General features: G+C 40.4%; 1 protein-coding gene across 6 annotated transcripts; it reads right to left on the reverse strand.

Annotated features, from left to right (window-relative positions):
* Nucleotides 1-5740: 5740 nt before the first annotated feature.
* On the reverse strand, nt 5741-121505 carry NKD1 (NKD inhibitor of WNT signaling pathway 1). Of its 6 annotated transcripts, XR_012044169.1 has the most exons (12): nt 121143-121388; nt 120970-121002; nt 120552-120709; nt 49592-49649; nt 31093-31199; nt 28395-28490; nt 19648-19795; nt 18496-18580; nt 13408-13538; nt 10247-12625; nt 8932-9020; nt 5744-5814 (listed from the first exon to the last, which is right to left on the reverse strand). XR_012044169.1 is itself a non-coding variant. In XM_072873158.1 (11 exons), the coding sequence occupies exons 2-11, from the start codon at nt 121165-121167 to the stop codon at nt 12051-12053; spliced, it is 1416 nt and encodes a 471-aa protein (XP_072729259.1). In that variant the 5' UTR covers nt 121168-121296; nt 121434-121505; the 3' UTR covers nt 8775-12050. The 6 variants fall into 6 exon arrangements, 2 of the variants coding, with proteins under 2 accessions (XP_072729260.1, XP_072729259.1); XR_012044166.1 differs by having other exon boundaries at nt 5741-5814; nt 8932-12625; XR_012044167.1 differs by lacking the exon at nt 5744-5814 and having other exon boundaries at nt 8775-10951; nt 11566-12625.
* Between the last annotated feature and the right edge of the window lie 22674 nt (nt 121506-144179).

Here is a 144179-nt window from a genome sequence, read left to right on the forward strand (position 1 = left end):
TAGTCTCCTTACCTGAGGAGCTCAGAAGTAGGAACTAGACATGTAAACTCCTTCAGCAGTAAGTGAAAAAGGAAAAAGTGAGGGGAAAAAAAAATCAATCTACTGCAAGTGGCCAATAGAGCAAATTAGAGCTGATACTCTTATTGCTAATTGAAGTACTACTATATCAAACAAAATGATTAAGTTTGTCTAACCATCTATCAGTAGAGATATGAAACTCAATCATGATAAAATACATGAGCAATTTGGGCTTTTACTGTAAAGAATAGCAGTCATTTATTTGATCCATCAACAGCACAGCAGCCTCGACAATAAGTTCTGTATGTTACAGTGAGGCCTGACAGCTTACAGGACGTCAGGTCTCCTGTGCACGAAGATGGAGCTTTGTTGATTCATAATTCCCCCAAGGAGTCCATTATTGTGGACTGCAGTCTTAAACAAGTGTGGGCTGAGCACTTAGATCTCAAAGAATGAGAAATGGGACTGTTAAAAGACTAAACCAGGAACACTTTAGAAAGAAAGGTCACAATAAAAAAAAAATCTGTGTGTGTCTGTATATATCTCATCATAACTTTATTACTGGTGATCAGGAATGAAATAGCCATCAATGATAGTACCTTCTGAAAATGCAAGGTTTCAGCTGAGAGATTAAGTCTGGAATTAAAATAGAGTTAAATTTAAATTCCAGAGTTCACTAGGAGCTGTACTGGAAGAAAAGAAAATTTGAAGTCAGTCCTATGCTTCTAATTGAAGCAGCTCAGCAATGCAAACTTAGAGCTATTACACTTTGAAGAAAGAAAGAGCATCTCTTCACACTAAGCATTTTCATCTTTCAGTCTCTACCTGAGCATCATTACAAGCAAAGAATTCAAACCTGTCACAGCCATTCAGCTTTAGAACTTATAACCTGCTGCAGAGCTACAGCTGAGCCAAGCCTTCCCCTCCTGAACCTGCTAGAGCAGTTCAGGGGATTACTGCCCCAAAGTGCCCCTTCTGCCTCCTATTGGAGCATAAGAGACTTGGAAACATCACAAATTCATTTTCCATGTGGAAAATTATTTTCAGATTAATTTTTTTCTTCATGTTTATCCTTAAGGTAATTTTCTACTCATAACTCTGAAAAAAAAGGGGGTTCTGGCTCATATGCAGTCTACATCAAAATTTACCAGAGCTACAAACCAGTTAGGAAGCAAGCTGACTGACCTAACCAAGGCAGCTGGGGCTGCCTGAAAGAAAAAAGAAATGACTGAAAGACATGAGAGAAGGAAAAATAAAAAAAATAAAGTCCATACTGTTGTGCTGAGCTGGTCAGAGCATGCCCGCTTCACCCTATTTAGGGTGAAAGTGTCTAATATTATAGCTGGCTGGAAAAAAAAATGCAGGAAAGTAAATTCAAAAGTTCTGAACATTTTTCACGCTTTTCCTTGTTGACACTCAGTGCTGCTGACTGGTCCCACTTGCAGACAACAGAAGCCATAGTCACTCCCTGGTTATGAAATGGCTCCGTGTCCGCGCTGCGCCGCTCACCATGAGGGCGGCATCAACAGAGCTAGACCGTCTGAGAGCGCGGGTGTGAGGGATCCCCTGGCAGCCACAGTGAGCAACAAATCAAGCAGTTATTTTCATCAAAGTGATAGGAACAGAGTTGATCAAAACAAGCAGAAGGCACTGTTCTGTTTGGTCTGTACACTTTGTACGCTGCCACTTGGGAACTTAATTAGTCTGCGTGCTTCATGTTTCTATCTTTAGTCTGATGGCATACAGCTGTTCTTTTCAACATCGCTGCCTACTGCCCTTTCCCTGCTGTTGGGGTACGACTGTAAAGAGATGAGGCGAGATTGCCTCAAGTTTAACCCTCTGCTGGTGCGGCCTTGGCTTACCAATGAACTGCAAGCCCAGAGAGATGGAGCAGCGCTGGGAGAGGGCCTCCACCGGCCCTGGGGAGGATGGCAGGGGGGTGCCATTGCTGCCGGAGGCCAGCCTCTTGCCTGATTAATTAACCCAAGCAGCACCTGGTAAAGGTGCCTAAAGGCAGGGCCCTTGCCGGTTGCGTAAACCAGTAAGTTTTGGCTCAAATCATGAGGTAAATTGTTTCATTACCTCATGGGAGTTTTGTTTAACTGTGGTTAGGGAAACACCGCCGCACAGGGAGGGATCTTGCAGGCTCACAGCACTCATCCCATCACAGAGCTGCCCTCCAAAGCCAAAATACCAAAAAAAAATCTACCGTTTTGAGAACAATCATACCTGCCAGGGTGAGGGGAGGCATTTTGAGTCACCGCCAGCATGAAGTGAGGGGGCAGAGCTGGTGCTGCCCAGGGAATGTGGTGGCAGCAACTGCTGCTTCCCACCTCAGCTGAGGCAGGTTTGGGGCAGAGGAATGAGCCCTGGACAGGAAAACACATTGCAAAATAAGAAAGGATATAGCTTATTTCAGGGTATCAAGGCCTGGCATTTTCCCCAGAAGATCTGCTGCCATGGCAGACAGTGACCAAGATTGTGCAAGGATTTAGGAATAAAAAAAATCCAGGACTGAGGTCATGATGGTCTGTTCAGACTGAAGTGCTGGAAAGAAACATCTACTGAAGATGCCAAGCTGGCAGTTGAAGCCGATCGAGCAGACTCAGCAATGAGACGTGAGCTCCCACTTCTGGTTGCCTATGTGTTTAGCATCAAGATGAGCCTTGGCACCCCTATGCCCAGCAGCTACAGTGCAGGGAGAAATATAAAGCTGGCTTTATAGTCTGAGACCGCCAAGAGAGGAAGGGAATGCACCTGTGCAGGACATGCAATAAATGAGAGTCTTCAAAATCCCTTCACTTATGTCATTTCTTGCATATGATAACCATAGCCTTGCACTTTCAGCTGGGACATTCATATCTCCCAGCTGGAATGCAGCCGGCACCCCCAAGCCCAGCTGTAACCCCCCATTTCAGAGAGCAACTAATTTTTCTGAGCAGTTAAGAATTTACACATTCATCAACTCCCAGGATTTACCATATCAGTGTCCTCCACTCCCTGCCTCCCCCCCATTAGTTTTTGTCGCTTGTAATAATTTTTTATCATATCCAAGAAATTCCTGCTTCACTACCTTGACAGTGATGTTAACATCAGGTGCTGCATATCATGCCACACTCACGAGTTTTACATTCCTATGACATGGCAGACTTTGATACAATTACAGCTTGGCTACATATCTTAATTTATGTTACAATATTGCTGTAGTGATATCGGAGACAAATGTTTAATTCACAGAACCTCAGTTTCAAACTACAGTCCCTGAATGCAAACAGCAGACTTCAATATTTTTTCATCAATTTCTTAGTTCATAAAAATCAATTTTTGTAGAGTTTTTACACTGTACATAAAAGACTGTGGCATCAATTAGCCTTAATTCTTTTTTTTTTTCTTTTTTGGAAACCTCTTTGTAGGAAAATCTCATATTTCAGCAATTTGCATTATCCACACAATCTGCTTTGAAGTTCTAAGTTATGGTAAGAAAAGGATCCACTTATCTGCACATAAAAAATGTTCAAAGCTTATAAATTCCCTGAAACAGATGTACATTATCATTGGATTTGCCTTTCTCTCTTTGCTGTTGCATGGCTAATAGAGTTTCATGTGCCCCCTCACATCCTCCTCATTTAGCATCTTTTCTCTACAGAAGCATGCACCCTACTGTGCCAATCCACACTTCAAAGATTTCTGTCTATCTATTAGAAACAAAGCACAAAGTGAGAACATATGGCCCCTTTTAAATTTCCCACATTTAAGTCAATATCGTTTCTTTTCTCCTTCGGCAAAGAAGGTTTATCTTCTCCCTTCCTAAATCTGCTGGCTCTCTCAAACTGCTTGTGCCAATTCAGCAGTTACTTTGCAGTATCAGACTTGGCAGCACATATGAAAACAAAATCTCTAATTTTTTAAATTGCTTTTATTTCTTCAGATCAAGAAGATGCATTTAAATGATGAAAAAGGACAAAATGTAACTGCACACTTTCAGATAAGTGGATTTTAAACCCATGAAAGGGCACAGCAGAGAGTCAACAGCAAAAAAATTATCTTGTTCAAGTTCTTTTCACAGTGACATCTTCCCAAACGTTTCCTATCACTGACTTAAGGGATGGAAGAGCATTTTGGAATCTAAGGCCTTACTGAGTACGAGCATCCGCTTGTCCCATGTCCCAGAGCATCTGCAGAAACCCAGCGTACTGGCATTGAGGGGAGTGATTAAGCAGTACAAGACGTTGCTGCCCCTCTTGAGGAAACGGAAAAGTTACTTGCCTCAGAATCACTTTGGCTCCTCAGTTTTCTCTGTCAGGGTTACAGACATAGTGAACGTACCTCTTGTGTGCCTGGAAGCAGAAATTTCTGACCATTTCTTTGGAGTGACTCCATCCTGCACATCCTTGGGGAGGTGGGTAACAGGGCACACAGGATGCTCATGGTGAGGTCTGCTGTTCAGAGGATTTCCTTTACATTTGTGGGCAATAAAAGCAGTATCTATATGAACAAAGGCTCTAAGTAAAATAAACTTCATTAACTATTGTTAGAAACATCAGCAGACACATAGTATCCTGTGAATGCTGAATTTAGGATTCAATTATAAGGAAAGGGGTTGCAGTGATGATGTTTTTAGCAGAGTAAGGTATGAAAGTCTTGCCCTGCTCCTGAAAACACTATGACTTACTCCTTTAATTCATAGTCACTAGCTAGAATGACTCCATATTTCAGACTCCTAAGCTGTCAAGATTGTAATCTTTAAATTAATTGATTTTAGCATCCATTTATTAGACCAGGAAAATTCTTATAAAAACCTGTCCCTGATCAGTACAAGCTATGAGTGCCCCAGGGCCCTGATTCCAAGGAAGTGTAAATTGGAGTACCTCTGTTTACATCTGCCGATCTAGTAAAGCTGCACAAAGTTTCCATTGAAACCCATGGAAGTCACATGTGCAGAGCCATTGAGGGCTATGGCCTTAACAGATGGCATACTCAAACGGCAAGAAGTTGTGATTATAGACATCAAAAGTAAAAAATATTCCCTGAGAAGGCTGTAAAGGGACAGGAGGAATGTGAGGCCCACAGTGCTGCTTTTTGCTTCCCTTCATACTTTTGCACTTACTGGAAACTCCGAGTCTCTTTAATTGAGCTTTTCCTCCCCTCCACTCCTTGCAGGGTGAGAGGGTTAATTGCTTTAGACTGAAACACTACAATTTTCGTACTCCTGCTTCCTAATGGCATGTTGAATATGCAAGGGTGCCCTGGGCACGCACCACACAGGAGTCCATACAGCACTCAGAGCAAGGATGGAATAAATAGCTCCAGACCCCATGGCCATGGGTATCTTTAAAGCACCATATCTATGACTTTAAAAATCAGCACTGGCCAAGTGAGACCTTAATGCTAATTGCCATAGCATTTCACTGTTTATCTTAGTTGAACTAGAGTTACCAGTCCTGGTTGTTAACAACCTCAAGTGGCACTTTATTCATCTATCAACAGTCTTATCCTGTGAACAAGCAAGTGAAGAACTATAAACACCCACTCCAAAGTCACTTTGTAGGTTTAAGCTAAAGCCCACAGAAAAAGACCATTTACAGAACTCCAGTGAGAAAAGACAAAATACAACCTCCAAACCAATGTTTTAAACTACAAAGTTTTATTTGTCTTTTTAAACTTGTAAACCATAAAAAGAGCTTATCAAATATCTGAAATTAGTACAAGAAAAAATGATGACTCATATAGCAAACTGCATTTGAAGATCCAAATTCCAAGACATGCATGGGGCTCTTCTGGCTTCCGTGCGTGAAGCTGAAGAAAATTTGGCCCAGTTTGTTAGGTGTTTTATTAGAAAATTCACAAAGCCTCAACACGCTCTACTTCGTGAATAGAACAGAATGGGAAGGATTAAGTGCAAGAATAAGCACTCAGCACCAGAAGGATCTGAACCCCGTATCTTCATCCACAAAGTACAGGCTCACCAAAACAGTACATCTCTTAGCTGGTAGCAATTACAGACTGCTTTGTCTATATGGACTAGGCACTCAAAGGAAGACACAAACCTCACTTCATATGCATGTTGTAAAAAACCAGAAAGCACAGTGCACATAATTACCAGTATGCATGATATTGCTAATGTTTGCCCCTTGCCAAATTTATGAAGCCCCTTAACATTATGCTTTCAACATTCTTCTGGAGCAAAACTTCTGGAACTTCCTACTCTCAGACCCCAAAATACTAGGCTGACAAGACAACCGATAGGTCCAGTCTGCCATTTCTTGTGATATAAAGATTATACTTTGTGTCAGTAGAGTTACAAGGCATAGTTAGTGCTTAGTGTTTAGAAAAATCAGGACAGATATCGAAGCTTTGGGCAACATTTGACCAACTTATGTGTGTTTGTAATCAAACAGAAAAAGAACTGATGCTACTATTCAAAGCATGTTCTAAAGAATATTGAAAATATCTGTAGAAATACCTCCACTTCTGAAAGTTTCCCTCAGCTTGGACAGGGACTCGGGAAACAGGGGCATTATTTCTTATTCTGCCACAGCCCTAGTGGTGATTATCTACAGCTTTCCTTCCTTGTGCCTCCCACTGCACACTGGAGGTTGACCTCTTCTAGAAAGTCTTTCAAGCTTTCCCAGTGAAAACCATTCTATGAACTACTGTTGCTGTTTTATGAGCAATAAATGTACCATAAGATATTAAGAAAAGTAAAATGAATATAGCATCTCCATACAGTATTTTCCTGCCTCTTGTGTGTCTCCCCTCGCCCCTCTGTCAGACAGTTCTGTGCTATCCCTACACTTCTCAAATCTTTCCATCCTTCCCTTGCTAGTCTTTCTTCACAGCTTTAACACTCACAGTAATCCATCTGAATAGTCCTTAAGTCCTGCTATTTTAAAACAAAGAAATTAGAAGACCTCATACATATGATTTCTATAATTTTAGCTCAGTAGGATCGAATTATCTAGAATTATATAGAAATATAAAAGTAAATTAAAACATCATTGAAAACCTCATTATTTAATAACTATAATCCAAACTTCAAATAAGATGCAGTTCAATGTCTACTGAGTAATTTCAAGATAAAGTTATTTGGTTTTTTACGTCTGTTCCTTTTAGCCCAATTTGAGCACATTTTAAATGTACACAAGCCAAAAAAATCCCAAAACAGCCCCTTCCAAGTCAAATCAACTGAACAGCTGTCAAATATGCAAAGAAAATAAATCATTATGTGATAAATTGAGGCTGGTTTTGCTGCTAAGTGCAATAGAAAAGAAGAGAAATCTTCTTCCAGAAGCTATTTAGAAAAAACATTAAGTTCAATTTTTATTTCATGGATTTTCAAACATGTTTCTGCTTGGTACATTTTAAAAAAAAAGAAGTCTGACAACTAACAGGATGCTGAATATTACCTGGTTCCCAGCAAAACCATGAATAAGTCATGTATGAAAACATATTTTCAGAGCTTGATGAATTGCATCAAGGTAATTAAAGGTGAGACTTGATTAACTGACATGTTTCCAAACATGAACATTCTTGCCTGTACTCCAGGCAAAAATTATGGTGAATGTTTTTGCAAATTTTCTAGCATGATGAATTTTTGTCAAGTATAATCTAGGCCCCAAGGGGCCTAACTTTCCTGTTAATAGGAATACAAATGAAATCTGTCATTCAATAATTGAGGTACACAATGACATATGGAGAACAGTAAGCATTCATCATATCTGTATACTTATGTGGCAACTTGTAGACTGTTGAGCATAGAGAGTACTTATCCCTTTATAAAAGATCACCTCTGTCAGAAACCATCTTGTGCCATTCACTAACTTCTGCCAGAGGACACACACACACACACACACACACACACACACACACCTTTAAGGTACTTCTCCAGCCATACTTCGCTGTTCTGTGCTCACGATGACTAAAATAGGAAGGCAGTTATAGGGGTCATATATGTGGCTTTTTAATTTGGTATGGCCTTAAGGGGCTGGTCTGCCAATATGCCAGGAGAACCTGTACTTCATCATCCAAGGGCAGAACTGGGTCTTAATTTCTAAATAGTGACTAAATGACATGTGGATGTTTCAAAGACATTTGGAAGTGCCTTGAGGTCCTCCAATGACATGAGTATAAAGCACAGTATTTGCTGCTAATCTTAATTAACTTACCAGCTTGATCTCTGACAGTAAAACTTCCATTTAATATTAGCTACTACAAAACCATCAGCAATAAGATGCATAAAAAATAAATACTGAAATCGCTGTCTGCACATTACGTAGACTTCAAACCCACATTCCTGGAATGAAATTATAGGCACCCTGAAGCCAGTGGACATCTGGCAATCTTGCCAGAGTTTTCACTGGGACAGAGATTTTACTTCACTATCCTTAGCTTAGTTTACTTTGTATTAGGTGGCCATGAAGTTGTGAGAAGAGCTTAGCAATCCTTCTTTTCAAAAACCTAGCTTCCCAATAATTGCGGCTGGTAGAGGTGAGCAAAATTTTTCAGCTGAAATTTTTTCAGCAAATGGTGCAAATTTTGGGATCAGCTTAGCTTTGCTGAATTGCTTTGTGTAAAAATAGAAAAAGTAAGTGAAAAGGCTGGAGTTTTCATTTGAAATGACTTCATGCCACTCCATTTTACTTTTAAATAGTAATAATATACTCAACTCTGATTTTTTTTTTTTTTTGTGGAAATGAAATGTTTTGTTTAACCAGAAACAAATCTATTTTAAATTTTCATTCAGCCACAAGTTTTGAGCAACTTAAAATAATATATATATATTTTAAAAGGTTTTCAGAATTGTAACAAGATGAAAAATCAGTTAATCAACACAGGTCTAACAGTAGGGGACAAGAAATTTAACTTTGAAACTTGATAGTTTAAATATAAAACAAAAGCATACCCAGTCCATACCTTATGGCCTGATCCTGTTCCCAAAAATGTTAATGCAAGCTCTTTCATCAGTGGGATCTGCAAGCACTGACAGCAATTGCAATAAGCCCCTGAAATCCACAACAAGAAGAAGGAAATATACTTTCTGAACTAGTAAAACTTTAATTAACAGGGGGTTCTCTTGGCACAGTTTTTGCTGTTAAATAAATAAAGCATTTAGTCAAAACCATCTATATTTTCTATACAAAATACTGAAAAGCAAACATTTTTAAAAGATATGGAAATTTAAGGTTCTGTGAAAAGAAACTGTGCTACATGTTATTCACACTTAATGCACGTAACACAACTGCAACACAGTATTTAGATACTGTATGTTCATACAAGGCTGGTGTAAAGTTTTAGTATGGGGATGCCACGTTATTAAAACATATTCATATTTCACAGAATCTGAGCAAGGCAGAATTTGTCTTTTGAATCTCCAAATATAATAAACCAAAACAAATCAATGCAAGATTGTAACCAATGGTCAGTTGTGTTACATTTCAGAGTTCACTTGGCACAGCTAGTACTGCAAACTTTTCAATCAGATGGGATTTTGTTATTGGTGCTGTTATCTTTTCCAGCAAAATATCTTTGGGTGAAAGAGCATTTATGCCCCTTTGCTTCCCTTTCTTAGAAAAACCCACAGCTGTGAAAGCATTCTATTTTCCAGAACATTTTCTGATTTTCAGCAACAATCTGCATTAAAAAAATTGACTAAGAAAAAATTCCCACCTCCCAGTCTTTCTGGCATATGCTCTACTGAAAAGAGAACAGCTTTAATTACATCTTCAAAACAAATAGCATGGCATCCCTTCTTAGATGGAATGTACACTTGTGTGTTTGCATGCGGTATAACGTAAGTCACTTGAATACATCAGACTTTGTTAACACTATAATATAAATAAGCTTATTCCTTCTACTAGACATATAAATGCCTTTTTTTTTTTTTTTGCAGTCCATAATTATATATACATTGAAAAAGAATGGTACACAAGCAGCAAAAAAGACTTACACTAGAACAACTCAGTGGTAACTAACCAAATTTGTGGCCTTTTCATATTTTCAATACAGAAAAATTCTGCGTATAAATATTTTGGGACTTTAGGAATTTTAAAAATAAACAGAACAGTATAGTTGTCACACAGATCAAACACATTTTAAAAACATTTTGTTAGATTTAACAGAACACACTGTTGACATCTAAAAAAAAAAAAAAAATAAACCAGATTTTTTAAAGAGGACAATAAGTCTAAACAACTGCTGATCCAGGGAGACAAGAGGTGGACCTAATTACCATGAAGCAGTGATTCTATTCCAATTCCACAAGAAGGCAAGGCTTTCCACTTTTCTTTGAAAGTTGATGTCTCCTTGTTCTTAGAAAGGACAATATCCTCTACAACTGATCAGCAGTAAGGTAATACCCCATTTTGGACCGATCAAAACTCTAGTCATAAAAAAAATACCCTAATCATAAAGGGCTTATAACAATGTGGGATAGTTACATTTTACAATATATACTATAGACAAAATACCACAAAATTTAAAATATTTAAAATCAAAAGCAAATACATTAATAGAACGATTATGGTTTTATGTGAGGAGTTCTCTAATGTTCCAAAAGCAACATAGGTGTTTTTCAGTTACTTTCTACCTGCAAAATGGTGATCTGTACAAAACCCAACTGAATGTATTATAAATCTGGGCCCCACAGAAAGTAAAACTTGAAGGTACTGACCCTTTTTTTCACTTTTCCAATTTGCTTTTGACCTTCAAATTTCTCAGCAGCCAGTAAGGTCTTGTGAGTATGGTCTCATTCTCATTCATGGAATGGAAGCCCTTTGATATGGAAAAAGTAGAAGAGGCCAGAATGATTGTGAATGATATTTTTTTGCATGTTGAATTGTCTCTAAAATGGGAGAAGCACAAATTGGTAGGTGCTGGGGAAACTGAAATCGGAGGCACCTAAGAAAATGCCATGGCATATGTTTCTAAAAAGTCACTGTTGTGGAAAAAAAAATTATAATGTTAATATTCAAACCACAGATTTCTAAAACACAACAAAATGTACCTGAGAGTGTGCATATTTATATATATATATTTATATTTATATTTTATATATATTTGCCAACATTTAAAGTGAGAAAGTATATTCTCCTCAATTCTTTCTCAAAACAAAGAACTGTGGATTTAAACAAAACAAAACCCCCAAACAATCCCTCTCCTTCTCAAACCCCTATGAATGATACTTATGGCCCAAGCACTAAAGTCTACTGATGCTTTTGAAAACCCTGTTTCACATCCTCCTCTTTTCAAATGGTTACCCCAAACAGAAAGGAGAGTAAGCAAGAAAAAAAAAACAAAAATAAAAGAAGTATATTTAAATATTACCCAGTATATAACAGACTGTACTTGTGTCAGTGAAGAATCTCCAAGAAAATAGTGTAAAAGTCATACAAATGTAGCTCTGTTGACAAGTATAGCTAATATTTCCTTGTAATTATTAAGATAATTTGAAAGGATGTGAACACAAACAGGCTACATGGATGCAGTATATTAAAATCTCCCCTGTAGCACATTACAATCAATAAAAAGAAAATAAAATCTGAATAATACTAGAGGTAGCAGCTGTTTGTATTTTCCATTATTCTGAGTATCTCTGGAGTCCAACCCTTCGAACATTGCTCCCCTGATAAAAGGCTTGTGTGCGATCAGCCGACATACAGCAGAGTGGTAAGATAGATGTCTGCAATAGTGTTTGAAGTATCTTTCCTACTACAATGGAAGTAGTACTTGTAAAGAAGTGCGTTGACGACCTGTATTAAATCACAGCTCAAAAAGCTATGGCTGTTTGCTGTTTTACAAGCCACTTCTGAAAAAAAAAAATAAAATAAAATCCACAAGGTGTTTAAGTAAGCTATGCAGTTCCACAACATATAAATAGGGTAAATTTCAAGAGTTCCATATAACCTCTAAAACATATGCTAGCTGAATATTAATGGAGTAACAATATTAATCATAGTAATGCCTTAGTTCTGGTATCACAAGAACACATTTCCTTCATATGGGATGATTCTTGGAGGATGTTGGTGGGATCTCTTCTATGTCTGGTAGAAATGATGGTAGTGGTGGTGGTGCTCATGGTGGTGGTGGTGTTCATGTCTTTGTATCATTTGTCCAACTTGGCCTTCATATAAAATGACTGTGGGCAGGTCTCTCACATGTTCCTTTTCCACAACTGTCCCTGGAGACTGGAAGGTTTTGCACATTTGGTGATTCTCCTTTGCCCTCTGCTTATGCTTCTTGTGAACCTGTTGAGATTGCAAGGGGAGGTAAGGAAGATTCTGGCCCACCCGTGCACTTGGGGAAGCCATTGGCATGGGCGCCCCTTGAAAAGGTTTATTTCTTACTGCCCTTCCAGGATGCACAGGGGCAACGTTTTTGCCCTGGGCCTTGGGAGACCTCACAAAGTGCTTGTTTGAGTCCTGGTTCCGGAGCCTCTGTTGGATTTCTGCAATCCTGGCATATGAACTCTCAGCTAGATTGATGTGGCTCGGATCCACCACTTGGGATTTCCTATGGTGAGCATGGAAGGTTTCAGGTTCATGAGAACGGGATCTGGTCTGATTCACAACTCTGCTTGGTGGGTCATGTTTTTGAGCTGCTGGAGGAGATCCTAGGAAATAACAAGCTGAGTTAGTCATCTAGTATTTCAAAGTTTTAATTAGTAGCATGCAGTTGGCAGGGATAGCATTAACTGGCAGAGTGAATTTTTCCTAAGGAAGTGAATGCAATTATAGCTGTCTAGTTTAATTAAATTTAATAATTCTGACTAGTAAATAATACACACACAAATATACATACATATCTATATAACAGTGTGTGTGTGTGTGTGCGTGTGGGTGCATGCACATGTATAAAAGTCTTTACATTACCTTCTCTTGGTCATCATCTATCTGAAATTCACCAAAATAACTGTGAATGGAATAGTAAAATCTTGGCAGAGGACAGGGAAAGGGAGGAAATCCAAATCCCTTTAATCTGGGGACAGAAGCCAAAATTCCAGGTGTGAACCCACATTCTCCTATTCTTGGGTCAGTAATGAGCACAAAATATGTGCTGGTATCATCTTAGGAACAATCTCCAACATCCAAAAATCAGTCCTCACCTCACCCATAGACTAAACTTAATAATTTAGATGTAAAGATTGTTCTCCTAGGCTCACCTCCAAGTTTAGCTACACAAACAAGTACTTCAAAGCAGGCTTGCAGCACATTAGCCACTACGTTGTGATACCACCTTCACCAGTAATTATCTTGCAGTATTCACATAGTCATATTCCTTCCAGTAAGTCACTACAGACAAATCACACGGGTTCTCAATTCACTGCCCCTGATGTGGAACATGCAACTGAAGAAAGAGAAGACAAAAAGGTTGCAACATAAATTACAAAATTACCTGGCCCAAACTTTGATGTGTAGTTTTCTATTCCTGCAAGATCCAAATAGTGGTTTCTCCTTTCAATGTTCTCATCAACACAATGACGATAACACCCACTTTGCTCTGGATTGTTCTCACTCTGGTGATATCTGTCAGCAGGAAGCAAAATTACAATTCAGCAGAACTCCTTTAAAGTTGTTATCACCATCTGCAAACCAACAACTAATGGCCCCTTTGAAGTGACAGGAGTTGCTCCCAAAGAAACAACAAACACTTGAAATTCTGGATGACTGGATTTGCTAAGTCGATAGGCCTGAACTGACTGTTCTTTCCCCTCATATAAATCGACCCTGATGTTGCAAAGCAAAGGAGGCTTTCAAATTGCATCACACATGCAAAAACAAATAAAAATGTTCCTAGGGTTTATTGCATTCTGTCTTAGGGCCAAACCATTCAACTGATTCTCTAATTTGGACATGCCAAAGAAAACCTGCTGTTTGATTCACGACTGTTCCCACCGCTGTCAGGAAGCGCTGGGGTAAGCCTCGTGTCAGATAAACGTTCATGTGTATCTGCTTCAGAAAGACAGGCAACAGCACAGGTGTAGTAACTAAAGAGAGCCCGAGAAGAGAAGGTGTTGGTAGGACACCCAGAGATAACCACTGCTTTCCAAAATACAATCAAGAAGGTCAGATCAGCTGCTGGCTTCAGAACCTTGACTCCTTTTCCTGCTCAGCTTTGCAATTTTATTTATAGCAGAACTATTTCCTGCGAATGAATATCTGAAATACCATTCATTTATGAGGCAGAAAAAAATCAGGCAGAGGTTTACAGTATTGTAGCCCATAATGCCGAACAATTTAATTCAGCAATTTAAATGGATGTCTGCAGATACAAGCAATATTTTCAATATAACAAACAGGATAAGCAGAAAACTCTTGATTAAGTCACTGCCTGTCATTCAGATAGTTCAGTCTGCAAGACCACAAGATAGGCTTCGCTCTTTCTCTGTGCGATTGCACTGATGTCAACCTAAGACCAGAATTTGGCCTTGTATCCTGCACCAGTTGCTACATATGGGCCCTGTACTGTATGGTGCCCAGTACTCCACTTTCAGTCTATTAACAGATTTCCAGGTTTCCAGAGGCTGCTGATCCCATTGAGCTTTGGCACAAACTGCTTTCCTGGTCTAGGGTAGTACTGTTCAGGGACATTACAGAACTGAGTCCCCCGTGTCTCTGTCAGACACAGGTCTACAGTTTCTTTGATAAAAGTCGCAAGACTTGACCTACCTGGAAGATCATTTTTGCTCTACTTTGATAGAGGTAGAGTCTCCTGAATGGAGAAGAGTCTGCCTGGAAACCAGGTAAGCTTTAAAAGACTCTGAGTCAGCTTTGAACTCCAGAAGTGACATGGGGTACTGTCGAAAAAGATGGAATGTCCAGATATTCTTTTTTTTTTTTTGGATACATAGCCAACTCGGTACATTTCCTGCCTCAGATGCACCTTTATAGGTTGTTATGCTTTAGCAGGTCAATGTAAAACATTTCTGGGGCTAGAACCTGGCTAACTGAAGATGCCAGGCATGAATTGCCTACAGAAACCATTGGGACTTGCACACATGTGCTGAAGACAATGCACTGTTAACCCAGAAAAAACATCACTGGGTTTGATCCAACACAATTAAGCAACACTGTATACAGCTCTGTCTGTTGAAAACTAAGTTAACAGGGAACCTGTTTTTTTGTTACTCTAATAAATTCAATCTCTCATCAAGACAGTGAAGAAAAACTACGCCAGCCCTGCATTCTAATAGCTTTCTTACATGCAAAATGACGCTCAACAATATTCATGCAAATATACACAGTGAGGCAATTATATACTGATGAGAGATGTGCTCCACTGTCAAAGAGAACTTTAAGTACTTCTGAGAACTGAAGCGTCTGGCATCCAGGCCCACAGTGTTCTCCTGCATACACATGGGAAGACACAGGCATGCATCAACCATACGTCAAGCACAGTGTGTAAAAATATACAGTGTTGTTACTGTTTTTTGGTTTGGTTTGGTTTTGTTTTTAATAAAAAACCCCATCTGCTTAAGTGTTTGTGAAGTGTATGAAAGCCCTTTCTAAAATTCCCACGCTGGAGTGTCATCCTAATGGTAATTATCACACAGCAATATAGTAGGTAAGGGGAATAGAGCAGTGACAGAGCGCTGGGTAGAAAAATGCAAGGACGTTTCCTGAAAGCTATGCTCACTGATAACATAGAGTTTAAGCCAGTCAGGGAGGAATCACTTAAGCAGGAAAGAGAGAGTGAGAATGCATATCTGTGGGTAAAAGGAAGATGTTTTAGAGGCTGGTGTGCATCATATTTTCCTTGTTGCACTAAGTGAAATATAAACTAGAATGGCATGAAGACACCCAATCCACAAAGTTGCCTGCCAGTGCTCTTCCACCATCCATTTTGTACCACACATGCCAGGCAAGCTAGCTATGAATCTAGCTACTTGATCTTGATACTTGTATTAGCCTTACAGGAGGTGAAAACTCCTGCCTGTAGCTTCCAGCAGATGAAAAAATCTAACCCATCTATCTCCCACCTTCAGGTTAAAAACATTATCTTGAATATTAATCACATCTTGCCTAGAATTCCTAAGTGACTGAGTTTGTGAAACGTGTGCACTTCTCACAAGTCCTCATTGCTGCTTTCAAAGGGGAAACCTCTGCATTAATATCATGAGATTCTGATATGAGCCTCAGGAAGCTTTCCTGAGGGTTACCAATTTGGCCAGAGTGCACAAACATCCCTGCAACATGCACAGTGTGAACAGGACATTCTTTGTCCTGTCCACGTCTAATGAGATGCAACAAAAACTGTCAGATGCTGACAGTTGCCTGATGCTGATCTGCTCAGCTCAAGATACAGTTTAGGAAGCCTCTAACTAAAGGGATGAGTTGGGATTCTACCCCAACATTTATGCCTCTATGACTGTGGATTTAAGTGGAAATGGCTGCTGTTCATAAAACCACTACATTTGCAAAACCAGGACTTTAAGGTGGATGGGAGGGGGACTTCAAACTGAAAGGGAATTTTTGCAATAGATTATCAAACAAAAACAGTCCATTAAATTCACACAGAGCAAACCTTTGCTAATGGGCAGAGGGAATCTGAACACCACATCTAGGCCAGCAAGCAAAACCATGGAGTATTCCTTAGTTCACAGAAGATTTTGTACAGAGTTGCTAACAGAAGATTAGAAGTCATTTTAGTCTTCTTTTAATCTGAAATTTGATTGTACTGGGATTTATTCACTGGGATAACTCACTAGCATTTTTACTCTATCCAAAAAAGGGAGGCATTGTTTTGCTGTCATTTTTAAGAAGACAGAATACTCCTTCTCCTGATAAGTTTATTAAGTATTTGGACAAATATCCCTAAATCCAAGGAAAGCCAAAAGTGGATTTTTATTTTTTTAAATTTGCAGCTGAAGAAACAAATGCAACTAATCATTCAATGTCATTACTGTAGCATTTCAGAAAACACTTCCCTCTGCCTTAGTGTGAAACAAAATCCTAAACCAGATCACACCTATACACCAAGATGACCTGTTTGGAGCAACTGATCTACATTAAAATGCATCAAAATTATCTGGTTTTGGTTTGGTTTTCTATCCATTAAAATACCAAATTCAGAAAAGGAATAGCATGCCTACATGTGACTGAGAGATTAAAAATTTTTCTTAGCTGTAAAAAAATCTAATACTGGAAAAATACATTGCAAATGATTATCACATACTCTGAAGTTCAGGTAATATCCATCAGGTAGGTAGAACTCATGATAACAGGACAGATACACATGATTACACATTTTCAGAGGAAAAAGGCCTGTTCTGGACTGGCATTCAAAATAATATTGTACATTCTGTTAGGGAAGAACTAAGAACCTTTTTTTATCTAATCCATAGATGGCTGCAAGTGTACCTGCAGCTCGTCATAAAAGAAACCACTATGCTTGTGCTTTATTGGAAATGGATGCACTCTGAGACACCCAGGCTGCATTCCACTGAAAGACAACAGGCAGGTATTTTTTCAACTGGTGAAATGTATTCTGAAACTTACGGAAAAAAAAAGACAAATTAAATTATCCCAGTTTCCTGCAAGATTACATTAAACATATTTCTTCTAAGCAAGCAGGCTAATTCCTACATGGGTACTACCTAATAACTAATTCTGTAAGGAAGAAGTTGACCTAAAGCTGATGTGGTGGTGGGGAAGCATGGTTTCTGGCAGGTGGGAGTCAGCAGAGATGGCCACTCTGCTAAGTCACTGTGGGGTAAGAAAGAGATGAACTTACTTCTCCTACCAAATGTACAAACACACTTTGTAAGTGGAGTTGAGCCACCCCACAGCTGCTATAAGCCAGAACCACCTCAGCAGAACGGAGCATGGAGCTGGCAGCGTGCTGGAAGCTCTTGCTTGTCACTTACTCTGCAGGACATAGCCTATGTAGACCACTTGCTGTAAAGCTGATTGTCTGCTGCTCTGCTGTGAGCTCCATTTTTTCCTCCTTCCGCTAGGTACTGTACACACAGTGCCAGCTCAAAGCTGCTTCCTTTAGGAGGAAAGGCGGTAAGGAGAAGCAGGTCTGGTTATGACTTGGTAAACAAGATTGACTTAATAAAGCTTGGAGCTAACTGAGTTGACCAGTGAAAAAGATGGGCTGGAAGGAGGACAGAAAGGCAGGAGCTGGCCTCTATGAAGATGAAAAGGTTTTAGGACACTTTTAGCCAAAAGGCTGTGCTATAAACTCCGCTAGTAGGCACAATATTTGCAGATGGCATCTAAAAAGACACTGCATGTCCTCCAAAGAGCCAACGGAAGAAGAAAATTTGAGTAGTGGGTGCTACAGATTTGCTTTTTTGTTTTAATATACAAAATATCCACCCATGGAATCTGCTGAAGGTTCCACGGTGAAAAAGCCTGTAATTCCTCTATTTTAATGTAAGTATTAAAAATCAAGCAAGCAAGCAAGCAAGCAAGCAGTGGTTGAGGTTTCCTCAGAGGTACCCAGTGCCTGTCAGGGGACAGGGTTTTTTCCCCTTACCTGAGAGAAGCCCGCTGCTTCTTCTCCAAGCTTCTTACTTCTTCATTAGCTTTGCTTTCAGCTCTATGCCTGGCACTCGGCAAATCTGCCAACAAGAGAAAGTATATTATTCTCACATTACTGTCCTGCTGATCAGCATAACTAATATGCTACATTGCAAATACATTTTTTCTTGTCGGTAGATCAAGATGTAACGTATCATTTTGTGTAACCTTCTCAAAAGTGCTTTTGTCCACACAATAGATTTTAGGCAGACATAACCTTGACTGTAGGACATTAGTCAGGGTTAGGCTGCAAGCCATGTGGCAGGTTAAATGGAGCCACGTTCACACTGATACACTTGTCCCTGAGGAGGGCTCGGTAGTTTGGAACTTGATGCTGTACTAATGCATCACATAGCTCCCCAGCAGTGCAAGTTTGCTTGTCTGCACTTAATTGAATGGATGTATATATTAAAACTGAGGTAATGAGACTCTCCTTTTGGATAAGGTGCCCACATTTTCTACTGAAGTATTACTTAAAATAATTTAAGTATTTTAATTTAGTACTACTTAATCTACTCAAGTAATTATACAGATACAACTATTATTAGAGTGAATATAAGGTGAATAAGTCATCAGAGTATAATCTATTTTATAATGGCAGACTCTGTCACTACAGAAAAATGTGCAAATTTTATACATAGATTCATAAAGGTTACTTATGCTTAATTGTTTATTCTTATCCAGCAGCAGAGATAGCTATGCACTTGCAAAAAACATTTTATCCCACTACACCTGTTTCCACACAAACTGAGTGCTGTAATATCAGCAGAGTTAAAGTGGTACAAGTTGAAAAGGCCTTTAATCTGCCTTGTAGGACACAAAGACAATTACACAACATATGGGTTATTGCTGCTGCCAGGAGGAAACAACCAGTCAGGAGAGGGACCCTAATTTGCTTAAGAGATACTGAAAAGAGAGTACACAATTTTGCATCTGAGATGTGAAAACAGGTTCATGGCATTTAAAATACCCACATAATTATTTGCCTTTAAGTAATTATTTGCCTTTAAGTATATATTTATTTGTATTAACAAAATACAAAGATGGATTTTTAAGGGATTCTTCAAGTTTTTTGTATTTTTTCCAACAGCTGATTGCACATCCTTACCAGTATGATTTAACAAGATGCTCTTTTTCTTCTGGCTGCCATCTGGTGCCACAGTAAGCTTCACTCGCAGAGTTTTGCTGGAACTAGGAGAATGGTTTACTGATGCATCAACTACCTCATAGATGGTATGAAGCAAGCTGGTAATATCCTATAGTTGGGTTGAAACACAAAAAGACACACTATTGTGAAAATGGTATGAAACCTACAGCTTTGATACTTATAACTGTTTTGGACTTGGGACTGTTAAATGCTGAAATATCCTCAGAAGTCACTGAATTTAAAAGAGCTGAACTTGCACAGGACCTTACAAGAAAGGATCCACTTTTCTCTTCTGTTAACCCCAATTTTTTCTAATATAGACTGTAATATAGCTCACAGACAGAGAAGAGAATGATTCAAGTAGATCCATATTCTTCTTGATCAAATGGTGTAAGATTTATGAAATGGGGCAAACCAGATCAAAACAATATTAACAGCACAAGGCATTCAGGTTTCCCAAACTGTGAATAAGCAAAATTGTGTTCTGCCTTTTCTTTTCTTTGGTTTCAACAGAACCCAGGGATAACCATTCATACTGCACTAAAAAATTGAGTTCAAATGACCAAAACAAATACAGGAATTGAAGAAAATCTTGGACATTACAGTCTTATTACTTCTTGGGATTTTTTCTTGGGATAGTTAAATGGTTGATTATATAGAGGAAAACCAGTAAGAGAAGTGGCAGAACTGTAAACCTCAGGTTTGGAAATAAATTATGTCTGAATGTCAGTCTACCATATGTGTATTGGGGTCTAGCTTATTTTGCAAAATTCAAACCAGTTCTAAACTTACATTTTTGAACAGCAGAGATTATCCAGTCAGGCCTATTACAGAACATTCTTCACACATCTCTTTGAAGGCAATGGGATGTGAACAAATGCTTACATGTCTGGCTATATCAGAAAGAATGCTAGCCAATTTTAATAAGCCAATTGTTTCAAACAGGAGAAATGCTGTTTAGTAGCTGGTGATGCTCAAAGGTCTCTCAGGTTGACCTAATCCAGCCAGGCTCAAATAGGGTACTACCTTAAACTGCCAGGATGACAAAGAGATCTCTTGGCTCACTGCTTTTCCCCAAAGGAATTTCACCAAAATTGATCTTGGGCACCAACCTAAGGCCAAAGCATACTGATCATTGCAGGCTATAAAGATCCCATTCAATGTATATCTGAGAATTTATCCATGCTGGTCTTCCTATTCCTTGATCTATCCTAGTACCTAAGCTCTTTCCAGATGCCTGTGAGCACAAAGGAAATACCTAAATCATCCTTTGTTAAGTATAACTGGTTCTGAGGATTAAGAGTCAGGTCTATAAAAATTCAAAACCCCTACAACTTTTCCTTTGCCGAGGGGTCATGCCCGTAACAACAGCAGGTCAAAGTTTAGTATGCCCTAATGGGTCCCAGCACTTTAGTAGTCAATATACCACACAGTCCTCGTTATCTAACCAGCTTTAAAGGTGACAGAAATACTAATTTCTACTCACACAGAATTTAGGGAAATACTGACCTTATGGCCAGGACAAATGATTTTACAGTAGGCGATTTTCCAGCTCAATAGGCAGAATCAATAACTAATCCTAGAGGGTCCAGACTTTGTCGTAACATGTACCCTCTCTAACTTTTCTGCACTCAGTAGAATTTCTCCAGACTTGTGTATTCAAGACAACTTATTCACAAAAAGAGAGCAGATTTTGCAGTTTCTCTTTTATTTCCCCACTGACATTTTTTCTACCATTGCCACAAGAGTCTCTACATATGGGCTGTTACTACCATGTCAGCAGCCACTTTCCATCCTCTTGACTAGAACCACCGTCTAAAGCTTGAATGAGGGAAAGACTGCTCTGTGACAATCTGGTGGACACCTCACAGCTCTTTAACACATTTCACTTCTCACACTTCCACCCTAATTCGAAACCTAGCCAGACCTCTAAATAGACACAGCCGTATCTGACAGCCAGCTTGAAGGGCTGGAATTTTATTTCATCTATGAGAAAAACCCAACCAAGCAAGAACACAGACAGACAAACAAACCATATCTGTTGTTTTATACACCCTCCATAAATTATGTTCTAGGACCCTTGTGCTATAATCCTACACCTCGATAAGCCAAAACTTCCCCTTCAGCAGAATACTTAAGCACCATATTTATTCTTAACAGGGCTTCATACACCCAGCACTTTGGTGAATGGAGCCTATCCCATACATTCCTTAACAAGTGTGGGTTAGCCAACATGGCATCTTTCCACACAAGGCTATTATCAAGAGGTTATTGTCAACTCTTTCATTCACAATAATCTACCCTCCTTCCTTTTTTCAGCTACACTGGATGTTTGTACAAGCTGATCATCTAGTCTATTTTAACTTCAATAGGCAAAGACAAAAAGTCTTTACTCCCACTGTCCTTTTACATTATTTTTTTCCAGTGATGAGGTCTAACTTGCTAACTGGCATACAATCTGCCCTTGTGTTCTGTGAAGGTCTTTCTCAACAAGCTGCTGGACTCAGCAGTTTAAAAAGTACTCCCAAATGCTGTCAAGGAAGGCCAGATGCAGCATTTGTGTGACACATACTTGGCAAGTCAGAAATATGTACATGCACATATCACATCAGGACAATTTACATCTCTCGGCCAAACAGGCCTGAATTAACCCAAATTAACATCCAGGCTCCAAGCAGTTTAAGAGGCTGCACAGAGGTATCAGGACACCTTGTGGCCTTATGCTCTGCTGTCTGTGCATTTCATTACATGTTTAATACCCAGCTTCCTCCACGACAATCTGAACTGCTTTGCATTCTGGCACTGAATGAACGTGGTTGTCAGACTGGATATATACCAAGATCGAGGTTAGGGATATCCATAAGTAACCCCTTAATGCTTATGCTGATCTTTTAAATACCGACAACAACATTTTTATTATAGGATTCATTTACTTGTGGTCCTAATTTGGGGTTGGAAATTCTAGCAAACTGACAGTTCTGATTTGGTCAAACAAGTCTGCTTGGGTCATTCGCTACTCTGTCATCTACCAAGGTCCTGGCTGAGTAGGTACCAGCTACAAGGCAGCTTGAACCTCCCGTTGCTTTCCAGTTATTGCTTCACAATTATAACATACAAATGCCTGAGGCACTGATCTGGTAGGAATGGTCTTCGTCAACAAGTTTTGAGCAGTGACTAAAACTACCTTCTCAGAGCCCTTTTTTGGCAGCTAATATGGTAATGGCTTCCTGTCAAATTAGTAGCATTAGATCATTAAAATAATGTTACAAAATTTGTATTTTATAGTTATGTCTATATTTACCCCAAAAGAATTTTCGTGTTCCAGTAGCCCTCCAGGAGACTGAGGCAATTTATGTTCCCCTTGAAAGCTGTCCCACTGAACATTATCTGCATTTAAATTCCTTAAAGAACTGCCTAAAACCATTGAGACAGCTTTACCTTCTACACACCAGCTTGTGCATTTCACTGTCCTCAAGAAATTTAGCATCAAAGATCAAGAATAAAAGCTAGTTGAATTTTGCTCTCTTCTGGTACACCAACCAGCATGTCTCAGAGACCATCTACCAAAGAATCTAACTTTTCTGCACAACGGATTACGATTTTTATGATTTTGCAACTGCTTTGCTTAAGACTGCTCAGCACTTCCCGTACAAGAAGTTTCATCCCACATTTCTCGAACGTCCTCCCTTTTTACATGAAAAATAAACAAGAACAGATTTTTCAGTGTTTCCGATTTTTCCAAAAATATAATTTGCTTTGGTTTTTTACTGAAATGTACTTTTAAACCATTTCTAGTTAAAAATAATTGTGGATTTTTAAATTAGTATATTAAATGGGTAAAGAGAAATAAGAATTTAAAAAAAAAGAAGATTTATCTCCTTTACAGCAAACAGACTATATTTAGAGGAGAAGTAGGCTGCATGAATCTAACTAACTTCTGAAGGGCTTCTAGTGTGCAGAATTTCTGCTGGGATAGCTAGTTTTATCAAGTAAGAAAACTGAAACTATGATATTTTTCCCTCAAAGAGGAGAACAAATGCTTGCTGGGTAGTATCCAAACAGCCAGCACATATCATACCCAGATTTATTTGTGTCTTGCTTATTGAACACTACAGTTGTTTTTTCCAGGGCTGAAGGATCTAACAGTGTTATTCTGTATGTTTTTCACATCCTATTTTATCAAGCAGCTAATACAGCAAAGTATGTTAAAAAGAGCAACTTTAATAGATTGCCAGAAATACTTGCATTAAAAATACTAAAAAGCAAACAGTTAAGGCCACACATGTATGCTCCACTCACACATGTATCCACAGAATACTTTACAGATCTCCAGTAGGAGATTAGCAGGAATTTAGAACATTCAGCGAAACTAATGGGTCTGCAAAAAAGAACAAGAGCAAATTACATTGAAGTATTCTTCATTCCTTACAGAACTCATGTGACTGAGAAAGTCCCTATTCCAGGTATTAATTTTTTACTTCTAAGGAACATTAGTGGTACAGGGACAACCCTATTTTTCCAGTATTAGTGTAGCTTATAGTCATAAGACTAGTGAGCAAACTAGAGATTCTGTAAAGGAAACTAAGAGGCTTTTCCAGTGGGATTAATTTAACAGAATGAGACATTTGCACACACACACCCCCAAACCAGAAAAACAACAATAAACCCCACCCCCACCCCAAACCCCACTGAGTTTAATAACACTGAAAGGAAACATTCCGTTTGATTCTTTGTAACTCGCCTGGGAGAGATGTCTTTGGCTCCCCTCAAAACCAAAAGAGAAAGTCACATTTTCTCTTAATATTTCTCTCTGGCACAAATCCACCAAATCTAATGGCTGAAGTGATGGCCCCTCTGATACAGACAGGCACTACTCCTCTATCTGTTGGTTCCATTGATGTTTCTATATCATGAGTCAATACAATCTTGACAAACACAGTGAAAACCAGCAAATTTCAAGATAAGGGTCAGGCTGATAAATGGTAGCCCCAGAAAAGCCAGTACCCTTCCCCAAGTCAAAGATTTGGCGCTGACTTCTGAATGCAGAAATAACCTCAAACCTTTTCACTCATTACAGAGGATCTAAGCAAAAATAACTAAAAAGGGAAAGAAAAAAAAGATAAAGGAAACATAAAAGGAAAAATTGGGTAGTTAATGTAAGATACAAAGAACATTTTTAACATTAAAAATGCATGAACAGAAACATCAATATCAGTTCATTACCACTCCCTCAGAAAAAGAAAAGTACAAATGTCTCATTTGTACTTTGTAGTCTGATTTTTACATACAGCAGGATGTTTTTGTTGCAACATCAGCTTTGTTTGATCACATATATTTTTGAATCATTCTTATTTGGAACCTGAAAGGAGCTTCACTTGCTATCTACTCAACAACTAGTCTAGAAGAAATTCCCTTTTTTTTACTCCTGACAAGCAACTTTCTTGTGTGCTTATTCCTGTGCAGTCTCTCACCAAAGAAACTCAATTTTCCAAGAAAGAACTGATTGGGAAAAAAAAAAAAAGGCTAGTGTTTATGAAGTATAATTACATTCAGAGAGCTCAATATAAAACCTCATGGATCAAAACACATTAGTTCAATTATCCAAGTTTCAAGTCCGATTACAAATATCTATGTGAAGATAATTACAGTGCAGCTGTCAGTTCTAAAAAGGCCTGTAGTACATCATGAATTGTCCTCTTATGGCTTACGGAATGAAGAGAAACATTATTAGCCAAGTTTTGTAATATACATATTAGAGCAGGAAAAGTTATCTCCCACTACACCAAAAGGACTGAAAAATGGTTCTCTTCTATGACAGAAAAAGCAGTAGTTTAATAACATACAGTAATGCTAATTTTATAATTTGCCATCCCAATAATTATGCTTTCATAATGGGTGTATCTCTTCAAGAAGCATGACTAGATCTGAATTTCTAATTATAAGGACTACGGAATAAGTCATACAGACTCTAGGAGGAAATCAAAGCAGTATGAAGTTCTGAAGATGTTGTTAAGATCCAGAAGAAATTTCACTAAGATGGAATTTGAATGATCTTGCAGTGATCTGTCATTGTGTAAAACCCAAGGGAAGTTTTATCCAGTAACTAAATCCATATATTATTTACAATTTTCAAACATTTTAATGAAAAAAACATTTAGTCCACTTGTAAAATTGCACCCCACCTACATGTCTTTTACAAACTTAATCTAACACTGTGTATTTCTTTGGAAACTCTCTGGACATGAAGTCCAATGTTTTAAACGCAATGACTTTGAATCAAATGTGGGTGGGCAAGTCACTTTCCCTTCCAGTGTCTCACTTTTCCAACACGAAAAACAAGAATGATAAGGCTGACTTCTTTTTGTAAAGCACCTCAAGGTCTACAGATAGAAATCTGATTTAAGAAATTTCATCTTTCTGTTAAATCTGGCTATAAATCCAGGAGACATTAAAGTGAAATTTGCAAAGGAGAAAAGGTCCACACTAAGCTTTTCTCACCAGAACACTGGACCTTTGTTTAGAAAAGCTGAAAGAATTTTCATCAGCTCACTAAACGGCACTGGTACAGATCAGCCCTCTTCCTCAGACTGTCCATTCTGTCCCTGATCCAGCAATGTGCTTCACATACTTTTAACTCAAAGCATGTGTTCCATTCATTTTAATTGAAACTATTCACATGTTTAACATTCGCCATCGTTAAGTCCTTTGCTGGATCAGGAGCAGAGCTGCTTAACAAATGAGAGTATCAAGCCCAGTATGTTGACTGCCAGTCTCTCAGGGGCTAATAGAACAAGAAATTCTATGTCATATGAAGGGACTGAAATTCCTCTTTTGTGACTAAGATTATCTATGAGCTGCTATAGTTAGTCTTTCTTGCACAAACAACTCTTAAATTGCATCTGGACTCAACAGAAGACAACCAACAAGATGGATTATGCAAATGGCACTGGAACAGCTTGTAAAAGAAGTGTGTAACATAACTGGGAAACTGGTGCATACTATTTGTTTCTATCTTTGGTCACATGTAAAGAGCTGAAAATTATCAACCTATTTGGTCCCTTGGTTAAAAGAATTTTTTTTGGCACAGGTTCAAGCCTGAATATAGAAACCTCCAGACCTCAGAGTAGTATAATTTTCAATCCCTGCACAGATTTGGTTTCAGTTAAGCTGCAGTCTGTTCTTGTAGCAGGGAGAGGTAGAATTTGGCTGTAACCTATTCTCTAAGTACAGTCAAATTAAGCTCTTTGGTGTACCACATAATCACAAATAATTATTGTATACATACTTAAAAGCATATTCTCGTTACATTCAGCACATGGAACTCCCACTGACATTAATGGGAATTCCATGCCTGAATGTAAAGGACACCCATGTGTGTGGGTTTGGGTTTTGTGTGTTTTTCCCCTATTCTTTGAGAGTCACGATAATCTTGTAATGAAGACTTAGCCTTGAGTCTCAAAAGATCTGGGTTCAATCTGCCACAAGGTTCTTGTGAGACTTCAGGCAAGTTATTTCATTCTTTCTGGTCTCTGTTCCCCATACATTAACAAATACAACACTACTTCCCTGCCCCCTTCTCCTTGCCCTCTCTCTATATCTTGTCTTCCCATTTGAAACTCTGGACTTGGCCTGTAATGTTTCATCTGCTTATTCTCTTGCATGAGGGGCACAGATTTCATTTGACTATTCAAAGCACTATCAGAGTAGAGACAATAAAAAAAGCCTAGTAATGATGTTCATATACATGTTAAAAACCCTGAACAACCACCACATTTGGCAATTTGTTCATAAATGTTAAAAGAGATTTGCTTCAGTCTTCTAGGAAAAATTTCTGCCCGCATTTGGTGTCTAAGGCCACTACACTTTCAGTATTTACCCTATTCCTTTCAATCAGTTCTTAGTAATTTTCACAGACACCAGCATAGGAGCCAAGAGAGACAAACACTGTCAATTTTCAGCTGATTATCTGAAGGCATGGGAGCCAGTAAACACACCTCACAAAAAAATCAATGACAGCACATCACAGTAAATCTCAATGAAATACATTCTTCTAGAAGAAGTATCATTCAATTTGGATAGAAATAGTTCTGAAAAAGGACTGTATCCTAATCTATACATCCTCTTATTTGGCTTCTTATTTGCACAGGAAATACGACCTGAAGACATCCTGATAATAAAAAATGTACACAGGTATGCTTTGAAAGCCATTCACTATGGTCCTCCAGCAAGTATCATCAATGTTATTTATACTTGGAGGGAGAAGGCAGAGATCAGCCTAATATTCATGAAAACAACAGAACAGTATAGTTAGTCCTACTGGAAAGAATGTCAGAAAGCAACCTTGCTATTTGGTTAGCTTAACTCTGAAAAGCAGGATAGAAGCCAGAACAATATACATTTGCAGGGGTTTATTTTGACAATGTGTTTTGTTGTTCAGTTATTTCAGATATTTTTCCTCCTCAAATGCCAGTACTACTTTTTGAAGGCTAATCCCAGATATTAAACAACAACCAGCTTAAAAAGTGGTACAGTACATCTGAAAACAGTAAGCTACTGGTGGGATTGTTTCTAGGAGGGAAGGGTCCGTGGAAACTGCTGTTTAAATTGGCAGGACACCTCTATTTCATAGAAGAAAAAATGTTCCTATTATAAAACACTTCTCTTGTTAGCAAACGCTGCACACAAAGGGGCAGCTGTACTTTGCTTACCTCGCGTGTGACTCTTCCGTTGTTATCAAAGTCATACAGTGTGAAGGTCCATTCTTGCCTGTTATCTTCCTCTACAGACACATCACATTGCAATTCCTAAGAAACATGCAAAGAGCAGCTGATTACCTAAAGCAAAAGGCCTGTTTGCAGAGGAGACTCTCCATAGAAGGAAGCTGCTTGCTTTCTTCCTTCCTCCCTCCCTCATGGGAGGAAGCTTTCAGGATATGTCCCGGGGAGGCCTCTGTCCACCACAATGAAGGAGCCTCATCACAATCACATGATAATCCTAACTCCCTTGGGCTAGACTTTGGGGAATCTGCAAGATGCTTTCTACTTCATTGTAGAAAACACAAAAATGTACAAGAAAACTACTCCCTGAAGCTCTTGAAATATAATAAGATTTCCCACTAAAAAGTGAGAAGGAAAACTCTGCTTAACTCAGGAAGAGAAAGATAACAGAAATAGACTCACAGAATGAGGCAGTACACCACAGTGGCTGGAGTAGCCATTAATACAAAGTGGACATATGGCACAAATCCCCACCAGTGAGACCTGTCCTTGACACAGATATTTGATACCCAAAGGTTGTGAGAGTTAGTGCCGTAGCATCATGCCACTGAAGCTCCTGAAACGGAGCCTGCCTAGGAACTGGCAGGTAAGAACGACCTGGGATACGTGCCTGGTCCTTATTTTAACTGTGCTTCTGTTAGTGAGAGAGTGATCTGTGGAAAGCCTGAAAGAGTCAATTTGTTAAAGGGAAAAAAAATCCTCAAACCAAAACCAAGACTTCAGTCAAGAACAAAGGATGTACTTTGACTGACTCCAGTCACCTGGGTGCAAATCGTTTGCTTTCTCTCACGACCTGTGCAATCAGAATTATCCAGAGCCACAACAAGGCAAAACAGAAAAGTTACAGTGCAATTAAAATGAAAGCCACTGTATGCAAGTAAAATAAACAGCTCCAAATAGCTTCAGCATGATAGAGCTCAAAATACCTGGTTGATCTTCTGACTCGAAACCAATTCCCTACAGCAGTTACCGGTACCCCCCCCCCCGTCCCCTGCTGAGTTCAAAGGCAGGCTTCTCCCAGTTGTAACAAGCCTGGCTGAAAGCTGCCAAGTGCCCCACGCTCTACTGTGGAAACACAGTTTCGTATTACATAAACATTCCCAGCACCTTTAAAAGCCGAATCGCATCCACCTCAGATTTAGACCTCTTGCCTCAACACTTGCGTTTCTGATTCTTTCGTACCTTTGAAACATTTACCAGTCTCTTAGCTTCTAGCGTACATAGCTGGAAAACTTTGATTTGTAGAACAAGGGAAAAAATATCAATACTTGGTTTCTTGCCACATATTAATACTTCCCTGTCCCACATTGCCTAACATAACATCTTTATGTGAGGATGTGCTCTGCTTAGTTAAGAGCCGTGGCAACCTTCCCTGCATTAGTCATGGTGCCTCGTACCAAGCGCTAACCTTTATGGCATGCCAAGAACTACTTAGGAACAAACACAGACCTTGCCGGCACAGTGGAGTTCCAGCTACTCTGGCACCAACCATGTTTGACAGGTGTCCTCCAACGTTCAAATATCAAGGCACTGTTAATTGCAATTTATCATGCCTTTCCTGTCTGCAAATGTCTGCTACTCAAGTTAGAATATAAAATGTGCCCAGAAAAAGAGTTTTCGCTGTGCAAAAAAAGAAGCAGGAAAACTCACCTCCCCCCAGAAGGCACACAAGCACCTAGCAACACCTGAACTGCCTATGGGAAAGCCACCTCCTTTTAATCAACCTTAAAACAGTAAAAAATAAATCGTACCAGACTACTAAATCTGCTCTAGAGAAGGAAACGAACACTCGAGCCATGCTGCAAGGTGGCTGCATGGTCTTTTAAATAACAATTGAGGAACGTAAAGCTCATTACTGTGACAGGCTGACAGCACTGAGAGGTAGAAGTTTGCCAAGTCTGCTGGCGTGCAGAGAGATAAAAACTCGTGCTGTTTCTTGCCGGTACCAGAGTGTCTTCCTCCTCACCAAGACAGACAACCCTCTAGCTGGATGACAGCATGTTTCAACACGCATATTTATTAAATCACTCCCTATATAAACAAAACCTGCCAACTACACACAATGTCTGGCAGTTTTATGATGTTTGTAAGTCTACAAGGAAACAGACCATCAGACTCATTGCCCTCCAGGATCCTTTTCCTCCTGCCATGTGATCAGATGGATTTCCCATGTAGCAGGTCAGGGTTATTTCACTTTGGAGGCCCAGGCACAGAAGACCGATGGTTAAGGAAGCTTTCACAAACATCTTTTACACTAGGCACATTTAATCAAGTGCAATAGTCCATGAAAGTCAATCTAAAGATTTGATAACATGGTAGCTGGTATAATAAATTACTAATGAAAGGATCATAGATAAAGCAGTAAACCGAATGCCTCTTCTTACTATACATTTCAGATCCTACAGAGGAATGATCATCATTTGATCCTCTCCAAACCCGGAAATAAATCTCAATAATCACTTCATAAGGAGCACCAATAGTAAGACTTGTGCCAATTCTGCTTCCTCCTGTACCCATTACAATCATTGGGAGCTATAGACATGCGTTAGAGGACACTATTTGATCCACAGGTTGTTTTTCTACCGTAATTATGTCAGTACAGTGAAATTTTAAAATACAGAGGACTTACTTCAAATTTCAGTTGCTTCTTGGAACCTGTGCGTGTGTCGCTTTCTTTTTCTGCTTTCTTTTCATCTCCACTGCAAACTCCATCTGTCTTCTCTGGAGGCAAAGCCACTGTGAAAAATACATTTAAGAAAAAATGCTTATAAGGAAATGTCAAAGCAGTCTTATATTTGCAAATCTGTCTTTATATTTAGGGTGAAATTGATTTCAGCAAACTTGTATGAGAGGATCATTATACTTGACTTGCTTTTGTGTTCACTATACATCTGAGATAATTTCAGCAGACAATCTACCAACAGCTTTTGGTACACAGCCTCTGCTACAAACATCACTAGAGTCACAGGAAGTTCAAACACAGTATTATGAGAATATAAATCAGCAGAACTGTTACTGTAAATAAGTTGAATAATTTGCAAAATATTGAAAGTTTGTGACATATTGCAAAAACACATTGCATTCATCAGCAGTGAATGAAGTAATGAAGCTGAAATTAAGTCCTCATTCTGTTCCAATTTCCCTCTTCAAATACACACAAAACTTACTACCTTCCAAAAAGGTAACACTACCTGCCAAAAAAGTTAAGCTGCATGAAAAAGTATATTTCACCTAAGTTTTGATTTAAAACATTATGCACTTGCATAATTCAATAGCACTCATAAAGAGCATCAATATTAATATCTATCAGACATATATCACAACATATCATAAAATATATCAAATATATAACAGAAAGATATGTATACTTCTCATGTGGTTTAAAAGACAAATGCTAAGGAACTTAATAGCTGTGCCTTTGGCTCCTGCAGAGGCACTGAACCTTGCACATGATGAAACCCTATAGCTGAAGAAAATTAATTCTATATTTATTAGCGTTATGAAAATATACACAGATTTTTTAACCCTACCCTCAAACTTTTTAGATATGATTTTTTTATACATCCACATACCTCTGCCAACAATGTTATGCCCATACTTCATTAGGCATAGCAGTAATCCTGCCTAGTCCCCAAAAACTAGAAGATATTGTGAGAACGTGGGTCTTAAAGTCAGCATTTTTTCTCTTGCACTGCAGCATCTGCATTTACCCAAAGCCTTTATCCTAATGCTATGTAGGAACCGTTTCTTGGGGTTGCCTTTGTAAGTAAGATCTCATGTAAGTGCCAGTTCAGTAAAGTCAGATTCCTTACAAAAAAGAAGACATGATCCCCTCCAGTTCAGGATGACCCATTTCAAACTGGGTCTACTCTGTGGCTCTCCTGGTGTTTGGCACTACTGAGGTACCTCCCAAGCATTCTCCCAGGAAAGCAAGTCACTAACATGCTAAAAATTAAGATATTAGCCATTTTTCAGCATTTTCTTTCACATTTAAAATAGAACAATTAGATTAAAAAAAACCAAAACTACTCTTACCATAGCTTTATACTCTCAGAAATTCCAAAAGCTAAGATTTCTGCCACAACATTCACATTACCACTGCAATATATATCACATTTTCTAGTCTTATTTCTTTGTTTAAATTTAACACTGTTGTATTACTTTTTTGTTTGTTTTCAAAACTGTGGTATGCTATAAAAGATTCTGGATATGCAGTAAAGAAAGGGGGAATGAGGTAGAAACCCAAACCTTTGGAATTTCCTGACTTTGATACTTACTTGATGTAATACTAACGCCAGCTTCCCAACATGCACATGTAATTTGCATTGTACAAACGCAAGTAGACATGGAGTTTATTATACACATACTCACATACTGATAGACTTTGATTTCTACTCCAAGCCATGTTAGGATTCCCTACACCAAACATAAGCTAAGCAGGAAGGTCAGCTGAAGGAAAAGAAAGCTCACTTCACAGCAGTTTCTTCCCTTGTCCTTTTAACCCAGTGTTATTGGATGAACAGGGACAGTTTATTAGGAGGTTTTTGTATAGTGTTTATCATAATGAAGGCACATACTAAGATAAATATTACTTACAATACAGAACTTTGAAGTATATCTGAAGAAGGGTCATTTGCTTTATACACACTTTGTCCATAAATATAACTCCATATTCCTGGAAGTTCAAAGCTAAGGCCTCAAAAAGACCCCCATAAAACAAAAGACAACATTTGGTTGTCTACCTTAGTCCAGCCTTGTTGTTTCCTTCTAAAATCAACAAGAAATGAAAAGGTAACATGGGCCTTCCTAACAAGGACAGTTATATTGACAGTGGTTCTTCATAACTATTAAATATGCCCCTAGATTTTCAGTGGCTCATGTGCATCAGTGATCAGTTTCTCACATGAACAGTTCTAACTAAGCTGATAGAAACATTTGTATGAGGAGCTTTTACAATCCCTCACAATCTCGCTCTAGGGAATGTGAAATAAATGAAAGCTGGGCTGGTATGACCCCTAGCTTTGTTGGAACAGTGGACAACCAATTGAAAAAAAAAATTCACCGCTGTTATTACACATACTTTTAAATGTATAAAGGTACATAAAGGCCAAAAGACTTCTACAGTGGTCTTTTATCTGTTAAGGGCCAGCATCCCAAATGACATTGGCATGGCAACATTAGACTGAGAGCATTGAGGAGCATATCCTGCACAAGGTGACTATTCCCTGCCCCAATGCTCTTTGTTGGGTTTTTCTGTCAAAAGGAAGTGTCTTACGGAGCATTCTCTCCCTTCCACCACCACGCTCTTGCACTGTGCTGAAAGCTGCTGGCATGTGCAAAGAGCACCAGAGTTCCCCAGTCCGCAGGGTGCTGCAGAGAGGAATGGCACAGAGTTACCTCCTGGTTTCAGGAATAGCCCTTCCACTGGCATGTTTAATAACCTTTCTGGAGGTACAGTTTGCGTGTTCAGGCAGGAAGTTTTCACGTCAATCTATAATTTATGTAACAGAGGGAAAAATGTCCTCTGACAAATTAGTCTTCTCAAAAAACAAGAGTTCAACTATTGGGGAAGGAGGGGATACATCTTGCAGTACACTCCTTGAGAGAGTTTAAACACTGTATGCCAGAAATTATCCTCTTTGAGCTTTGCTGACCTTTGATCTGAAGAACTCATTGGCCTTGCTGCTCCAGGGAATTATCCTTTGAAATCAGTTACTCGTTTTGGAGCTCAGATGAAATGGGGAAATCTGGTGATCTCATCCTGATGTCAAGTTTCATTCAGCAAAGAAAAATGAAATCTAAATGAGGAAGCTTTAAAGGAGAGTATGGAGGTATTAAAATAATATTTACGAGTGATCAAATAATGTGTCTGTGCATATATCCTTGTGTGCCTTATCCAAACCCAATGAACATTTAAAAATACATACTGGAGTACGACTGTTTTGTCTGAGAAGAGAAGGATAAGTGTTTGGTATCTTGTTTCTATACTTAGTTTTGACTATTGACATGCGCTCAATTTCATGAAGGATACAAACACATGCTGAACCTACTTATAAATAAAATGAGAATGTCTGCTTGGGACAGTTAAAACTGGCAGCCTGTAAACAGAGATCCACCAGTGAGCCGCGTGCCAAGGTTCAGATATATTCACAATGTGAACTTCCTTTCAGCTTTGCCAATGATATTAAACTAGACCAGACAAGATTGCTATCTCAAAGGAGTGTGGAGAATTAATAGACTTGTGTTTCCAAAGTCTAGGCCATCAGAAATAGGTCCATGTACAATATATCATCTGTGCAAAAATACTTACCTACCTCCCCACTCAGACAACAAGCCCTGACAAAGAGAATGCTCTATATAGATGAATATACAGAGAAACCTACCCTTGTTGTGGGAATCCACAACTGGAGAAAAAAATGTGTATTTATTGCTTCTCATGGGAATAACCATATGCTCTCTAAAACAATGTTCCCTAACAGAATGTTTCATGAATTGGAATACTGCATATGTTTTCTTTATGATGTTCTCTTTTCTTGTTCATTATTAATGGTCTTGTATTCACTTCTATAACCTTAAGACACTATAAAAATGCGTCTGGACAATATTTGAAATTGGAAAGACAATAAAGGAAAAATATTAACTTGGAAAAATTGTGAAATACCATTCTTTCATGAAAAACAAACTGACTGGCTTAAGTGTACTAGCAGATGTTTCTCTCTAAGATTGTTAATTACTACCACCCAATTCCTCCTAATTGAGGTGGGGGAGGAAGAGAGGGAGAGAATGAACACCAGTTTAAAGGTATTAAGATTCATCTCTGAAGAATTAAGTCTTTTTTTCAGGGGTTTATTCATTCCCAAGGAAAGAAGGGGGTAATAATTCCAACTGCTCCTTAGGAATCACCAAAAATATCCCAGAAATGAGGTAAAACTGATTGCTGAGCTGCGTGTATTGAATGAGCATAGAACACTAAGCTTCAGACAGCCAAACCATTCTTCACTCATCTCTATCCTGCATCTGAGAATAAGGGGGGAAAAAAACAGAGAGCCGAAATACAGCTGCAGTCAGGTTGAAAAGTGACTGTTTAAACTTTCACCCTCACTCAGGTGGCTTGTCATTTCAGATTTCTCAAAGCCTCATTCAAGCAAAGCACCACGCACTTTAACAAATGATCTTCCTTCTCAAAGTAAGGACAGTTTCACTCTGCTTTTGAACTGTACTGAGCATTTTAATCAGATGGATTAAGAGGATCTTGTGGCCAGAAACAAGAAAGGATGCAACTCTGATGAATGTTCAGGTCTAAGTTACAGCTACCAAGTCCAAATTTGCACAGCAGTTAGGAGAACTCAGGCTAAAGATGAACTACTTCAGAGCCTCTTTGGGATGGCAGCCATTCCAAAAGGTACGTGATGGATCACAGGGCCTTAACTCAGAAAGCAGAACTATGGGAGAAGCTATGCAATTCCATAGTGATACATTATGACTGGACATTACCAGTGACTATTATCTTAACGTCAGGGTCATTACTGTGTAATTTTTGAGAGAAAGCAGAGTAAAGGTAAAATTGGAGAATTGACAAAAATGCCACCTATGAAAGTCAGCATCTGGCATACATGAAACCAAACCCTTTGAAGTGAAATATTATTAGCCTTCCCCTCAAGTTGGATAGACTGGATTCCATGGCAATTCTTTAAAACTCCTACCAGAAACAAAGGGACAGAATTATCTGTATGTGGGGAAAAACAACAAACCACACACTAGAACCTGAGACTTGTGGGGGAGTAGGATAAAAGGAAAATTAAAAAATGCATAGACATATCAAGACAAGGAGATGAAGTCATAAGTACTTCTGTAACAGCTCAAATTGAACTTCAGTAGCAATATTTGACTGGTGGAATTGAGTGTCAAAGAGCTGGTCCAACCAAGCTCAGTAGTAAAATTCCTATTGATGTCAATAGGGTACGGGTTTCACTTCCAATTCACAGATCTAGCAGATGCAGCACAACTTAAAGTCAGACACTATGAGGACCAGAGGGATAGAAAGAGAATTATTGTGTTGTTTTTCCTTAAGTCTCTGATGTCTAAATTATCTGGTTCTGTCAACATTTTTTTTCATTGCAAATCAGGTCTGACAAACATAACTGACATTCTTCGCTGACTGCACGACAACAACCAGAGCAGTAACAACTATGTTTGAAAGTCCAAATTGGGAAGAAGTCCTTTAATTAACAATTACATTCACATTGAGATTTCACTTTTAAGTTCTCCTGGAGGCCATGAATTAAGAAATATCACCCCCATTAAGCTCCCATTTTGGTTTTATTCCACAGAGTTGATTGAAATACATACCCGACAGACATAACTTTGCTTGAGCAAAGGTCCTCTTCTCCAGCGGCAAATGAACGTAGGCAGAGTAGGACCAGGAAGGGAGTAACATTCCTGTTCCACAGCCACCAGAATAGGCGCATAGAAAAACAGGCTCGTCCTGGGTCAGTGCCAAAAGCATGTATTCAACTTTCTCTGGCTGAAAGCTGAAGCTGATGAATTAGACACACCCTTCAAAACAACAAAGATCAAGCTGCCTTCTCTGAAACTTACTGTAGGGAAATTAATTGTCCATTTTAAGTCCACTGGGCCAAGTCAAAACCAATTTAGCAAGAGCTGTACCAGTAGTACTTTGTATTAATCTGGGATGGGTATTTCAACCTGAAAATATGGAAAGCAGTCATTTTCTTCTATTTCACTGTTTCCTGTTGATGGTCACAACACAAATCAAAGGTTCAACTGCACACCACGGAGTGGAAAAAAAAAAGATTCAAGATGTCACAAGACCTACTGCCAGCACTGGACCAGGGGGAGACAGTTAGGCACAGAACACAGGGGTAGTGACTCAGACCATGTGATGGCTTGCAAAAAAACCCCAACAAAAATCGACAACCAAAATATGTTTTAAACATTCAGGCATCAGATAATGATTCTAACTGACAAGTCACCACTAGGACATTTGGGAATTGCTAAACTGAAATTCACTCAAATGTTCAGACAACATTTTCTCTCCTGAATAAAAAGTAGTCAAACTCACAGGTCTGCGCAACACCACCTCCCTTAAAGCTTCAATTCCTTTTGCCAACCCCAATAACTTGACACATATAAGTAGAAGTATTTCCAAGCCTTGATACAGAATCACAGGTTTCTGTCTAGGTCTGGCATCTTTTTTTTGGCTGTTGGGTTGGGGGGAAAAATTTTTTACTATCTCCTTACCAAAAAAGAGTTGTACTAAAGATGCAGATACAAAGGGCAATACAGTCTCTCTCTCCTAGCTAGGGTGTAACTCGTACATGCTTAAACACTAAACCTAGATTTCTCACACTCTCTCTGGAGTGAGTTTGCTGAAGGGAGGGAGTTTGTTGAATTTTGCCAGATTATGATTCCCTTTTCCAATTAGTTCCCCAGCTGGCTGTATTTCATCAACAGCAACTGCCAGATTAAATGCCTTACTTGACCATCTTCACCCAATACACTTTGATGTTCAGTTCTCAAGCTTCAAAATACCTTTTGGATGAAGATCAGACAGCACTAAACAGAATTACTAATTAATTAAGCAAACTTAAATTTTAAACACTGTTTGTTGTGTTAGCCAAAAGCCTGAACAGAACAGTCTTTTTTTTTCCCTTCCTCATCAGAGATCAAAGAACATCATTTCTCCCTCCCCTATCTTAAAAAAAAAAAAAAGGGGGGGGGGGGGGGGCAGGGGACAGGGGCAGAGAATCTCCATAAGCTTTGGTCAGAATAGTTCAGGATGATCCCTGTATCAGCAAGATTTGTGTTTGATCAGTGAGCATATCAAAAGCCACATTAACAGAATGCAATCTGCTATAACTATCTGTATCATTTAACATGGGTAAGTACTTCTTAAGTGAAAACTGTCACTGTCATATGGACCACTTACCACTTTCTAACAGCATTATGTGTCCCTGGAGCTCTGAATGGGCCTGCAAAGTGTTGAATTCTGTTGCTGAACAGTGACAGATGGGGACACCAACTGATCATTTGTAACTTAAAGCAAAAGAAGAAAGACCTCTCTTCTCTAAAGATGGCCATATGCTGATTTTGGTTAGTAACTGGTAACAATTTTGCTTTTTAAAAATCCCTTCTCAGTGTAAGTTGCAGATATGCATGTTCACATAGGATTTTCTGTCTTAAACTTTCTTTGTCTCTTTGGATTTTTTTCCCCTGAGATTCACAAGGGAAGAAAAAGAAGCAAAAAACCCAGCCACTCCATAACCCTTAATTCAAATGAAGGCTGAGTAGGTAATGTTATTAATAATGTAGGCTTTGATATCAACTCGCTTCCATCTAACTTGGATGTTCAATGGGAAAATCGTGTTTCCACCACCTTTGCTATGATAACAGGGCCTCTGAAGAGATCTGAACTGTAAGATTCATTTCATCAGAATTGCTCCCCATGAGGAAGAATGTCACTCTGACCCTCACGAAGCTAGCCTTTTATAGAGAGCAATGTTGTGGACCTGTACTGTAACGTTATTTTGGCTGTGATGAATCAGTTGCATATCTGACAACTCTCTCATAGTTAATATACAGTGGCAGGTTCAGTGTTCCCATCCTCAGAGCCCTACATCTTACTCTGAGAGGTGGGGGAGAATGCAAATTGATCCACAACTGGAAAGTAATATAGTGACTAATAGTCCAGCATACGTGTGTGCATGCACAATCATACGTCTCTTTCCCTTTTCATATTTATACGTGGGTGAGGAATTGTACTAAGGTGATACATCACATACTGCAAAACATGCAGAGAACTAAAATTCATCAAGGCTTGACCCCACCACCTTATTTAAAGTCTAGAGAGCACACAGGATCTCATCACAAGAACTGATTCCCACAGAGCAAATGCAGGTAACTGATGGCCATTATTAATAACTATAGTACAGCCTAAAGACCACAATCAGAGATGGAAGCCCGCTGTGCTATGTACCACTCAAAATGCAGAAAAGGAGACGGTTTGAAGCAGGCTTACAGGAGGAGCCAGTCCTTCCCTACTGCTCTCCAGAGCCCATGTGTTTCCCAACTCAAGAGTCAGCTTCCCCCTTGGAGCTACCCCTTTGGTGGAAAACCCTGCAGTATCCTCCTAGACAGTGTCACTGTGAATTCTCCTTCAAACGTAGCGTCTTGAAATCTGGGCGGCAATCACTACTTGCTAGTGGGGCCTGGGCAGCCGCCCCTGCAGGGGCACGGGGGGCCTGGGACGGGGCAGGCGGGTGGGTGCCCAGTGCTGCTCCCGCAGGGCCCTGCAGCAGGCACAGAGAGCAGCCTTCATCTGAAGACCTATTCATTTGCCAAGAATATCCTTCCACACCTGGATGGCTCCACTCTCTGTGAAGGCTCATTAAAATAACAAAACAAAAAAAAAGGTCTGCCGCACCACACTTCAGCTTCATGCCTCCAAATCCTTAAGAGGGGCTGTAACTCCCTCCTAAATAAATCTTTCGCACACAGAGGTCAGGGCTGCCTTGGCTCCCTTCGGCCACTCCCCGGCCGGTGCTGAGCCCTGGCTGCAAGGCACAGCAAAGCTCTCCGCTCCTCCAGAGCCCTGTGAAAATTCCTTGGGTAGCAGCTCTTTTACCTCTGGGTATTTTGTTTTACAATTACTATTCCTTTCCTCTCCTTCTGTTACCTTTAAAGTTTTAAATCCTTTTCGATATAAAGTTGGGCACTTTGTATGACATATTTTACTGGTGAAAGGACCTGGATTGCTGGATCAGATTTATAAAGCAAGAAAAACCTGATTACTGGTATTTTTATTTTTTTGGTAGGCTGGGGGTTAGGACTTTCCATCTAACAAGAGCAGCTGGACTCTGAACTCTTTCAAGAGCAGAAATGTTGCTTCAGGTTCATTTCCACAACCCCATAGTGCTGCATTTATTATTTGCTTTTACTTACAAACTAGTTGTGGTTACAAAAAAACCCCCTCTTCCAAACAAATGACATTTTATCTTCTTCTCCACAGGAGAATAAGGTTGACTGCTACTTGTGCTTTGAGGTTCAGATATGATTGAGATGAAACATCTGTTAAGAAAAAGGGGTGGGGGGAGGGACGGGACTTTTTTCTGCTAAAAATATCATGCCTTTTTTTTTTCCACCAAACTTGAAACATGTGATGAAATTCAACTTTTAAAATATAACCCTGGAGCTACTTGAAACTATAAAAGTCTCCTCAGTATCTGAGGCAAGTCAGAATTTCCACTGTTCAAGCTGGGCTTTTATGAAGAGCAGACTTTAGAAAAAGCTGTAATCTGTCTAGGTAACAAAGGGCACTTGTTCTGCCTGGTGAGGTAAAACTTTGGGTTTCTGTAGCTACTGCAGCAGAAGTGGAGTTGAAGCACACAAAGGCACCCTGACTGATACACACTTTGAATTTGGAACAGCAACTGGCAAAAGCAATATGCTTTTCACTGAAATTGCCTCTATAAATCTGCATGTACACACTTGTGTATTTGTAACGTTCAGCAGGATGACAGGTTGTTGTGTCTAAGCTATCCAGCCCGAAGGTTCAGGCATCTATCTAGCTTTACATCTATCTAGCCGTCTATATAAAACGATGGCTCCTAAATCCAGTCTCCCAGAAATGCAAGATTTAATCCTGTCATAAACTGTATCCTCACATGAGACACTCTAAGATATGAAATTCCTACAGCCAGGAGAGAAGGGCCTTACAGGAGCGTGCACATGGGATCTAAGCAAAAGCCTATCGCAGAAAGGTACCAAAAACCCAGCAAAGGGAGCACTCTGAAACTCGGATGCCTGGCTGTGTCAAGGTCAAGTCAAACACAAGAGAACTGGCAACTGTAGGAATATTTGGGAATTGCAGCAGGACATACTGCCTATTAAATGCAGTATTCAAGGTTTCTAAAAATGAATGTAACGTTTCATGTAAAGGCAAGGGATTTGAAACAAATATATTGTCTTCTGAAATAGCAAGGGCCAAAACTTCTTTCAATTACAAGAGCACAAAACTGGAATAATTCCATGAACACCAGCATGAGAGTATTATCTGGCCCCAAATCTTTGCCTGGAAATATGCTCTAGTTTCACATGGGTAAAAAAAAAGAGAGAGTCACAAGAGAGTCAGAGAAGAATGGCATTTTGACTTACTTTTCCAAAACATGTTTAATAAAACCTCCATGAACTGTGGTCAAAGCTACAAGAAAAATAACTGGTAATAATTGTTGCTGGGAAATTAAAAGTAGAAAAGGACCTTTGTTCTTCAAGTAGAATAAATGAAACCACTGGTATTCATCATGTTTCCAGAGAGATTGTTTTCAAACTCCTGACTTGTTCCCATATTTCATTCTTTGTTCTTGGTGGTGGATGTCCTGGGGCAAAGTTCAAGTACATTTTTATACTGCTGCACACATACACTAATGCAGCTTTATCTCTGTATCATACACGCTAGATCACCTGTCTCTCACAGATACGCCCGAGTCCATCAGTTTGTCAAGGTATATCTGATGGTAGACCCTGCCTCCCAGATTAGTCCCCACTGCAGAGGCAGGAGAGCAGGACATGCAGACAGATGTGGCTAGCTGTAAGCCAGCCCTCCCTGGGTGGTGTGAAGGGTTTGACAGGTGTACCCACGCGGTGGGCAGCTGGTGCAGAGCCGTACACCAGCCTGCATTCCTGTGCGCTCTGTGACTGTTACCCACCCTAAGCTAGATGAACAGCTCACCCAGGTATGTCTACACATGCTATGGTTCCTTCCTCCTCCAAATCACAACGCTGACAGCCCAAGGGAAACGCCAATGACCAAGACTGATTTGGTGAGTCCTGATTACTGAGGCCCAGCCCTCTCAAACCTCATGCACAGAGCATGAGGCTCATCACTGGCACCCGTTTCTCGCCCCTATCTCAGTCCTGCTGCACAGTAGCTTCCCTCAGGCTTCACTCACTGGTGTGAGCAACCAGCTGGGTGCCACGGTCTGCTGCCTAAGCGCCGCTGTGATGCTTCGCTCACCTTCAGGGTGTGGAAAGCAAATGCAAGAGCTCTCCTCCCTTTGATGAGATCTCCCTAAGCTATGTACTTTTGCCCTTTGATTGCCCTGCTTCCCCCATGAACCCTGATCATCTGCCTCTTACGTGCTACAAGAGAAGCAGCTTGAGAGATTTGTAGACACAGGTTTTCAACAGCTATATCCACAGGTGACTTTTTGCCTCCTAGCAAACTAGTTCATGACTACCCCAGAGCTGACAGTAAATGAATATTCTTATCGTTAATTTATTCTTTTTGTAATGACCACTCAGAAAGAGTATTAGCTTCTCTGTGAAAGAAGGAAAAGTTGCCAGTCTTAGGTAGAAGGAAAGAGTATGGAAAACCAATATTGTTATAAATACCAAGTATGCATATAATATTAAAGCTTTCCATGTTTTAGGTATTCATAAGGATCAAGTCTTTGCTTTTTTAAGGTGCTTGTTCACTTCCCTTTTCATTACCTCCGTTTTCTCCTACATTTTTTATACATTACACACAATTAAATTAACATTTGGCTTTCTTCAGCCACCATAAAGAATAGAGACCGCTTGTAAGTTGGGAAGGTTTTCTTGTGTACTATACTTTGAAACCCTCTCTCTGTCATAGTGTAAGGGACAGACATGGATACAGGAAATCCCAGGCTCTGTTTCAGCTCTGCTATTGTGTCCCTGAACCAAACATGCAACTTGCTTGTGTAGAATGATCTGAATACAGAGATCAATGTGAAGCTATTACTTACAGCAGCTATGATCTTCCCAGTCTAATGCAGAGGATTAATAACCCATAACAAAACTCTCAAACCATAGACAAAACACGTCATCTATCAAAAACTTAGGCAGCACCAGTAGGAGCTGGTGGGTTGTCAGCTAAAGAGAGTGATACCTACATGCAGGGAACAAGCACAGCGTGGGTAGCAGAGTACATACCCTCCACACAGCAGCAGCTCAGCGTGAGGAGGAAAGCTCACCCTCCAAGGTGACATAACAGCCCACTTTTCACTGCCTTTCTGTGCTCCTCTTGCCAACATGGGTGGGAGCAGTTAGACACTGTAAAGGTCCATTTGGAAACACCTGGAGACCACTAACTCATTACACACAGGCCATGGACAACCATTGCATGGCAACAGTCTTTCATCACTACTGACCTGGCTGCACTTGAAACAGCAGCTCTAGAAGTAAAAGCTTCTGATCCAAATACCAACCCCCCTCAACTGGAACAGCTAATGTTAAGAAACACTTGTACAATTTTATATTTTTCTTTTTTTAAAAAAAAACTGCCTTATGCCATAAGATTTTCCTCCCACTCATGGCAAACAGCCTACCTGCTTCTTATAATTTCCTGGATCTGTGTATGACCACAGGAAAACTTCTGCTAATCCTACCAGTCTCATGTTCTTTGGCGACTTTTATTCTAACTGCCAAACTAAGCAGTTTTCTCTTGGCACTCTCCACTGCTCCTTTTTCCTGATCCCCCCCCCATGTTCTTTGGTACTCCATCCAATTTACAGCAACCAGCTTATCAGCTTCCAGCCTAGGCAGGGACTAGCTGTTTGTCAGATAATGGTGGCTGGTGCTGGCGGGTCACCCTGAAGCTGAAGATATTTTTCGGAGTTGTTTCATGTCATATTGAGTAGTAGGAAAGGGTACAGCAGAAACCTCTTGACAGCTGAAAAAAATACAGCCAGTGAGCAAGTGATCACCAGTCTGAGGTGATCACATAGCATATACTCATGCATAGCAAATCTATGGTAAGTGCGTAGGATTAGCGACAAGTCATTAAAACACAGAGTTCCCATATAACATCCCAGAAGGCTGACCACAAGAGCACTTTTAATGTAGAATTATTAGCACTCTGTTTGCAGTGTCAGTGATGAATAGGTATTTGGTTTAAGAACATGACAGGGAAGGGACCTTCATTTTCTGCCAAGCACAAGGCCTGCATCAATAGTGCTAGGTAGGTAATAATAACGGTGCTGAGATAAAGCAACTTTGCCTGTATGCAAGATGCAATCTATGTCTTTATAAAGACACTGGAATTTCATGTACATAATACAGAGAAAATTATTTAAGCTTTAGAAAATAAATGAAATAACCATCATTACTGAAGCCATTAACTAGAATGGAGCATGCAGTTTGAAATAACTGCCTTTTATTACCCATTCATAGCTCAGCCTAGCACAATACATGAATTTATTACAGCTAAGAGATTATCAAAGTATGGTAAAAAGCATCCCACAAGCAAATAGAAGGTTAGCTAAAACTAGTTAAAATGCTTGTTCAAGTTTGCCTTTGCTGACAAGTTTATAAACAATTTGGGCCCAAGGGTGGCCCCTTGTCACCCTTCCTCTGAGTTGACAACCCAACAGATATTCTTCCAATTACCAATTTTAGAAACGACTCCAGGAACTAAAGTCTTCACTGATTTTTTCCTGAACGGAAAGACAGAGGAGAGGGAATTATCTTGCAATGCATGAAAGCAGCCTTGCTGCAGGGTGCTGTAGGAGAGGCATGCTCAACCCCATGCCCTCCCCTGCCGCTGCAGCCCCAGCAAGGGGGAAGCACAGGCACCTCGACAGCACTCACGTGGAAGCCAACATGCTCTCTTCATTGGGCTGTCTGGGATGCATATGGGGGGGGGAAGCATGTGCAGCAGTGTGGGTGTCCAGGATGGTTGGCTGCATTGGGCATAAGACCAGTAGCCTTAAACCACTAGTTCATTCTTTACTATTGGTTCCTTGTTTGCTTATCAGTTCTTATTAAAGCCAAAAATAACAACACAGCTCTTCATGGTGGAACTCTGTTAACCATGCCTCAGCTCCCACTTGACCACACATTCCCTGGACACTGGATGGAGGAAGAAGAGATTGACGACTGACTGGACATACTAGTAACATCTTGAAAAACATATAATAATATTAAGAACATAATGAATTCTTTTTCTACTTTCCTGAATACAGCATGTCTTACTTGAAGGTTTAGAAATGCCATAATGTATTGTAAATGTGTGAAAAGTGCTCCAAGTAGCTCTTTTACAGATATGATAGGGGTTTTTTTCAGCAGCAACATGTGCTTTGAACTCTGCTGGAGGGCTCTCTAATATTTATGGGCAAGAAGATGACCTGAATAATTTTGTCCTTTCTGGTACCAGACGAGGGAACATCTTACATCTAGGGATTTGGATACATCTGATTTGGGAAACATCAAAAAATGGGTTTGTTGATTCAGGTCAAGCTCTATCACTACTTTCAGCAGGACTTTGGATATCACATTCAGATAAGGCACCAGGAAGGCTTGGATCTTCTCCAGTCTACTGTTGAGAGAATAATAATAAAGACATCACCCTTGGCTGACAAATGAAACAGGGAGTAGATTGCTATCAGCATAAGAGGCAGCTCCTCTGACAGGTACAGGACTAGACTGATCTCATAGAGATGCAAGTTTTCTCGTTAGTCATTATTGAACACACTAACAGCAGATACCTTTCTGAGCCACTTGCATGGCTCCATGCAAGTCTCCATGATGGAAGAGTGACTTGCTGTTTGATGCTACATTCAATTCCTGCCTGCCATTTTAGCTTCCCCACTGAAATGAAATGAAAAATACCTCCCAATGTCTGTGCTAGTTCTTGTGACTTCTTCCAGAGCCACCTCCAGTCATTCAGTTCTGGCGACCTACTGTTCTATCTAGGGACAAGGAAAAGAAAATGCAAGCTCTTTTATCCTAGACATGAAGAGTGATAAAGCACATGCTGCCTGTGCAGAAACTGCTGGACAAGAAAGTTCAAGCACGAGAAGTTCGTACACAGCCACGGCAGATTGCACAAGTACTCTAAGTCTGGCAAGTGGAAGTCTCTGAAGTGCAGTGGGAAAGCACTGCTAAATTTGGAATAAAAGTTGCAAATGAATCCACTATAGTACTTATATCCAGCATGCCCAATTGTTGAGTTATTAATGAAAGAGGAAGAAGGGAAACAGAGTAAGAGTACTATAAGAAGAGAATGAGGATTCCATTAGTGTCTCTTATCTTAGGAAATCACTGACCACGTAAGAAAAAATCCAAAAATTTCAATTTAGTGACTTGCCCAGCAGCAAAATCAAAGGCAGGTGCTGGATATAACAGACAATACCGGTCAAACTGTTTCTTTCTGCACAGCACTCAGTAAACAGTCACCAGTATTGAGTTCTAACCTCTTGTCATGCAGCAACATTGAGTCAACAATCCGCTCTCATGGCTTAATGCTTTTGATGTTTACTTTGTTCTTTCTATAGTTCAAAAGAAAGCACTAATGCACCAGTCCTCTTACCAAATACAATCTTAATCCCAGAATCCCAAGCCTTTTGCTGTTGGCCAGTTAAGTCTGTTAAGACGAAAGGATTTGATCAAGCTTTACATAACAACACAGAAGTTAAATCCAGCAAAGACAGTTCTTTTTATCTGTACTGCTCAGACGGCTAAGAGGGGGAAAAAATGAGAGGGAGGAAAAAAAAAAGGTAATGAACTTGGCTATGTAAAACAAAAATAGGAATTCAATTATTTCTCTCATTGCCACTTTGTCTTTTCAGTGAGAGTCTTCTAAAGAACTCGGATTAATTCTCCAATAAAGTCTCTGAATGCGAAGGCTGTAACTTTCCCCTAACCCAGAAGAACTGTGGCACCTGCTGTGCTTTTCTGCAAATCTGAGAAATGTTTCTTTTTCATTTTTTTCCATCCCTACCATGTGTTTATGGAGACAGAATATAGTTCATTGATTAGACACTTGCCTGGTTCTTGGTAGAGACAGGTTCAAGTCTTTGTTTTGCTATTCATGTCCTTTATGAGCTTAGCCCAACCAACCATGTTTCAGTGTGTTACAACTCCCTGTCTCTGAAACTAGTTTTGAGTGATGTTGATGCTATGACACATGAATGTAAAATCATGCAACATATATGTGTTACACCAGTTCATATGTAAAGATTGTGAGGTAGCAAAATAAAGGCAGAACAACTATTTTAGATGAAAAGATTAATATAATTTCTAGAATATTAATTACATTTTCACATAAGACATTTCTATCCAGAAAAGAGCTGCGACACTGATCATCTTGTACCTAAGCCACACAGAATTCAAGCTGTGCTCTAACAAAGGTCTCACATCATGTATCAGCTTCACTTTATGCTAATATCACAATTTTATGCTAGTACTATCACAATCATCCAAAAATATTATGCCAGTAAAAGGTATGAAGTTATACAAAAAGAGTGGAAGCATCCTGCTTTAACACAATGTTTCTAGTATAATCTGTTAATTATAAGAAGATTTTCAATACGCCATTCAAGAGGGAAGTAGCTAACACTGTCCCCAGCATGGAAAGCATAGCCTGGAGATCTGAGACGGATGAGGGCCCAAAGGGATGAGGATCAAGCCTTGGCAATCTGCACGCATTTGCCTGAGCACTGGGTGCGAACAGTTACTTGCCTCCCAACTGGAAAGATACCATAGAATGGCTCTTCCCCAGTGGCAGCACACAAAGAAAGGACCACCTGCTGGTACCTAAATCTTGCCTTCACTACTCAGCTACTTCATAAGAAATGAGATGCATCAGAAGTAATAATGTAAAACTGCTGAAAGACTGAAATTACAGTAGCCTAAAATGTTTTACACTCTAATAAAAACAATCCTGCTGCTGACTAGTTTGGAAATATTATATATTGGATATTATGCTTGCTATGCAAGACAATTCTACACAACAAAGTAAGAAATAATTAGAGGCAAGGAAAGGTAGAATGAGATACAGAAAAATGAAATTATTCACCTTGCTGACATTTAATATCCTGTGTTAAGTAGATTCTCCTATAATTTTGAAAATTAAAAAGCCACCCTTTATTAGAGTTATGTCCTACTATGAGCAGAAAGGAAAACTGTGGAGAAGTTAAATACTGAAACACTTTTAACAAACACTGACTCCTTCATGGCAAGTATATCTTGCTTTTGTGTTTAACAGTAGCCTACAAGCACCAGCTGAAATTGAGTGCCTATGTTACAGGCATATACAAGGGAACATTCTTGGTAAAACTACAGACATGATAGAAACATGGGATCAAAGAAACACAGTATATTAACACATTTCACAGGTATGGAACTGGAAGGCAGACGTTCTTAACACAGAGAATCTTTCAAGTCCTGTTTAGACAGAACTCTCTACCACCAGAAACAAATGACTGGATTATAAAAGGACTGAAATTTCCAAGTTAAGCTTGACACGGTTCATTGCTCTAAATAAATTGGGTATATTGTTTCCACTAGCCTACAATATAAATCTAGCACACAGCCCATGCAACCACTTGTAATACTAGAGAGTTTCCCAGAGAGTTTCTGAAGTCTCATTTCCTTGTTTTTTTAAAAGAATGAGTAACAACGTCCTCAAGTCAATCTCTTCTGTTCAGCAACCCCCACTTGCCCAACTGAAGTTCAAGGTACCTCAGATGTGTTCTCTGGCACACAGAATACAGTGTCCATACTCAAGGTCCCCAAAGGCCCTTCCCACACAACGATTCCATCTCCACTGCAAGGAGAGGCCTGATCACAGAGGAAGAGATGAGATGAGCCTTGGAAAGAAGAGGTTATCTGAGGCAATAACGATTCCATTCATCTTCAAGAGAAATGTATTGAGTAAGACTCTGGTCTTTATTAGAAATTAATGCAGGAGTTTCTAAGTCTGGTTTGCATAACACAGAAGGGTGTGCAGCGTATCGCAAAACCCAATGCTAACATTTTCAGTGATCGCATTTACCACCTCTGCTGGGCACAGTGATATTCACTACTGCTACCAATGCTAAGAGGAGTACCTGGAAAAAAAATGTGAGACCTAGAATTAAAACACTTGGTCCCTATGATACAACTGTGTGACTTTTTTGGATACTAGGAGGACAGAGGTAGGAGATACAGAAATAATACCCTATTCCCATCTTAACAGTTTTGCCAGGCAAATGACACATCAGTATATCAAGAACTGCACTCTCATACATGCATTGTCACACTGACTTGTTCACTAATTTACTCCAATATCCCTTAATATTAACCAAGAAATTTTGTTCTTTAAATACCTTCTAGATGAAAGTGTTCATCACCAATAGTGTCTCTGTAGCCTTCCCCAGATAAATCCTGTTTAAAAAAAAAAAAAAAGTTAATGACAAATATGCTCTATACAAAGCATTGAGGTGTTAAGAATATGTATTTATTACTGCCAGGATTAATTTAAAACACTAACAAGAGCACAGAAGTTGTTTTCCAGGAAAGAAGTCAATCACTTTATTAGTGGTAGTCAATGTATTTGGTGCTATTTTACAATGCTCTGGACATACTTTAGGACAAAAATTTAATGGAGATGAATAGGTTGTACAGCAGAAAGAAAAAAGAAGTGTTCATATTCAAATCCTTTTACAAAGTAGATTAATATTTAACATTTCAACCCTCTGTCAATCAAGCAAGATAAAAAAACTCCAAATGGAAACGCTAAAGGAGAAATAAGCCCTTCACTACCCACAGAGGAATGTTATCACTTGGTTCCACCAACAAACAGAAAACTTTCATATGCCAGAGGTCACCCAAGAAAAGCAGTTACCAGACTCCGAAGAGCTGCCTGATCCTTCAGTCCCAAAATTAATGAAATTTTGTCAGCCCCAGTACGTCTACAGCAATACAGAAGCAGATGCCATAGATATGCAGATGATCTTATCTCAGACCCAAAAAAACATTTCTCTAATGGTGCTGAAGTAGTAATAAAGGGCATCAGTGGGATTTGGGGCTAATCCCACTTACAAAGACCCTGAAGAGCGTTCTTACTCTCTTATTAGCAGACCTTTCCAGCTGCATCCCCCCACCCCAGCTAAACCATAAGCAATGACAGCTATCTTCATGTTTTGCCTTCTCCCATTCATTACAAAGGCTCTAGCATCACCATAATGTCACTGACCTTACATTATAGTCTGGCTTCCTAGATTCTCCACAAACACTCTCTGCCACTGATAAATAGTTATGGTGATAAAGAAGGATATGGTCCTAAAAAGCTGGCATGCTGCACTCACGCCATTTTAACTTCACCTGCAAAAACACACCAGGAGCACAGAGCCAGCATTCTCAGCATCAACCAGTGGACTGGAAGTCTGTGAACTGGAAGTTGACAGCACAGAGCTTTTTGCACAAGATAAGAATAAGGGAATAACCTGTGAAAATTAATGCCTGGTTGTATTCATTAGCTTTATTGTTAAGCAATTTAATCATGATAAAAGCAGTTCACCTCTTTTTCTTGAAAAAGTTGACAGAGGCTCTTTTCTGCCTTCCACATGCCCAAATCTTATTCTTTGATATTAGCTATCAGAAAGTAACTAAGCCACAAAAGCACATCTTATGAATTCTTCAGTATCAATTTCTGCAACAGCATTTTAAAAATTGGATTTCACAAACACTACTGGATAGCTAGCCCAGAGACCCTGAAGATATTGTTCTGTTCATGAGCAGATACCCTGAAATAAAGTTAGAACTCACGGGCCAAATGGCTCTGAGAAATGCTGGCAACCTGGCCAGGAATGATAGGATTCTGCACAGAACAATGTTGCTATAGAAGCTGTCATTCTGGATTTAGCTTTCCAAGAAGCAAATCACAAAACCTATCTTGTTTCCTTGAGTTTTTAATCCAGTAAAAAAGGTCTCTTTTTCTGAGCATGTGCTGATTAATATCAATCGTTACCTTAAAAATTATGGAAGAAATGGACAGTGAACAAAAAGAAGCCATTAAATCTTGGCATAACTTACTATATTTCTTTGCAAGAAGATGGTCTTTCCAGGGCCTTGTAAAAGTTAGTATACTTCTGTTTGATCAGATTCCCCCATGTCATCATTTTCCATGAAGCTCTGAGAGCACAACTCTGACTGCTCTCGTAGATAATAAGATACATAGAAGTGACTACATAGGCATATATGGCACCTCTGCTCTCTCCCACAATGCTAAATATTTAATAACTGGTTTGTTTGGTTTGGTTTGGTTTTTTTTTAACTAAACTCAGAATTCTTGCTCCCTCCTGCTCTCTTGGAAAAAAAAGTATTTTCTGTTAACCTGATCATCAAATATGCAATGGGTAGGTACGATCTTACTTGTGATGTACCTCTGAGGAGAATACTATCTAGCTGGTAGCCTTCATCTCTTAAAATTTTAGCAAAGCAAGCAGTGCATCTGGGTATCAAATGTTGTCTGTTAAAATGACGTCATTATTCTCATCCTCTACAAAACCCACAAGTCATTAATTTTTATGATTTTTCAAAAGATGTCACTTAAAAATGAGCATACATTTGTTGATGTAAAATGCCCCCTCAAAGTAACTCAATGGAAAAGAGTGGAAGCCAGAAGTGTAAAACAGCAGAGTGAAGCATTAATATTCATCAAGCTAGCTTCCTTATTTTCTCCCTTTTAATCATTACATGGGCCTTAAGTAAATATGTTTTATATTCTAGTCTAGTTTCACTCCTTCACTAGCTCCTAGTTATTTAAGTTAAAGTAGTAACTTAATGCAAGCAAATTTCCAGTAAGTGCTTCCGCCTTAAACCAAATTACTATAAATTATCAAATTCTAGGAAAGTGTTTTTATGTTGAACCATAATATAACTGTTAAATAGCACATAAATTGACAACCCATCCTCAAACTGATGAGAGTATCGTTTGAACATTTTAGTGACACATTTAAGCGGAATTCCTCAGCTCCCATTCAAATGTGTTCCTCTGTGTGTGCAAGATTATGACATGTATTATCTTTGATAGACAAATGTGTATCTGCGTAAGGTGTGGGCAACTCTAAGATTTTACAGGAAAAAAATGAAGGGGAAAAAAACCCTATATCATTCATCTTATTATCATTAACTCTTCTGTCAAAAAATCTGCAGGAGAGTTACCTGAATATTTTTAGCACTACTGAGACAGATGTCACAACCTGGATAAACAGCAAAATGCACCTGCTTGAGAAAAGGATTCTGGACAGTGTATGTAAACTCACACTCAACAGAAAAGTACAAAAGCTGAGCAAGCATCAGAGAAAACAATTCTGACCGCAGCTTGTACCGCATAATGGGGTATTCTCCCAGTAACCTGTACCAATTGCCCTAATGTGAATAAAATAGTGCATCTACCCCCAGCAACCCAACTTCAGAAAACGGACTAGAGCGAAAGAAAAGGGTAAATGTGTAAAACATAACTTGCAGCTCAATAAATTCTACTGGGAAGCAAATGCTATAGCCAGGTAGGAATATCTGACACTGAGGAGAAGCGTGTTCGAGCACAAAGGAAACACAGGCTCAGGGGGTGAAAAGACCAGCAGCGGCTCTGCCGTCTGGCCGGGCTCTGCGGCCTGGGCCTCCCTGTGCCCCATGCCGCTGCAGGAGCCCGGCCTGCAGCAGGAGCAGTGCCTGAGAGAGCAAAAGCAACAACATTTAGGTCATAGGTAGTTGTATATCACTGTCCTGACACAATGTTTTAAATCACAACACTGCATTTTCAAACTGGAACACTGAGTCATGCAACAACCAAAACCAGATGTACCCTGTGAAATACTATATAAATGAGGTCAGCGAGCACTTGAAAGAATAGAGAAAAGAAACATTTACATAGAAGGATTATTCCAGCATGCCATTTCTATAGGTTGCTAAACAGGAACCCATCTAGAGTAAGTGCATCTACCTCACTGGGAGTTTCCCAGATAAATAAGTTGGCCTCCATTAGCTACGAGCACACATCACACAGAATGACTAACATTCAGGCTCAAACATCTGCTTCAAAACTCTAAACAGCTGGCCGCCTGGCCTGGGTAGAAAGGACCTTGTGTCCCATATATCCCATTCTGATAGATGCTGCTGTACTCAGCTCAGATTTAAGAGGGTGGGGGTGGAGAGAAGAGTTAATTAGTGCAACTCCCTCAGAAATGCTGCTGAGTATATACACACACGAGGAAGAAAAACAATCTTTAAAAGCTCCCACACCCCAGGGCTTCTATTCAGCTGGTTACAAGTCAGGCAATCGTCACTCGCTTCCCACCTTTGCTGTGCAATCAGACTCCGATGAATTCTAACTCGCAGGGAATTTTATTTTTTTAACCCCAACCTCAGCCCTAACCACCTTGTGCAGTTTTCTTACTGATACAAGTCTCTGGAGACTAAAGGCCAGGCACTTACTCGGGCTTCCAGCTATTGACATCCTTTTCACCAGCTATCTGAAAATGCTGCCATCCAAATCCTCACCCATCGTTCTGCCTACATTGCTTTATTCCTCCAATGCCTTTGCTGGCTCCCTTTCTGCTTCTACATTGAGGTTAAGTTCCTTGTCTTCACCTTCCAGGCTCTACACAGTTGTATTTGCGGTCACATCTCCTAGCCCTACCTCCTAGCCCTTAGGCCCACTCATGCTTTTAATCTTGGTCATCAGTACGAGTCTTTCTACCTGTCCTGGCTCTGCCTTTTCATGCCACTCTCCACGACACCCAGCAGCCAGCACATAACGAGCCAAAGCTATAGAAGGCAAACAGAGTGTGTATTTTAGCAACCCATATTTGGACTAACATGGTGTTAAACACAGTTTTGCTTTTGGTGTAAGTAGAGACAGCTACAACCATAGATGTTTTAGATCCATCAAAGGATAACCTTTGGTTTAGGTAGGTTATCATGATAACAAGCACATTTTTAAAGTTTGGACCCCCCTACTCCCTGTATTATATCACAGTCAATATTGTGTTAATTAACATTTTTCTAAAAGGTGTTGCTCTTCTCAAGTAGAAACAAGTTGCTTTACCTCTCTTCCTTCAAACATCTCATTAAAATCCTTTGATTTAGCCTTAAGATACTCCATTTTCCACATTTTTGGCAGAAAATACGCACACATTTCCTGTTTTAGTGAAGTTCTTATCAAGACATCATATCCACCACTTTCCCCAAGTAAAACACATGCAAAATGACAAATTGTCAACTAAGAAAACTTTCTTGCCTATTTTTAACCATCTGACTGAAACATGGTTTTTTTTCTCTCTTTATTCTCATATCAATGCAATAAAATTCCAGTACTTTTGGAAAGAGCAAAGTTGAAGAAACATGTTTCACAACGGGACTGCAAGGGACAAGATATGTGGTAATTCTAACATCTTGTGGAGTAGATTTTATAATGGTTTTAAAGTAGCTGCCACAAGAATGCCGTGTCACCAATGCACAAACTTCCATTCTTGATTTAGACAAAAAACAATCCCAAGAACTAGAGGTTCAAGAGAATGACGATGCCCTTTGGCCTTTCACCCAAACGACTGAGGGCTCCGTCAACTGCTGAGTGGCTATTCTGAATGTTTCAGTCTCACTTGCAGGAAACAAGTTTCCAAAATAAGTCTGATTTTCATACAGCGAGTCCTTAGCAGATTTTGAAAACCTAGTCTCTTGAAGGTGCTTCAGGAAACCCATCCAAACCCCAAAGCAGTCATTATTATCGTTTTACTTTATTTTTAATCTTGTCCAGACTTGAAGAGAAAGAGGTAAAAGACTTTTTTGAAAAACAATTGATGGGAGGAACCTAGTTCCCCTTTGGGTATCTGAAATTTCCCATGGACTAGAAACATATCCATGTGTAACTATGGTCAACTCAAGCCTGGTCTTTGCTACTAGGAAACCTATTCACACCTCAAAAAATGGTATCATTTATTTTAGGATAATGCAGGTGAAAGTAGATATTCAGTTATCTGAGGTGATGGTTCTTTACAAATACAGCTTTACAGCCAGGCTTAAAACTCGAAAATAAAACAAATAATAATAAAAAACCCATTAAACTGCTTGTAGTCAGACATACTTGGAGATGACATTTTGCTAGGTTAGCAGCTTCCATGCATACAAACCCATGCAGTCAAATATACATAACAGTGGACTTTTGTGCACACAATTTTGTGTGATGACTACTTACAGGCAAAAGATAAGAATGCGTTATGGGCATGCATTTGGCTCTCTTTGCATTTGGAAGTGAAACCTTCATATTAATATTCTCTTTCAAGAATGCTTGAAGATCCCCCTCGTAAGCCTTGTCAAATAAACCATATGCTTCTGCAATACAGTGTCCTATTTAGGACAAGAGCTTACTTTCCTTCCCTGTTCATGACTAATCTATATACCTAGGGCCTTACACAGATAAAGTATATATTCCAAGTCTCACTATAATGAAAATTGAAACTAGGCAAATACAATTAAGAATTAAAGCATATACCATATAGAAAAACACTATAGAGCAATACACATTCATGCCTTGGTTTAAGCCTAATATTGTTTCTCCTACAGCATATTTTACTTTTCCTTCTGCAATCATGAGGTTTTCCTTTTTCCTTTTCTTTTTCTTTTTGAGTTTGCCATTCTGGGTAATTTAATAATAAAGATAACTCACCAGGATTCAACTTTATGTAAAAAATGTGTAAAGCAGCTCACACTTGGAGAAGAAGTCAAGGTGACTTTAACTTTTAGACGAACATTAAAATATACATTGCAACTGCAATAATGCAGTTTGTTAAGCAGAAGCAGCAAGCTCAACTTCTATAATGTTTTCTTTCTCTGAAATAAGAACCTGGTGCTCTGTGATCCATTACAGATGGGTTTTTCTTCCTCCACCATGCATGGAAGCTTCTCTCATATAGAATTTCTTCATAATATAATCACAGCAGGTACAGTTATTAAGAAAACAGATTTCTCCTCTAAGATCTCTGATAGATGATCTTGGATGCTGCTGCGGTTTAGGATTTTACTGCCTTTATCTGCCATAATGGCAGATATGTCCAAAGTTATGGTCTTCCTAACAGAGACAGCAGAACACAATGGGTGTAGCACAACAGATACTGAAATTCATCCTTTGGTACCTTAGCACAAAGTTCACACTAATATACCAGCTCAAAAACTATGATGGTGAGGCGCACAAATGCATTGAGTTCGGCTGCCTCTGCTCTAGGAGTGGTAACTCCCAGCCATAATAGTATGGTAATAGTGTTTGAAATCACTGCATCCACAAATTTGACAGATTTGGAGCCCCTGCAGTCTCATCTCACAGAAGGTGACTGTAGAGCAATTCCAGCTGCTGGTAAAATACCGTGAAGATAAAGACAGGATAACCAAAAAAAACCCACCCCCTTAATCTCCAGTCACAAAGGATTGTGGACTATTAGAGGCTTATGAGGCAAAAAATATCCCCAATATCTTTATATCCCTGTTACAGACCCTCAAATGGGTACAAGGAGCAGTTGTATGATACACTTTTAAGGATATCCATCCATAGGAACATGAACATGAGGCTGTTGAGGAAGTGAAAGTGCAAAGCAGATGGACATTTACACAAAGCCTTCATGACGGACATCTGAATGAGAAAGAAAGGAAACATGGTACTTTTTACTCCAGGTTGCTTGCAATGCAGCTGAATCTCTTTTGTCCCAATCCAACACCTGGACCAGGCTTTCCAACAGGATAAAACACAAATCCTTTCTTCATTGTTCTGATATATTTCTTTTCTCCAGCCTATGAAAATTAGGTAGTAGAAATACTGAAACATGCTCTTTGCAGGTAGCGTCTTAATCTCTGCTGCGGTGGGTAAATGAGCATCCTCTTTTGGTGGTCAGTCACTGCAACATGCATTCAACAAAAGCTACCAACCTGCTCATTTAATTTGAATCATAATATTCCTATGTGCTGTGGAAGATAAGCTCGTAAATATATATATATTTATATCCTGTATTTTAAAAACCCAAAAAAACTCTATAGAAGAAAAAAACCAGCAATTATAGCTTAAAATATTATGGACTTGCCTAATACTACTTGTAGCTAGCAAAAAAATGTTAACAGAGAAAATGATTCAACGTACGTTAAGACCTGTAGATAGTCAGAAGATCCATTTAGGGAACAGTTTTATTTACATCATTCCAGTTTCAAGACAGAACATTACTGTTTCTATGATGTTTTCACCCTGGATTTCATGGATCTTTAGAAACTCTTGCTAGGTGTTGCAAAGTGACATCTTCCATTAACACTATTATTGTAATTCTGGAACTATAATGGCTTCTACTTTTTAAGGTGACAGGGTGAGACACAGTTTTTCAAGGACTTCTGCCAGATAAGAGATTATATAATTGAAAGCAACTGTATGAATAAGACATATGGATTCAGCAGTTACTTTCCAACTGAAGGGTCCAACCATCTCCAACTAAAAAATCATCAGTCTTTGAGATTAAATAGGACTGAAACAAGACATGACTGCTTTTTGCTATATTTAAATTCACTTTGAAGCTAGTTCAGAAGGATAAATGAACTCACTCTACAGATTCAGCTATTTACCTTACTTTGTTCTTCTAGCCATCCTCTAATCTCTTTGCTGATTGCAAAATCAATTGACCCATGTCCCCCAAGATCTTATCTTCAACATAGATTATACTGATGAACAAGTCTAAGGACATGGATGAAAGAGGACAAATCTTCATCTACCTTCCAGGCTGGAGAAGCTCAATAACTCCTCCAAATTGCTTATTTTGGGCTTCTTCACCACAGCAGACAGATGGGCGTAGCTACGTAGTAAATCTGATTTTCTGTACCACTTCCTTTCATTATAGATTTGGTTACCAAGAAACTCTTTAACAAACAGACTTAAGTGCACTGAGGTGATTTTAGCCAGGCATACACTGGGAAACAAGCATGCCGAAAATGGCTACAGAGCTTGACCTACAGAATAACTTGCTCATTTAAGATGTGATCACTGAAATCAAGGGCACTCTTTCCACTGACTTCAGTGATCATTACAGCTTTAACATACTGCATTCGGAGCCTTTCTTGTGATTCTTCTTCCTCTTCTCGGAAGCCTGTGTCTTCCTACATGGCTCAGGTTTTCATACAGCACAAGGGCTTAAAGCTCCCCTAGAATGACAATCAATGCTCCTCTATTAGGTTTATAGCTCTAAGTCTTTTCCTGCTAATGGATGACGTATATTTATGCAGCTGGAGGAAACCTGGATTCAATAACTGCTCCACCACAGACTCACTGTGTGGTGTAGGGTAAGTCACTTAAATCTCTCTGTGCCTTCACTCTTCAACTGTAAAACGGAATTCTTGATGCCCACCTTTGCAAAGAGCTCTGAATCCTCACGACGAAAACATACCCTGCTAAATAATATTACCTTGTTAGGAAGCACAGGTGTGTGACCCTGGACACATATGCTAATGTTGATCCATAAATCTGTCAACAGGAGGTGCTGGCAAAACAGATGGTTCACATTCCTTTTCAAACCACCTCTTTGTCCCCAAAGCCCAGGTATGTCAACTAATCATTTTATAACTGGTCAGGGTTTTAATGGGCCAGGAAGTCACAGTGAAGCACAATGCCACCAGCATTAAGGCTAAAAACGGAGCCAACAAGAGGAAAAGACAGACATAGAGGTTCCTTTTACTCTTCTCCTCTGCTCCCTGGCACGTAGGACAAACACTGTGAGGCTCTGCAGAAAAAGATAAAAGAAAAAGCAGAACCCATCCCCACACATTCCTGTAAGTAGTACAGCATCAGTGATCATGCCTGAATGCTGATTGATGCTGCACACATAGAAACAGACACATGTTTTTTAATTACAGGCAATAAAAAACCACAGACACACACCATTTAAAAACCTGATTTAGATGAACAGTTGCATGTTGACCCACAGGGTCAGGAGGATTACAAGCAAATAAAAAGTTCACTTCTAAACATTTTTTATTTTTATTTTTTTACTTGTTACCTCTATTATTAAGAATTTCGATTCCCCATCTCAATGCCTGAAAACTGAGCACACGGCATTTTCCTTGAAAATGTTACTGTAGCGACAAGGGCTGTGGCAGGATTTATGCTGCAGGCTGGGCAGGCTGCTGGGAGGGAGTTCTTGGGCGGGCAGGCAGGGCGCGCAGGCCGGGCAGGCAGGGCGGCAGGCAGGGCAGGCACGCAGGGCGCGCAGGCAGGGCAGGCAGGGCGGGCACGCAAGGCGCGCAGGCAGGGCAGGCGCGCAGGGCGGGCAGACAGGGCGCGGAGGCAGGGCGGGCACGCAGGGCGGCAGGCAGGGCGCGCAGGCAGGGCAGGCGCGCAGGGCGGCAGGCAGGGCGGGCACGCAGGGCGGCAGGCAGGGCGCGGAGGCAGGGCGGGCACGCAGGGCGCGCAGGCAGGGCGGCAGGCAGGGCGGGCACGCAGGGCGGCAGGCAGGGCGCGCAGGCAGGGCAGGCGCGCAGGGCGGCAGGCAGGGCGCGCAGGCAGGGCAGGCGCGCAGGGCGGGCAGACAGGGCGCGCAGGCAGGGCGGGCACGCAGGGCGGCCGTGCGGGGCCGTCTGCCACGCACATTCCCACAAAAGGAATCACAGGGCCAGAGGACCACATCAAAGCCGCCGAGTTTAGCAGATTTCCCCTTCCCCTCCCCCTGAGTCTTTGAGACGGAGACTTCATACTCCAGAATTTAATATCTTTTTCCTCCCTCCCCCCATCAGCGCCTTTGTCTGCGTCTCTGTTCTCTAAGAGCTAACAGATGTTGATGCCATATAGTTTCAAAGAAAACTTTTGATGCCCACATAACTCATTACAACTAATATATTCCAAGAATGCTTGTAGCTCAGGAACCACTGGGGTGAAAAAACAGAGGAGAGGGGGCAAATGGCTACACTGAATAACCCTTGAGAGAAAATAAATAGTTCACTTCAAAGTCATCAGGGAATTCTTTAACAAGCTCTTTCTTCCACGAAACACAGAACAAATTCAGCTGAGCCTAGAATTCCCAAAGGAAAAAAATAAAACCAAACGCCATATAAATGGCAAAGCAGAGGGAAGCATCAGAGAGGTCGCCCGGCTCGCCCAGCAACAAAGCGCAGCATTCTCGAGGTTGGGTATTCCCAAGCAACCTGCACTGTGCCAGGGCACAAAAGCACCAGTGAAAAGCAGAGACTGTCAACAATAACAATACAGAGAGCCCTAAAAAAAGCTAACCCTGTCCCTCTGCATGGAATCAATGCAGGCAGCGATAAGACTGCTCAATTCACGGAGCACTTGAATTCAGCCTTACAACATACGCAGGAGGACATGTTATGAATGTCACAATTACAGAGAAGAAACATTTGCTCGTTTAGCAAAAGCAGGTGATTGCATTTTTCAGGACAGGCAGGTCCGTGTTCTTAGCCGTTTTCTAGGGTTACATCTAGGATGCAACCCTTCATAAATTTTTCTAGCAGGTCTCGTCCCCTCCCCTGCTGCTTCAGCACACAGCTGCATCATCCTCCTTTCCGTTTTGTGAGAAGCCCCCCAGGAGTCACCAGGGGTTGGTAGGGAGAAGGGTTGAGAAAAGGGGGGAGGGCGAGAATGCGATTACATCAATTTCCACAGCAGGAGGATCAGATTGCATCATTGTACACAACTTGGGGCCCGCTCTTTTATCCCTGATGCAGGCAAATTTCCCATTGAAATCAGTGGGAGACTTGTCTGTGCAAGGACTGCAGAATCGGGTATTCTGTGATCACAGAATTAGAAAGCAGTAGGAAGCCACACCTGGCAGCACCTCTCTCGGTGGTGCTCTGCCCTCCGTTGGGATGGATATCAAATCAAAACAAATGAAAATATAACAATGATGTTAAATTCCTTCTCCCCCTCATACACAAACTCCTAAAAGTCCACTGCTGCAGTTATTGTATAAAAGTCTGTATAAAGTTCCTACCAGTGAACTGCAGATTTCACACAAAACAAGTAAGAATGAGAAAGAAAATATGAGGGGGGGCAGGAAGGGGAATGTATCCCACTACACAATCGTAGGCACCTCTCATCTCACAATCAAAATATAAAGAGTTTTAAGGGTTTTAGTCAACCAGGTGTGTTCTCCTGCTTGTTTTTTTTCCAGGGGTTTAGATGGAAGCGGGGGGGAAAGTCAGCCCTACTTCTGCAGCAGCAACAACGCATGGTCTCTTTTTCAGAACAGTTCAAATACAAACCATAGTACCTTGGCACAATATGCAGAATTATTAGTTTTTCACTGCTGCTCATTTCCAAGCACCACACTTTGCATCCACTTTCATCTGCATAAAAATTTTCCTTGTAGCAGCTCAGCAGTCTCCCTACTTCAGCTGCTGCTACTCCCATGCACACCTTCTTTCCAGAATAATTATCCCCCAAACACACTGGTAAACAGCTTAGGAAAACCAGAACTAAAATCTTCTATCAGATTTGTTCAGGATAAAATGTGGTTCCTTGTAAAATGATTCCTTATTATCTCTCCTGCCTCACTGTTTGGGGATGGATCATTTCCTCTAGGGAATAACAAGGAAGGCGTCCTCAAGGCTTGTGGCTTTGCAAGTAAAATACCATATTACTGAGGTCATCCACCACATTTCAGGGTGGCAGGAAACTTCAGCAGGAGCGCAGACAACAGAGCTGCCCAGGTAACTCAAATCTAGTCTGTGGACTTGGAGATTTTCACAGTGGCAGAGCGGGGCCGAGATAGAAAAAGTCAGGAGAAGAGACAGGTGACAACACGGAAGTAGAAAACATTACCGAGTCCTTATTGCTAAAAGCATGGCATCAGAAGATTTAAAATTCTATTCCATAAATTCAAAAGCTTAACAAACTCTCCAAATAGTGCACCTATAAGATCTGGGCTCTAAGTTTCCTCAAAACACCCCAATACATCCAGACTAAGAGGACTATTCAGTGTGCAGAGAGGCTGTGAAGCCCTACCAGAACCACGTGTGCCATGCGTCTGTGGTGGCTGCACCGTGGCACACTCCAGTCTCCATCAAAAGGCAGGTTCTGAGCTACCAGGATGCAGCACTCGGGCCAGGAACCACCTTTGGAGTACGCTGTGTGTTTTGCTCATGTTTTTTACAACTGTCAGATAATATATTCCAGTGTGGGCTAATTATATGCTCCTTCTGTCTCACATATACCAGAACAGAGTGAGGAAAAAAAAAAGAATCCCGAAATACATGATATAAAATAATGGCAATGGCCTGATTTTAGTTTCAGCTGAGCCCTATTGGGACTATTTTGTGACAGCAAAATAATTTGTCCTTTAGGATGAAAAAAATAGCAAATGATAATTAGAAGAAAAAAAGAAAAAAATCCAACAAAAACTTAGTAACTATTACTTAAAGTGGCAATTGGCAGCAAGAGCTGAAGTTTCCTCAGCATAAGATGAAGAACAGCAGCAGCAGCAGCACAACGGAGGCTTTACATTAAAAAATAATAGGACTACAATCTGAGATTCATCCTAAAGCTGGTGATGCTTTGCCTGAATAAAGGCTTAGAAATCTGCACCTATAGCAATACTCTTGACTTTATACTGTGTTTCTGCTTTCTATACTCAAAACACTAACTACAGAGGAACTGACACATCCAGCTTTTTAGTAACCTTGCTGGACTCTCTCAGCTGTTTCTATAAATTGAAAATTTACACTCAATAGGCTAAGTTACTTTTGATGGAATTTGTCAAAGAAAAAACCCAACCTATAGACAAGCCAGAGCACAAAACCTTTCAAGTGCATCTCCTTCAAATGGTCTCAGCAGTAGAGGCCCAGAGTATTGATTGCTCTTGGAAACTCATAATTCCTTTCCAGTCTCAAGCAGACAAATTAAAAGCAATTGAAATTCTTTAAATTTTTCCCAGACTCTTTTTTTTTTTAATTGTCAAAGATACCATCAATGTATTTTCAACTGTGTCCCCCTGAACACTAAAGGTCTAGACAGAAATCCTTCAGATGTGCGTATCTTCCTCAAACAGGATTTCTGCTGATACACACAAGGAACTGTGCTACAGCTAGGAGAAAAACAAAAAACAAAAAACAAAAAACAACCAACTACTTCAGCCTACCGTAATGGAGCAGATCCTCATTTTGATGCAACTCTGACATTCTGGACCTGCAAAACTCTGAACATTGGGCCATTGGTATGGTTTTGTCTCCTGAACTGGGCAGAACGATGCCCAGAGACATCCAAAGACCTTAGAAGGGCTTTTATGGCTGGTTTTCACCATTTCAGGGAAAATGTTTGGTTTTCTGATTGTGTGTGTGTGTGTGTGTTTGTTTGTTACATTGCAAGGACAACAGAAACTTTAAGAAAAAAAGATTAATTTTGTCAAACATTAAGTTTCTTCTCAATAAACACTGATAGAAAACCATAATCCAGTCTCACAGAATATATATGCAGTTCCTTAGTCTGAAACAAAGGAATTTATCTTGCAGTGACAAAGCCACGCCTGGGTTTCTGAAGCACTATGGGAGCTAATATTTGAAGGACCTCTTTCAATGCCTTTTTTCCCTTGTTCCACTATCTCCATTAACAAGTATTACTGTAATCTATTACTCTTCTGCAGTATAGTCTGGCAGAGACCACTGCCTGTGCCTCCCACTGCAATGAAGACCCACAGACCCTCCCCTGTAGCCCAGCAGGATACACTCCAAAAGGTATGAGGGGATTTATTTCTTGCCACCTAAGGGTGCTTGCAGTAGAGAAGACCCCACCAAGCATTGCCATCTGGAGCAGGTCTCTTGTTCGCTTCTTGCGGTGACCAGGCCCACAGAAAGATGAGTGCACAGGTCTTGGGCAACCAAACTGGATCTTTCGGTCCAGGTTTCACAAGTGCACAGGTACTCCAAGATCAACCCCAAATGCCAGGCATCCATCTCCAGGCACGATGTTATGTATGATTTCAGATACAGTGCATGTATCTGACAAAAGCTGGCCTTGTCGTCAGGCTTCACACAAAATGGGAGAGGCCAAAACCAGCACTGTGAGAAGCCAACCAAACCAAGGTTATTGGATGTTGTCAAAAGCTGTAAGAGCACCATTTCCATGTTCTGAGCGCATCACTGAGCACAAGTCCTCAGTGTGCTCCCCTTGGAAGGGCACAGCCCCCCTTTAAACGGGTGGCATAGAAAACACAACTCCATGACTAGCACAAAACTCTTTGACAAAAGTGGCATCACTTGGGATCAACAGCCACTTTCTCTTCCCATAGAGGGTGGGAGAAAGCTGGAAGAGAAACTTAGGGTACTTCAGTTTCATCACAGGCCCACAAAGTCTTCCTCATGTGGTTGTGACTAGCAAGTGACACAAACTGGAGCTTTACGAGTTTTATCAGGTTACCATCCTGCCTTACTTTCTTTTTTAAACCAACTTAACTCCATCTTTGTGGCAAGGTTTTGTACTCATTTGCTATGATATATAACATCTTAGTTAAACAGAAAGGCCAGTGGAAATCCTTTACAATATTTATACAATCTTTAATATTTTCCGTGAGGGCCAGACACATTTGGGAGGGGAGGGAGGAGGGATGACAGCCAAATGCAGATTATATGCAGAGCAGCAGGCTTGACTGACCCCATGAAGCTATTAAAGGGACAGCACCATTTTAAAATTCACATTTGCCTAGAAAAGTTTTACCTAGTCTTATGCAAACATCTGAAAGGCATTAAAGGAGGACGGAAACCTCAGCATTTCCAGTCAGTTTACTTTGCTCACTTGACTTTATTAAGATTGTTTCCTTAATTTTTCTATTCAAGCCTATTGGTCCCTTTAATATGCTCCAGTATGAAAGGCGCACAAAGAGGAGTGGTGCAAATAATTATTAAAAGAAAGGAAAATGAGAAGGAGACTTTATTACCTCAAGCTACCTTCATTTAAATTTTTAAATACAAACTAGGAGAAATATTTCACCACAGTCATTACTAGCATCTCATTTAACATTGTTATTTTAATGTCAAATGTTTTTTAATGCTGCTAATTTTTAATTGCTTGTATTTAAAGAATGAAATAAAATTAACACAAACAGAAAAGATCTCTCTCACTAGGCACAACTCTTAACTTCAGTCAGAAGAGTCTGTCGGGCAGCCCAGATTGCATCAACAGCTTCATAAGCTCATGACACACCAGCAACATAGCACGAACTGTTGCCCAAGTCGTCCTGGCAAGACATGCAAGCCTTGATTTTGATCCCAGTTTTACCCTAGTTTCACATTTCTGTAACTGCAGTGGAACAAAATCAGAGTGGCTGGAAACAGAATTGTGCCTTCACCTCTTGCCGGAGCATTCAGGACCAACTCGTTTTATAGTCAGCTATAGCATCAATATTGATATCAAAGTAGATATTTTAACTTAAGTTGGAAACTCTTTATATTTCTTCCACAAGCAAAATATTAAGAACCTTGCCCTAGAGAAAGATGAAAGGAGCCAATCTCCCCTTTAAATTACCAAGCAAGCCTGGGCCTTGACTCCTTTTTCAATGGGAAGTCAAAACGTCTGACTTCAATCAGTTTGTATAAACCAGCTTTTGTTTTTCCTTTTACCCAAATGACTCCACTCTTAAGGATTTATTGTAACTGGATTGCTTTTCTACCCAGCAGGGAGCCGTAGCACTAGCAAAGCTGTTCCACACAGTAGGTTTTCCGCTGATTGAATTTCTAGACTTTCAGCTCTTCGGAAATGTTTGCTCTTGTACAAGCTGTCAGAGGGAAATTGTGTGCAGTCGATTTTGTCTCAGCTAAAGCCAAGCGGGGTTCCATATGCAGCCAGCCAATGTGGAATTGAAAGAAGGAGGATCAATCAAATTGTGAAGGAAAAAAAGGTCTCAGCACAAACAAACAAACAAAAAAGCCAAAGAAACAAACCACACAACGAAAAAGGGCAGGGGGAAGCAGATGAGAATGAAAACCATTTCTGCAAATAGGTGCATTCAAAAGAACCAGTAACATCCTTTCTTAAAAGGAAAACTTATTTAAAAATCACTAAAATAAGGGCTAGGAGCCGTTTGAAGAAGCTGTTCCATTAAACATGCACAAAGCCAACACCATTATGTTGCTCCAAAACCAAGCTGCTGTATAAACTCTCATCCTTTGGAGCAGCCCACCCTACCGGTACTGCCACCACTGTCAGTACCATGGTCACATCACGTCACAGCACAGCATACTTGCCACAGCGAGCACTGGAGTAGCCAGGCCTTTTACACTGCCTACATGTGCTTCTGCCTGGCTCGGTGTAATCAGGAACACATGCTGGGAAGATGTAGGAAGCCATTGCAAAGCACCTCAGCTGCCATGCTTGTCACAGATGGTGGAGGGTGATTTAACAAGAAGGATTTTTCAGCCATCATGTTCTGGGTATCTGACAAAGACTATAGAGTCACCTCCACGTCACGTGCGCCACAGCCATTATCTTGCCACGCACATGGCCTAATGGTTCAAACTGCTGTCTGCACTTGAGGTTTTGTTATTTAGAAATCTAATAAATGACAAGGCCAAAAGTGCACATAGGGGCCAACACAACCAAAGAAATCAGAAGCAGCAAGCAGGGATTAAGACATCTGTATTAAAGCTCCCATAAAAGGATCTTAGCATAAGCAACACTTGACCATGGTCTGGTCTGCAATAGCTCATATTTCTAACTCAACTGCAAGGACAAATTTTGGTTCTAACTGCATTACAGGGAACAGACATGCTTTTAGGCATAAGCCAAGACTTCCGAATGACATAGTAACCCATGAATGTGACAGCACAGGTGAGTATTAGACTGGGAGTCTCTGCCCTGCCAGCCATGGGTAGATAAGCCTTACAGTCTTTAAGTATACTGTAATATGTCCGGGAGCAATTGCACCAACACCAGGCACACCAGCGTGACTCAGTACTGAGGTGTGCATTTGAATGACCCTGTGTTAGAAAAATTATGCCACTTGTTTTTTCTTTTAAGAAATAATTACAGCTAGTGGGTCATTCTTTTTTGACACGCAGTGAAAATCACAAAGCCATACAACAGGGTTTTTGTTTTTAAATTACCAGACTTGACCTTAAAAGACTCTTAAGTCCTACTACCTTCTATTGTTCAGGCCTCATCCTCATGTGTAAGTTTAGTAAGTAGCCAGACAGCGCAGCAGTATCCATAGTACTCCCTAACTGTTTGCAAGGACAGTCCCTTTACCTGCTAAATGTACAATGGAGAAATGCACCTTGCAAAAAGGCTTTCTTAGAGCAGCCCAAGTGTCTGCAAGACTGCTGCAGAGTCTCTGTGAAGGTGCAAAAAGTGAACTTTCCGTTTACTGTGCACCGCTTTCCTCAGAAGACACTTACTATGCAGTGAGAAAAGATGACATCTATCATGAAACAAATAATAATAATGAGGATTTTTGCCACTATTCTTCCCCAGTCAGCTGCCTTCTATTAACAGTGGTCTTCTCTCTCAGTTCCCACCTTATTTCACCTGTTAAGTGTAGCTCAGTGATTTTCCTGCTGGGAGTCTGTTCAGACACGCTTTCCCAACTCAGCACACTGACAGCCTGACATTCGTGTTCCTAATCAACAGTGCACCTCAACAAAGCCCCAATGATGAAAGGAATATCCTGGCTCCAAAGTCTTCTAAAGGGCCACTTGACTGACGAAGGCATTTGCACCACTATTTGCACCATATTTAATGAACCTCATTATCGAAACAGTCGTCTGCTCATGCTAGTCACTAAAGAGTTTCCTCATTTTTTCTTTACCTCTTGGGAGTCTACAGTTCCTCTTTGACCATAAAGAAAAACATTGCAAACAAAAAAGAGAGAAGGCAGAGAGTAAGAAATTCCTCATACACAGGAAGGAAGCACAAGGCTGCAAATGACCCTAAACTTTGATCAGTCTTTCGTACTGATGCTATTAAGATTTACTCCAGCTGTTCCAGCCACTAGTGTTAGCAGTGGACCTGGCCCAGGGCTGTAACCATGTACAATAGCTAAATAAAGTATTGCCTTACGATAGAAATTCATTCATAAATCCCAACAAAGATTATTGAAAGGTTTTTGCTCTCCAATTAAAGATACACTGACATTTTGAACTAAATACAGATTTGATTTAGAGGGACAGAGAATATAAGATTCAATATTGCAAATGCATAACCTTTGGTGTTCTATGGGAAAAGCAGAACAAAGATTGGTCAATTCTCCCCACATGGGCTGATGAAGCTTAGATTGCCTGAAAGATTTCTTATCTCATTATTGATTTCAATCAAGTCTTCTATTGTGCAATTCGGTTTGTGGGCACAGGGTTATACAAAGTGCAAAGAATTATTCTGGAGCTGACAGATGTAACTGAAGCAAGGTAGGCACAGCTCCAACACAGCTTCTCACCAACACTTATCCCTAACCAATTGCTTCATTTCTTACATATATTCCACTTTCCTAAAATCCCAGGTCCTAAAAACCAGAGGACTACAATACCTGAACCGTCTGTCAAAGTTAGTGTTCTTCACCATGACCAGCCTTAGAGTTTTGCAGACTTTGCTCTATTTACCTGCTTTGGATAAAAAGCCTGCCTTCCTCTTCCTCTTGCAAAAGAGAAACTTATGCGAGGGAGAAAGAGGAAAAGAGGAATGACTGAGTGGAGCAAGAAGACATTTGGGGACATTGGAAAAGGAGGAGCACAGCTTGAAACCTCACTGCTCGCCTCCACATTCTCCCAGCTGAGCCACCAATAATCTTATCATACTAATTCACCTATACACTGTACTGGAAAATACATGCCTTCCTCAAAAGGTTAAAACAGAAGTTTGAATAGCTGAGTCACTGTACTCTGATGTGTGTAATTATAGAAAATACACATTGTGGATTTGCTGCTTCTCCCATTTAAGTAAACAGAAGTTTTGCTATTGATTTTAATGGAAGGAGACCTTATTTCCATTGCATAGCATAGGCCATCTGCAGATTAATGTGCTAGACCATATGTCTTGCCTTGCAGGTCTCAGTTTAGACTACAATTGTCTTTCATCCCAAACAAACTGCTATCAATCTGCTTTGATTCGCTTTAACAATTACCTTACAGCTATTACCAGAAACTACCAACAGACTTCTTTTGAAGGAGCAAAGCAATTTCACACAGAACCAGGATTGTGACAATGACAGAAGAAGATGAAGTAAGAAATCTAGGGGAAGTGTTATATATATATATACACACTATTTAAAAAACGAACAAACAAACAAAAAAACAACCCACAAAAGACATTGAGGTTGGGAGAAGTTAGAGACAAGGCTTAGTGACACAAGAAGACTGGAAAACAGATGCACAGAAGAAATTAAAGTCATGGAAACCTTTGCACAAACACTAAAGCTTACTCAAACGAACAGTTCTTTTGAAACCAATGCGACTACTGAAATGAGTAAATTTTACAGTTTGCAGGATCAAGCATCTGAAATGAATACTTAAAAACAATGAAAAAAGATACAAGGTATCTGTAACAGAATAGCAGCACATGAAATATTGTATCACACTAATACTAATGTTAATTATCCCTCATTAAAAATGAACTTCAAAGTGGGACAAGAAACCTGAACTATATATTATATAAGCGAGATTGAAAAGTGATGATAGAAACTAGGCTAAGGTATATGCTAGAATATGCAGTGAAAAGGGAGTAATCAGAAAGACTGAAACAAAAACAAGGCAAAGAAGCAAGGGCTACAGCACGAAAGAAAATGGGATGGGTGTAGAGAAAGAACATGACCACGTCTTTATCCCGTATCTATTCAGAGCCACAGCCCGCAAACATTTAACACCTGACGAAAAGACTAAAGCCATGCCGTTCCTGTGAATTCCAATGACCTGGGTCTAACTCTTCAAGACATTCCTAGGTTTGGAGTTGCAGGGGCTTCCATTGTGAATGAGCACACACACGTGCATATACACACGTGCATCTGCAGGATTTAGTCATTAGCTCACAGCCCTTTCAGGGTTCTGTTTTTCTTACACTATGGCTCCAACAGCCACAGCCTTGTCCAAGTGAGAATGAATTGCTGGGAGTGTGACAAAATGGGGTGCAATACAGAGACAGGTATCTGGTGGAGACTGGGATTTCTGAGAAATTATGGACAACTTCTACTGTTTACCTGCCAGAAATGAGATGGGCTGCTGGCTGGTACTTCAGAAAACACTGAGAACACTGCCCCAGTGAGAAAATTTTTTTTAACATGTGAATGAACTTTCCTCGGATCATGCATATGTAAAATAAAGTTAGGTATCCACACCTAACATGTACATAGAGCTGCCTTGAAAAAAATTATCAAGAATTCAAAAGAAAATTGGGTATGAATAAGATAATTCTGTGGATGATGTCTTTCAGTGAAGCTCTTCTGCAACTCTGTACTATTGAAAAAAGAGGCAGATTAATTCTCCGTCCATCTTAACAAATTTCTGCAAACAGTGTCACCCTGTTGGAGCAGTGTGGCCAGCTGACAGTGCAGTACCTCACTCACCACCAAGCTCCCCTGTGCTGCCACGCACTGTCTGTGCTACCCGAGCAACCGTTTTAAAGCAATCCTCAAAGTTTCTACATGAGCTGCTCTTACATCAGTGTTTAGAGTACAGACGTTCCCCTCAGATGTGTTGTATGAGGCAGAAAGGAGTAACCATCTCGAATGACATTGCTCAAAGGCAATAACCAATAACAGGGATGCTAAAAAACAATAAAACAAAAACCTGAGGAGTTGGAAAAATGCATAGAGGTAGGCTAGGAAAACACATACCGTGATGGAAGTAAAGGCCCTGGAAGTTACACCAAGTTTATGGAAAAATGCAATGTTCAGATGTGCACTGTAAACCTTATCTGTTCAGTTTTTTCAGGGTCTCCAGGGCCAAAGCAAAAGCCCCAGCAGCTTGAGCCAGAGGACAGTGTCCCTAAAAAGCCACCTGCTGTAGACTCATAAGCTCCGCAAACAAGGCACAGAGGGGTGCACAGCGCACAGGAACAGAACTTTACAGACCTTTCTGGTCCATTTGAATTTATGAATATTGTAGACTCAAATATTGGAAGGAAGCCCAGGAGGAGAGTGTGTGCTAACATGTGACAAGCTTTTGACTTCAGGAAACATGAACACAACCTGGCTTAGATCATAAACCACTGTGGCTGTGATAGTTTTAGCACACCAGTTCAAAAACTGGTAGTCTCCGTCCTGGGACGGACTGAGGTGTTTCACATAGGCTGGCCGTATATGGATGTTGCACTGGAGCCTGAGGTATTCTGCATTTGCTCACACTGTACTATTAACAGACCATTTTATTTCAAATTTCTCTGCTTTTATAGCAAATAACTATGCATACCAAATATTTCAGAATTGTAACGTGGCAGCAGAATCCCTGTTAAGAGCTTAATTTTATGAATCTTTTACACAATGCCTGCAAAGCAAACTTTGCAGCTGCTGAGCTTGTTATGGGTTGGGTACTCGTCGCACCCTGACTGAATCCTAAATGTGCCCAATAAAGTTCTGTTTATTTTAGCTAGGGATATTTCCATAGGCCTGTTTGGATGGGCAGAGCTCCTTCTCCTCTGCTTTGGTGTCTTTTCCATTTAAGAGTAACAAACTTAGAAGATTTTAAAATAAATAAATAAATAAATGGAACAGGAAACGATCATAGCTTCAAGATCTCACTTTCTGCATAGAATTTAGGACAAGAGGCAATACTAACAAATACAATTTGTACCAGACTTTAAAGCCTACATGCTCAAGCCAATGATCACACATATACACAAATTCATGCTGTGAATTCTCTTATAAGCTTGCTGGTGATAACACACAAAAGCTGGCTTAGAGACCTCTGCTCTCTTTTTCCTAATGCATTATCACTGTATTTATTTTTGTTATGCCCTTGCACACAGAGCCTTAGCTCTCCCCTTACAATGTGCGTTCTGGTCTTCTCACCGAAGCAGGAAGGGAATTGGGAAGAACACAAGTTTCCTAATTATACACAGAGCAAGTCATCACACTGTGACATTTAGAAGCAGTCGTGCAGCCCTCTATGATTAGGTCTGCATTTAAGCCTTCTGATAACAGACTGGGTCAGGTAGATACGTCACTCTGGACATATTAAACTGTACTGACAGAAAACAGTAGCTCCTTTGAAGAGAGTCTGTGCGCGCAGAGGTAACAAGGCTAGCTGTGCAGTTCGATACAGGCAGCTGTCACAAGCCCCCCTTGACTGCTTGAGCTAGGGAAGAGCATAATGTGGCTAAGGAAAGAACACAGTTCAAAGGCCCAAGCCTGACAGTAAATACTAGGAGAAAAAGAAAAGGAAAAACAAGAACAAAGACATCTCAAACTGGTTTTTCTGTTTTTCAGTTTACACAACTGTAAACAAATGCAGAGGTTTATTAGTTTATAATGCTTTTTGTGGTCATGTAACTCAAATGTCAGCTTTGATTTAAGAAATGGAATTTGGCAAGAAAGGAGTTTCAAGGCAACCTACTCACTTTCCCATTAAGAAGATTAAAAAAGAATTCAAAATATTTAACTTTGAGTAATGAGGTCTGTACTTGTGTAGCAACTAATCTTGTGCTCATGCACATCCCAATTCAGTACTGCACTTGCTTAACTTTAAGCATCCAAGTAATCTCACTGACTTCCCACATACTTCAGCACACACTAAGTGCTTTGCTGAAATGGGGCCATGATCAGATTTAAACAGAGTGTCCCTTAATGAGGATTTACACATTAGAATAAAAGGTCTCCAGAAAAGCCACTCCGCCTGTAAAAATCTAGCCATTCACCTTAACCAGCAACTTTTTCATCTAACTTTGCCTTTACATAAAGCTATCTTACATACAAGAAAGGAATCCACAAAGAGTTATTTTAATCAGAACATTTAAAGTTCAGCTAAATGTGGGAAAAATCAGGGCCTGGACTCTTAACCGTATCCAGACTTGCTGTCCCCATATGTAGAAGGCAGCAGCATATAATCCCTTGGTATACCACAGCCACTTGTGCATTCAGCTTTAACTCTTAATGTGCTGTCTTGCTTTTGTAATCCAACAGGCAACATCCATATTTTCTGGCCAAATTCTTTTCAGCTATGATCTTTTCCAGATTTCAGTCGTTACTTGCATGCAAAAGGAGTTGAATTCAAACCTTTACGCTACAATAGGCTTTAATTGCATACACCATATACTTTTAAACACTAATCATTCTAATGAGTAGTAACTGAGAAATAACCTTCCTTTGCCTTGAAAATACAGGATACAGTTAGGAATAAAGGAAAAAGTTACTGAAGAAATACCACCTAGTTCCCCATCTCCAGCTCAAAGAGAACGCCAGTATTTTACACTGAGAACATTCATGATTTCCTTTAAAGCAGGTTTAGGCCTTTGTCACAATTATGATTATTCTGCTACTGCTTTGGCAATGTATCTCCCTCTTGCAGGTGCTACTGCAGGAAAAGTCTTTATTTCACAATAAATTACCCTAAAGAAGAAATTACATTATCCCACATCCACACATAGCAATGACCATCCATTTACCTGTTTAGAAAAACATAAGCAAAGCCACAGAAGCTGCAGCTTTTATAGCCAGTACAGATTTAAATTTCCCAATGGCAACGGGAGAGTTTTGCCTGAGCTGGTCCATCTGCTCTGCTCAGAGGGGCTGCTCCAGCATTACTCCCACAGCACTACAGGTGGCACAGGCTTGTCTGCAAAAGAAAGCTCTGCTGGATTTAAACTGGAGGCTTAGCTTTAAACTGAGTTAAAGGGCAAAAAGCTGTGTGGGCATTTATTTCTTGCGGTTTATTTTTATTTGGCCTAATTGATTGAGAATTATTTTAAGCCAAACAAAAAAGATAGCCAGAATCCTCAATGCCCACACTAGAGTCTTCACCATTCAATGCAAGTTAAAGTAGCAGCTTATTTAAAGTAAAGTTGTGCCACTCTTGTGCGTGGACAAGGCCAAAGCTAATCAGGTGTTGTCTCACCACAACTCCAGCGAACAGGCTGAGCGGAGATAACGGAAGGCTCTGCTTCCTGCCACAGCAATTAGCAACAAGTGAGGGAGGCTCTGCCAGGCCAGAGCTGTACCAGCAGCAGTTTGGGGTGTACAGGGGAGACAGGCTCCCTACTAGACAGGGCTGGCAAATCTATTTCTGCACCAAAGAAGCAATCCCCTCAATGTCCCTCCAGTGTGTTGTCGAACCTGACCTGTGTGAAATTTGAGAATAGCTATAAATCAAAGGGAGAAAAAGTAATAAAAAGCTCCCGGCAGACTTGATGACATGTTGATAATGTTCTCGTCCTGGAGTCAGGGTGACACCAGCCCAAAGATGATATATAGAACTAAGCCCACATACCGACGATTTACTGGCCTAACGACAGTTTTCATTGATCAGAGGCCAACAATTACTGGATTCCTTCCCACTGCCTATTTCAGTATCAGGCTCTGGCCTGATATCAAAACACTAGCCCTGCTTCTCCACAGTTCATGTGCCAACTTTGCAGTGGATGCTCAAGCCAAGCAAGAATGATATGCAAATCTGGCAGGTGTTTGGGGCATACCAGTGCTGCTCAAAAGCCCAACCATAAAAAAGGAAACAGCAGAAAGGCTAGGGGAGTCCTGATGTGCTGCAGAAAGGCTGCAGGCTCTGTACAGTACACAGTAAACAGGTCCCAGAAACAGGAGACATGGCTTTCAGGCAGCAAGAGAAAAGCTCAATTATTTTTGCTCAGTATAAACAAAGCACATTCTTTATATCCCCTCCAGATTGTCTAAAGGCCTCTCTTGCCACTAAAGCTTATTTCAAAAAGAACAAGAACTTACAAACAAATAGAGCAACTAGTGCTCGTACCAATCACATAGTGTTCCTTTGTTTTTTGTTTTGCTTTGTGTCTTAAAGTAGGGAACCAGTAGAGAGAGATTTCCTTCCCAAGTGTATGGAAAATGGATGTGTCAAACTGAATTAATATCTGCAATGGCACATTCAAATGGCCATGATTAAGCTGCTGGAACGAGATGAATCAATGTGGGAAAGGTGCTGGCAAAGAAATATTTTTCCAGTATATTACTGTCTCTTACAGACAGGCAAGTGCATGTAATTTGTCTTGGTCTATCAGGATTTACCTATCTGTTCCACAGTCAGCAATAGGGGAATGCTGTGAATTTCCAAAAGCTCCTATCCACCTTCTTTGGGACCCAAAGAAAAGTTGGGAAAGGCTCCAAAGAAACAACTCCTGTTAAACGAAGTAATTAATAGATTCCTTACCGTAAACTCATGAGATATACACATTTAGAAACTACACAGGAGCACGGACTACACAAAGACTGATACGACAGTATCTTTGTACAACGCTCTTAAAACTAGTCATGCCACTAAATACTTTCCTTCTCCCTTGACCTTCTGTCCTCTTATTTCTGTTAATCTTTCTCTTAAATCTGATTTGGCCAAGTTTTTCAGCAGAATGAAAAGCAGCTCAAGAGTTCAGAAAGGGAAATACTGTTTTTAGGAACACAGACAACAGAAAATATCTTCTTAAGACCAGATGTAATTTGAAAAAATTACTTTCTGCAATTTCATGAGACTTCAGAGTTGGGTGACTACTTTTAAGGGAAATACAGGCAGAAGGGCAATATGGTTTTGAAGAAACTCAAAAGGTTGGGGTTTTTTGTTGTTTTAAATCATATCTGTGTAAAAATGAAGCCATCATTAGAAATACTGTCAACATCTTGGGAGGATAATAACAACCACCCAGGCCAACCTGAAATTTGCATACTTCCAACCATATGTTCTTTTCTTAAAAAAGATTAATATAACACATTTAAAATATTTAACCCTGTAGAACTCTTCCTTGCTGAGTCTATTTCAAACCTCACTTAATATGGCATTTTAGCTTCCATGTCTATTTACTCTTGAAATGTGACAGGCCAGTAATAATAATTACTATTTGCATTGCAGCCATGCCTACATGCCCTGGCGATGAGCTGGAACCCTCTTGCATTAAGCACTGAACTACCACTTAAATGAGATTGTGAGTGTTGACCAGGCTCCTGGCTGTCCCGTGTGCAAGCAACTCCTTGTCATCCCACGCAAAAAGCATTCCCCCAGGAATCAGCACCACCCTCCTTTAACTGCACCAGATTATCTCAGAGGGGAGCAGCCCTACATGAGGCTCTCTAGAGACAAGCCATTGCCAGGGCAGCACAAGTACTAAAAATACATTTATTTTCTGCCTAATGGAGACAGGTTGTTGGAAGGAGCTTCTCTATCTTTTCCATACTAAAGGAATAAATAGAGAATGGACAGAACAGCAGCAGAGCCTGGGGAATATGCTTTTGTTTTCCTCCTTGAGAAAGGGGAAAGAACTATTTGATGGGTCGCCATGGAATACATACTTCTTTCAGCCTCTTCTCCATTCAGTTGCAGTACTCATCTGGATCCTAAGGCTCTCCTGCAACTGCTGAAACAACCCATCTTTAGCAACAATATTGACAAAACAAAATTAGCTCCATATCTCTGGGGTTTTTTTTAATTCCTAGAGAGGCATTATTTCAACAGCAGCATTTCAGTGTGGAGGGAGAAGGTGACATTGATAAACACTTCCCATCAGCAACTGATACTGAGGTTCATTAATCTGAGATCAGAAATTAAAGCAATTTTGGCTCTCAGCCCCACCTGAAATGTTGGATCTGCCTGCCTGCATCACACATCTACTGGGAGAAAATACAGGACAGAGCTCACCAAGAGGAGTGCCACCTTTGTGTTATGAGTGTCAGAGCAATTCTCAGCATATTTTGACCGTGTATACAGAGACCATAGAAGGTTTTTTAGAGTATGTTTTCCCCCACCCTTTCATATCACTGTTCCTTCCTTCTTTTGCTGATATTTAGACAGTCTGGTGTTCATCAGCATGCCCTCCTGGTCAGGCAGGCATCTGTTTCAGCTTCAAGTGGTCTGTGGGGAAAAAAAAGCTCTTATGTTCAAAGAGGCCAAATTATTACCTGAAGAGGGTCCCCAGATCAGAACATCTGTATGCAGTAAGTAGGTGTGTTTCTAAATATCAGATTTTTGGAGAAGAGATGAAATAATCTACAAATACAAAGGTGAAAGATTTATTCGTACCACGTACTTCAAATACTAACCCTACCAATCAAGGTTAAAAAGTTCCTTTTCAGATACAACTCTTTCCCAAGGAACCTGCTTTATAATTACAGAGGAGTACATAGTAACCGTATGCTGTTCACTATATACTGAATGCAATGATAGGGTCAAATGACACTGTATCAACATATTTTTATATCTGTACAGAGATCATATCATGGTAAATAATCAACCTTCTCTTTCTCAGTTGCTGGAGGTGCCATACTCCCGGAGGTGCACTGCCTCTGGCAGTTTTTCAGGGCCTCCTGTGCTAGATTTATTTGCTGTGTTTGGTCTTTGATGAATCTGAATTATGACAGTGGACTATTGTATTGCATTGTGTGTCAAAATCTGGTCAGCACTAAGTTAACTTTACACCTTTAGTGACATATGAAGGATTTACAAATTTCTCCTAAGCAGCAGAAGACTGTTTGATGCTGTTCCAAACTGTCCTGGACATTTACTGCTCACGCTTATGAAATGTAAGAGTACTGTGGCAGCAACAAGAAGCTCTGCTGTTGCCTGCAGACTCAGGCAGATAGTAGGACACTACACTCAGCAGTACTCTGTCCAAAATTGGAAGGTTAGGTTAACTTTGCAGTCAGGCAAAGGAAGTTTCTATTGATCATACAGATCAAAAATTCCACAATAGTATTCTTCCCCCTCTTCAGTTAAAGCTTTTTTTTGTTGATGCAAGCAAAACTTTTCAGGCTTTATTTCAGAGGATGGATTATTTAGTGTAAGTACGTGGAGTAAAAGCACTCCGAAAGCTAGTTGTCAGCCTTCAGAATTTGTTCCTGCATCTTTAATTTGGCTAGTCTCTCCCCCTTCTCCTCTCACCCACTGTTTCTATTTCTCATTTCAGATCTTAGCCTTTTCACTGGATTAGCATCTCCTTTTTTGGACAGATGGTGGCTTGTGTTTATGTGAGAAGTCAACAAACATCAAAACCTTCCCACCTGCCAAATCTCAGACTTAAAACATATGCCTAAACTGAGGAACACAAGAAATAAAATTGCTGAATTAAACTTTAGTTTAAGTAATTCACCAGTTCAGCTCCTTTAACTTTACTTTCATCATCCCTTTCAGCTGATGCCAATAATTTACAATAATACAAATGAGACAAAAAATACATCTGTGTGGAATAGTAGTAAATATAAAAATAAAATGAAGGACAGTTGAAACGTGGAGCCAACATGCACTGTGCAATTAGGACCATTTAATTTTCTCATTATTTCACTAAGTGAAGGTCACAGGCAGGGCTGATCTCTGCAAGTAGCTGTGAAGCAAAAAAGCAATTTTCAAGTATTTCTGCTATGTCCAAGTAATAACTGAGTAAAAGGTATATAAAATCCTTCTTGTTCACAACTTGACATCTGACAGAGCAAGTTTCTCTATACCACTATACTGAAAAAATAAAAATCAAAGCAATTCTCCTCTTACTCAGAGCCCATGCCACCAGACAGCACAGCTGGGAGATCTTCTGGATCCTCTGCACCCTACCTGCCCAAATGGAATTTCTTCCCTTTATTAATCTCTCCGGCAAGTGGTGGGGCTGCTGCTATATTTAGCCAGCTCATGCAGGACTGGCTCCCGTTGTCTTCAAAAGGCATATCAGGTGCTGATGCCTATTTTTAAACAGGACATCTAAACTTCCCAAGTGTGGTGACCTGTGAGTTTGGACATTCTGCTTTTAATCAAGTGAGTTAATTAACTACAGGGCTCTCAAGGAAAAAAAGGCATCGAAGAGGAAGACCAGGCTACAATAAAGCAGCTCAAGATCTGAGTGATAGGAGCTCCTCCTACTTCAAGCACAAGTATTCAGGGAAGGAATTTTTTTTTTCCCTCCCCTTATCTATGCCACTAAAATACAGGCAAGGCCTCTTCCTTCCTGCAAGAGGCTGACATCATATTTTGTTCAAGAAAGTCTCAAGCACTGGTATTACTCACCCTCAAGTGAAAGGTTATTCAGCAGACAAAATCTTGTCCCTAAATACCATGCCATTGGGAAGACATTAAGAAAATATTGAAATCCATGACTGAAAGTAAATACAAGCTGCTTTACAGACATTAACAGAACCTTGTAAAATAAGTATGACGACTAGCTGTGGTAGTGACCAGTGATGGCAGGTGATAGGATGGTATGGGATGCAATGAGGGTTGAAAAAGTTTATTTTCAAGACAGATAAAGCATGGCATGCAGAAGTTAGAGCTCGAGAGGACTGATGAAAGAACCCAGGACTTCTTGTAACCTCACCTACTTTGTAACCATTGGCCAAAAATCCTTCCAAAGCAGAGTGACAGGGTTATTACTTCTTCCTTATGCTAGTTATACATATGGTGGAAAAGACATTCAATATTTTCAACCATTCTGGAAAAAAATGTACAGCTTAACGTTGTTCGAGTTATTTACACACACACACGCACTTCTTCCTACTGGCACACATCTCACCTCTAACATAATGGAGCTGTTACTTTGACCTGTGCTGGGGGAAAAAGCAAGGATTTTCTCAGTCTGTTCAATGTAAAAAGCAGATACAAAGAGATATGGGATAAGTCATAGACCTAGCACAAGGCTGAGAAGTACTGTCAGGGCTTATCCAGTTCTGTGACACACAGGCAAACACTGAAGACACAGAGACCAAGATGATCAATGGACAAAACCCCTCTATCTGTAGAGGAGATGCACCCACTGTTGATAGTGGGTGTCATGTTCTGGTTCTGCAAAGATAAGTCCTTGGGCCTCTGTTTTCTCTCTGTCTGACACATGCACACACAAACACACTCTCCCTTAAACACCCACACTTAACAAAGTGCAACAGAGGCCAAGCTTCGCAGTCAAAGGTTCCTAAATCTACCCCTTTTCAGATACGTGAGATTAATGCTTGCGTGTCGCTGCTGACATTCCAGTTTGCTCTCCAGCTTAATAGCCTTCCTTAAAGCAGCAGTGAATAAAGAAAGGACAGTTGGCAGCTTTCCTTTCTCCTTTTTCTGTCACCTGCTCTTCTCCTTTTATACATATACATATCCTCTCCTAGATTTTTATTGCAGTGTTTCTTTTGGTAAGTTTCTTCCTTCTCAGCCACTGAACATGGTTGGGTTTTTTGTTTTCCCTGAGAGAGGGTGACAGTTTTGGACACAGCAGTGACTTCCAGCACACACAGTGGACATGAGTCTATCCATGGAAACCTGATATATCTCCTCTGGTTAAAATAGCACAACTAACTGTAAAATTTCAAAGCAGCTAGACACTGAGCAGCTAATCCTACCTTACTTACCTCCTGCTGTATATTCAAAAATAACAACGTTCTCAATGCTATAAGAAAATTCTCACCCATGGTCTATATATAACAGTACCACCCAGAGGAGCCAGCCACAGATGAGGTCTTATTCTGCTCTGTGTAACACGAACAGCAGACTAGACATTCCTGCTCACGTGGCTTACCAGAAACAGTCACAAGTGTTAAAACTGACCTCACTTAAGTTTCTCTTTCTTTCCACTGCTGAAAGGAGACAGCATGACTAGCTCAGATGTCAGCATTTACCTTGTAGACATCTAAAGTTAGCCGAGATGAACTGAGCTCAAGCATGACGAAAAGCTGGACATGAGCCAACAATGTGTGCTCGCAGCCCAGAAGGCCAACCGTATCCTGGGCTGCACCAAAAGAAGTGTGGCCAGCAGATCGAGGGAGGTGATTCTGCCCCTCTACTCTGCTGTGGTGAGACCTCGCCTGGAGTACTGCGTCCAGCTGTGGAGCCCTCAGCACAAGAAGGACATGGAGCTCTTGGAGCGAGTCCAGAGGAGGGCCACGAAAATTATGCGAGGGCTGGAGCACCTCTCCTACGAGGAGAGGCTGAGAGAGTTGGGGTTGTTCAGCCTGGAGAAGAGAAGGCTGCGGGGAGACCTTATAGCAGCCTTACAGTACTTAAAGGGGTCCTATGGGAAAGATGGGGACAGACTTTTTAGCAAGGCTTGTTGTGATGGGACAAGGAGCAATGGTTTTAAACTAAGGGAGGGCAGATTTAGACTGGATTTAAGAAAGAAATTTTTTACAATGAGGGTGGTGAAACACTGGAACAGGTTGCCCAGAGAGGTAGTGGAGGCCCCATCCCTGGAAACATTCAAGGTCAGGTTGGATGGGGCTCTGAGCAACCTGATCTAGTTAGAGATGTCCCTGCTCTTGCAGGGGGGTTGGACTAGATGACCTGTAAAGGTCCCTTCCAATCCAAAGCATTCTATGATTCTATGATTCATTCTATGATTCTATGACAAGAAGTACAGACTACTCGCACAGTGCCTCAGCAGTTGCAACGAGGGGTGCTAGCAAGACAAAGGGTAACCAGAAATTAAATGAAGATTCTGCATGCAAGTAGTATAAAGTATAAAATCTGGGAGTCCTCCTATGCCCATTTTATTTAAATAAGATAACAAAAACTATTACCAAATTAGTAATGAACTTCCTATTTGTAGAAGGTGGAAGTCTTAGAATAAAGACATCTGGCAATTTATCTGACTAGGCACTGCAGGTTTTGACCCCAACTTTACTGAGTTGAGCATTTGAAACTTTTCCAGCATAGTTATAATTTACAAAATTCTTGATAGCTCAAGTCATTAACAAATCCAGAATAATTTTCTGTACTGTGTCATATGCAGCACATCTGTCTTTATTATTCATTGTTATAGGCAACATTCATGCCTCCAGTACCCTCTTTTTTGGCGCTCTGTTGTTTTGCCCACTTATTTTCATTCCTGACCTCTAATGGTAGTTTTGCAGGCAAATCGCAGCTTTACTTTCATTATTGCTTGACTCAGCATGCTTATTTGCTTAAAAAAAGACACATAACATGCCCATTGCAATGAGGTCTGATTCTCCCAGACAGCTTTTGCTGATATTATTGTATGTTTAGCTTTGTTTAATAGCCTAGTCCTAAGGTACAAGACATGAACTCATTTTGGTCAGCCTTATTTCTGAGCAATCAAGTCAGCTATTTAAACAGTATGTTTCCACTTCTCATCTTCAAGGTAAATTACTTCATTGGGAAGCAGAGTACAGTTAGCAGCATCTGCTGCAGTTAAATTAAAGGCAGGAGTCAAATTATCTCTAGCTGTTTTACAAATACTGAGCAATTTTTTTGAACTAACAAGATGCCTGAAAAATTGTTATATTATTTAGGAAGAAAAATCTTTAATTAAAGCAAAAAAGGAAAAACAACTCTCACCCCTATTTGGTTAGATGTACACTCAGGCACTACATGTTTTCTGGCAACCCCTGGACTTGCAGTAAGATAACAGAGTTCAGGCGCTAGCCCACCACTCACTATGCACTGTAAAAAATAAAAACAAACAGCCAGCCTGATTTTTACATTCATCCCTCTAACTGATTTGAGCAGTCATTTATACCTTTCAACAGAGAAAGGATTATGAAACCTCGAACTTTAAGATGAGGGTGAACTCACACACATCTGGTAACCTGTAGAACTCTTACTTTTACAACACAATTTTCTTCTGGCCAACAGCTCTTCTCAACACTCATGATACTCATTCATGGATCTGATTTAAAAGAGAACAGTTGCCTCTAGCAAATTTAGTCATAGGAAAAGGCTGTAACAGACAAATCTATACTCCCATTCAGCAAAATATCTTCCTAAATGAAAATTCATTAAAAATGCAATTCTTAATTTATTTTATAATCTACTATTTTTTTTATCAACTTGTGTGTGCTTTTGCATTTCTGTTTTGAGTTTTCCTTTCATTGTGTCAATCATGCAAGCAATCAGATGTCCTCATTAAAAATTAATAAGCAGAGCAACATATATAATAAAGGCAAATTCTGGAAAACACACAAGAAAAGATTTTTTTTTAATCTATTTATAAAACATTGGGCACATTTGTAAACAAATACCAAATTTAAGGGAAACTAAAGTTGCAGAGGAACGTCTTCAAGTGGGTATAATCCTGAGGTCTCAGCTTGGGTGTCACGCAGGATATGGACTCTTGGTAGATAAATCTGTGGCCTTTTCCACTGGTAGTTATGATTCTCCCATGTGATAGCAAATGGTATGTGAGCAGATTTGGACAGACAGCCCTAGTTAAACCTTAGGAAAGTGAGAATGGGTTTTTAAGCGAGGGCCAGATTGTATTTGGTTAGCAGGTTTTTAAAAGCATGTATGTAAAAGGATACTGCTGCAAAGGAAGTAGCCCAGCTTCAACTCCCATTAACCCTTGACAGGTATGACTTAAAGCTGAAATCTCACACCTTCCCTGGTTTAGCTCTAAGTGCTCAGATATGTACATAGATAATTCTCAAATTCCCAGGATTTACAGTTCCCAGCTCCATCTAATGAAGAAACTTCCTTGAAGTGTTTCTTGTTTGAACCCACTAGCAAGCCTTCCCGTCTCTTAAGCCTCTGAATGCCCATTTCAGCAGACTACCAGTTCATGTCACACTGTAATGAGCGTGAAATCTAACTATAAACCACATTTGGCCAAATTCATATTAACAGAGACAGGGGAAGTAAGACAGGCATATGGGAAACCCAGTTCACAGCTGTGAAGATCATAACTAAAGTGCTACATACAAGAACAAGATTGCATTTCCTATCAAATTCCATAGGGATTAGATCATCAAAATAATTCTGGTAAGGAGGACGGTTAATTCCATTAAACAAATCTGATATATACAAAAGGGAGTCTATTTCCTCTAAAATGAACAGAACATATGAGAGATTGAAGAGTATCTTTCATGGCTAAGACAACAGAGAAATTTATGATCATAGAAACGCAGCTGATTACACAATTAAGCAAACTTGGAAAATATCAGTTGCATTTTGAAAGTGCCTAAAAATCCAGATAATATTCAGACTCTAAATACAAGTGGAAGATACATCCTGCCCTACAGAGTCTTAATAGGTGAGAGACGTAAGTAAACACAGTAGCAGAAAAAAGATCCAAAAGAAGTGAAACTACTTATTCCCAGTCACATAAAGGTTCAATAGAAGACCGAAAATAGTGTGGAAGTCCCTCCATCCCATCTCCTGAATGATGACCCTGAGGCTGTATATAATTACAGAAGTATGATAAGATGTTCAATATAATACTCGCTTTGTTACCCTTCCTTGAAAGGACACAGACACAATGCCAGGCAATGCCAGGCAGTTTTAGCATAATTCAAAGAAAAGTTAAACTTTTATTCTTTCCCACATCTCTATATTGGATATTTTATGCATATGAGGAAGAGAGAGAAAAGGCAGACTCAGGTCTAGCTTTGGTGGTGCTGGAGCAGAAATCTCTTAGGGTATAGTTTTGCTCTAGGACACAGAAGAAGTTCTGCTGTTTTTCAGAGAGCAGAGATGTGGACACAGATGAATATGGAGAGAAAGAGCAGACATGGTAGAGGAAGTGAAAAAGGAATGTTCAAGACAGGCTGAGGTTAGAGGCTGAGTTGGAAAAAATAAGACTTAGAAAAAGTGGGGAGAGATAGGAAAGGGAAATATGAGTTCAAAGACCTAATATAGCTAAACAAAGTATTGGCCCATGGCTTTAGGACAACTTACCTTCTTAATACTAGGCTCCCAAGACAACTTCAGCAAGGCATTTTCTTTTCTGTGGCACATTTTTCAATGATATGCCAATAACACCAGGTTGCTGTAAGAAACAGCTCTGCACTGAGCATAGTCAGGAATGGGCAGTCTCACAGTAACTGAGCTGATGGAGAGACCTGCTGCCGTACTGCTATATATAGTGTTTTACTGTAGTGGGGGGAAGGAATATGAGGATGAAAAGGCCGGGGAAACAGGCCCAGCTCCAATTCATTCTCTCTCTATGGAAAGTGGCAGTTTACCTTAGAAAAGTCAGGATGGCATACAAGTGTATGCTGGCCCATTCTGACCACAGTTATAGCCATTCGAAGAATATTTTCTTTGCCAGACAGTAACATTCTAATCATCCACACCACTCTCAGTTTCAGGCTATCATGCCAAATACCATTTAGACACAATTAATATTATTAGTAATAATCTCACTACCAAATTAACGTGAGCTTCTGCCTCAACATGGACATCATACTCCTTAAGAACAGCAATTAGAGTAAGTTAAGAATACAATAACTGCATTTTACATAAAATATAGATCTGCTGATGCATCTGATGCATTCACTTTTGCCATCAATCACATGGTGTTAGTCTTTGACAGGACATGAGAGCTGAATTGTTTATTGCCTCCAAGAGCTATAGCCTCATCCCAAGGCAACATCTAATAAATACACTAATACATCCATATGCAAAGATCTCCTTTGTAGGAGGATGAGCACCGTCCTTGTGTTTGGTCTCATATTCATGAAGTTCTGTTGGTAATTAAAACTTGCTCCCGCCCAAAAAAGGAATCAAAGATTATTAATAGCAAAGAAGTAAGTAAAGACAAGACACTACAGGACAAACTAAACCAACAACCCATTACCTTCTTTTTCATGTTTAACTTGGGGTATGTGAAAAGAATAATTAAGACAAGGTGAAATAGATAAACCTTATCTGCAAAATTGTTTCTCAGTGCTGTCAATTTAGAGGAAGCAAAGACATGCAAAGCCAGCCCATCAGCCTGGTAGGATGAGAGTTGAGCTATCTTGCTACAGTCTCAAAAGCAGCAACTCTTCCCTGACACATAATAAAAGGGTTAAAAATCTGAGCAGCAACAGGAGCCTCACAGAGCTTCAGACTGCTAACTCACTGTGGTAGTCTGCCAAGCCAGCTGAGGGAATGGTGTGGTTTCTCCTTGATAAAAAAGAAAACCAGAATTTGAGTAAAACATGCCACAGTCTCGACAAGTGCTGCCAGAGAAACAACATGAAGAAAGAGCTGGAATCTGAAATGATGCTGGTGCTCAGGCTGACCTCTTGCCCAGGGAAGAACCAGGAGGACTATGACTGACATGGAAGAGAAGTTAAGAGGACAGGTCCGCAAGTCAGGGGTAAGGGCAAATACTGTCCTTGAACATGACCGAAAGGTTCTCCGAGAGCTGAGTGCTCTGAGTTCCCACTGTTTAGATAAACCAAGACCATGGCTATGGTTTCCTGAGGGAGCAGCTTCTGTAGGTCATTTAGAGCTTCAGATTGGCCCAATCCAGGAACTCCAAGCCAAACTCAACACTCAAGAAAAAACTCCCTTTCATCATATACACAGAAACACAGCTAAACACCCTAGTAAAGCTATACCCAGGAAAAGGTAATGATCTGTCAGCATCTCTACGGGGTAGGATCTCTGTGCAGAGGTGCCGGGCACGGTTTGCTGCAAAATGTTCGTGTGCGGCAAACCAAATACGCATTCTTGGCTTCCCTCTCCACTTCCCAGCTGGTAGCCTGCCTCCAGCTCCCTCCAAGTGGTGAACCACCGCAGTGACCAGCAGCTGCAGCCCTAGCATAGCAGTCCAAACTCTGTGCTGTCACTCCAGCAGCTTCTTGCTCCATAAGCAAAAAGAAAAGATGACTGAAAGGAAAAATTAAAAGTAGAGAGGAAAAAAGAAAGATCTGCGGAAAGGCAGGTACAGAGGAAAAAAACAAAACAAACAAAAAAAAACCCCCAAATCAGGAAGAAGACATACTACACAACCACAAGGAAAGAACACAACTAGCTCAGAAGGGCTGGGGAGGGAGGGAGAAGGTGTTAGAGCAAGTACACAAGAACTGAAGACAAAGATAAACAGTAACAACAGGTATCTTGCTACGTAGGCCTCTCCATAGAGATGCAAAGGGAAAAATTTTGCCTCTAATTAGAATGAACTACTTCTGTTCACCTCCACAGAACATCAGCTCCCAAGTTTCTATCTTAGTTTCATCTTTCCACTATCTTTCCGTATCTGTGTACTATGTAGCACACTGGCATGGAAATTCAGTCAACCTGCACGTTCAGCAACTTGCAGCTGCCCCCTGCATGCAGCAGTGCTGCCAGGAGCAGGCTACGGCCGCCAGCTAGAAAATGATGCATTATAGGCCAATGGGAACAGTTGTTTTTTGGCCCTTTTGAAAGGGATTTTTCACCTGGTATCACAGCAGGAGATGTCACAGTCTATTACACAGATCTCGGATACAACAAAACAGTGTATTCATTTCTATTCTAAAGAAATTGCCATGTTCATTTGGACATGCCTATTAAGTCTTAAGAAAAAATACATTTGAGCAACTGCCAATTTTAAAGCCTCCTGTTTGATAATAATTATTTTTTTTTCCCCAAGTAACATAATGGGCCTAATCCATATTGTGGGCAAGTATCCTGTAAAATTTAATTAAAAGCCCAAAGCTGGTAAACAAAGTGATATTATGACACGAGAAATTTAACAGAGATTTGCGAGGTTTCAGTGTAACTCAAGTCACAGGTGGTTCATAGTATGTGATCCCATACCCATTTGCAGTAACTACCTACTGTACTTTTTTTTGTACATGTTACTCAGTGGGGTTTAGGGCCCTAAATGAATCCCGGAGGAGGAGATGAAATCATTATCTTGGTGTACCCTAGCCTTCACTAAACAAAAAAATATTTCCATTTCCATCCTTTGGGATTTCATACGCCCTGAAGTTTGATGGTTAAGGGTACTGTACTAAGTACTAAGCCAGACCATAAAAAAGGTTCAGGCTTTTCTCCAGGGAAATGTTATGCTGTGATCTCACTGTTTTTCCAGATAAATTTCATTGCATTGTTTCTTTTGCAGCAGTTTTAGACCCATGTGAATGCCATAGCCAATACCAGATGTGCCTCCATGCACTTGCAAGAGAGCTCTGAACAAAGAAAATCCAGGAGAGCTGGAGTTCTGCTTAATGAGAACAGCCCTGGGACAAAGCTTTAATAGTTTAACTAAAATTACATTCAAAACTTAATTAGCAGAAGCTCTGAACTCACAAGCCGTGGCCCATGAGCTCTAATACACTAATTAGCTGAGACACCCTTTAAAGGCAAGTATAGCTAAACCTTCTTGAAGAGCTGTCACGTGAGTCCTCGGATCCAAGGCAACATTTGTGTTGCACATGGGCAGTTCAGCATTATTTCACTACAATGCTGTTGCATACACAATTATTGTAGGTCCCAATTATTTTGGGTAACAAACTATAAAATGTTCAGAGCATATAGTTCTATACACAAGGAAAGATCAAAGCAGACTTTAAACATGGACTTCCATACAGTAATGTGAGCCAAAAACCTTGGAGAGCTGGAAAATAATTTTCAAAACTTCAGAAAAATTACGTATCTTAAGGAAGAATTAAAAAAAGTCACAAGTGACATATTCATTTTTTTCTAAAAATCTTCGTGGGTCAATCAAAGCATCCAGAGATTTATTTAGATAATTTTCAAACAGTTCTGTTTCAATTTCAATCTTCTCTGCTTGTTTACTTGCTATAAATGAAATACCTGAACAAAAAATTGCTCAAACATTAGATGTAAAGATTCATTTCAAATGTAAAAATCAGATGTTTCAGCAATTTTGAATAAAATGTGACTTTTTTGAAATTAAGCTTTATCACACAGTGTGTCTGTTTTGACAAATAATATTGTCTGGGAAATAAAATTCACAGTAGGATTCCAAATCGGCTTTGCGTTGTCCCACTGATATGATTTAAGCAAGATTACTGGTTTCAGTAGGAAATTTGATTAAGTCCAGATTTCAGCATATGAAGCAGTACTGCAGGTATTGCAGAACCTCACAAGAAATACATACAGATTTTTTACTGTAAAATTTTCCCTTCCACAAAAATCCTGGGAAAGGTTCAAAATACCTTTTTGTTATGCCGACACAAATGCATGTATTTCAGCTGTTACAATAAAGATTTTTTATTATTATTATTTTGCACTTGAATTTCCACAGCATACCAGCACTGTATCATGGAAGTTTTCAATATGCCTGTATCTGACATACAGCATTTAGTGAATTGATGAAACCAGTTTAGTGCATTACACAGTGGAGGATGGGAAAGAGAAAATTTAAATCGGGGACATCAGGACAATTTGTATTTATTAAGGAGACTATCCTATGGTCTTAAAGAAGATGAATAAAAGGAAATTTTACCCTCCCATGACAGATTTCCAGCCAGTGAAATCCATGGTGCTTAATTTATTTACCTTTGAAGGACAAACACAGACATTGCCAGGATTTGGATCTGTCGTGCCAGGGCATTTCAGTGGTTGAAACCTGATGCTTCTATGAACCAGCCATTAGTTTTCCTTCTCTGAGGCCTTGTTTTTTCTGCTAAAAAGGTGTGTTTCTATATTTCAGGATCACTAATTTAGGCTGAAATTAGACTCAGATTCCTACCCAAAGGTTAGACAATGGAACACCTTTTCAACAGGAAAAATGGGGCAATCTCCTCTTCCTCTGACCCCAAAACAAATAAACAATCAAAAACCCCGGAGCATTGTTGGGTTATTTTATTTTAATGGATCTTGGTCAGTTTATAAATGTGCTTATATGGCATGGCTGTCTGTAACCACAGGGAATAACCTTGGCAACTCAGAGGATTATTCCAGCCCTTTGCCTCATTTTTTCTAACGCACATGAGACATTCTAGATAGAGATACAAGGTTTTTAAACACATGGCAAGCTAGATAGAGTCACCCCTGGCTGCTGCTGACCTTGCGTAGCCAGCCCTCTGGTAAAGCTGAAGCACTTTGTCTTCACTGTGCTCTTCCTTTGAGATAGCTCATACAACTTACTACTCTGAATTTTAAAAATACACTTTCGCAGGAGTGAAGTCCACTATATCCTGTCAACACCTGTCAACACCCAGATTTACACTTGGATAATACTGTGACTAGCAACAGAGTACTGTGTGCTGGAGTAACTACCCACCACATACACACAGTCTGAAAACTGGAGTCCTGGTACTGTACCTGATCAGAGACCCATTGAGTTTAATTCAACACATAGAGCAACAGCTCAGCCTGCCACTGCAAAACGGACACTGGGCATCCATTCTGCTTTCACCAAACACCACAAAGAGTACCAGGTGAACATCAAATAACTACACATTGCAATAATCCTGTTACACGATGACTAGTGTTTTACACATGGAACTGTATAAAACTCATACTGACACAAATCCGTAGCTTATAGCTAGTAGGATGGTTACCATCTACAAGAAGTGTCCTTCTTTCCAGTTTTATATAATGTACATGAGATCCACAAAAAAATCAAGGGAAATCTTAACCAGGAGTGCAGAAAAACTTACTCACAACAGGTTGAAACTAATAACAAAAAAAAAGGAGTACATCAAAGTACAGTATTTAGTTCTGCTTGTATGTGTAAAGCACTAAGTCTTCCCTTGAGGATACAGAGTTGTGATGTTTGCTCCCGCACTGTGCTGCTTCCATTAAACCCATAGAAAGAGTTCAGGCCTCATGATAACTTTGCAACTGCTGATCCAGTAAGCTGCTTAAAAGACTCTTGATCTCTCAAAGCAAATTTTTTGCTTCCAGTTTCAAGTTACATTCCCTGTTTCAAATGGCTGAAAAAAGGAAGAATCAAGGCAAAAGAAAAATCACAAAAATGAAGAAAAATTAAAATGAGGCATGCAGGCTCTCCACAGAAATCAACCAGCAAGAATTCAACAGCACACTATTCAGATTTCAGTCCATCCTGTTCAAGGTAATATGTGGGCACCAAAATGAGGTTAATCTTCCCCCTTTGTCCTGTAAGTAAACGTAGAATGGAGACTAGCTGGAACTGCACCACAAAAATGAGTTTCAGTTGCATCCACAGGACTGACTGCTGCTCTGCAGTCCTAAGGAAATGCTTCATATCACGTTGGCAGGAAGAGATCAAAGAAAAACCATGAGGTTCATCACCCTGGTTCCCTCCAAATCTTCTTTAGCCCCAAAGAAGAGATAATGCAATCTAAAGTTGGTTTAGATTCTCCATCAACTCTCTAGGAGGACTGTCCCAACCAAGAAGGTACTCTACGGAGGAGCTGGTGAGCTATCAGGAGCCAAAGCTGGGGCAGCATCCTAGCACCTCTATGGCTACAAGTATATCCTGTCTTCATTCTGTTTCAGAAAATAATTCACATAAACCAAGAAGTTCACCAGAAAGATATCTAAGATTTTTTTCCTCTTTCCATGTTAAGTTTCCAATGAATTTCCCACAGATGGAGAAAATCTGATCTTGTGCCCTGAATCGCCAGTTTGTTTGTAGAACTGTTTGTTCTGTATACTATGTCATGAACAACACACTCTCCAAGCTAAATGCAAAGTAAATTTATTAGTGGCTTTCATTTCTAGTAAGCATCTGGTTAAAAAAAAAAAAAAATTAAAAAAATTAAAAACTCTTAGAGGATCATTAAGACACTAGAAATGCATATCTAAACAAGTAGAACAGTCCTCAGTTGGCTATGCTGTATTTCTACCTGTGAAGCAGGACAGCTTGAATTATAGAGTACGTGTCCTCTCAAATTCAAGTATTTCTTTCTATCCCAGGTGAACAATGAATGAACTGCTCTACAACAATGATGACCTCAGAGACCCTCTAGTAATTTTATTTATGTAATTTACATTTCACTTTAGTAATTTTCAATGAGACAGAGTTGCAACAATACCAGTTATTATTGCCAACTATTTCATTCCTGCATATTATGTGACTAATAGCACTGCTTCCTAATAATAACATTTGCTTTGTCATTAATGTAGTTAGACTCTGCAAAAATTGCAGAAGTTGTATGAACAGGGATGAGACATAAAAGCCTCAGGCACGTTGAAACATCTCTCCTTTTCACACATTCACTCCCGAAGTGAGGCACTGTGTTTGTGTAAACGTGAAAAGAATTTGGTTTATTTTCACTTTATTTAGGCCACAGGAGACCAGTAGGCTGCAACATTTGGATACTACTGTTATGTTGAAATGATGAGCATCTGGGGGGAAAAAAAAGACTATAAATAAAATATATAGATGATTGAAGTCAATGAGAACTGCACATATGCATCCAAGGACTTTATTTGGCCCATAAAATGGAAAACCAGCATCAGCTATAACCACAACAGAAATGGATATAATTTGTCAGGTCCAAATGCAAGAATGCAAATGGAAATGACAGAGCCAGAACACTAAAACCTCAAAGAGGATCTGCAATAGACATCAAAACATTTGCAGAAATTACAGAGAGACATCCTTGAAGATAAATAATTGAGTATAAGCCTGTTAATATAATTAACTCCTCCAGTGCAGGAAAGGTAAAATAGAGTACAGAAGTTGGGATGTGAAAAAAAGAGATTTATCACAAGTAGTTGCTTCTGCTTTAAAAAAAATGAAAAAAAAAAACAAAATAAAAACAACAACAAAAAAACCCCAAACCCCACAAAACACCCTATTCTAATTAATGGTAACCTTCTACTGCCACGTCCCCAGCCAGCACATGCCCATACCAGGAACAATTTCATACTTCTCCAGGCATTAAAGCCAATCATATTTATGCTGTGCACGAATCCAGCAGGTTACCATGCCAGCTAGATTAACTAGTGATGTCTCCTTGATTGTACCAGCCATGTACTTTTATGCAAAATATGACTTACAAAGCATGCAGCGTGGGGAATGAATCAATAATTGAGCAAATTTGCTCTTTCATTAATAGTTTTCAAATTTCTGTGTGAGGCAAAGCATAAGCACAGTCCTTTGGCAGTCAGACAATATACCACTGAACTTTATGCAGCCAGGGTAGAAGTATTTAAACTACAGTGCAGGCAGTGCTTCATGTTTCTCCTTCAGACTTTAAAGCTGGGGCTTTAAAGCAAGGCTTGTTCCTGGATTACACTTTTGAAAGCAGTGGTTGGTAGAAACAAACTTATAGCTATCTTGCTGTGAGAGCTTGATGAGCTCCTGTTGGAGATAAGGATGCCCCACGACAGCAGGATGGCTGTCTCTGTCCACCAAGAACTCTGTCAGTCTATCAAATACCTAAGACTTTCTGTTATATGACTGTCAGCTCTGATGCACACAATATTTTGACTTCAACCCCTCTTTCAAGAAGGTATCCTTACAGGTATCAGGGCTCTCCTCTTTCTTGTGTAAGGGACTCAGATCTGGAAAGAAAGAAATTTGCTGGAATTTATATTCCCTTCCTGTTTTTCTGAAGCTTTCAGTATTTTGTCTTTATCCTTCGTGTCTGATGATTTGAATATCACTGTTCTGACAGACACATCATTTCCCTTCTTACAAGGGTTTCTATTATTTTTTCTACTTAGAACTGATCATCATTCTTATTTAAATGCAACATTTCAACTAACAAGTTGTCTAAAAAGACAATCAAGACTCCTTTTCCTACATTTTCTTGTCACTTGGTAGCCTGTAATACTCAAGGGCTTCTCTTCCAAAAGCTCTTTGAATTACAGCTCCTCATTCACTTCTGGAAGGCTCAGGGTTGGATCAAACTTCTTATACTGCTTCCTGTTACAATCTTAAAAGGCCCCTTTTTTGTCTTACATTACATGTTTTCCATTCTTCGTATTCTTATTTGTCATTTGCATTTCAGTAGCACTTGGAGGTCCCAATGAAACTGTAGACAACGGTTTGCACATTACAGCACGGGAATAGAGGGACTCTGCCCCGGGAGTTAAAAATTGAAAGAAACAAATAAAGGATAATTATCTTTGTGGGAAGGATGAACAGCATGTAGAATACAGAAACAAGACTTGTCCAAGCTTACAAGGAAGCCTCTGAAAGATATGGAAAGTGAGGCCACATCTCCTAAAACTGAAAGGCTACCTATCTCCTCTTTCTTATATGCTGTTTTCTAGGGCATTTGTGCCCATCTGGTCTATTAAGTTATGCGAGAACAACATATAAATGGTTGTCATTTGCCTCTGCAGTCTCTAAAACCCGTTTTTCCAGCTGCCAAAGATGGAGTTGCAGTAGACCAAAAGCACTTGATCTAGAAAAATGAGTGAAGGGAGTCAATTGGAATTTATGATGCCTATTTCCATACAGCAGCACCCCAAGGTACTGAGTGGAGTAAAATGACAGTCCAAGGAATTTGATATTAAATATTAAACCAAGAAAACACATGCTCTAAAGCACAGAACATCACTTCTAAGCAAAGATGAGATACTGTTTTTCACAAAAATACATTTATTGCTGCATGTCTTATATTAAAAAAAAAAAATCTCCAAGAACCCCAGCCTGGAGCATATAATGGTTTATGCAACAAATACTTGTGAAATGCCTACTTAAAAAGTTAAACCCCCTGGAGGGCTTGTGAATCTTTTAGTTGTAATGTACCCCTGGAGGATTTTATTTTGTATCCGCCTAGCCTGAAGTTAAAGAGTAGTTTTGAACATGTTTGCTTTACTTGAAGCTAAAATCTGGGTTACTTGGGGGAGGGCAATGGAGAGTCTAATAAATCTTACAATATACTTCTTGGCAAGAAAACTACTTACTGGTGTCATGAAGAAACAACTTTACTGCTCTCTAAAGAAATATTGGTTTCAGAAGTTATTATTGTATTCAAGACACATGGAAGCTGCATTAAATCAAGTTGTGAAACGTACTGGGGTTATACATGCTTAAAAAAAAAAAATTAAATCTTGAAACGGATCCTGACATATTTAAAAAAAAAAAAAAAAAAAAAAAGGGGGAAAGTTTCTGAGGCTTTCATAAATTTTGAAGGGAGGAAGTTTAAAACTTGGGTGTTCCTCTCCATAAGTCACATTCCACAAGGAAACAGCTTGATTTTATGTATATACTTTTACCATTCAAACTTTCAGTGGCTTTTTTTAAACTTCTATTTTCACCATTTAAAATTGTGTATATGCATGCACAATAAGCATGAAGAGGGAGCACTCTTGCTCTGAGAGTATCAGCTAGTGTATGTTTTCTTATTCATATTTGTGCAAGTTAGCTCACAACACTCCCAGTTACTTTCTTTCCCAAACACTGCATCCACAAATGGATCAGCTAATTAATCTAGACACGATTAATTAAGGCCACCAGCAGCAGAACAAAATTGCTTTGCCAGTTGCCTATGCATCTGGATCTCCTCCCACAAGCTGCCCAGAGGAAAAAACTGGGAGGCCAATCTCTACAGAAAATCAACTGTAAAGAGAGTAAAGTGAATTGAGACCCTTTGAAAGAAAGCAGATTGAGTAGTCAATTTATCCTCAGAACAGACTCAGCTCAGACAAGAGCAAGGTTATGTTCTTTCACGCTGCCATATTCAATTCTGTACTTAAGGGACCATCAGAACAAAGGAAACAAGGTGAATTCAAAGTCCCTGAATTTCTATGCTTTCTGTTTGAAGATGGCTATGAGAATGTGAAGTGAGAGCAGGTGCCACAACTATCTTTCTGTGGCATACTTGGTAGACTGTTAACAAAATTGGCATTTGTAGCTATATAGCTGGCTATGAACCAGAGACTTCTAATTCTCCTTCCTCGCATGATTTATTCTGGCCTAAAGAAGTTAACTAAGTAAAATCAAGACAATAATTTAAAAACAAAGATCTGCGTATGAGTTAGACTTTGATGCTTGCAGTCTATGTTACTTAATTCCAAAATACACCTCCTTTCCCAAGCCTGGATATAGAAGACACATCCTGAGCCACACTGTCACGAATTTTGTATTGTTAATCCTCTGCTGAATGAAGAGTATATTGCCAAATTATGGTCGGTTAGGCCGAGTTTGTATTTAATTTTTTTTTTTTTTTTTTAGGATTTGATTCTAATGATACAGAAAATTACTTCTCGGGTTGTTAAAATGCATCCACTTCTAGACCAGAACTGGAACCAATAGCTCCTAAGAGGTGCAGAACAATATTGCGAATGAAGATCCTTTTCCTCAATGTGACTGGATTCAAAATTACATAAAATAAGAAATATTTTCAACGTATACATTTCATGCAGCGAAGATTCCTTAAGTGGGAAGAATGTTTCCCAATTTAGCCTGCTGTTTTGCTTCCTCCGTCACCACTCCCATGGCACTGTGTCCAGCAAAAAGAGGGGAAGGAAAAAAAGAAAACAAACAAGAAAAAAAGAGAGAAAAAAACCCTCAAAACCCCAATGCCTGCCTTTCAGTTTGTCACACTGTTTCATGTGCTGTGAAGGGCGCTGAAGAGTTTCCACAAGCTTTCCAAAACATCTCACTTCTGATGCGTCTGAACTGTAAACTCCCTTACTGGCTACTGTAGGATGAAATTAAGCAAGTGGCATATTTTTAAAGCTTCAAAATCCAAAGTAAAGTTTATCAGGAACTTCAATATAATTGTCTCAACTCTGCAAATTAGAATGAATATTTAATGTTACAATGTTACCACCACAAAAGGCCTACTTCTTTTGATAAAGACAGTGATTTATCTCAAAGTGTCCTGGGAGGGTGAGGCTGAAATATTACAAGAGAAGCTGGCTTGGATCTAGGTTTCAAAAATGACAAAAAAATTATCAGCCCTCAGTTCTTAACTGCCTTACATTAGTCTTCAAAGTTAAAAAGGGGATTAAAAACTTTACTAAGTAAAGCAAGAAAATACCAGACATACTGGATTTCAAACACAGTCCAATTTTATCTCCTAATTATTTAAAATGCAAGCTGCCAAGAGCACCAACCATTATGACAACAAAAATCTGATCCAACTTTGCAACAACAACAAAAAAATGTTTATCAGAGAGGTCTAAACCACAGACCCATTTTGTAAACTTGGAAGCAATTCCAGAGCTAGTGCCATACATCTCAAAGGAAAAGATAAACCCTCACTCACATTTTTATATAACAACAAATATAAATGGATCAACAGTTTTCATGCAAAAAAGTTAAAAGCCTTCACAGTCAAAGCCACGAGACTTCAACAACGATGACTTCTTATCAGGGACATTTCCGCTAACATAAGTGCAACTAAAACTCTTGGCAGAAGTGTCCTGACTTGTATGTGTCAAGAGCGAGGAGCAAGGAATCAAGCTGGCTCGCAAGGGCTCAGAGCACTTGCTTGCTCCTTACAAGAAAGGAGACCATCAGCCTGCTTCAGGAAGAGTCTTGTAGAACAAGGGCTTCATCCCCTTCCAAATAATCTCTGGTTTCCAAGAACTGTGCACGGAAATTGAAGCCAAATGGCATCTGAGAACTAAAGACTGAACAGTGAACTGAAGGTTTAAACAGTGCATGTGAGAACGAGACAGAGGCAAACACATTTGAAGAGGCAGGGAAATTTCATGTTCTTACCCTCCACTCGCATTTTTTCAAATGCTTCTGGAGGATGAGCTGGCTCAGCAGATCAGAAAGGGAAACAGAGTCTTTCAATAACAGGCTGCTGTTTCAAATCCAGCCCAGTCTTATGGCGACTTAAAGTTATTATCCAATAGGTGGCCAATGTTAAATGAAATAGTGATTTCACTTCCAGTTTCTGTTAAGTAGGTGTCTGCAACACAACTGGCAGTTTCACCAGACAGGCCAAGCTCTGGCTCTCCAAGCCATGACTGAGGCGTGCTGGCAAGGCAGGACGGTGGCTTACACCTGTTTTGTGGCAAAGAACTTAATTTACCAGTGCTGTTAAATATGAACCAGGAGCAAGCGTGTGTTTTTAAAAGAAAGACGAAGAGAAGAATTCTACATACATGACTTTTTCCTGATTAATTCCAGCAACAGAATATATATCTAGTGTGTTTACACTATATAAATTATTATTACATCAAATTAAACTCGATACATAACTCTTAAATTTTGTTCCAAGCTATAAGCGAGGAGCTGTAGGACTTTGCTATCTGATACAGCTCTGCTATCATGGTTTATGGAGCAAATGACTAAGAGCTAGGAAATTTTACTGGATGAACCTCAGCAAAGTGCTTCAGGCTAGTTTCTCAACATTAGGACATCTGAGAGTATGGCTACACAGCAAGCATTCCACAGTAATAGCTCATGTCAACACTTCCACTGGGGTAAATAAAGGCATAAACTGCATCAGATTACCTTGTATTTACCATGGGGCATAAGGGAATGCAGACAGGACTCCATGGAGCAGCCAGTTATTGGTGTGCCCACAGCCTTGCTTACTCAAAGACCCATCTGCCCCAAAACTGCAACCAAACTCCCTTATCAGCCTTCAAGGTACTTGATCCTAAGGTATCTCCACCCTAGCCAGGCACAGATTTGCTACATAGATAAGGTGGGATGAGGTGGGGTTTAATTCTTCCAGCACTTTGCCATTCCATTCTTTGCCTGGTTGCCAATACGTCCTCAGTGCAGACAACCTGTTTTAAGCTTCCTCTGACATTTGGCTGTCCCTCTATGCTTAAAGGAAAAGGCAAACCACCACCCGAAAGAACAGCCCCCAGGAGAAACCAAATAATTAGCAACATGTGTTTTGGTACAGAAAGGTGCAGAGAACATGGCTTCCCCTTTCAGTGCACATGAAGGAAAAATCTTGGAAAAGCAGAGAACTAGACACTGTTTTTTCAGCAATATTTAGTCTAACTCAGCCCCCACATACGTTAACTTTTGCACTGAAAGAAGTACCCTGTGTAAACTTTTTAAGAGGTTTTTTTCTTTATATCCTATCCAGTGTCTTCTCTCAAGAGTATTCAAAAAAGCTGAAAAAGGGCAGTATGTCCTCGGGTCACTCTACAATAACAAGTGTCTGCTGAGCCACAAGAGTTAGAATCACACTGCTGTTTCCAAAGCTGTGTTTCCACCTGTGTGTTATTGATGACAATGTTATTGATGACCCAATAACAAACAGAATAAACCCTACATTGTCACGACTGTGACACAATACACACACACACACACACACACACATTTAGGAAAAAGAAGGTAAATTTAAAACAAGTATTTCAATAATAAGTGACTGTTACAAAATAATATTTTTCCTCCTAAATGCATGGATAAAGAACCTTTTGCTAGTCTCTGAATTTGGCTTTCACAGCTACATCATCAAGCAATGTCCTACCCAATAAAAATATTTCTGCAGAACTTAATAACTACATCTATAGCACCTTGTCTGAGATTCAAAAGCCTTGGAAATTAAAATATGGCAAATGCAGAATTTATGACAACTCTGTGAAGTAATGTCTATACATACATTCCCTCTTAATGTCATGATTAATTTACTGCTAGGTCTATACTGTACCAAACTTAAAAATAAGTTACTGGTTCTCCCCCAAAACAATGCCCACACAGAAGGCAAGCCTTTGGCCCCTCTGCTTGCTGAGCTGTTTTCTGCCTACTGAATGATGACAAACAGAGTAAGTCAACAATGCTCAGATGTGTTAAAAGCTTCGAGCTCTTTGCAGCACTCCCCATAAGCCATAAGCAAATGTGATATTGCAAAATGGCTTGTCATCACCCTCTTCCTGCCCTTCCCAACACATATATTCCTCATGAAGGGATCCTTTCTCTCCAGGAGCACCTTTGAGATACTGAAACCTTACTGGTCTAGTATTTTACTTCTGCTCTATTATAGGAAATAGCAGGGGAAGATGTCTGCTGTTACACAAACAATTCTGTTTATGAATTGAAAATGACTTCCAGGGTTGGCATTTCCAATATATTTATTATTTCAAGGATCATTAATCTTTATAAAGGACAGAGCTCTGAGTTACAACTAACTGCTGTCAGCATAATCTGCTAAAGCCATGCCTAAAGTAACAGCACTTCTATGTTGAATGGTATCATGTACAAGATAGTCACTGAAAGGGAGAAAAACCCCATAAATCTCAATTTTGCTGACATAGATGCACATGATTATTCTGTTTTCAGTAGAATAAACTGAAATGGACTCAACTTTGAAGGGTCTTTTCCATTACATACTTGAGAAAGTTAGAGATGCAAACTGTGCAGTTTTAACAATTCTGAGAGAAAATAAAACTTGTACCATTTTCCAAGAATTATTCCGCATTCAAACAGACCTCCATTACCATGTCTTTACACCCAATCTTTCCTAAGTTCCCCCGTTGCTATTCCTAATCATACTCCAAAGTTCTAAATAACCTTTTTTAAGCTTCAAACAGTATAGACTAAATTCTCTTTCGGTCATTGCTTCAGTAGTATTTACTGGCATGTTTATGTATGCAAACTGATTGCAACAGGTATTCCAGAATAGCTGCTGTGCAAACACTCTGTATCACAATAAAAGTCTGTATAAGTAAGCACATAAATTACTGGTAAATAAAAGGACTTTTATTCTTTCACTCTATGTCTATAAGAAGAACTCTTCTTATCAGTTTCCCTGTGTACACAAGAAGCAAATAATTTGCTCCTTCAGTCATCTTAGTTCAACCAGTCTTAGCTCTTCTATGAATTTCTTCAAGCTTGCCCAATGTCTTTTTTGGGGTTTCTCTGGGAACAAAAGGATATTGTAATGGTGGCAGAGAACCATATATTGCATATTGCTTGCATGATAAGATCTCTACATGCATGCAAAACACTACTAGACTTGGATTGGCCTCAGTGTCTATGCTGAAACATGCATAAATTCACTACACATGCTTTTACCTACAGATCTAATAAGGCTAACAGAGGGGTACTTGCAAATTCAACGAGGAATGAGAAACAGGGAAGAGTAACAATACCGTAGGTCTATGCTAGTTTCTGAAGAAGTGATGTCCCCTGCAATGCTCCAAAAGGAACAGCAAGTGACAACTCAGCTGGGGTTGTAGCCTGAACTCGTTGAAGTTTCCTACTGATTTTCAATAACTCCCTAATGAGGGGTTCAAAAAGTCAGCAAAAGGAAAGAGGATTTCTCTAAAGGTCACATTCAAATGCTTCTAAACAAGAGATTATTTTCAATCCCGACCTCTTTGGTATCAACTGGAACTTTGCCTGAGAAAATGGTTTCAGGACTCTGCCCACTGGTTTGTTTGTGCAGTGGTACAGGAAATATGTAAATAGATTAAATTTATGACAAAGTGCCAAGCATTTGAGAACGCCTGTATACCCTTTTCTGTAATATTCTCTGCTACACAATTATGACTGCCAGAGCCTAACTCTACAGAAGTCAGCACTAAAATCCCTTCTGAAAACAGACACCATGCAGCATCTGATGGGCTTGCTTGCCATCATCTCAGGACCATCACACATGTTCACACATTATCAGCCTTTGCTCAAAATGAAGCCAGTCTGAAATTACATTAAGTGCCACACACCAGGCTACAGATACAATGGGTGACAGCCCAGAAGAAAGTATGTTCAATGCCTAGCTTATTTGTTCTGTTCACATTTGGTCAATCATTTCTCACTGCCATTCATAAATTATGTCTTCTGACAATAACTCATATTTGGAGCCCTAATCTCCCACTCTATGCCTAACAGATCTGAGCAGACAGCTCTTTTACCCAAAGTGAGAGTTGTTCTTGCAATTGCATTTAGGCTCAAAGTAAAAAACAAACAACCAAAAAAACCCAAGTTCAGCTCACTACAGGTTCAAATTCTTATTGGTCATCTTTCTCACTTAAAGTTCTCCTAAACCAAGGATATTCATTATTCAGTTTAAACCTTTTCCCATCTATCAATTAATTTCAATTGCTTGAGGAATGAAATATAACAAGCTATCAAAGCTGAAATAAAGAAACAAAGAAATAAAAGCTTTCCTAAAAAGATAACATGATAGGACATTTACTTTCTTCTCTGTAAGGGCATACAGACTTGAGTTTTCACTTTGAGGGAATTTATGAGAGAGAAACATCATTTTTCATAGACAATTAACACTTTACATTTGCAGCTCTACTAGGCCTAGTCAAGTTGTCCTTATTTGCCAGAATATTCAGAGTTTGCCCAGTAAAAGAAAGGATCTGACTCCAGCAAAAAGAAACATTTTCTAAAATAAAGACGCACTGAAAAAGCGAGACTTAAACTACTAACACAGCACAGCTCTCAAGCCACATGGGTAAATTTTAACATTTATAACCCTGCTAACTAGAGACAGGCTCAAACCAAAACCACAAATATGGAGAAAGTCTGAACCCAGATCAGAATTTTATAGCTCACACCCCAACTCTTCTCTTAACAATGGCTGGAAAATGCTTTTGCAAACTCCTACAATTATTTGTTCCATACACAGGAAATGAGTGTAATAGTACATCTTTGGGGATTACCTTTATTTAGCTGTCCAAGCCTTTGATTCAAAGTCTGTAGACAGTATTGCTTTAGTTGTTACACAGAAATAGACATATTTCCTGATGAGATGCCTCCCTTGCTCACATGGTCATTCACCTTAATCCCTGTTAACTTTATAGGATGCTATACTGCACATATCATTGGCTGTAAAGGAAGTCCTTTATACATGTTTCTTGGCCTTCCTCTATTCACAGCATGAAAATGGTGAAGATAAATATACTGCTGAAGCATGGGAATTGGGAAGTTGGATAAAAAGCATTACATTCTTACAGAGGAATTCTTCATTTCTAGACAGCATAAAGCTGCTCCCGAGGATGAATTTACTGCTTTTCTGCTTCGGCATAGTGGGCTGTATTATGACCCTATAATCCACTGTGAGCAAGGCAGCAGCTGAGAGCTGCACTGCCCCTGGAGCTGTCTGAGAGATGACTATGATTCACTGAATCACAGTTTCCTTTCCAATTTCTCTGCTGCCTCAAGGAAAGCAGCAAGCACTGCCTCTGCACTGTCCTCTTCCTGAAACGATTCTGCTCCTCAGCTGGGCTATGCTCCACCATCTTTCCACTCACAAATAAGCAAGTAAGGAAGTAGGAGATGGGAGGAGAAATTCTTTAAGCTCCAAAAATGCATATATGCTATACATGGTTTTTGTTAGCAATCTGTACAGTGGATATGGTATCGGTAGACAGTATGTATGGTACATACTTGCCTCAAATGTTATAATATGGTGTGCTAGCCAATGCAAGATGGCAAAAGGATTCTTGATGTTCCACAACCAAATGTGCACCCTGCTAGTTAGACCACCATGTGGCTTTGTTTCTCCACTGAGATTAATTTCTGAACAATGTAGCATTTAAATCAAGCTAAGGCAAAGGCAATAGCTGTTAAAATAGAAGTATCTAACACATACAGTGAACTGGTAGGGAAAGAAAGAAACACAGGGCAACTGCTGAGAAAGTGTGATCTGTTGGCCATAGGTGGCAAAGAAAACTTTAAGTCTCCAAAGGGAGAGGGAAAAAACCCAACAACAAATGCCCACATGTAACACACAGACTAAAGTACAATGATTCCAGCCAGACTGACCAAACTCCCCAAAACCACAGAGCCGCTAGATTGAAACCATCCTTACAATTCAATATTCGGAGAAATCATCCTTAAATACACAATAATGGGTTGTGAGATGCCATTAAATCCTCTTTAGACAGGCAGAATTTGTCTGAATTCTCTTCATATTTATAAGGAGCAGGGAAGCTACAGGCTGGGATGTGCCTGGCTGCAAATGCACAGTTGTAGGGGTGTGCTCACTGCTGCCAGGCTAACAGGACAATAAGTGCCTCTTCAGCACCACGCATTTAACTGTGCTCTCTATTGTTGGAAAGAACAAACGACATTCGCAGCAGAGAATCCAGTGGCAACAACTAAAAAGCTTGGGAGTATCCATCACTAACTATCAGTCACCATTTCTAAACATGACCGTGGGTGATACATCACTGCCAGCACCACGAGGAGGAGGGAAGAGGTGTTAATTAACCTGTAAACCTGCTCCACTTTGTGCTCCAGATAGTACAAAGGCCCACCAGAATAGGAGGCATAGTTCACCTTCATTATAAGGCTCTCCATTACAAAGCCAGTGCAAACAAAAGCCTACTGCTTTGACTCATCACTCCACTTCAGTTCATTGTAAACATTTTGACATGTGTTTCACTCATGTACAAACTCTGCTGCTCCAAAGAATAACCTTCAAGAGAAGGTAATTTCATTATTCAAGCAAACACCAGAAAAAAGCTCATCTCCCTGCAAAGCCTCAAGTCTAGCTGGTGCATCAGAGCTCATCTTCAGTCTAATTTTTAACAAACGTTTTCCTTTGCCCTTTAGTCTGTGTAATCCATTCATCTGTGTAGTCCATTTCATCTAGTCACATTGGTAAAAGTCTGGCATTCTCCTCATCCTATATTATTTACCTATTATGAGTTATACATATGCTAGCCATACGCTCTATCCCTACGTTCCTACTAATCTTGCACTGAATTTATATGCATTACCAAAAGCAAGGTAGAGCAATAAGCAGAAAGTCTGCATCACTTGAATGCACATGTCCTTGGACAGGCCTCCACAAGGAGTGGAGATTCAGCTCACACATTAAAGACACATCCCTTCCACCACCTTCTAACCTTGTCCAAACTCTCGTTTGGATGAGTGGGAAGTAAAATGTCTTTTTTCTCCATATGTTAAAACTGCTTTGATTAATACAAACTTTTTAGAATTAGATGTCTTGGGCCACTGGATTGTGATGAGAGCTGGAAAGTTCAGAAAGGCCCCTTTCCAAAAGGATTTCAGGCAGATTACTGTAGAGCACAAGAAGAAACAATGTAAGGGGTTTTTTTTACAAAAGGGGATTATATAAACGCCAAGGGGATTTCAAACATTATTTTTCATTCTTATTTTCTTACTTTGCTCAGGAAAGTAGGTAATAAATACCTGGCTTATTCATAAAAACATAGCAATGAATTAAGTGGCATTGAAGTTCTTCATGAACTTTAAATATTTTTTTGTCTACCTCAACAGCCTAGCTGGGTAAAAGGATAAAACCTATCCCCACTTCTCTGATGGGGAAGTGGGAAAAAGTGGGTAAAACTGGTAGTTTCAAAGAGAAGACAAAGGACACTAAGTAAGTAGCAAGCGCTTAGCTGTCTTGGGTCTCTGTGAAGATTCACATCTGAGCAACCTGAGAAAGGATATACAGCTAAAGCTAGGGTCTAGACTAGAATAGATGGTTCCTATATCTCATCCTTAAGCCATAAATTCAGAGTTTCAGAGACCAGGTAGCACCACAGCAATGGTTATCCATCTCTGATCACCCACATCACAAACAGCTCCCAACTTCACATCCAAGCCCATAGACCAATCTTCTAATCTCAGATGACTTCAAAGCCTATCTATCTTGTGATTCAGAGTGCTTAAGAAAGCTGTATTTAACCTATTATCCTATCTCCTTAAGTAGAACAGAACTGACATCCTAACCATGAAAATCCCAACCATGAATAGAGACCCAAGGGGCTACACTAGTCAGCCCAGTTAGCAAAGGCACACCCTGTTATCAGAGCTGCAAGGATTGCACTGTAAGCCTGTGTCCAAACCACTGAGAGCTTTAACTTAGTAGGGATCTTTCTGCCATATCTACCTGTATATAAAATATGGTCCAGCACTACTTGTTAATGGATAAATCTAAGAAGTGCTGCACTAGAACTTGCAGCTTCCAACAGACAACAGAGCTACTAGTAATTTCTATCACAAGATAAAAATACAAACACAAATTATTTTATGATTGAAGCAAAAAGGATTAAGGGCACAGCCTAGATACCCCATCTGTACAGCCTGTACTTCCGATGTGCCCATTCTCATCCTTTCCCCTTAGTCAACTATTTTGTTACATCCTATGCATGCGAATCCTACATTTGTTTCTTTGACCGTTTCCCCAATACCAAATGAACCCTAATTTTGCCCTTTGCATCCTTTAACAAGACTGTCTACATAAGCTGAAGGAACACTCCATCCTCTGCCTACTCGCTTTTTTCAGGCCTCCTTTCAGAGGAAAGGTCTAGCCTTTCCTCAAACCAGCCCTCCCTCGTCTTCATTCTTAAGAGCACATTTTCACCCAGTCTGAGAGGATTGCCTTTTGCTCATTCCTGTTTGATATATTTATTGAGAGACAGGATCATATGAGATTGAAGGCCCAGAAAACCCCATGCTGTGTACTTTACATAAAATGTACTTTCTCTTACACTAGAAAAAGGCTTACATAACATATATTTTTTATAAATATATATCTATGGAATTTTGAGAGTAGGCAAAAAACATTATAATATCATAAGGTGGCAAGGAATACAAAAGAAGAAAAAACCCACAGTGAATAGAACCCTTTTTTATAAAAAAGAAAACTATGCTTAACACAAACTCCTTCATGAATTCTCTTTATACTTCCTGCAACACGAATTCACTATTCTGCTGACACTGTTGCTGACACTACTGAAAAAGTCACCTAAGAAGGCTCATTTTAAAATAAAATTTTATAAGGAGAGGAAATGGGGATTTGTAACAGAACATTTCCTTCTACTTCTACTACATCATTGCTGTGATGGTATAAAGTCCACTTGGTCTTTTTAATTGATTTAATGATAAAGACATAACATTTGGGGGCTAACTGCCACAAAGACATCCAGTTAAAAGAGAAAAATCTTAAATTATAGTTACCCAATGCCCCCCCCCCAAATTATTTAATACCAACAAACAAGAGATTCCTGCAGTAACTCTGTGTTTCTAATATTGCTATTAAATTTTAATACTTCAGATTCCATTCACGCAAGTCACTGAGGAATTCTTAAGTATTTACAATCATCAGTCAAACAAGGAACCTTCTCAGCTCTTTGCCCTTAGAATCATGAGGTATAAACTTTCAACTTCCATACAGAAGATATTTTTAAAATGAAGAGTGCATTTCCCAGAATAATGATGCTCTAATACCAAACAGCAGCTCAGTTATTTTGTGTTAAGAAACCAAAGCCCTTCTTACACAGTTTCAAAGCAGCAGCTGTGACTTTGAAAGTAGAAATTCATCCTGGCCACCTGCTTTAAAACTAGCCAAAATAAACGTGGTGGGATGGTTCCTGTTGATAGCCATGGGATGGCAGGGTAGCACAGGTTGTTTGCTGTTAGGGCTTGGATCCTAGAGATCACTACCTTCTCCAGGATCTCGTCTGGATGAGGACCTTGGGATCAAGCTGCTTCTGAAAGCTGGATTAATTATTAAGTGCTAGATTGCGGTACTGTTACTCATGAGGAGCAAAACTTCATTGCACAGCTGAGATATATTGTTCACAGCATGCCATTCACAGTATGATGTTTTATTCCCACAGCAGATGATCCTTTTCAATCACTTGGCAAACAGAAAGTATTATGGTCTGGCTTGTAAGGTATTGTTTTCTTAGAAGAAAGGGTTTGTTTTGTTGTTGGTTTGGGTTTTTTTTAATACACTCAAAAACATTTGTAATAGTAATAACAGTAAACTAAAAATGATTATTTTAAAATCTCAAACTAGGCCACTTTTTCTAGCCTTAATGAACGCACAAACATAGCAAAAAACAGTGCACACCAATGCGACTTAGTGGAACACAAGATCTTTCCAGATTCACAACCATAGCTAACATAGCATAGTGCACCTCAGGAGATATTTCAGGTCCTAATCCTGCTCTCAGCAGAGTTAATGGAGAGTTAATGGACTTCAACAGTAAAAGAATTTGGCCCACAAAGATTCAGGCATTTCTAATTCTCAGCATTAAAAAGAAAATATATTTTCCATTAACCTGAAAATAATCCCCTTCAGAAAACTATACTATAAAGTACTACAGAAGAAAAAGAAAGCTTTCACATTTAAAAACATACAAATGTGTTCCTAAAAGTTTATTTTAATATAACACTGCTAAACAGGGGGGGAAGAAAAAAAAAAAATCAGGTCACTGATGTGTGTCCTAGGTTCTTTCCACTTTCTACTCCTTTTTGCCTTGCTTTCCCTGCTTGCACACCCCTTGTGAAGAGGCACACTTCAGATGAAGTAACCTACTGTAACACTAGCACTGCCGAGGTGGAAATATGCTCTTCTCCTTATGGCCAGCGAAGGACCCACACCTTGATCTTCAAGGAAAAGCCTCTGGATGGTGCAACTCAAAAGGCTGCTGCAAGTTTATTTCTTTTTTTTTCCCCCTATAAATTACTCCACCTTTTGATGTCTATTCTTGGTCTTAAAAAAAAAAATACACACATCAGGTTAAGATGAAAACTGCCCACACGACAAGTTTGTGTTTACAAGCTTAAGAGCAAGTTTCACTTGAACACAGGTCAATGCCGCTTTAAGAAAACATCACATACCAAAAAAATCACACATGGTTAGAACACATCACGAGCAAAGGAGAATTGTGGACTCAGTCTGTGAGGCACCGAGCCAGCCTGAGAAGCCCTTTGAAGTTAGAAAAACATCCTCTGGTCAGAGCACATTTGTGAAACCGTGGGACAGGCGCTTTAAACAACATTCACTCCAAGATCACCTGCGGTGTGCCAGTGGATTGGCGCCTGTGTAACTTCAACAACGTAACCCTTTATATTCCACAAAGATCCCTCACTCCAAAATCTGTCCTATAAATAGCATAGTCAAAAAACTGCGTGGCAAAACCTGCACCATTTCACCCTCTGTACAACACAAGCAGGCGGTTCCAACAGGCATGTGAAGTTTGGGTAAACCCTGCTGTAAGCAGAACTTGGTCAACAGAAGAAAGGGTGCTTTACCTGGACAAAGCAGCACTGACACAGAAGGAAGGCATCGCCCTGCAAGAAGGGCCACTGCACACCAGTGTTGAACAAAACTTACAATGTAGTTTGGCGTGCAGCTGGGTATGACACAAAATACTCACTGTTCATCACCATCATCATGAGAAGAAAGATTCTTGGCTGTGGATGGCTAAGTCCAGGTAACACACACTTCCCCCCGCCCCATTTACAGACAGATGAGACTGAACATCAGAAGACTGCTTTTTCAGCTGAGTTCCTTCCCTCCACCCAGTTCTGCCGTCAGCTATTAGCACCCAGCCCGCTGGCACCAGTAAGCTGTGCACACACAATTTAAAGCCAAATCCTACCCCTGGTCTGGCACGTCTCTCAGACTGGCATGCCTCTCAGAAAAGTCTCGGTACATATTTCTAATTGAAGGCAGAACTGGTTATCCATTCCTAATACTACTGGATATTGGAATTGATACAGAATAACAGCAAATTTTGAATAGACCCCATGTCTATTCAGAGCGTGGAAGGAGGAAGCCTCACCCTGTCTTTGGATAGGGCTCCTGCTGATATTAGGAGACACTCTGACTGTACAGCAGTCCAGGACTCTTTCCTTGCTTAAAACATACCCCTAAAGGCATGACATTAGCATTTTTCTTGTCTAACCATTCTGTTCTTCTGTATTTGACAAGCTTTCCTATTTTCCCCAGTGGTGGTGAAATTCTCATTTTTTGAGGAGACCAGGACTGTTGGTGTTGCCATCAGAAACACACATGAAGAGGGTCAGATTACTGTTGCAGAGCTAAGAAGGGACCTCGCAGTCTTTTTGCTGCTCCCACAGGACATTACCCATTGTCTGTTATTCATTTACTGGCAAATCTAGGGGACTTCCCACTGCAGTGTCTTCGGCTTCTGTCTTTCCAAAATGGGGAAAATCAGAGGTGGCCATAGATTAAGGGCACATTGTTTTAGCAGAGGTTTGTTCTGTGTTTAAACAGGACATGTATGTTCATTGACTAAGCACAGACAACACCTGCATGCTGTAGTCTACCTAATCCCTCCTAGATAACAGCAAATGTCCAAGGACACAGCGCTACTTCAGCGTGCCTTACTTTTGACTTTCATCACACAGTTCTCACAAAAATTGATTTCATTCATTTTTTTCCAAACTGCATTTAAAAATAAAAAAAGAAATTGAACAGCGCATCTGGAAAAAAGTGCCATGGTAAGGTTGATGACCAAATTCCATTGAAGTATATGTAGCATCAATGAATACAATACTGCCTTTCCAAATGCTGGGGGTTTTCTTCTTTCTTTTCTGTTACACGTCACCATGTTTTAATCCAAGAGTGACTGCCTTTCAAAGAAAAGCCCTGTACAATAGCTTAGGCAGGAAAAGATCTCATTTACTTCTTTATGCTATGCATTAGTCCAGAGTTAAAGATTCTGTGTGCTTCCTATTGGTCATAAATAAACGATTAAAACCAGCCTTAGAGTAGAAGAAAAAAAAAATAAAATGAGACTGTGGTGCAACACTTTAACAAACCAACCTAATGAGATAAAAAACACCTTCGTACAATAAAAAATGGGGTGTTTTAATGGGTATTAAGCAGTGCTATGGGAATAGCCTCTCTCAAAACATGCTTTTTAAACCTATCTGCAAAATTACATTGCTAATTACAAATGGGAATTTAAGTGGCAGTACAACTGGGAAAAAACTTTTGTGAACCTGTCATAAAATGATCAGATAAACTGCATCTGCAGGGGAAAATACATTGCCATTCCACCAGCAATGTAGCTGCTAGATAAAAAGACTATTAGTCTCACCACTTGAACCTTCCCCCATCTTCCACTGATGTGGCAGAGAACCCGATACGAAACCACTGAAAGCAATGAGAAGTTTCCCCTCTATTACAGCAGGGCTTTCACATCAAAATATAACAGAGAAATATTGCAGAATTTTTCAAGATGATAAAAACAGACTTACCTAGCTGCACTGAGTTAGTTAAAAATATACCTTTAAAAGTAATTTATTTATGGTATTCTGAAAAACTCATTTTACATACCTATCCACATCAGGAACAAGACCTTGCACATAAGCTTTGCATAAATAAAAATGGCTTTAACTGAGATAACCTATGAAGTTTATCCTCAAAATAAAACTAAACATTCAGGATGGCTAAATGAGGCACACTTTTTCCATGGGAAAATATCAAAGTATTATTTATTTTTCTGTAAGTACTTGTTTTGAAAAGCCTTTCCTCCCCACCTGGGCTTCTGCTAAAAGCCACAATCTACATTTAAACAGTGTGTACACTTCAGAAAACTATCAACCATCTTCTTTTAAAGCAGAAGCATATGAAATTATTTGATCCACTTTTCATATAGAAAGTCTAGGGCTGACCATAAAGAAATAGGCAGGCTCCCAGTATAAACTCACCAGGATTACATCAAAGACCTTCCTCTAGGATCAGACGATTGATTTCTTCAATGCTTTTTAGAATTTCTTCCAGGATATTTTGGGTTATTGCCTTAGACCTTTGCTCAGCTGGAATGACAGATATTCTGTTTGCTAGACTATGATGTTCTCTCTTTATAGGGGAATGAGCGTCTGTAGTTTATAAACACGTACACTATGCGAACACAGAGAGACTTGGAAAGTTCACAAGTAAAATTATTATTTATTGTTTCAAAAAGAGTAGTTTATTACAGAAATACTGATACAGGCTTAACTGCAGCATCTTATGCAATACAGAAACTGTTTGTTATTCTGTGAGCTCAGGACTGGGGCATTCTATAATCAGAGAAAATTCCCGCTCCCCCAAACAGGCATTTGTTCTTTAGATGCATTTAACACATAAGGCTTAGCTTTACAGCTACTACCTTCTTTACCTAACTCTCTTAAAACCATTCTGGAATTATAAAAGATTTTTAAGATAGGACAACAAGAAGCAGCTTAGTCCTTACCTACCACTATCAAATCTTTGGGGAATCAGACAGCAAACTATCTCCGAAGGCAATGCGACACACTACCCACCATTCTCCTTCCTCCCCCAAGACAAATCTGTCACCTCCATACCACTTATCATTCGCATCAGAGTATGGATCAAAAGATCCAAGGCTGCTCCCAAATCCCATTTCTCCTGCAAGACAGTACTTTGTTCTGTCACTTCCCTACTGAGACTATCCCCTTATTTTATGCCTCACAGCATGTGTGGCTGCACCCCAAGATCAAACACCCATGCATGATTTTCTTTCACAGATCTTGAATCACAATGTTATACTTTAATAGGAACCTCAGTATACTTAATCCCTTTAAAGCTGCCACAGTAATGCCCCCAAATGCACTAAATTCCACCCTAATCGCAAAACACAAAGTATTTCTCTCGATGGACAGTGCATAGACTGTTCTGACCACATGCCAACCCATCTCTGAACTAAAGCAACATACACTGCCTGCATTTGTTAGTTTGAAGCCCAAGGATACAGGGCTGAAAATTCCAGGCATTTTAAAAGTTCTCTGCTGCAAATTTTGCTCAAAACATTTTAAGGGAGGATCTCACATTCTCAAGGGATTCTCATTGCAAATGATGTAAGGGGCCAGTGCCACTAAGCCTGCATTTAAATCCGAATCCATTACAACTGAAAGCAAGACTGGGAGATGACACTTTTCAAGGTATAAGCAAGACACCCTTTCATAGTCAGCTCGATGAGTTTCAGAGTTCCACTGAATTTTCAGATTGAGAAGGGCTATCGGAGAAAATTATCAAACTCAGAGCTTTGACAAAAAGCAAAAAAACTGTTTGCCTGATAAGTCTTGTGAACAAGTATTAAGTTATATTAACAACGGCTTCAGATTTAAGGAACAACTCCTTCTTATGTACGTTTGGCAGGGACTTTGGTTTGAACCACAGAACCACAGGGTCTTCTGTTATCCCTGCCAAGGGGTTAGTGTGGTGGGATCTTTTAGGTGTATTTTTACAGGGCTCTTCTTGGCCATTGAGGAGCTTCTCAGGCACTGATGGCATTTCAGCCTCCTGTGGCCACAGTTTGGTCTTCTGAGGAGCAAAAGGATTTACTCCACCAAGTTTTATAGACTAAAACAATAGGATCATTTATTGTTCTGTAACATACAATAGGCCACACCACACAAACAAAATCAGTGGTACTCAATTTCACAGCTGTTACAGGACCTCCCAACAAGAACGTGCATCATTCCCTTCCTCAAACAATTAGATTTTGTATGACTAAAACAGAAGCATTTCTCACATATGATGGACACATCAGGTTGTGTGAGATGCACACATATAGGTATTAAGGAATCTAGCTGAACACTTACTTGCAGATATAAGCCTGTTTGAACGCCAGCTCCCATGACAAGCCAATGGACTGGTCCTTATTAAACAGTGGACATGCGGTTACATGGCAGCAGCCTATTTGCAAGACACTAACTATACAGGACTTTCCAACTCAAAAAAGGATGTCTCACGTGTTCAGAAGTGCAATCTCTATTCTGCAAATTACAAGACAAAATATATGCCATATTTCTCTGATGACAATAAATCCAGAATTTTACAAAAAGCAAATGAACTGTATGGCTGTACCCCTTGCAGAAAGACCAGGACAGCAACAGTTGAACTTACACAAGTCATTTCCCCTCTCTCTTAGGTTACGCAGCAGTAAAAGTATCTACGCCAGCACAGCTAACACCACAGCTAACCACAGCTAACGCCACTGGCGTTCCACCACTGCAAGACAAATGTCATGAGATATTCCAACACAAACACGCTTTGCTGGCTCAGAAGTCAGACACAATGAAGATTTTGCATTTGGAACTTGGTTAATAATTCTTGAATGGAATACAGTCCAACTCAGTCTCCCATAGCTGTAGTTACACTGTAGGAGCAAATACAAGCTTAGTTTTGCTGCCAATGTTGGCAGATATGACTAAATAAATTCACAGAGAAAGTCTATTTGACCATTTCTTCACATTAGTTTTTTGAACTAAAACTATACCTCATTTTCCATTAAAAGGTATCTATAAATATCACATAGTCTGAAAATTCCCAAGTATTCAGAGTTAACTAGTATATTAACTAGAAAAGTGGTTTAGTCACAAAAAAATACTTCAAGTATTTTGTAAATTTCAACATCTACTATTTACTTTCCAGCCAGGTTTTGATGCTTACATTCGCGAAGTAAAATTCATCCACAAGGATTTCTATAAAGGCCAACATCTGCAGCACAGGGAGCAATGTTCCATTTTGATTTAAATATCATCACCGAACAATTATTTCCCCAACTTTGGAAAAACTAACTCTTACAAAGTTTCAATACTCAAGAGACTTCTCTTTCCTCTGTTCATAACCCAATTCAAAAGAAACCATAAAAGTCAACTAAGATCTTCTTCTGAAGGGTGCCTACAAATAGCCACTTGCCGAGCTCCTCCTGGGTCTTATTACAGATCTCACAAAACCTACGGAAAACCCTTCTGTTAATGAATGCTGCTGTAAAGAACATTCCCATATGTCGACAATCACGTGCTACAAATTTCCCGTTTTTGTTATAACCAAAGTTTGAGTGTAAAGTCTGGACTACATTATTTACATTTAAGTCATTAAAGAATATAACATACTGTTGTTACTTTTCATCCCAATTTACAGAATAAAATGTACTCCATGGAATCATAGAATGGTTTGGGTTGGAAGGGACCTTAAAGATCATCTGGTTCCAACCCCCCTGCCATGGGCAGGGACACCTTCCACTAGACCAGATTGCTCAAAGCCCCATCCAACCTGGCCTTGAAAGACTTCCAGGGAGGAGGCATCCACAACTTCTCTGGGCAACTTGTTCCAGTGTCTCACCACCGTGATAGTGAAGATTTCTTCCTTATATCTAATCTAAATCTACCCTCTTTCAGTTTAAAGCCATTACCCCTTTTCCTGTCGCTACATGCCCTGGTAAAAAGTCCCTCTCCAGGTTTCTTGTAGGCCCCCTTCAGGTACTGGAAGGCTGCTATAAGGTCTCCCTGGAGCCTTCTCTTCTCTAGGCTGAACAACCCCAACTCTCTCAGTCTGTCTTCATACGAGAAGTGCTCCAGCCCTCTGATCATCTTCATGGCCCTCCTCTGGACTTGCTCCAACAGGTCCATGTCCTTCTTACGTTGGGTGCCCCAGAGCTGAGCGCAGTACTCCAGGTGGGGGGGGTCTCACCAGAGCAGAGCAGAGGGGCAGAATCACCTCCCTTGACCTCCTGGTCAACGCTGCTTTTGATGCAGCCCAGGCTACGTTTGGCTTTCTGGGCTGCAAGCGCGCACTGCCAGGTCATGTTGAGCTTCTCATCAACCAACACTCTATAACCAAGGCCTTCTCATTCAGAAGAATTAAGGTTTCACTAAGCCAAGAGGGACCATCAGTAGCCCAAGAAACATAGCTTGTATCACTTAGATGAGAACTTCACCCAGCTACTACACAGAATATTCTTCCTTCTTACGAACATCAACCTAAGTAACTCTACTTTAGAGGGGGTGGGAGAAAGAGGGTTGTTAGAGATCAAAAAAGTTACTTTAACAAGATTGTTTGCAGAAACTTCACGGGCCATTCAGCTTTCCAATCAACATGCCAGATTAAAAGTGCACCACATTAAATCTCAAACACCTACAAAACAAGCCCTGATGAAATACAGACTGTCTCCCATCCACCTCCTCCATATGGCTCAAGCAAAGTTAACTTTTAATTTCATAACACAAAATATTTAATTTATGCTTTTCTTCATATGTCAATTTAACCTCCGGCACATAGCTTTGAAACCATGTAAGGATGCCTAACACTTTCCATATGGCAACTGAATTGTGGCTTTTAATTGCACCAACTGGTATCATTCAAGGATAATTCCCTTGGAATCCAGCTTTCTGCTACAGTATTGGCCAATTCACTAATCTCATCACCATGGCACTAATACTTTCAGAGACTCTTTGATTGTTAATATTCATATTATAATTTTCCCAAACCAGAGCTGTCAAGATATACTATGTGGACCACTAATTAAATTATCCTGGTTTGTTGGCACCAAATTTCAACACTAAATAAGCTTCTGCTTCTCTCTCTTTCAATACAAAGTTTGGCAATTTTATTTTGAATGCCATACATAATATTTTGTATATCAAAATATTTTTTAGTCATATCAATATCTAGCACTGCTGAGTCTGTTGTTTCTTTTAATCCTCAGAGTCAATACAAATAATTATCTATATAATACTGGCATTAATGTACTTGAAAATATTTCAGTTCAAAAGATCACTTCAAGCAGTCAAGCAAGAGAGCACACAAGGAAATTTTAATTGCTCTTGTCACCATATCAATAAGAAGGCAGTCTTTCAAATGTCATTCTACCCATGAGATGACCCCAAAGTAGTGCTACAATTAAATATTCCAATTCGGCTGCCTTTAAGCCATAGTATATACAGGCCACTAAAAAAGTCTCTTTTCTGTTTATTATTTTCATTTTGAATTAATGACCTACCCAGCTGTGTCTTCCATAAGGCTACGTATTTTCATATGCATACACACACTTGCTATTTAACAGTGGGGATTGGGAAGGGCTTTTTTTTTTTTTTTTATTTAAGAAAGATCATGCTAGAGGAGCAGTGAAGTTGACACTGGCGTAGTCTCCTCTCAGCTATGCAAGGAATGCCCATTAATGTCACTGGCAGTTACAGGCACAGAACAAATGGAGAACAAGCCCCACCTCTGAAGCAGTGATGTGCCTCAGCATTTCATACTGTATTATTCCCAGACCAGATACTCAACTCTAATTAATATCAATTAGGGTTGAACATGAGGATCACTAGCACTAAAGAGCCCAGCAGAAGTGGTAAGCTAAAGTCTTTTCTATTTTACCTAAAATGATTACTTACAACTTGGCTCACTGTGAGCTGGTTTGAAATTTAATTAAAAATAAGAGATTTTTTTTACAATCCCAAGCACAGATCTCAAGGAGAGGTGCAAGAAACTAGTAAAATTTCTTACGGCTTTGAAGATAAGAGTAAGTTGAACTAAGCAAGTGTCATATTTAATATTTTCCCCTCTAGCATAGAACTACTTCTCAGTTAAATAAATACATGAATATTTGCAAACAATGTTGATCTCCAAAAATAGTTTGTAAAAGTAAACACACTGAATAAATTTAAACTTAAGAATTATATAGGTTAATCCACAGTGTCAGAAAACCTTTTTGGGCACAAGTTAACTCATTCATAAAGCAGCAAAAGAAGTGTATTCACTTGCTCTAACAGATTTACAGTGCCAGTGGTTTCAATTAGCTTGAAACTAGAAGATGACTCTGGACCTCATACTTTTCATGGATGCAACAAAATTCCTTTTTTCTTTCATTCTACGGGATGTGGAAGGCTCCAGCTCAGCCCTCGGCCTCCACAGTAATTAAAACATTTAGAGCAGAGCAGCCCCTGCTGGGCGGTTGGCAATGGTTTAATGAGATCAGAGCTCTTAGCCCAGAACAGAAAGTTGTATACGCACCAGAAGTGCTTATTTCAGATACACTCCCCTTCCCTTGGCTCATGCCTTCACCCAACCATTTACTACGAGATCCTTCTCAGGTGACTGATGCATTTGGCAATAGCTGGACACTAATTACTGTTCTTCCAGTGAATTGGGGAGGGGGAGACGTGGACGGATGGAACACTACATGGATGACACGTCAGCTAAGGGAAGTCTGCTCCAACCAAGAAACTCTCAAAACTTCAGTTCAGGAAGAGAAAAGGTGGTGTATTCTTGAACCCTCCTTGTGTCAAACACCCCTTGAGTGAACTGATGTAAAGACCTCCCCTCCACAACTATTGTAAATTCAATCATTCTAGAGAGGAGTACAAATGAAATTTTACTGCTTTCCTGTATTAGTCACTCATTCCTCTTGTAAAATGCTACATGAATCCCCCGGAACTTCAGTGTTCATCTCTCCTGGATGACTAACTTTAGCAAAACAATTCAGTGTCTCTGTTCTTGAGGAAAACAGCCTTCCAGCTACAACCAAGACAGAATTTTTGGCTTATAGAGAGCAATGTAAGTCAAATTTCACTATCACATCTGAGTTCTAATCAAAATGATCCAAATCTTTGAAGTTGCAGACTTGGAGGCAACTGAGAGCTCTCTTCTCTCATCAACAGGTGTTTGGAAGTACACTGGATTTCACCAAACAGGGCCCTACATACTAATGAAACCACCCATCAACAAAACTCCAGTTAAGGACTCCTCGGAGGAAAATTATTTCTAGGACCATTATTTTTTTTAAACTCAACTAGATGTTTCTCTGAATGCAGATATTTTCATCAGTGTTTGATCTAACTCTTTCTGCCATAAGTCACAAATGCAGCGATTAGGACCTATTTTAGGGGAAAAAACATGTTTTAATGAGAAGCCAAAGTTTCAGCTGTGACACAATAAAACTGTACCATTCCACAGAGCCTTGTAAACTAACTGAACATTTTAGGAGGAATTTTGAAGTAGTAAGGAGAAGAGCCTTTGGTCGATTGAAGTGCAAGAGTACTACATTATTGAGGAATACACAACTGTCCCACACATCCCTTGTGACTAACCATTAGTCAAAGTGACTAGTATTTCTACATCTTGTGGTGAATGAAGAGCCAAGAGGTCAGGCTACAATTTGCTTTGTATCTTGGTATAATTATACAAGAGATCAAAGAGATCTCAGAAGAGAAACAGTCATACAATCTCAGTTATGGAGTCAAGAGCTGTGACTCCATAATCCTTGTCAAAAAGACTGTACATATGGCACATCTGGTTCCAATGTAGGATTAGAAATGCATCCTTCCATATTACCAAAAGTTCATATTTTAAAGGAACTTTAATGTAGCTGCCACAGTATGCCACAGTATGCCACAGGATGACAATTAAACTAAATCAATTAGCAGGCTATATATGCATATAGATGCTACCAAACGTATTAGGCAATAAATTGCAAATATTTTCAAACATTAAGAAACAGCTCTATCAGGATGACATTAAAAAGCCTCATGGGAACAGTGCTTTTAAATGTACTTAAACCTATTTACAGTTTTATAATGTAGTCAAACTATAAACTAATTTTTAGTTAATGGCTTGCTAATTGCTGAGCTATCATGAGGAGGACACCTTGAGTAAGAAGAGAAATGCTGTTCTACTGTCATTCCAGCTGAGCAGACCTCATGGAACTGAAAACTGAAGAGTTTTGTGGATAGCAAAGTATCTTTGACAAAAGTTTTTTTTTTCTTTTCAGAAAGCAAACTCTCTTTGTGGAAGAAAATACATTTCACGAGGCTAAAGTCAGACTTTCTGACCTTTAACTCTTTTATTTTAAACCCATGTTTAGTTTGGTGAGTTGAGTTTCTTTCCCAGAAAATATATATGTGAAAGGTAGAACATATCTAAAAAGCTTGACTGACAAAAATGGGGATAATGAAAAATAATTAAAAGCACATGTTTTTACTCTTTGCATCTGTATCATACATGTAGGTACCATTATTAATGAGAACATCTTTCTTTGGACACATTGTCTCCAAGTAAAGCACAATAAAAACCACTTCAACCAACCATACCTGCAAGCTGAACATGAACTGATTATGCTCATCAATTACGAACACTTAGATCAATATCTTACCCCCTTCATCTTACTTATAGTGACTCCCAAACAATTTATCCTTCTCTAAATACAATACTGGTGGAATCTAAAAAGTCACCGTTAGCTTTTCCCATTCTAGACATCTTCTACACACTTTAACACCCCACCTAAAATGAAGTATTCTCCACTTGCGAGTTAATTTTTCCTGAGACACGAGAAGTCCAGGCTTCTAACAATAAAACTGGTGGCTAACAAAGCAAAGAGCCTGCAGGAGGTTTGGTGGCCCTGCTCTGCTTGTGCTTTCAAAACCACATTCCTTGCTGGGAAGCACAGATTCCAATCTCCCCATCTCTCAGGTTACTTTTCCACTGATGAAGCTTTCAGGGCTTGATCCAAAGCTCACGGAAGTCAATGGGAGTCTTTCAGTAAACATCAATAAGCTCTGGATCATACCCTGAAATGCTATGAGGACCAAACCTAAGAATTGTTAAGTTTGTTTACCTCCCATCATGCCTTTTTGTTTAAAGAGACAACATTAAAAAAAAAAAAAGGGGCAACTTAAACATTTCCTCCAGCCCAGCTTTACACTGGAGGAAAGAAAAAGGGTGGAAAGTGACCAGTGTGGTAACAACCAGGACAAGTGACATATGCAGTAACTCTTATGGAGAAAGTCAGCCACGCATTATTAGCAAAGAGCAAGTAAATAACAATACACTCTTCGGGGACTTCTTCTTTCCTGAGTTCCTCGGCCAAAATGTCACAGACAAACTTGTGCACCAATCAGGGTTCACAAGCCTGCGCACACTGGCAGGGTGCTGGGCTTTTTCCAGAGATTGTCTGTTTGTTCCTGTTTGTGAAGGGTTTTGTTCTAATCATACTGCCGAGACACTAGCGGACAGGTCCCCTTACTCCTCTGGCTTTTGTACCAGCACCAAGTTTGCTCTGCAGCTCCTAACTTCATCAAAGGACTGAAGGAAACCACCCACGGGGCAGCCCCTTGGAGCAGCATTAGGGCAAAGAAAACCCTTCCTTTGCACAACCGGCCCTTGGGAGGGAGAGGGATGTAGAAAGAGCTTTTGGTTTTCCCTGTTTCAAAAAGAAGGGGCGGGGGCAGCGAGGAAGCTGACATACCCTGGCGCTGGAGAGCCTGCAAACAGCCCGGTGCTGGCAGCCTTGCTGGAGTCCCGAGCTGCTGCCTCCGCTGCTGCTGCCCCCGGAGTATTTCTGCTTCACCATCCAGTCCTCCAGCCCTTTGCGAGCCAGAGAGGCGTTCACCGCAAAACTATCACCTAGGAAAGAAGAGACAATGCCGCCGCTGAGCCGCCCTCAGAGCCCGCCCGGCCCCCGGGGCCATCCCCGCGGCCATCCATCCATCCATCCATCCATCCCCGCGGCCGCGGCCGGGGCCGGGGCCGGGGCCGGGGCCGGGGCGGGCAGGCAGCGCGCAAAGCGCGGCGGAAAGTTGAGGGGAGAGGGCAGGGGAACGGGGGCAGCCGCAGGGACCGGGGGAAGGCGTTCAAAGTTACTAGCAGTAAGGAGCCATCCCTACCTTCTGGACTTTCTCTGGGTTTACAAACGGCAGCTAGGCAGATCCGGAGGGAAGTGTGTGGGGGAAATAATAAAGGAAGATCATTAGACACCAGTACAAAATCACAGCAACAAACCGAGTAAAATCCGAATAAGGGGAAGGGGCTAAGGAAGTAGCAAGTGAAAGGAACTAACCATGTTTCGAGTGAAGTTTCCCCATCTCTCTGCATTGATCTGCAATTACGATTCATTTGACTGTTTTCAGTAGGGTCAGGTTCGCTTGTTGTTATTTGTGTAGATGTATAAAATCCCAGCGTGTTTAGAAATCCATGTGCTCCGCTTCTCCCTGCTAACGCACAAGCGAGATCAAATCTCAGTTCCCCTCCTGCAGCACGGTCCGGCGTCCCCCTCTCCGCTCCAGCCTTCCTCCTCTCTCCTCTCTTTCCCAAAGACAGAGGCGGTTACAAAAGACCTTACTTCACCCACCGGGGAACATGATTGACACCTCATTGAGATTAGACCACTTGCAGGCAGCCTCCGCCTTCCCATTGGGCCGCGGCGGCAGATGAAAGCGGCGAGTGAGCCTTTTGGAGGCTCCAAAAAAAAAAAAAAAGGGAAGAAAGAAAAAAGAAAAAGGAGCAGCCGGGGCGCGTTTCACTTCCAGCCAGGCACGGGCGGCGGGGCCGGCCCCGCTCCGCTCCCCGCGCAGCCCCGGGGCGCCGGGCAGACAATGCGCCGCGCTGCCCCCGCCGCCCCGGCCCCGGCCCCCGCCTTGCCCGCCCGCGGCGGCCGCGCCCGCGGAGCCGGCCCCGCTTCGCCCCGCGCTGCCGGCGGCTCCCGGCCCGGGCTGCTGCCGCCGGCGGCCCCGGCCGTGCCCGGCCCGGCCGGGGGCTCCCGCGGCCGCCCCGCCGGGCAGCGCCGCCCCCCGCAGGCTGCGCGGACCCCCGCGGGCCGCCGGCGCGGCGGGGTGCCGCTCTCCGCGCCCGCCTCGCCCGCGGGGGCCTGCCGCCGTTATTCGCGGGGAAGCAGCTTGTCCACACGGGCCGAAGGGTCTCCCCCCGGCCGCGGCGCGGCCTCTGCCGCTCGGCCGCCCCCTCAGGGGTGCGGGAGGCATCCGGACACTGGGCACCCTGCACGCCGGTTGTGATGGTGGCGAGCTGCCTTCCATCACCCCTGCTACTCGGATGCGGTGGTGAAGCGCTCCTGAACCCCTCGTGCCCCTGCGTAGCAGCATCTTGATGGAGAAGGAAGGCAGCATGTCTGGAAAAGCAGTTGTTCTATCGACTTAGTCCTGCGAACTGTTTTTCAGAGGCATCTCTGCGCACACAAGCGATCCCACTGAAGTCACTTTTAACGCCAAAATGCAGTTTTCAGGGCCAGGTCCGGAACCCTTTCTCAGTGATTCAGACTGTTGGCGGCAGGAGGACAAAGTCTCTATCAGCTTTTTTTAATTATTGTTCTTAATTGAGTAGACGAGATTTGAAAAGAACCTCCCCTTCTTCTCTAGTTTATGAATGGTATATTTTTTACATGTAGAATAAACTAAAAGGAAACTTGCTGTTTCATAAAGACAATTCTCACAGTCATTAAGAATTTGTTTCCTTCCTCTGGCTGGTCATTATTTTTCTGTTTATGAAAATCACATCTCCCTTGAGATCCTTGTGGTTCAACTGGGAGAGATAAAAGAGAGTGTGTAGTAGATTCAGAACAAGAAAAAAGGAAGGCTTCTGAGAATTTTACTCAAGAAACTACTAGTCAAACTATGTCGGGATTGACCCAGATGGGCCTGATCCAAAAACTTCAAGGCCACATCTGTGCTTTCAAATCCATACATTTCAAGCACAAGGAGGAAGGAGTTAGGCTTGGGAGCTCATCTCAAAAAAAGATTCAAAGCATATGTAGTAACACTTCTGCAGGGAATTGGAACGGGGAGAGGAGGGTCAGGCTCAGAGCTCACTTTTAGAAGGAATTCCAAAGCACATGGATGTGGTGAAGGTCTGGTATGAAACGACTGCGCAGCACAGCCAGTGGAAAGCCATTAAATGAACCATTTAAAGCCAAATTGTTCTTTGGATGACTGCAAAGTCATTTCTCACATTATTTCAACTATCTGTCTAGCAAAGAAAACACTTGTGTTGTGAAATGCAGCCATTGCAACAGCATCAATTGGTTGTCAAATCGCTAATAACATGCATCTTTTTTGAATCTCTTTTTTATGTATTTTAATAATTTATTTGGCCCATTTTTTATGTTGTGTATTTAAAGTGACATACTTGTTCCTTTGAAAATTGCCTCTTGTTTTGGGGAGGAGAAAGAGGGGAAGAAAGTGATTTAGATGAAGCAGACTCCTTGGGGCACGAGCCTCACCTAGACTGTGAAAACTTGTAAAACTCTCTGATGAGTATGAAGAAATTTGAAATGGTAATACCAATTTTATTTTCTCCTCAGCTTGGCATATACTCGAGTACCCTTTTTTTAACTTCATCAGCAAATGTTTTATTTGGGATATCACTTATCTTCACTGTTTGTGAGAAATAGAGAACACCTTAAGTGTAAGTGCCACCCAAATGGTATGGATTTATTAATTTATTTTGTGAAGTGATGCCCCCATCATTCAGCTCTTGGGAACAAAACGAGGCCTTAGAAATGTCATGAGTTCAACAGGTCTGAACGAGCAACTGGGGAAAGAAGCCCTCGCTTTCACAGCGGATTACAGAGGTCCACTTGTGTCACAGTTACGGACATGAAGGGCCTTGCATTTGTAACACAGTCACTGTTGTGCAGTATTGCTTTCACATATGCAACATTTGTTAGAGTTTAAAGCAAGCCCTTTGTAATTACAGTCGTACATTGTACAGGGTACAATGGCATACCCTGCAAAACCAAGGTTTTCACAGGAGAGTAAATCTGACAAAAGAATCCCAAATGTCGGTAACTGACTGCATACAATGGGATTCATGATTGCAATGCTTGGGCACAGGAGTAACACAAATACAAGCTGGTTACATCACACTGAGTAGGAATCACAACTGCAGCTATTTCTTCATCCGCCTGGGACAGAGAAAGTTTTAGCTACTCTAAAAGGGCCAAATCTTGAGATTCTTAGTGTGTTTTTGCTCAAACAAATTCCAGTTGATTTCAGGAGGATTTACCATGGTATAACAACCAAACAGGGACCTCAGGATTTGACTCAGTAGAATTATAATGATCCTTAAAACTACAGGGACTTTGAGGAACACAAAGCCTTTTGTTTTTCCTTCCATGGAGCCAGAATTGTGTTAAGTAGTGACATCTAGTAAAATATCAGAGTAAAGTACACCATTCATAAAACTGTACTAATGATTAAAGGGTCTCTAATTCAAGCCAGTGACCCCAGTGGAATTCTCAAAGTTTGAAAGTTTGAATTAATGCTGACTACACTCTACTTTTTCAGAGGATGGAAAACCCTTTTGAACCTTGATATAATATAAACTAGTTGATAATAGGAAATAAATATATCTTAGCCAAGGAACAAGTTAATAAGACCACTCCAGGAGTTAATTTTCAATATTCAATAGCACAGTAAAATTAATGACAAGACTTGTAATAGAAAGAGTTATATCATCAGTTAGATTGAGAAGAATCCTGTGTGTACCACTGAAGGTTGTTCTGATGTCCTGACAAAGAGTGGAGTACTATGCAACGATATCAGCCAAAACAACACACATCTAGTTTGACTCTGTGTTTGCATATTAGCTACAGAACAGCAGGCAAAAATAAATGCTAGCCTAGTGTATGGTAAAGTAAACCACCATTGAAAAGGTTGAGATTCAACACGTACCTAAAGATAACTAAACATCATATAAGGCTGCACGAAAGCAAGTGCCCTAAAAACAGTTGTTTAGAGGCCAGGGTAGAAATACTACACTACACACTAATGGTGTACCCGGCTTTAGACTGGTAAATTTAGTCAGAGATCACATAAGACATGGACCTACAGACGTAGCCTATCATGGCAAACATAAATAGCTGATTGGGTTCATTTCCCTGTTATGCAGGCTTCACTGACACACTCAGTCCATACGGCCAGTGGAGAAGGCCCAGCCCTGCACAGCACACAAGCCACATCGCAGAGCCACTGACATGCACCGCAGAGTGGGGCTCTGCTTGGTGCCCAAGGCAGAACGGCAGCAATGCACCCTCTCCACCAGGCTGCTGTTTCCTACATGTAGGAGCAGAGGAAGGAGGGCAAATACACATGATAGATTAAAGAATCACACTGATTTTCCTATCTGGGTAATGGGGTGAGTGGTAGGACACTGCTTTCCAGTTCTTCAGCTTTATCTCCTTCCTTTTCTTCCCCTCTCCTGCCATGTTCCCATCCAGCTGAAGATGAAAGAAGTCTGGCATTGGCCTCCCAAGTCTCAGATGGGTGCTATTCTCTTCCACCTGGAAGTGGCACATGGGTCATGCTAGACGACCTCCAGCAGAAGTGAGGGTTGAACTGTGCTTTTCAAAACAGAAAAAACATGTAATTCTCCAAAAATTGTACACACGGAGGCAGTAACGTGCAAACCATGCTGCTCCTCCTCTGCGTTAAATAGTCTGTCTATATTTTACAGAAGTGTTTTAAGAAAAGGCTGCTCAGTTGTGAAAGGAAAAATACATATAATTTCATGTTTCTAAAGATGCTTCTGGTGCTCTCAGCACCATTGTCAGGGACAATTTGAAATATATCTAAGCTCTGAAGATTTCCAGTACCCAGCTGATACAAAACTTTGAACCCGTCCCTCTCAAAATCACAAAGAGGGGCACAAACCACACTCAACTTCCATTTCAACCACCTAACAATCAAATCCCTTTTACTCCATCAACAAAGAATTGCCCACAGCAATGATACATCTTCAACAATTGCTTCAATTACTGTCCTGCTGATGCATTTAGGGTTACAATCCTGGTCTTGCAGGTATGACTGATCCTTTTAATAACACTTACATTTTGTTTTGGTGACCATATGAGCGCTTTGATCGCTCATTCCCAAGACACACAAATGGGATGCTTGTCACAAGACACAGTTTCAGCTTTTGGGTCTTTGGTACCTATGGTCTTGGCAGTTTTTTCAGCATTTTTCCCTCAGGCATTTTTGCAATCTGGCATGTCAGCACCTACTAGCTTTAGCAACTTTGCAGCCTTGGCTTATTGCCTCAAAGCTTTGGCATGAGTCTGCACTGTGGCATCCTTTCAACTCCAAACGTACTTGCCTCGCAGGTTTTCTTTGTTTTTTTTTCAGAATGTCAGCAACTGTCCTGACCCTAGAAGGAAGAAAGACTGATCAGCAAGTTCAAACAGTGTCTGTGCAGCAGAAAGATGTCTATCACAAATGAGCACATTCACTACATCACCTGCCTTTCTGTGTAAGCGTGCCAGATATTGCACATGCTCAGGTACCATGAGAATTTTTTCCAGGCCTTCTTCAAGATTATCCCTATACTTTTTCTGAGATCCTGTGATGATGGACTGGAGAAAACCCTGGCAAACTTCATAGTCCCAGACTGTTAAAACACTATGTCTCTATACTCCAGTGGATATAGTTTCCAACATTGAAGTATTTTCTCTTTCACCTCTCTTCAAAGCTGAGAAAACCCATCATGTAGAGATAGCTGTTGGGTTTAAGGAGTGATGGTTCACGGTGACAAGTGCCGATTCAGCAGATGAGCTGCTTCCCACAACGACCACCAGGAGACAGCTAGATGTCCTTTGTACTGCGTCCATTAAAATACTCCTTTTCAGGTAGTATCACATCTTCTTTGCATTGTATTCAGGGAAATGAATCTAAAAAGTCTTTAAATGGAAGAATCCACAGTGATGATGATATAGACTCATGCCAGGTTAATCTTTGTTCTCACTATCTATAACTCTGAAAGTCCATGTCAGCGACTGCCTTCAGTGAAGGCCTGAGTTTTGGTGCAGCTGGAAGACTTCTCTGTTAGAAATGCTTTGTTGTTGTGAACTGCTAATTGTCACCTCTTTTGTCCTGCATCTTTTCTCTCAAAGGACTTTGCATAACCAACTCAATAATGCAGACTTCAGCTCATCAGAAAAGTTGGAAAAAGTGAAAACAATAGATGATGCCTAAAAACAAATGAGAGACTCTTGCTACCATGTGTATCTCTATAGCCGAGGAAGCTGGACCAGGGCTTTCCCAGCAATTTAGAAGCAACTGTCTCAGGAGATTTAAATGGGTGTTGGATCTAGAATCTGTTTGCTTAGAATCGGACTGCAGATCCACCAGAAAGAATTCAGAGATCATACAGAATTACCAGGCATTTTTCTGTCAAAATTTCCCCAAGGAAAACACAGTTCCTTCCCAAATAAAATGAACTTGCAGTTTATTTACAAATCCGAAACACTGTGGATGTCCTTCATAAAAAAGACAATTCTTGAGATACTTTAAAGTGTGATTTTTCTGAGAGTTTTTTCCAGTGGATATTTTGCTCAGATGAAATTTGCTAACAACTATAACAATATACAGAAAAAGAGGAAAAATAACTTTTGCCAACATCATGTACAGTGTCCTACACATAAAAAGAAAAGAAACAAAGTAAAAAATAGTGCCATGACTTCAATAATCAGAACCTTTCCTTTAGCATCTAAGAAATGACAAGTAAGAAAGTTTTAATATAGGAGAGGATTTTTATTTGCATTTCTTAACAATAAGGGTGGTTTATACTCCACCTGGTGTCTTTTCTCACATCATCTTTTATGGGCTTCTCTCAGTGACAAGTACCTTTGTACAAAGGTTCCCCCGCCTCTCTGGTTCTAACTCTCTAGCAGGCTTCAGCCTACAAACACAATGGGAGCATTGAAAGGAAGACAGTGGGACACCTCCTTTGATCTTGTGTTCTAATAACTTGTGTATGTTTGTGTCCAAAAACAATGTTCCAAAGCTTTTGTCTTGAGGACTGCTGCTGCCGCCAAATGAAAAGAATACTCATCACAGGGGTGGTAGAATGGTTAAACTGTATTCAGGAGAGTAAAGTACTGGCCAGTAATGTAAACAGCAGACTGTAAACTCCACTAAATGCTTTGATGACTGAAGAGAGCCCCGCTCCTGACAGCTGACAACATAGACAACATAGGTCGCTCAAAGCATGGCACTGAGGGTCACCATTAAATCATACAATTCTCTTATTACTTTTCATATCCGTTCTAGAGGATACTCATTGCCCATGGATGAAAGAAACGTGTCTTGCATTAAAGCAAATGGCTACTGTCAGATAAGCCAGCTGAGCTCCTCTATTCTGCTGCTGCTTGCTCAATATTGTTGGAGTTTTTTTAAACTAAAAGAAGCTGGATTTTTGTTTTCATTTTTCATTTTGTAACTTGCTGTTGCTTTTCTTTCTAAGAAAAGGGTCTGGAAAAATAACTGGCATGAGAACAGAATAAGACCAGTCATACCTAACACACAGAGCACACTGCTTGTGTAAAGTCACTTCTGATGAAGTGGCAACCCACAGTGAGGAGTGGAGGAAGGAGAAAGGAAGTTGCTTGATCACGGTCCTATTATTTACAGCTATGGCCTGGTAAAGTCTTATAGACTTAGTTATACTGTCACATGTTGACAAAGCTGTGAACTTTGGAAAGAGAATGTAAGAATCAGGATCTGCCCCTATATTTTTTATTTAGGTTCCATCTCTGGAACCAGCAGATTTGAAACTACAGAGTTGGACAGACACCCGGGCCTGATTTTCAATACGATAGCTTTTGCAAAACTCTCATGAAACGTGAAAGGCTTGAATTCAATGTGTGTTGGTTCAGCACAGCACTTCTATGTTAGTTTTGCTTGGTTTTTTAAAATAAGCGTGGAGTTTGTTGAAGTTCTGTTGCTATAGTAAGCAGGGTTGGTGCTGTGCTTACAAATAAGTAAGTGTAAGAAGTGTTTAACTTAATAGATATCTGAAAAGTTTAAAAAAATGTTAGTAAAACTACCTTTTAAGCTCTGTGTGAATTATAACAATTCCAAAGAGTTTTGGCAAACTCACTCATAATCTTATACTGGGAAATAAAACTTTACTCTAAAAAATATGCCTGGTCCACCATGTCACTGTATAAAGCTGGCACCAGTAACTTGCCATAAGTATTTTGTCATTCTAAAATAAACTTGGCTATAAAAGAATGCCTTCTTCTGAACATTAAGATACAGCAAAATAAACCTTCAGGTCTATTTTTAAGTTGCTTACATGTGGAATCTTTGGTTACTACTGATTTTCCCCACAGATACTCTGTTTACTCTAAGGAATGGCATTGATGCAAAGCTTGTGATGCAGCAGGCATATAGCAACTGATAGAGATGAGGAACGGTGGCAAAGACAACAGCCATTCTCCATTTTGGTATGCATGTTTCTGCTCCGCTGGACACAGAACAGACCCTGGCTGCCTGTAGCCTACAGTCTTGGTCATGAATTACGAAGATTTAAACAGAAAAGATCCAGACTGTTAACTACAGGTTCTCTGTAACTTCATCCAAGGGGCACAGAAAGCATGGTCCTGGCTCAATGCTCAGCATGTGTACAGCTTACCACAGCTGTTGAATCAGTAATAGACTCATTTCAGACATGGACCTAGGGAGGTGGAGGCATGCAGCAGAAGTAAGGGCCCATTAGCACTGCCCAGCACCACGCACACACACGCTCCAGGTGATGAGACACAGACTGAGCCCTGTGCCCACTGAATTCCTCGCAGGGAAAGCAGAAATCACCAGCACAATGCAACTATGTTGGTGCAAGCAGCACAGCACAAACAGCTTCATCAAAATGGCCCTCGTTGTTTACCTATATTCTCTAAACTTTGCTGTGTAAAGCAGTTTTGTTTTCAGAATTCACTTAGTTTTTTCTTACCAAATGCAGCCAATGGAACCACAAGAGTGGCTCATACAGATAAAACTCTATCTTAAATGAACTTAAAACCAAAATCTTCTTCACTCCTACAAGGAAAATTCTGAAGTCGTGACAGATGGACAGATAGGAATTGACCAAGTAAACTCTTTGAACATTTAATTTATACTTCTCTGATTTTCTTTTACCATTAACTGTCAGTGTTACAAGACCTTGCATCTACCCAGCACACTGCACATTGATCTAATTTGTGTGCCGTATATGTGGCCTCTTCACGTTACCTCTGCAACATTTTCTTATGGCATTAATGACATAATTATTGCATTCAGATAGGCTGTGCTAGTTTGAATGAAGTGAAGATAACCCATGGAGATCCACTTTGCTGCTCTACTCCACACTCTGTCCTTTTGCATTGTATATTTTCAAATACACGACAGAAGCTACAGGAATTCTGGGATTTGCATAAAACTAACAAGCCCCCAATTCTTCTCCTGGTATTCAGTAATTTTGCCATGGTGTTTTGAACTAGTGCCAGACCATGTCTAACCAAGGCAGCATTTCTGCCAGCATCCTGCAAAGGCAGGGTGCATCATAGCAGGCTTTCCCTTTTGTCTCTGTTCTGTCAGCAGGAGGTCAGACAGGTGAAAGACTTCTGGCACATTAACCACACACCCTATGCTTCCTCACGGCATTACCTACTGCCCTCACTTGCGGGAGTTTCTTGCGATGTCTTAAGGGAATCTTTCCCTATATGACTCCTTCAGTATTTTGAGGCAGTTAATAGGACTGTGGGCTGGATCACTGAGGCTAATACTGCCTTCATGCAATAATAGCCCAGTCTTTTATTTATTCAACCAAATTTAGATTTTAAAAAATACAAAAAAAATCCTGAAAACGTACTAGGTAGAGTTCATCTCCTTCTACAGTCAATGGAGAGAAATAGGTGGTTCATGTGACCTGTTTTATATGTCTATATTAAGTTGAGCTGAATCATTTTCTGAAAGTACCTATTAGGACATGATTTGTTTCATCTTAATATAGACATTTAAAATAGGTCAGATGAAATGGCTATTCCCCTTCCTTGGCTCTAAGGGGATACTGGGTGACTAGATCAAGTGAAGACATTGTAGGCAGCTAAAGTTGGGTGAGGTGCGTTCCACTCCCTGTACATGGTGTAAGACTTAAGGTTCCTTTTCCCTCTGGTCTTGAAGGGAAAGGTGATTTTTTTTAAACACAAAAATAATAAACCTGCATGCTACATGCTGCAAAACATCTAGGAGATCAGAGGGAACAAATTGCTACTAAGCTGAACAAGGATCAAGTAAGCATGTATAAAAGCCTGAGACATCACACCTTTGTCATCATACAGAGGACAGTCAATGTGTAAGTTACGTATGTGTTAAGCCAATTCCTGTATGCGTACTTGTGGCTGCTGTGGAATGTGTTACGGTGTATTTTCTATTTCTGCAAGGATGTCACCATGGAAAGTTTCAATAGCATAAAAACCACTGTATCAATAAAAGCTTTTCTAACTGCTCTGATCTTAGGATCTGCTCTAATCAGCCCTCTTGTGCAGACAGGAAAGGCACTGTCCAGCAACCAGACCAACCATTCCCATCAACCTCCAGCAGACAAAATATGGGAAAGAACAGCTATGTCATCTCTAGTCCTCTGATATTCCTAACCAACTAAACAGTGGGAGTACCCTAGCTTACGCAGGCTCAAGGAAAGATTGGGCAAACCAACATAAGGGAAATCCACTGACAGTTTCTAAATACATAGAAGCCATCTCAAACTCAAGAATTCCCTGAATAACAACTTGTTAGAGGCTGAGAGATGATTGAGTGGAAGTATCATGATATGTTAACCCTATTATTATATTCTTCCCCAGGCATCTGCTTTTGGTTAGAGACCAGCATCCTGTACAGCAATTCTTAAACTACCTACCACAAAAAATAAAATGGATCATGAGCGTTTGAGACCAATTGAAGAAGTTCAATTAGTATTGTCCCCATGGAGGAGAGGAAGAAAATTCCTGCACCGAGTTCAACTAAGCCACTGAGCTGGTCTGGAGACTCCATACTGATTTCAAGAGACCCATGAGGTACAATTCATTCTCTTTATGTCTGAGTAGCTGTACAATAATATCCACATTATTAAAATAAAATCTTGTTTCATAAGACAGTTTCCTCATATGTTCTGAGTATTTCCTACTGGGAGTGGGGAGGCATTAGTAAAACGATTTAAAATTCTACAAATCAGCATAAATCTCTATGGAAAAAGAATATACTTCAGCTCTTCCCCACTGTTGGATTATTGTGGAATACCCTATGGTTCTTCACAAATTCTTTTCTGTAGCACAAACCAATGAGATGGATAATGTAACTTTTGTTTATAAATGTTATATTCTCTTTACTATAAAGTCTCATATTTTAATAGCTAATCTTTCACACAATTGAAATGTATACTCAGAATTATGGCACCCTGGCAAATAGTTAAGGAGTTTAAATATATCAGTCTTAAATCAGGTCAAACAGGATTAACAGCCTGAAAGATAACATAGCCTCATCCTGGTCATTAATGAAGGTGCTAAACAGTATTTGGCTCCTGTATTGGTTCCTTGGGTACACCACTGGTGACTGGCCTCCCGCTGGACTTCATACTGCTCTTCACAAGACTCTGAGCCCAGCAGTTCACCTAGTTTTCAGTCCACCTCCCTGTCCACTCATCTAGACAGTACTTCATCACTTTTGTCAGTAAGGATGTTATGTGAGACAGTGCCAAAAGTCTTACTAAAGTCAAGATAAACAATATCCACTGCAACATCCACCTTTCATTATAAACCCACCGGCTTTGTCAGGGATGATTCCCCCCCTTCATAAATCAATGCTGACCATTCCCAGTCACCTTCTGTCCTTAGCATGCTTGAAAATCGTTTCCAGGATTATTTGCTCCATCACCATCCCTGGGATCAAGGTGAAGCTGACTGGCCTGTAATTTCTCAGATCCTCCTTTTTGCCCTCCTTGAAGATAGGAGTGACATTGCTTTATTTCAGTCCTCAGGAACCTCCCCCAAAAGCCATGACCTTTCAAAGAGAATTGAGAGTGGCCTCGCTGTGATATCAGCCAGCTCCCTTGTGAATACATCCTCTCAGCTCCCATGGACTTGTGTACATCCAGTTTCTTTAAATGTTACCTAACCTGACACCCTTCCACTGAGGGTGAGTCTTCATTGCTTCAGATTCTCTCACTGGACTCAGGAACCTGGGATTGCTGAAGGTTGGTCTTACTAGTAGAGACTGAGCCAAAGAGGACACTGAGTACCTTGGCCTTCTCTGTGTCCTCTGTCACCAGGCCCATTGCCCCATTCAGCAGCAGATCCACATTTTCCCTGCTGATACACTTGCAGAAGCCCTTCTTGTTGCCTTTCACGTCCCTTGCCAGATTCAACTCCAGGTGGGCTTTGGCTTTCCCAGCCCCATCCCCACATTGATATGGGTTGCCAGAGGCTACACTGTGGAACACGCCTGGAGTTTGTGTCTGGAGTCAGTTACAAATGTAATGTATCAACCTCAGAAGTAAACATTGAACAGTCTTCTGTGTACAAACTGGCAGGAGAGACTGGTTTTGCAAGGACCGCAAAATATCCCAGCCATCCTAATTTTCACTTTAGCAATTAAAAGAATCCAGATGTGATTCCCTGCATTCATTTTAAGTAAATATTATAAGCAAATATAACAGTTTAAAACTACAATGGTCCAAGCCTTTGTCAAACTTATAGCTGGGATCAGAGCTGTGCAGAAAGTAGATTTTCTGCTTTGTAGGAAATTCTACAAATTTTTTTTTAATCATTCTGAAAGAGGAATAAACCCTTGAAATTTTCATAATGTTTTTAAAGTTCTTTTTGGATTTAAATGGATCATTTTGATTTTTAGGCTTTTTCTGTTACAAAGCACAGTTTATCTTCTTAATTTTAAACAATGGGCTAAAAAGCTACTTCACAAGGTCAAAATGGTCTATTCCAAAAATATAAAGAACTTCTGTTTCAAGTCTATTCAAATGCCCTGCTCCAATATTTTTAATACACAGGAAATTGTCACAAGTGAAACATTTAGATGGATTACCATTTTGCAATGAAAAGCTGTTCCACAATAAATTTTCTGACCAGTTCCAATTTGAAACATGAGAGAATACAGGGATTATATTTACAACTGGTTTTGTATCTCCAATGGTATTACTCATCCCTTTCATCTCCTAAGGGCAAAGATGACTCAGAAAATCATGATTGAAAGTCCAGGCCCTAGATATAACAAATATAATAATTATACTTATTATTTTATCATATTTTAAAGATTTAAGATATCATCTGAAAAAATACTTTCCAATTCTGATTCATCTGACTATTTACCTAAGTTCATCTTTGCAGTGATTTTAGTGAGGAAGGTACACTTTCATTTCAGAAATACTCCAGGGTGCCTCCGATTATGCTAAACGTTTTGGCTAGCTAAAGCCAGTTGGCTTTATTTTATGTATCTTTGTACTGAAGATAGAATCATAGAATCACAGAATAGTTTGGGTTGGAAGGGACCTTTAAAGGTCATCTAGTCCAACCCCCCTGCAATAAGCAGGGACATCTTCAACTAGATCAGGTTGCTCAGAGCCCCATCCAACCTGACCTTGAATGCTTCCAGGGATGGGGCATCTACCACCTCTCTAGACTTTTAAACCAAGTCCCCATGATGCAACTGGAATGCTTCTGTAAGCAAAGTTCTTGCAGACACAAATGAACACCTCCTTACACAAGGGTGAAATACCACATTGAGGCTGAGCAAAAAGCTAACAGTTGTTAATTGCATTATTAAACCATACGCGGCTTTGCTCTTGGAGGAGATGTAACTGATGTTGAGATACGAATCCCTGCTTTGTTTTGGGTAAGATTTGTATAAGTGCCTGGGTGAAGTTTCCCAAGAGCAATTTAGGGCTCTGAAGTAACTGCATCCCTCTTGAAGAGTTTACACGAGGGCATTTTGGAGTTTTATTCCTTACTTTATTGGAACTGACAGTTTGCACTGCCATACTATAATAGTAGAAAGTGTCAAAACACAAACGCAAGTAAAGAGTAGTGTCAAAACCAAAAGGGACTGCTCAAATGCCTAAATGTTTACAGTTGCTTTGTTAGAACACCAGGACTTTTTCCCCATGGGTTGCAAAAGTTAGTAATACTTTGTTTGCTAATACTGAGTTAACAGTCACAATGTACAGCATCCAGACTAACCCTGAACAAGAATTCTGTCCCCATCAGATACTACAAATGATACAGACATAATTCTGTATTCAGCATAGATTTCAAGTATAGGATGAGCATCTGACCTTCAAAAAAATCTTAAATTCAGAATATATAAAACAGGCTGCTTAGCCATTCTTCTTTCTAAAGGAGATTAAATGCAGTTGAAGAAACTACACTGTATTCAGAAACTGGACCCTTTGGAAGAAAGGGTGACATTTTCTCAAAAAGAAAAAGTCCACAGACTAGGACTTTTCAACTGTTTCAGTATAAAAGAGCCAAATATAAAAGAGCAGGAAACCATTCTGTACTTTCAGAATAATGTGAAAAAGACAACCCAAGAGAGCTTTAATACCTGAAATGCTCTTAAATCCTAAAGAAAGACTTTTTGTAATACTATATCAAAAGGGGAAAGGGAAATAGCCCAACACAGTGCTTTCCTTTTTTCAGCATGATATGGATGTGGAAAGTATGTTAATTCCTGTACTCTCAAAGGAAAACAAATAGCATAAACAGACAGACAGGAGAGGAAGAGAGCAGTATGTTTAAAATAATGGAGATACCCACCACTCATTTAAGCTGTTAGCTCTGGGAAGGCTCAGGCTGTGTGTCCAATCACAGGACCTACAGTTTATGCCAAGACTTGTTTCAGATGCGTTCTGCACCAACTCCACCGAACGCAAACACAATTAGAGCATTCAGCATCAGACAGTAGGAGATCCCCTTTGATGTTGGGATAAAATGAGGATATGCATGGTTTTGTCCAAAATGACAACCATCCCAGGTTTACTAATGGGTATCTAATAGGAAAAGAGAACTTTATGATGCTCATTAATTACCAAACTGTCATGTGCTTCTGGCAGAAAGAAAGTAATCCTCTTCTCCAGATTAGACAGCCACCACAAAGGACTTCAAAGAAGTTTCAGTCCCCTCCCCTGAGAGCTGCCTTGCATAAACCTCACAGCACTAACCATGCAAATTAAAAGAAGGGAGCAGTTGACAAACCCTTCCTGATACATGCGCAGTCTATTGCTGTTGGCAGTTCAGACACGAGCCCTTATTCTGCTGGCAGATGTGCACATTCTCTATACATAAAACGTGCTCTAAAATTCACACAAAACTTTACAAATTATTGGTAAACAATGCTTTCCATTCTTGCTTTCAAGCCTGGAGATATTTGTGCTGAAGATTCTTTGGTGGCAATAAAAAATCTTTTTTAAGAACATGAAAATGTAGAAGAAATACAGCTGAAAGTCTAGTTCTCAGAAATTTTCCTCAGATGTTTTTCTTAATGAGGAGCAGCTAAAGTATGCCTTTTTCTGGCAGTTCGCCACAATGGGTACAAAGGGCTACAGAGATCATCTAATACGAGAATAGATGTGTTAGTGAGTATGAAGCACTTACCGTGATTCCCCTATTCTTAAATGGTCAGACATTTATGGAGTTGGGGATTTCGCTTCAGCACAAATTCCTTCCCTTGTGCCTACATTTCTATAAACTCTTTATATGTTACTTTTTTTTCCAGGGACTGAACTCTACAGACTTCAAAGTATGCAATACATTTCACATATTTATGATTGTCACCCAAATGCATGTATTTATGGTTGTTTTCACAAAGGTCTGAAATAGTGATAAAGTCTGAATTGTGTCTCAGGAGGAGGAGGGGGACGGGTACACTTCTGATGTTTGGATGTCACATGAATTCTAGATGACAGGATTGTGTTCGTGAACATATTTGCCTTGTGGTTTTTTACTTACTCATGTAGATTCAAATCACTTTACTGACAAGGTGAAAGACAATGAGCCTCATTATGATTTGGAATCTGAATATTCTCATTCAAAGGCCTTCCCAAACAGTATTTGGTTAAAGTTGCATGCCTTGGTCTTACGGGGCAGGCCAAGTTTTTAATAGGTGCCCCACAAATTTTAAATCTAAATAAAGGCTTTCTCCAACCAATTTGACACATTTTTTAGTACACAATGATTGCCAGAAGCATACTGCTATCCGAAATAGAACTGGCTTTATGTTTACCAAGAACATAACAGTCCAGGGGAAGTAGTGCTGAGTCATGAATGGTACTAAAAGTTCAGGGGAAAAATAAATCATCATAGGGACCATCAAAAACTGTTTCTTTGCTCATAGCACTTTTCAGATAGCACCTCTTTGGTACATCATGTTGAACCTATTCAAAACCCTAAACTGTTTGAAAGATTCCCTCCTTCCCAAGTCACATGTGTGCTGCTCTTCAGTTCAATTTTTCAGTAGCAACAAAATACCTGGGAGAAAAAAGATTTAATTTTCCCTTTTTTTATGAGTAATTTAACATCCTTGAAAACTCTAGGGTTGCATCAGAAACGTCATATATTCTGAACATGTGACCATCCTAGGTCATGGCTACGTATGTAAAATACTAAATGAGGCTGGCTGAAATTTGTTATTCAACAATTTTAGTGAAAAAACCTCCTCTTTTTTGGGTAAAAAACCCAAACATTTTTATGGACATTTTTGTTCATAATACAGAAAGATCAAGAAATTAGAAAATAATGTCAGCATGAAACTGGAAAAGATGGAATTTTGCCTGAGAATTCTTTCTCTTTTCAGTTCCTATTGATTTTATTTGAGGATCAAAAATAAATTTCACAGAATCACAGAATCGTACAGGTTGGAAAAGACCTTTAAGATCATTGAGTCCAACCGTAAACCTAACACTACCAAGACCACCACTACACCATTTCCCTAAGCCCCTCAGCCAAACGTCTTTTAAATACCTCCAGGGATGGCGACTCAACCACTTCCCTGGGCAGCCTGTTCCAATGCTTGATAACCCTTTTGGTGAAGTAAAATTTCCTAATATCCAGTCTAAACCTCCCCTGGCCCAACTTGAGGCCATTTACTCTTGTCCTATCACTTGTTACCTGGGAGAAGAGACCGACCCCCACCTCGCTACAACCTCCTTTCAGGTAGTTGTAGAGAGCGAGAAGGTCTCCCCTCAGCCTCCTTTTCTCCAGGCTAAACAACCCCAGTTCCCTCAGCCGCTCCTCATAAGACTTGTGGTCTAGACCCTTCACCAGCTTCATTGCCCTTCTCTGGACACGCTCCAGCACCTCAATCTCTCTTGTAGTGAGGGGCCCAAAACTGAACACAGTATTCGAGGTGCGGCCTCACCAGTGCTGAGTACAGGGACACAATCACTTCCCTAGTCCTGCTGGCCACGCTATTTTTGATACAAGCCAGGATGCCATTGGCTTTCTTGGCCACCTGGGCACACTGCTGGCTCATATTCAGGCGGCTGTCAACCAACACCCCCAGGTCCTTTTCCACCGGGCAGCTTTCCAGCCACTCTTCCCCAAGCCTGTAGCGTTGCATGGGGTTGCCGTGGCCCAGGTGCAGGACCTTGCACTTAGCTTTGTTGAACCCCATACAATTGACCTCGGCCCATCAATCCAGCCTGTCCAGGTCCCTCTGCAGAGCCTTCCTCCCCTCAAGCAGATCAACACTCCCGCACAACTTGGTGTCGTCTGCAAACTTACTGAGGGTGCACTTGATCCCTTCATCCAGATCATTGATAAAGATATTAAACAGAACTGGCCCCAGCACAGAGCCCTGGGGAACACCGCTTGTGACCGGCCGCCAACTGGAGTAAACTCCATTCACCACCACTCTTTGGGCCCAGCCATCCAGCCAGTTTTTTACCCAGCAAAGAGGACACCCGTCCAAGCCATGAGCAGCCAGTTTCTCCGGGAGAATGCTGTGGGAAACCGTGTTGAAGGTTTCCCAGACTTTACTGAAGTCAAGGTAGACAACATCCACAGCCTTTCTCTCATCTACTAGGTGGGTCACCTTGTCGTAGAAGGAGATCAGGTTGGTCAAGCAGGACCTGCCTTTCCTAAACCCATGCTGGCTGGGCTTGATCCCTTGGTTATCCTCTACATTCCGTGTGATAGCACTCAGCTATCCTCTACATGCCGTGTGATCTGCTCCATCAGCTTCCCCGGTACCGAGGTCAGGCTGACAGGCCTGTAGTTCCCCGGGCCCTCCTTCCGACCCTTCTTGAAGATGAGCGTCACATGAGCTAATCTCCAGTCAGCTGGGACCTCCCCGGTTAGCCAGGACTGCTGGTAAGTGATGGAAAGGGGCTTGGTGAGCACATCTGCCAGTTCCTTCAGTACTCTTGGGTGGATCTCATCAGGCCCCATAGACTTGTGAGTGTCTAAGTGGTGCAGCAGGTAACCTATTTCTAGATCGTCTCTACAGTTAAGCCCTTCATTGTCTCTTTTGCTCACTAAACACATTCCTTTTTAGAGTATCCTTTTTTAAAATTAATAATTACTAAGGGCCTCAACACTTCCAAATTGCCATGAGTAGGGCTCTAGCCTTCCTATCAGCTCTCCAGGAAGAGCTTTCATAATAGACCCAGTTATAACTGATGAAATAAAAATGTAATATTTGAACATAAGACAGTCACAAGGCAGTTACCTGATAGCTACCAGCTCCAGCTCTAGACCATGGAAATTAACATGTGCCCTACACTGAGGGAAAGACAAGCACTGCTCACACTGACAAGTCAAATGAAATATGATCATAACCACTAAAATATTAGAGCTGTATTGTGCTGTAGAAACTTTCCTGATTGCAGATTCTTTCCTTCCCAGCAGAACCTTTAAAAATACCTCTTAATATACTACCATGTGCTCTTGATGCCACTACTTCTGTGTAATCTGCTATTTCCTCTGGGATGAAACCATCACAAATTATTCTAAATTATTAATAAAGACAGATAGAGTTCAGACCAAGTATCTTGATTAGTTTGTAAGTTTGCTAGAGATGACCAGAACCTGTAGGCTGAACAGTCACAGAACTTTCTTTTCCACCCCTTTTTAGAGGTTATCCACTACAGCTGAAAATCCAATGCCCATCCTCACTTTGCCCATCCTCACTTGCAATGCAGCTGATGCAAAAAAGTAGGACATAATCTTTGACACAACATTCTCTGTTAAGAACATCCTCCTCCACCTTCTTCTCCAAACACTAAAAGATAGCCAAGAAACATACAGTTAAGAATAAGTCACTCACAACTCAGTTTCATAGGTGTGCATTTCTGAGGTAAGACCTTTCTTGGGTAGATGAACAAAAGTGATGCACCATTCTACTAAACTGAAGTGATGCATTCATTCTACTTTCACCTCCATAAATTCATGTATAACTTTCATCACAGTAAGACCAAAATCACAGTTAATTCCTAAATGGGTAAGTTTCTGCAGACACACACCAACTTCCAGGATATGCCCACAGAAATGTGACTCCATTTGTTAGCTGTTTGCTCTAGTGAACATCAATGGAGAATTCTTGTTTCAAAATACTCTGGTTGGCACCAGACAAACAAGTCATTCTACTGAATGTGAGATAATTTCCATTAGTTTTCCTTTGGTTAAGTAACAGCTGAAAGAAAAAAAGCCCTGGAAAAACTTGGGAATGGGCTGACCCTTGCAGGCAGAAATTGAATTGGGGTTCAATTAAAAAATGCAATGAAAGAGGGGTGTGTACTGAAGTTTTGTGCTGCATCTTTGAGCATGTGAAAGAAGCAGTGAAAGAACAAATGAAGGCAGCAAAAAGAAATCTAAAGCAAACAGAGGTGACATGATCTGAGAAGAGTTAAGAAAAGGAGTTTTAGAGTAGAGGGCTGGCTGGACGAAGGCCTGGATCTCTGAGTCCTGTTGTTAATCCCAACTGTGCTCAGGCAAACAGGCCCCAGTGCATATTCTTTGTAACTAAACAGATTTGTCCCGGAGAAATACTTCACTCCATAGTCAACTTCTCCTCCCAACAGAAACAAGCTAAAATTGGCGAGCCCCTTAGGTCAAAAAGGGATTAGTGGTGTTAGCAATGAGATCTGAAGTATAAGCACAGAAATTTCAAGTTGCTATCCCTGCTAAACCAAAGTGCAAGTTCTGGCATTTTTTCAGCACAATGTCAAACTCAAACGAATGGCTCACAAGATGGTCAGAAAGGGCAGGAATGTTTTTAGCAGTCAGATGTAGCACCAACGATGTTGCAAAAATTTTTTCCCCTCCAAAAAACTGAATCATTCCAGTCCAGGACCAGCCCTTCATACACTTGAACCAGCCAGCATAGAGCATAGCTGGCCACAGCACAACTGAGAGGTAGAAGTCAGGAGGGAAGGAAGAGACCCCACTTGAACTGGCAAAGGACTTGAGGAAACTTGTATTTTTGGCATATTCGTGTACTTGTAAGGTCTTCCAGGATAAACAGGCCATGAATCAGTTTATACACACTCAGATGCATCTGGACTTGCAGGGGAGAAAAAAGAAGCAAAAGTCATTCCAAGAGGCTGTGGATTTGCCCATAGAAATTGAATCTTTCCCCTTCCCTTTCAGCAGCCCACTGAACAGGAAGGCAACTGGATCTGAAAAAGATGCCAACTGATTGCTGTGAGCTGAGGCAGCACAGCTCAGAGCCTGATCTGTATTTTGGGAAAGAGGAAGTCTGAGGTATTTTGAGATATTTTTGTGCAATTAGCAAAAGCAATCAATTCAGTTGGTAGAAAAAAGAGTAAATGGGAACAACTGAAACATTAAATGAAGTCATTAAACCCGGTAGCATGAAAAAATTGCCCCTAAAAAGAACTGGCCAAGTCCCCAGGTGATCGTAGATACACAGAGCTTCGAAAGGTATAGGAGGCTTAGTTGTGAGTTTGCCAGTATGTGAAAACTTCCACATAAGTTGGATGAGAAAGAGAAACCCTTTTAGTGGTCAGAAAATTGTGATTTGGCAGTTTTAAGAGTTCATTCATCCCTTCCATACACATATACATACAAATGCATGCATGCACACACAAAGACTGCTCCTTTTCTAGCCTGCCCATGATTCAAAGTTTTTATAGATTGAACCCAGAGTCTAGTGATGGAGGGTGAGCATGCAACAGAACTAAGAGTGGTGCTTTAGTAGAGGTAATGTTTATGTTCCATAGTACTGTACCTCCTGGCAACAGATTTTAGATCAGTAGGGCATTTCTACTTGAATTTTCAGGAGAGAAAATTTATGATCTGGACAAACCATGCATTGCTGCCATAGCTTTACAGATTTAAACCACAAAGAGGCTCACATATAAGAATGATAATAATGCTTTGTCCATTATCACTAGGTTGAAAAATTAACAGCAAATGCCATCCCAACCAGAGCAATTATCAGGTAAAGTCATCCAAACAAAACTACATAAGACAAAAACCAGATGGCTCCTTATGCCTGTGTTAACTCCTGTTAATATCTACGGTAAATATACCTGAAAGAATTGGCTCATCAAAAAGCATGAGTACACCCAGAATTTACACAACTGAAAATGTTCCCACTTCATTGACTGGAACAACAGATTTGTACTTTCAAGAATAGCCTATAGAGTGCTAAAATACTTACCTAAGAGGGTTACTGTATCAGAACAGTATGCTACAGTGAAATCAGCTGGTAAATGAAGCACTCCACTCCAATATGCTGTTCGTCTTCAGATAATCATGGTTAATGCTTTTTCCATCACAGAAGGAAATCCCAGTATTTCAAATTGAAATAAAGGTGCAGGATATAGAACTACGTATGAGTTGTTACTACTGGGCCTTTTAAGAGACTGAAATACTCTGGTTAAAGCTGTTGCTGTTAAGAGTCTGCTGAAGCTGGCATGCTGACAAACATCCATATTATGTGTTAGTTTAGACAATGAACTCTTTAGTCTTACTAAAGACCCTGACCATGAGTTTTTCTAAATGACCAACAATGAATGTTTAATTATATCTCTTTTGAAGCTGTTTGCTCATCCTATTATGTGATTACTAAACAAAGACAGACCTGCAGCAAAAAATAAGGTATGATCTTCTTTCACAAAAAGAAGGAAAAACAGATATCAATTCTGAACTTCCAACTTCCAAAACAGACTGAAGTGGAAGTGCCCCTGATTTCCTAGTCCGAAATCTAGAACAAACGCTTCTAGGACACTTGAACACTTTAATGTCTTTGCAACATGCATTCACACAGCTCAGACATCAAAAAGTTGCTACAAAATAGGGCCTTTATCAAGGGATCTACGGGCTAACACCTCCCAATATCTGCTTTCCAGTCATGTCACCTCCATTTGGTGATGTCACCTCATGTCACCTCCATGTCACCCAGACGGACCTCCCACGAAAACATGCGGCCACCCAGGTCTCGGGCTGCAGGGAGTGCCTGGGCCTCTCGCTGTTCACGCATGGCAGCCATGTGGACAGCTGTGTAAGGTGCGACCAGGTGGATGATTTGCTCTGCATGGTGGCAGAGCTACGGGAGGAGGTAGAAAGGTTAAGGAGCATCAGGGAGGCTGAGAAAGAGATCGACTGGTGGTGCCATGCTCTACCCCCCTCTGAGACAGGAACAGGAGCAGCAGCAGCCACCAGTAAGAACCCACAATCGAGGGGATCCTCTATCCCCCCTCCCCACCGGGCTGAAGGCAGCAGCTCAAAGGAGCAGAGTGAATGGAGGCGAGTCCACACTCGTGGCGGCAGGCGAAGGCCCTCCCTGCCCACCTCGCCTCCCCAGGTGCCTCTGTACAACAGGTATGAGGCCCTGGAGGTGGAAGGCCAGTCAATGGAGGATGGGGACGACAGTCTATCTACACCAGAGGTGTCGCCCAGGTCAGAAGAACGTACCTCTCGTATTAACACCACCTCCACAAGGAAGAGAAGATGGGTTATAGTTGTGGGTGACTCCCTTCTGAGGGGAACCGAGGGTCTGATATGCCAGACGGACCCTCCTCTTAGGGAAGTCTGCTGCCTCCCTGGGGCCCGGGTGAAGGATGTCACGAGGATACTCCCTAGCCTGGTACGGCCCTCGGACTATTGCCCCTTACTGCTCTTCCCTGTCAGGGGCAACAAAGCTGCAACATGAAGTCCTAGGGCAATCAAAAGAGACTTCAGGGCCTTGGGACGGCTAGTAAGGGACTCCGGAGCACAGGTTATTTTCTCCTCTCTCCTTCCAGTTGTGGGCAGCGACACTAGAATGAACAGAGACACCTAATCTATCAACTCATGGCTCCG

The sequence above is a fragment of the Ciconia boyciana genome, chromosome 9 (assembly GCF_034638445.1).
Source record: "Ciconia boyciana chromosome 9, ASM3463844v1, whole genome shotgun sequence".
Taxonomy (NCBI): domain Eukaryota; kingdom Metazoa; phylum Chordata; class Aves; order Ciconiiformes; family Ciconiidae; genus Ciconia; species Ciconia boyciana.

Excerpts from the sequence above, each read along its gene's own strand:
- NKD1 (XM_072873158.1), bottom strand. The coding sequence starts at position 121,167 with ATGGGGAAACTTCACTCGAAACATG. Across the intron at positions 121,003-121,142 it reads GAAACTTCACTCGAAACATG|CTGCCGTTTGTAAACCCAGA; the intron begins GTTAGTTCCTTT and ends GGATCTGCCTAG. Across the intron at positions 12,626-13,407 it reads CACATCAAAGTTTGGGCCAG|GATCTCCTCCAGCAGCTCAA; the intron begins GTAATTTTGTAA and ends GTTATTTCCTAG.